The 127,525-nt window shown below is 42.5% G+C and overlaps 3 protein-coding genes and 1 pseudogene across 7 annotated transcripts; 1 reads left to right on the top strand and 3 right to left on the bottom strand.

The window, feature by feature from the left end:
* Nucleotides 1-12,844: 12,844 nt before the first annotated feature.
* Nucleotides 12,845-39,001, bottom strand: LOC135524142 (asc-type amino acid transporter 1-like). The gene is made up of 11 exons (XM_064951362.1): nt 37,383-39,001; nt 30,209-30,413; nt 29,856-30,007; nt 27,578-27,703; nt 27,118-27,271; nt 25,734-25,857; nt 25,410-25,513; nt 20,587-20,683; nt 20,197-20,346; nt 19,762-19,939; nt 12,845-19,488 (listed from the first exon to the last, which is right to left on the bottom strand). Exons 1-11 carry the CDS (start codon nt 37,552-37,554, stop codon nt 19,364-19,366), a joined length of 1,587 nt encoding a protein of 528 aa, XP_064807434.1. The 5' UTR covers nt 37,555-39,001; the 3' UTR covers nt 12,845-19,363.
* Nucleotides 39,002-39,985: 984 nt separating this feature from the next.
* Nucleotides 39,986-41,521, bottom strand: LOC135524969 (Fanconi anemia core complex-associated protein 24-like; annotated as a pseudogene).
* Nucleotides 41,522-51,968: 10,447 nt separating this feature from the next.
* On the top strand, nt 51,969-86,196 carry LOC135524141 (ankyrin repeat domain-containing protein 27-like). Of its 5 annotated transcripts, none has more exons than XM_064951358.1 (27): nt 51,969-52,107; nt 59,141-59,263; nt 66,015-66,125; nt 66,554-66,710; nt 66,857-67,011; nt 69,269-69,328; nt 70,210-70,263; nt 70,400-70,465; nt 70,565-70,641; nt 70,974-71,095; nt 73,099-73,177; nt 73,377-73,515; nt 74,353-74,445; nt 75,096-75,220; nt 76,470-76,552; nt 76,751-76,866; nt 77,067-77,159; nt 77,584-77,781; nt 79,553-79,609; nt 80,661-80,777; nt 82,086-82,250; nt 82,513-82,707; nt 82,917-83,036; nt 83,302-83,475; nt 83,736-83,895; nt 84,149-84,230; nt 84,504-86,196. In XM_064951358.1, exons 2-27 carry the CDS (start codon nt 59,162-59,164, stop codon nt 84,970-84,972), a joined length of 3,369 nt encoding a protein of 1,122 aa, XP_064807430.1. In that variant the 5' UTR covers nt 51,969-52,107; nt 59,141-59,161; the 3' UTR covers nt 84,973-86,196. The 5 variants fall into 5 exon arrangements, with proteins under 5 accessions (XP_064807430.1, XP_064807429.1, XP_064807433.1 ...); XM_064951357.1 differs by having other exon boundaries at nt 82,510-82,707; XM_064951361.1 differs by having other exon boundaries at nt 51,970-52,107; nt 83,736-83,829.
* Nucleotides 86,197-104,501: 18,305 nt separating this feature from the next.
* On the bottom strand, nt 104,502-106,938 carry LOC135525238 (Iroquois homeobox protein 5a-like). The gene is made up of 3 exons (XM_064952960.1): nt 106,568-106,938; nt 105,680-106,082; nt 104,502-105,459 (listed from the first exon to the last, which is right to left on the bottom strand). Exons 1-3 carry the CDS (start codon nt 106,805-106,807, stop codon nt 104,750-104,752), a joined length of 1,353 nt encoding a protein of 450 aa, XP_064809032.1. The 5' UTR covers nt 106,808-106,938; the 3' UTR covers nt 104,502-104,749.
* Nucleotides 106,939-127,525: the final 20,587 nt, after the last annotated feature.

Genomic DNA, 127,525 nt, shown 5'->3' with positions numbered 1-127,525 from the left:
TGGTCCGACTCTCTTTCACATGAAGAAAGCGGTTACAACTTGTGAGGCTAACGTTAGCGCAGCCCTAAATCCCTCTTCAAATTTGACACAAACCTTCAAACAGGTATGTGATGAGACATTACCTAAACTCTTTATGTTTTATTTACATTTTAAAGGTTGATTAGTTGGACAAATCGGTTGAAAAAAACTGTTTCTGGGCCTCCCGGATGGCGCAGTGGTTAAGGGCGCTGTACTGCAGTGCCAACTGTGCCACCAGAGACTCTGGGTTTGCGTCCAGACTCTGTCGTAACCGGGAGGTCCGTGGGGCGACGCACAATTGGCCTAGCGTTAGGGAGGGGTTGGCCGGTAGGGATATCCTTGTCTCATCGCGCACCAGCGACTCCTGTGGTGGGCCGGACGCAGTGCGCGCTAACCAAGGTTGCCAGGTGCACGTGTTTCCTCCGACACATTGGTGCGGCTGGCTTCCGGGTTGGATGCACGCTGTGTTAAGAAGCAGTGCGGCTTGGTTGGGTTGTGTATCGGAGGACGCATGACTTTCAACCTTCGTCTCTCCCGAGCCCGTACGGGAGTTGTAGCGATGAGACAAGATAGTAGCTACTAAACAATTGGATACCACAAAAATGGGGAGAAAACGGGGTAAAAAAATAAAAAAATAACCTGTTTCTTCACACAAGATATTTCCCTCTTTCAAGATCACTTCGTACCTTAGCTCCCCACACGAGATTTTTAAAAATGTCGGGTGGGAATTATGCAGAGATGGGCATCATGAAGGTCTCGTCATTAATTTTGTTGGAAAGGAGCATGGTATTGCTATTACAGTTGATCTGGAAGTATTACGTTTTTTGGGCGCAAAAATAAGGTAATTTGTACGGACCAAGGCGATGTACAAAAGTGAGCGAGTTTACATTACTCCGATTTCAGACCATGGGTAAGATAGTCTAGCTAGCTACATTTTCAAATATTACACATTTCTAATTTTGACAGAAAGTGGTTTCATTTCAAGTGTACTGTTCGCTAGCTAACATTAGCTGGCTGGGTCGCTAGTTAACGTTATGTGTATGATCTTATTCTTCATATCTCAGACACATTTGCTTGACTAGTTATGGCCATAGAACCTGGTTGGTTAGATACCTGCAGATTCATGTAGGGTAGTAATGTCATGTTGTGATTATGGTCCATTGTTTAGCTAGCTAGCTAGCTACATGTCTTAACAAAAGACTCCACTCTAATTTTGACAAAGCATTTTATTTTGAAGTTAGTGAACTGTTAGCTAGCTGGCTCGCTAACTAATGTTACGTCAAGCGTTGGTATTCATTGTTTATCTAGCTAGCTATCTAGCTACATTTATTAACAAAAGACTATTGTGCAGATTAATTGATTGTTGCCATCAGCACAGTTAGTCACCAATGCACTGGGTAACAAGAAAACTGCCTAACCAGCTCTGCTAGGGGGAGTAAAATGGTCAGAGTGAGGTGTTCTCACATTATGGGTCTGGAAATAAACTCAGCAAAAAAAGAAACGCCCATTTTTCAGGAACCTGCCTTTCAAAAATAATTCGTAAAAATCGGAAAAACTTCACAGATCTTCATTGTAAAGGGTTTAAACACTTTCCCATGCTTGTTCAATGAACCATAAACAATTAATGAACATGCACCTGTGGAACGGTCGTTAACAGCTTACAGATGGTAGGAAATTAACGTCACACACACTAAAGAGGCCTTTCTACTGACTCTGAAAAACACTAAAAAGAAAGGTGCCCAGGGTCCCTGCTCATCTGCGTGAACGTGCCTTAGGCATGCTGCAAGGAGTCATGAGGACTGCAGATGTGGCCAGAGCAACACATTGTAATGTCCGTACTGTGAGACGCCTAAGACAGTGCTACAAGGAAGACAGGACGGACAGCTGATTGTCCTCGCAGTGGCATACCACGTGTAACAACACCTGCACAGGATCGGTACATCCGGACATCACACCTGCGGTACAGGTACCTGATGGCAACAACAACTGTCCGAGATATGCGAGGAATGCACAATCCCTCCATCAGTGCTCAGGCTGTCCGCAATAGGCTGAGAGAAGCTGGACTGAGGGCTTGTAGGCCTGCTGTAAGGCAGGTCCTCACCAGACATCACCGGCAACAACGTTGCCTATGGGCACAAACCCACTATCTCTGGACCAAACAGGACTGGCGAATCGTGGTTTTGTCTCACATGGGGTGATGGTCGGATTCGAGTTTATCGTAGAAGGAATGAGCATTACACCGAGGCCTGTACTCTGGAGCGGGATCGATTTGGATGTGTTTGGTCCGTCATGGTCTGGGGCGGTGTGTCACAGCATCATCGGACTGAGCTTGCTGTCATTGCAGGCAATCTCAACACTGTGCGTTACAGGGAAGACATCCTGTAACATCCCTCATGTGGTACCCTTCCTGCAGGCTCATCCTGACATGACCCTCCAGCATGACAATGCCACCAGCCATACTGCTTGTTCTGTGCGTGATTTGCTGCAAGACAGGAATGTCAGTGTTCTGCCATGGCCAGCAAAGATCCCGGATCTCAGTACATAATGCAGCTGGTGGCCACACCAGATACTGACTGTTACTTTTGATTTTGACCCCCCCCCCCACCTCCCCCCTTTGTTCAGGGACACATTATTCCATTTATGTTAGTGACGTGTCTGTGGAACTTGCTCAGTTGTTGAATCTTGTTATGTTCATACAAATATCTACACATGTTAAGTTTGCTGAAAATAAACACAGTTGACAAGTAAGAGGACGTTTCTTGTTTTGCTTAGTTTAGCTAGCCAATGTTAGCCAGTTAGCTTGGGTGCTTGACTGTTGTTGTGAGGTCAGAGCTTTCTGAACAACCCTACTTATTGGCCAGAGTGCCCAGTGTGCGCTTAGAACGTGAAACGCTATGAATTTACAAACGGACACTCTGACAGCACAGTTGCAGTCACCAATGCTCTGGATAACATAACAGCCTAACCAGCTCTGCTAGGGCGAGTAATGTTCAGTGAGCTGTTCTCTGTCTCTTAGAAGTCTGGAAGTAGCTGACAGGTTAGTACAGAACACATGGATCAACCCTTAAAGAGGTGGGTGGTGCTAAGTCTTAAGAGGGTGTGAACAATGTTGAATGGGTGAGGACAAAGAAGGGCTCTCCAATAGTAGTACCAAAACACTGAATGTCAGTTCTCAAAAGAGTTTACAAGTTGATCAACTTTCAAAGCAGAATTACTTTCCCATTGTTTCCTCAAATGATATAACACTTTGTAGCTCTGAGTCTCTACTTTTATCCAATGTAAAAAAAAAACAGAAATCAAAATGTTGCTACATAAGACCGAATCCAGGTCGTGAGTCACAAATGCACAATGAACAGGTGTAATGAACTGAATGAAATGCCCATAACAAGCGTTCCAAATCACCTGTAATTGCACATTGAACAGATGTAATGAACGCGTGTAAAAATGCCCCAAACAAGTGTTCAAATCGCCTGTAAACACACACTGGACAGGTGAAAAAATCACGTGTTCAATAAATTACATTTGACACTAGAAAAAAGCAAGTGAAAAACTATCGTTGCAAGTGTAAGACGAATTAAAACTGTTGACCTTCCATAGTAGTGTAGCAGTTTGCTTGTGTTCAACTAGAGAAACGTGTAAGTCAAATCAAATCAAACATTATTTATCAGATGCGGTGTAGACCTTAAAGTTAAAAGCTTACTTACAAGCCCTTAACCAACAGTGCAGTTCAAGAAGAGTTAAGCAAATATTTACCAAAGTTAAAAATAATAATCAAAAGTAACACAATAACATATAGGGGGTATCGGTACCGAGTTAGTGTGCGTGGGTAAAGGTTAGTTGAGGTAATTTGTGCATGTAGGTCGGGGTGTAGTAACTACGATAATAAACAGCGAGTGGCATTTATTGCTCGTAAAATAATTGGAGGACACACATCTGTCACTTACGATATGAAGTTTTTAATCCACAATTAAAATAACTCACCGTCATTTACAGAAAGTACATTGCAGTGGTCTTCATTAGAAACTTTCAAAGACGCGTGTTGACTCGCTATTTCCTTGGGTCATCAAACCTAGCCGACTCAGTATCGAAATATACCGCATAGAACAGGTATACCCAATCTGAGAGCAATGTGTTCTAAATATAATAATTCCATTGAATAAGTCCCTGGTGTGTTGTGTGCAGCATACCTCACTGTATATTGTTTATAAACCAGGAGAACCTAAAAAAAAACATAAGTTATGTAAGGGATAATCAACGATGGCTATGCATTCTATGGAAAATAATTAATGACACGGAAGGTGTGTTCCAAGAACAGCTAGCGGGGATACAACTGTCCTTCCAAGGAATTATATTATTTTCCAGAGACCCCGGAGTTGATTACCCTTTTATACCATGGCTATACTTTAACACATTTGTCGCTAGAAATGTGTTAATTTGCAGCTAGAAATGCGTTTAACATCCACTGAAGTAGCTAGCAAGTTTACTAGATAGCTACAGTCGTTGCCATGGTAACCAAACCATCAGTCCTAGTTTGACATAATGAAAATCGAATTCAACAATGCCAGTACTGTTTTCAAATTGTATTTTGCTTTCAAAAGCAGCCAAAAACATAGAACATGTAAGCAGTGGCGATTTTAGCATGTAAAGCTTACTACACAACATACACTTAACGTTAGTATTACTTTCTTAGCTACAGTATATATATCTCCCTGGTATATTACATAATTTATGCAGCAGCATACAAGACATTTTTTGGACTCACCTTGTTGTGCTGTGCTCATTTGAACAAGAAGATGGCGCGGCGGTCCTTCGTGGGCAAATTTTGTCATCAAACTTTGTCGTCAGTCTGGCATTCTCTGGATTTATGGTGCTTTCATTACAACAGGGAACTCGGGGGAAAAAAACAGGGTCGAATCATGATGACGTCGGTGATCAAATAAAATTGCATTTGTCACATGCGCCGAACACAACAGGTGAAGTAGACCTTAAACGCTTACTTTACAAGCCCTTAACAAACAATGCAATTTTAAGAAAATAAAGTTAATAAAATATTTACTAAATAAACTAAAGTTTAAAAAAAGAAAAAAAAGAAAACAATAAAATAACAATAATGAGGCTATATACATGGGGTGCCGGTATCAAGTTAATGTGTGTGTGTGTAAGGGGGGGGGGTTCAGGTTAGTCGAGGTCAGGTGGGTAGGGTTAAAGTGAATTTGCATACATAATAAACATTGATCAGCAGCACTGTAAAAACAAAGTGGAGGAGAGGGGTGTCAATGTAAATAGTCCGGGTGGCCATTTGATAAATTGTTCAGAAGTCTTATGGCTTGGTGGTAGAAGCTGTTAAGGAGCCTTTTGGACCTAGACTTGATGACTTAGAGAACAGTCAACTTGGGTGACTGGACTCTTTGCCATTTTTTGGGGCCTTCCTCTGACTCTGCCTAGTGTATAGTTCATGGATGGCAGGAAGTTTGGACCCAGTGATGTACTGGTCTGTACGCACTACCGCCTGTAGCGCCTTACGGTCAGATACCAAGCAGTTACCATACCAGACACTACCGCCTGTAGCGCCTTACGGTCAGATACCAAGCAGTTACCATACCAGACGGTGATGCAACCGGTCAGGATGCTCTTGATGGTGCAGCTGTAGAACTTTTTGAGGATCTGGGTACCCATGCCAAATATTTTCTGTCTCCTGAGGAGGAATAGGTGTTGTCGTGCCCTCTTCACTACTTTCTTGGTGTGTTTGGACCATGATATTTGTTGGTGTTGTGGACACCAAGGAACTTGAATCTCTCGACCCGCTCCACTACAGCCCTGTCGATGTGAATGGGAGCGTGTTCGGCCCTCCTTTTCCTGTAGTCTACGATAATCTCTTTTGTCCTGCTCACGTTGAGGGAGAGGTTGTTGTCCTGGCACCACACTGCCAGGTCTCTGACCTCTTCCCTATTATCTTTGTCGGTGATCAGGCCTAGGGATGTGTGATCCGGTGATTGTCAAGCAAATGCCTGCCAGTTTCACAATAATTGACTGTTAATTAACAAACACATTTAGCATCTCCTGGCTTCCACACATACCTTTGGAACATCTACATTTTTTTTAAATCGATGTAATCCAGGTAATATAGCCTACACTTTCACAATAAATCCATTATTTATTTTAGACAGGTCTAAAGAAGCATGCTATGAAGAAAATGTAGTCTATTTCAAAATAAATGAATATCATACTGAGTTGTCCTTATGTTAGGTCCTGATGTGGCTATGCCAAATGGCTGTGGGCTACACTAGTTCGTTTAGAAGACCAGATTTGCTTAGAATTCCGTGGCATTATTTTATATTATTTTATAGTATGAAGAAAAGAATTGAACAAAGCTGAAAAATATATAAATGTTTTCTCCAAGCGATTTGAGGGAGTGCGCACATGCGGCTATTCTGTGTTGAGCGGTTAACAAAGAAATAGCTACTCCTATATGCTTCAATTAGAGTTATTAATGTAACTTCAGTTCTACAAACATTGGGCTATATGTTTAGATTTTTAATACATTGTAAGGCTGCATGATGTGACTAATGATGATTTGAAAAAAGTTGCTTGAAAGGCATGAGCTCTGCTTTGTTTTTTTTGAGCAGGTGGTACACACTTCATTAGTCTCTCATTCACAGTTTGACAAGCACTTGATAATTCCTCGAATTTCACGGTGGCATCCCCTTTGTGGCCGTAATGAACCCTAAAAAAATCCATGCCTTTTGCAGCCTGTGGTCGTTGTGTCTTTCTTCTCACTCTCATGGCTCTCCATCACATGATTATGCATGTAATGCTTTTATTATAAAGGTGCATTTTTATGGTTAAAAGTATCTTCCCCAAACTCAAAACTCATGCGCTGCTTATGTATGCCACGTAGACTCTAAACCCCCTGTAAAGTGGATGAATGTGCTTAATTTTAAGAAGTTATTGGACTACTTTAGTTGTGATACAAACCTTATCAAACATATAGGTCTATGGGCTAGGCTACAAGAGGTGTGCGACTAAGGTTCTAAAAGAATCGGGGGAAAAGGCAGTTTCTTATGCTGGGCATCATTCACAAGTGATAATATATAATTCACAAGTGATAGGCTAATATTGTCACCCATCAGACTATTCTTGATTTAATCTTGTCTTTACATATACTAAATAATATATGTGTGATATTTGTTTTGATTTAGAATGAACCATCATCATGGACCTGTGTTTAGTCCCAGGCTCCTTAGCTTAGTGATGAGCTTTGCGTACACTATGGTGTTGAACGCTGAGCTGTAGTCAATGGACAACATTCTCACATAGGTGTTCCTTTTGTCCAGGTGGGAAAGGGCAGTGTGGAGTGTGATTGAGATTGCGTAATCTGTGGATCTGTTGGGGCGGTATGCAAATTGGAGTGGGTCTAGGGTTTCTGGGACGATGGTGTTGATATGAGCCATGACCAGCCTTTCAAAGCACTTCATGGCTACCGATGTGAGTGCTCCGGGGTGGTAGTCATTTAGGCAGGTTACCTTTGCTTTCTTGGGCACAGGGACTATAGTGGTCTGCTTAAAACATGTTGGTATTACAGACTCGGACAGGAAGAGGTTGAAAATGTCAGTGAAGACCCTTGCCAGTTGGTCGTGTATGTCCTGGTAATCCTTCTGGCCCTGCGGCCTTGTGAATGTTGACCTGTTTAAAGGTCTTACTCACATCGGCTGAGGAGAGCGTTATCACACAGTTTCCCGGAACAGCTGGTGCTCTCATGCATGTTTTAGTGTTATTTACCTCAAAGCGAGTATAGAAGTAGTTTAGCTTATCTGGTAGGCTCGTGTCACTGGGCAGCTCTCGGCTGTACTTCCCTTTGTAGTCTGTAATAGTTTGCAAGCCCTCCCACATCCAACGAGTGTTAGAGCTGGTGTAGTACGCGTCGATCTTAGTCCTGTATTGACGCTTTGCATGTTTGATGGTTCGTCGGAGGGCATAGCAAGATTTCTTGGCTAGGGACAATACTGCCCCCTTTGGATGAATTGCGTGCCCATATTAAACTGAAACAAACATCTGTCCAAAATTGCTAATATATGCATATAATAATAATTATTGGATAGAAAACACTCTAAAGCTTCTAAAACCGTTTGAATTATGTCTGTAAGTATAGCAGAACTCACAGGGCAGCCAATCTCCCAAACTAGTTTTGGCATCCAGAAAGTTGGGCCAACTTTGACGTCATCGCCCCCACCCTTCCCAACCAGCTATGGATCTGGAAACACTTTCTATGTCTTCCACTAGATGTCCTCATTCAGTAGAGCGTTTAATTGTGCAAATCCCGCAAGCTTTGACCCTTTGGCAGGCAAATCAAATCAAATCATCAAATCAATCAAATTTTATTTGTCACATACACATGGTTAGCAGATGTTAATGCGAGTGTAGCGAAATGCTTGTGCTTCTAGTTCCGACAATGCAGTAATAACCAACAAGTAATCTAACTAACAATTCCAAAACAAATTTCTTATACACAGTGTAAGGGGATAAAGAATATGTACATAAAGATATATGAATGAGTGATGGTACAGAGCAGCATAGGCAAGATACAGTAGATGGTATCGAGTACAGTATATACATATGAGATGAGTATGTAAACAAAGTGGCATAGTTAAAGTGGCTAGTGATACATGTATTACATAAGGATGCAGTAGATGATATAGAGTACAGTATATACGTATACATATGAGATGAATAATGTAGGGTATGTAAACATTATATTAGGTAGCATTGTTTAACCTCTTACACTTATGGTGGCGCTATTTCATTTTTGGAAGAAAAACGTAAACAAGATATTTTGTCACAAAAAGATGCTCGACTATGCATATAATTGCTACTGTTCGATACACTCTGATGTCCAGAAATATATAACGTGATTCAGGCAAAACCAAGATGATTGGCATCCAGGAAATGACAAGGATTTTTGAGGCTCTGTCTTTCATGATCTCCTTATATGGCTGTGATGAGTCTGCCCTTTCTGTCGTTTCCCCAAGGTGTCTGCAGCATTGTGACGTATTTGTAGGCAGATCGTTGGAAGATTGACATAAGTACATTTACCACGTGTCCGCCCGGTGTCCTGCGCCGAAATTGGTGCGCAAAGTCACCTGCCAGTATTTTTCCATGGGGCACAGAGAGAAAGCAAGCTTCCAAGAACTGCATGTCAATGAAGAGATATGTGAAAAAACATTGATTGATTCCAAACAACGGTTTCGGATATTATGTAGTTAATCCGGAAAAAGTTTCACGTTGTAGGTGACTGCATTTTCGTTCGATGTAGAAAACGGAACGATTTCTCCTACACACAGACGCTTTCAGGAAACACTGCGCATTTGGTATGTGGCTGGGAGTCTCCTCATTGAAAACATCAGAAGCTCTTCAAAGGTAAATGATTTTATTTATTTGGTTATCTGGCTTTTGTGAAAATGTTGCGTGCTACATGCTACACAAAATGCTATGCTAGCTTTGCATACTCTTACACAAATTAGTCAATTTCTATGGTTCAAAAGCATATTTTGAAAATCTGAGATGACAGTGTTGTTAAGAAAAGGCTAAGCTTGAGAGCAAACGCATTATTTTAATTTTATTTGCGATTTTCAGAAATCGTTAACGTTGCGTTATGCTAATGAGCCTGAGGCTTAGTCACAATCCCGGATCCGGGATGGGGAGTTTCAAGAGGTTAAAGTGGCTAGTGATATATTTTACATCAGAGTGGGTGTCGCGAGAAAATACATGCGCGTTCGGGCGCGAATTGTACACAGTCATTCCTCTGTTCCAGAATGTCTGAGAAGAATTGCTTTTGTCCGGTTGAATCGCCAATTGTTTTGTACGTTTATAACATCCTAAAGCTTGATTCTGCACTTAGTTTGACCAGTTTAGTCAACATATAATATGTAATTTTGAAGTTTTGATGCGCAACTGTTCGGGACCAGAAGTCATTTTGGATGCATTTCAGCTGAAAGGGGTAGCATATGCTAATACAAAGACACACGACTTGAAACAAAACGATGTATTGGGTAAGTATGACTCCTTCCACTACATTCTGATCGAAGACCATCAAAGGTAAGGGAATACTTATGTTGTAATTTTGTATTTCTGTTGACTCCAACATAGCGGAGAAATATTGCTTACGTCTGAGCGCCGCCTCAGATTATTGAATAGTGAGCGATTTCTTTAACGTTAAAAAGAAATGTGACAAAGCGGTTGCATTAAGAAGCAGTGTATCTTTCTAACTATATGTAGAACATGTATATTTAGTCAAAGTTTATGATGTGTATTTCTGTTATCTGGCGGAGCTATCTATAATTTCTCCTGACATTTTTGAGGATTTTCTGAACATGGCGTCAATGTAAACGGTGTTTTATGGATATATATTGCATATTATTGAAAAAAACATAAATGTACTGTGTAACATGTCCTATTACTGTCATCTGATGAAGATTTTCAAAAGGTTAGTGGATTATTTTTCTTTTAATCCTGCGTTTGTGATTGCATCTTTTGTTCGACAAAATGGCTGCATATTGTCTGTGTCTTTCTGGTTGTTTGACATAAATATGTGCTATGTTTTCGCCGTAAAACATTTTAGAAATCTGACTCGCTGGGTAGATGAACAAGGTGTTTATCTTTCATTTGAGCTATTGGACTTGTTAATGTGTGGAGGTTAAATATTTCTAAGAATATTTCTGCATTCTGTGCGCCACCTTTTGAGTTGAGCGGGGGGAGGTGTGGTGCCCTTGGGGAACCTGTACCGTGAACAAGTTCTTATAAGCTTCCGGGTTAGAGTCCAGCTCCTTGAAAGCGGCAGCTCTAGCCTTTAGCTCAGTGCAGATGTTGCCTGTAATCCATGGCTTCTGGTTGGGGTACGCATGTACGGTCACTGTGTGGACGACGTCATCGATGCACTTATTGATGAAGCCAATGACTGATGTGCTGTACTCCTCAATGCCATCGGAGGAATCCCAGAACACATTCCAGTCTGTGCTAGCAAAACAGTCCTGTAGCTTAGCATCTGCTTCATATGACCACTTTTTTATTGACCGAGTCACTGGTGCTTCCTGCTTTAATTTTTGCTTGTAAGCAGGAATCAGGAGAATAGAATTATGGTCCGATTTCCCAGGGAGAGCTTTGTACGTGTCTCTGTGTGTGGAGTAAAGGTGGTCTAGAGTTTTTTTATCCTCTGGTTGCACATGTGACATGCTTGTAGAAATGAGGTAAAACGGATTTAAATTTGCCTGCATTAAAGTCCCGGCCACTAGGAGCTCCGCTTCTGGATGAGCATTTTCTTGTTTGCTTATGGCCTTATACAGCATGTTGAGTGGGGTCTTGGTTGATAGTGTTGTCTAAAAACAGCAGCCATCCCCTTCGGCGCCATTATTTGATCTCCGATACATTTTATCTATAATTTCTCTTCATTATTTCTCTTCATATGACAAGGATTGAAAAGGATTTGCCAGTAATTTGTCGACTTGATTCTTGATGATGACTGCTTGCTGGCTAAGATTTTGGAAGTATGATGTGACATGATCAGTCCAATCAAAGCTACTGTAGATATAACATGATTTGACGTAATTTTATCTGTGGCTAGTGACCTTGAGCCTTCTTGGATGGGCACTTCTAATGTAACTCTATGGCATCACCCAAGGAGCTGGAATTTTCTAGCTCAACCCTTAGATTTTGCGGTGACGTAGTGTCCCCATTAGTGACAGAACACTGAGCCAATTACAGCGCAACTAGAGAACATTACCAACCCCTATACTCCGCATTTTCCACTGCCTACCCCACCACCACAGAAAGCACTAGGCTGAAACACATGCATTTTGGAGCTGCCTTACTCAAGAAAGCAAAAAAAGAGACCATGTTGGTATGCAGCTTTTACACTGTTTGCAAACTGATATGTGACACATATTAATGCCAAAAATAACATACAAAATAAGCCCCCCAAAAAATATACAGTCCCAGTCAAAAGTTGACACACCTACTCATTCCAGGGTTTTTCTTTATCTTTACTATTTTCTACATTGTAGAATAATATAGTGAACACATCAACTTTGAAATAACACATATGGATAACACATATAATAACACATATGAAAAAAGTGTTAAACAAATCAAAACATATTTTATATTTGAGATTCTTCAAAGTAGCCACCTGTCACGCCCTGACCTTAGTTATCCTTGTTTTCTCTATTATTTGGTTAGGTCAGGGTGTGACAAGGGTGGTTTGTGTTGTTTTTGGATTGTCTAAGGTTTTTTGTATGTTTATGGGGGTTTTCTAGTCTAGGTGTTTTCTAGTCTATGGTTGCCTAGATTGGTTCTCAATCAGAGGCTGCTGTTTATCGTTGTCTCTGATTGAGGACCATATTTAGGTAGCCATTGGATAGAATAACAACCCACAAACTATGTTTAGTTGCCTGTGCTGCACTGGCTATATTGCGTCACGTTTTGTTTAGTTCTGTTCAGTGTTCTCTCTTTAATTAAAGAGTTATGTTCGCTTACCACTCTGCGCCTTGGTCTCCTCACTATGACAACCATGACACCACCCTTTGCCTTGATGACAGCATTGCACACTCTTGGCATTCATTCACGTAAGAATGAACTATAGCCATTGAATTCTAGCGTGCAAATATTCCGTGCTTTTTATGGAAATAATACACATTTAGAATGCCCTTCAAGCCAATGAGAAACATGTATTTAACAATGCGATGGTTAAAATATTTCAAAGTGATGTAAATACTTTTTTATTTTGTCTCTGGCTGGCAGTTACCAGTACATTATTGGCACATTTAAACAGTTGAATACTATATAGTGTATGGAAATGAGAATGGTAATGAGAAAAAGCATTTCCGATAGGTATTTGATTTATTGAGCGATTATTGTTATTTTCTCATTTACAAAAAGTGCACTAAAATACATTCTAGTTAACATTCCAAGTACTGAACCCATTGTTAACAGCTGATGCTTTACAAATAACTTAGTGTAAAATCTCTTCATACCAAGACTGCTCTAGAAATCTGAACTAAACTGCATATAAAGTAGTAATAAAACCTTGCATAAGCAGTGTGTTTTACCTGACTGGGGCTTAAAATGGTTATGGCAGATGTTGGAGAGAAAGAGATATATATATATACAAAAGTATGTGGACACCCCTTCAAATTAGTAGATCCGGCTACATAGGCCACACCTGTTGCTGACAGGTGTATAAAATCGAGCACACAGCCATACAATCTCCATAGACAAACACTGGCAGTAGAATGGTCTTACTGAAGAGCTCAGTGACTTTCAACATGGCACCGTCATAGGATGCCACCGTTCCAACTAGTCAGTTCATCATATGTCTGCCCTGTTAGAGCTGCCCCGGTCAACTATAAGTACTGTTATTGTGAAGTGGAAACGTCTAGGCAACCGCCAGGTGCTGTAGCGTATAGCGCATAAAAATGGTATGTTCTCGGTTGCAACACTCACTATCGAGTTCCAAACTGCCTCTGGAAGCAATGTCAGCACAAAAACTGTTTGTCAGGAGCTTCATGAAATGGGTTTCCATGGCAGAGTAGCTGCACACAATCCTAAGATCACCATGCGCAATGCCAAGCATCGGCTGGAGTGGTGGAAAGCTCACAGCCATTGGACTCTCAGTGGAAACGCGTTATCTGGAGTGATGGGTCACGCTTCACCATCCGGCAGTCCAACGAATTAATCTGGGTTTTGCGTATGCCAGGAGAACGCTACCTGACCCAATGCATAGTGCCAACTGTAATGTTTGGTGGAGGAGGAATAACTATCTGGGGCAGTTTCATGGTTCAGGTGAGTCCCCCTAAATTCCAGTGAATGCAAATCTTAATGCTACAGCATACAATGACATTCTAGACAATTCTGTCCTTACCACTTCTTGCCAACAGTTTGGGGAAGGCCCTTTCCTATTTCAGCATGACAATGCCCTGTGCACAAAGCGAGGCCCATACAGAAAGGGTTTGTTGATATCGGTGTGGAAGAAATTGACTGGCTTGCACAGAGCCCTGACCTCAAACCACATTGAACACCTTTTGGATGAATTGGAACGCCGACTGCGAGCCAGGCTTAATCGCCCAACATCAGTACCCGACTTTTACTAACGCTTTTGTGGATGAATGGAAGCAAGTCCCTGCAGCAAAGTTCCAACATCTAGTCTCAAGCCCTCCCAGAAGAGTGGAGGCTGTTGTAGTAACAAAGGGGGACCAACTCCATATTAATGCCCATGATTTTGGAATGAGATGTTCGACGAGCAGGTGTCCACATACTTTTTGTCATGTAGTGTATCTTAATTCTAAATCATTTTATCTGGTAATTGGCATAACATATTTTCCTTTAGTAATTGGTGGTATCTATCTAAAGTTGAAGTCTGAAGTTTACATACACTTAGGTTGGAGTCATTAAAACTCATTAAAAAATGTCTTGCAAGTCGGTTAGGACATCTACTTAGTGCATGACACAAGTTATGTTTCCAACAATTGTTTACAGGCCGAGTACTTCACTTATAATTCACTGTATCACAATTCCAGTGGGTCAGAAGTTAACATACACTAAGTTGACTGTGCCTTTAAACAGCTTGGAAAATTATGTCATGGCTTTAGAAGCTTCTGATAGGCTACTTAACATCATTTGAGTCAATCGTAGGTGTACCTGTGGATGTATTTCAAGGCCTACCTTCAAACTCAGTGCCTCTTTGCTTGACATCATGGGAAAATCTAAAGAAATCAGCCAAGACCTCAGAAAAAGTATTGTAGACCTCGACAAGTCTGGTTCATCCTTGGGAGCAATTTCCAAACTCCTGAAGGTGCTACGTTCATCTGTACAAACAATAGTACCTAAGTATAAACACCATGGGACCAAGCAGCCGCTCAGGAAGGAGACTCGTTCTGTCTCCTAGAGATGAACGTACTTTGGTGCGAAAAGTGCAAATCAATCCCAGAACAACAGCAAAGGACCTTGTGAAGATGCTGGAGGAAACAGGTACAAAAGTATCTATATCCACAGTAAAACGAGTCCTATATCGACATAACCTTAAAGGCCGCTCAGCAAGAAAGAAGCTCCAAAACCGTCATAAAAAAAGCCAGACTACGGTTTGCAACTGCAAATGGGACAAAGATCGTACTCTTTGGAGAAATGTCATCTGGTCTGATGAAACAAAAATAGAACTGTTTGGCCATAATGACCATCGTTCTGTTTGGAGGAAAAAGAGGGAGGCTTGAAGGCCGAAGAACACCATCCCAACCGTGAAGCATGGGAGTGGCAGCATCATGTTGTGGGGGTGCTTTGCTGCAGGGGTGACTGGTGCACTTCACAAAATAGATGGCATCATGAGGAAAGAAAATGATGTGGATATATTGAAGTAACATCACAAGACTTCAGTCAGAAAGTTAAAGCTTGGTCGCAAATGGGTCTTCCAAATGGACAATGAGCCCAAGCATACTTCCAAAGTTGTGGCAAAATGGCTTAAGGACAACAAATTTAAGGTATAGGAGTGGCCATCACAAAGCCCTGACCTCAATCCTATAGACAATTTGTGGGCAGAACTGGAAAAGCGCGTGTGAGCAAGGAGACCTACAAACCTGACTCAGTTACACCAGCTCTGTCAGGAGTAATGGGCCAAAATTCACCCAACTTATTGTGGGAAGCTTGTGGAAAGCTACCCAAACTCAAGTTAAACAATTTAAAGGCAATGCTACCACATACTAATTGAGTATGTAAACTTCTGACGCACCGGGAATGTGATGAAAGAAATAAAAGCTGAAATAAATCATTCTCTCTACTATTATTCTGACATTTTGCATTCTTAAAATAAAGTGGTGATCCTAACTGACCGAAAACAGGGAATTTTTACGATAATTAAATGTCAGGAATTGTGAAAAACTGAGTTTAAATGTATTTGGCTAAGGTGTATGTAAACTTTGGACTTCAACTGTATCTATCTATCTACAGTATATAATTATCTACAGTGGCAAGAAAAAGTATGTGAACTCTTTGGAATGACCTGGATTTCTGCATAAATTGGTCATAAAATGTGATCTGATCTTCATCTAAGTCACAACAATAGACAAACACATTGTGCTTAAACTAATAACACACCAATTATTGTATCTTTATTTTCTATATTGAATACATTATTTAAACATTCACGGTGTAAGTTGAAAAAAATATGTGAACCCCTAGGCTAATGCCTTCTCCAAAAGCTATTTGGAGTCAGGAGTCAGCTAACCTGGAGTCCAATCAATGTGACGAGATTGGAGATATTGTTTAGAGCTGCCCTGCCCTATAAAAAACACTCACAAAATTTGAGTTTGCTATTCACAAGAAGCATTGCCTGATGTGAACCATGTCTTGAACAAATGAGATCTCAGAAGACCTAAGATTATGAATTGTTGACTTACAGCTGGAAACGTTAACGCAAGTATCTCTAAAAGCCTTGATGTCCATGGTAAGACAAATTGTATATAAATGGAGAAAGTTCAGCACTGTTGCTACTCTCCCTAGGAGTGGCAGTCCTGCAAAGATGACTGCAAGAACACAGCACAGAATACTCAATGAGGTTAATAAGAATCATAGAGTGACTCTTCATCTTTGCTGACAAGTCTACGATACGTAAAACACTAAACAAGAATGGTGCTCATGGGAGGACACCACGGAAGAAACCATTGCTGTCAAAAAAGAACATTGCTGCACGTCTGAAGTTCGCAAAAGAGCACCTGGTTGTTTCACAGTGCTACTGGAAAAAATATTCTGTGGACAGATGAAACTAAAGTTGAGTTGTTTGGAAGGAACACACAACACTATGTGAGGAGAAAAATAAAGCACAGCACACCAACGTGAACCTCATCCCAGCTATAAAGTATGGTGGATGGAGCATCATGGTTTGGACAGTTTGCTATCATCGACGGAAAAATGAATTCCCAAGTTTATCAAGACATTTAGCAGGAAAATGTAAGGCTATCTGTCCGCCAATTGAAGCTCGGTGATGCAACAGGACATTCACCCAAAACACAGATGTAAATCAACAACAGAATGGCTTCAACAGAAGAAAATACGCCTTCTGGAGAGTCCTGACCTCAACCCGATTGAGATGCTGTGGCATGACCTCAAGAGTACGGTTCACACTAGACATCCCAAGAATATTGCTGAACTGAAACAGTTTTGTAAAGAGGAATGGTCCAATATTCCTCCTGACCGTTGTTCAGGTCTGATCCGCAACTACAGAAAAAGTTTGGTTGAGGTTATTACTGCCAAAGGGAGGGTCAACCAGTTATTAAATCCAAGGGTTCACAAACTTTTTCCACCCTGGACTGTGAATGTTTACACAGTGTGTTCAATTAAGACATGATATAATTGTTTGTGTTTTATAAGTTTAAGCAGACTGTGTGTGTCTATTGTTGTGACTTGGATGAAGATAAGATCAAATTTGATGACCAATTTGTGCAGAACTACAGGTAATTCCAAAGGGTTCACATACTTTTTCTTGCCACTGTACCTATCCATTTAGTACAATCAAGGTATGCCAATTCACATCTATTTATAAAGAAATACAACAAATCACAAGTTTGTTGTATTGAATGAAGAACACATAGTTGTTAAAGAACTCTGTTTGGGGCCGAGAAATTCAATGGCAGTACAGTACTCCCCATGGAAAAGCAAATGCCTTTTGTATGTTTGTCAGTTTCCCAGCACATGTAAGGATGTTTAGTTTTAAGTGTGGTAGAAATAAAACATAAAATAAGTTAAGTTGATATTACAATCTTAGTTTAGAAACAAACATTAGAATAGTGCAGCAAGCATTTTGTGAGGAGTTTTACTTCCACGTATAAACTGGAGTTTGGGTCATTTAGTCAGCTGTGAACATTACAGTTGTGTGTATTTATACTATGACATAGAATCAGTAGTGTAAAAGGCAATGGCAAGCATTATACTAAGTAAAAACACAGTGACCCTCAACTACAGCCTATCTATCATTCAGTAGTATACAATCAGAACAAATCTATCTTGTTTGCTGCTGCTGGCTAAAAATATTACTTTCCAAAGGAATCAAGTCAAAGGCTCTGAAGTCTATGTTCACAGATAGTTCTGAATATGTTCACAAATCCGAGGAACCCATTTCATGTAGCAAATTAACAACTGGCAAGAAGCAGAACATGGAAGACCAGTGATTTGTCTAATTCTCATAAGGAACACACAAAGCGTTATGCGTTCCAAAATACATTAAGAGATAATATTAATTAATAACACGGAACCCAAACCGGTTGCGCCATCGTGCATAAATTTATTTTGTCCCCCCCCACACCAAACGCGATCACGACACGCAGGTTAAAATATCAAAACAAACTCTGAACCAATTACATTAATTTGGGGACAGGTCGAAAAGCATTAAACATGTGTGGCAATTTAGCTAGTTAGCTTGCACTTGCTAGCTAACGTTAATTTGTCCTATTTAGCTAGCTTGCTGTTGCTAGCTTATTTGTCCTGGGATAAAAACATTTAGTTGTTATTTTACCTGAAATGCACAAGGACCTCTACTCCGACAATTAATCTACACATAAAATGGCCAACCGAATCGTTTCTAGTCATCTCTCCTCCTTCCAGGCTTTCTCATCTTTGAACTTATATGGTGATCGCATCGAAACTTTCATTGTATTACCACGACAACCGGCAACAAAGTTCGTCTTTCAATCACCCATGCGGGTATAACCAATGAGGAGATGTCACGTGGGTACCTGCTTCTATAAACCAATGAGGAGATGGGAGAGGCAGGACTTTCAGCGCGATCGGCGTCAGAAATAGGAATGACTTCTATTTTAGACAGCCCTTGGCAACGCAGACACTCGTTGGTGCGGCGCGAGCAGTGTGGGTGCAATAATTGAATAAAATGGATATCTAAATTAATTTTGCGACACTCGCGCACGCGACGTGTCCGTTCTGGTCAGCATGTAAGGAACACATTTCTCCCTATAAGGCACAGTGATACACAGTAAATCTCAGGTCAAAACCAAAATACTGCCAATGTTGAAAAGTTACAGAAAAGGCACAAATAGTTCCTTCGGGAATATGAAGTCCGTTTCAAAACGTGATACTGTTGGCATTAGCTTGTATGTGACTTAGTAGAAAAAGAGAAGAAAAACATTTGCAAGTGGCCCATGCATCAACACGCAGGCAATTCCACTTAGCAGTAAAGAAATGGATATGAGTCTCAGGTGACCAAAGACCAGACAAGGGGCTCCACTAAAAGGAATGGACCATGTCATCATACAGTGACAGAATATACAAAAAGAAAAATACTTCAGATGGCAAAAAGAGTTTAAGACTTCCCAGAGAGAATGTTGGAAGATTTGTCAGGCCATTCTTCGATTGGACTGATCTCGATGGGGTCAAACTGGGGGAAGACCACGAAACACAGCCTCTGTGCCACGTAGGTTGCTGACTCTGTGAGAAAACAGAGCCCACTTTTAGCATCACATCAAGGTGTCTGACCAGACAACTAAAATATGATTCCTTTTAAATGCCATATATCTGGGTCTACTGAAATAAAGAATGGTTTGATACTTGTCATATACAGTATACAGGGTTTAAGGACGTTGGATACTATTAAACACTTGGTTGAATTTTAATTCAGAAATTCAGACACTTTTGGGGAAAAGTAAGAGCCTGTGATTATTAAGACAAACATGTATTTGCAGGATTGAAGAGGACACCCACCGATGAAGTCATAGATACACTTTGGCTTGGATTTCCAGTGCACCCCCAGGAAATAGACTGGTACACCAGTGAGCATGATGACCAGCCCAACACCACACACCACTGGCTCAGAGTACAGACTGAAGCCCAGCAACATGGCCCAGAACATCAGGTAGGTGACAGGGACAAGGAGGTTTACCTGATGAGCAGGGATGAGAACAGATTCATTTTTATAATGGAGAGAGTGTCACGTGCCGCTCCACCTTTCAATGAATAAGTAGGTGAGAACAGGTTCAATGTATTGCTATAGTTTGCTCTTATTTGTCAATTACTGTATCAATCATTTATCTCTAATGCAAACTAGCACAAACTGACATCTTGCTATATAAAAACAGTTGTAAACTTTACAGAAATGTCAGAGGGGCCATGATTGAACCATGAGCGGAGTAATAATACCTTAATTGGTCTGTAAAGTTTGGGCTTCTTCCATCGGTAGTAGAGCAGGCCTGCAATGGTGACTCCATAGGAGAGGTAGTTGATGAAGGACACATAGTTGATCAGGTTGTGTGTCTCTCCTATACACAGGATTACAATGGTGGCAGTACACTGCAAGACAAACAGAGAGAGAAAGGGAGTGAGAGAGATAAATAGACAAGAGACAGACAGGGGGAAGGAGGAGAGGGAAGAGGTGAGGACAACTGATAAATACCTGAGTGAGTTATGGAATACAGAGGAAGCCTACCGTAGACAGTGGTTAAGGGCTGTAACAGCGGCATTGAGTTGGCCACTGAGTGTGCACTAGAAATAGTAGATTAGGATAGTAGAAATTAAGTATTTGTTTCTTACACAGCAGAGGAGAGCTGGGATGGGGGTGCAGTTCTTAAAGTGGATCATGGCCAGCAAGCTGGGTAGATGTCCCTCTCTGGCCCCAGAGAAACACAATCTAGAAAGACCCATAAAAATATAGAGGACGTAAAGACCCATGTACAATCATTTAACAAACTTTAAAAACATGCATGCACCTCCGTTTCCAGGACGTATCTCAATCCAAAGGCAGCATCCTTGTGGATTGTGACACAGCCTAGAGGACATTCCCAGGGTTGAGCTCCTCAACTCTATTCCACATCAGGTAACACATCAGGTATCCAAGATGGCGTAGCAGTCAGACGTCTTTGTCTTGTCTCGTCCCATGTGCATATATATTTTTCTTCGCATTCTTTTTAATATTTTTCCTAAACCTCAACTTCAAAATACTCTCTTGCAACCCGCCTCACCCAATGTGGTGTGGATCTGTTTTTGTTTTTTCCTAAAGTATTTCTATTTACCTCTGAACTAGAATACCTCAACTGAAGCTAGCTAGCTAACTAGCTACCAGCTATCAGTCAGCTAACCACTGCTAGCGGTCATCAGCTAACCTTTAGCTCGGAAAGCTCTCGCCAGTTCGTACAACGCGTTTCAAACCAGAGCATACCGGACCTATTTTTCTCTCCATACCTCTGATTTCCTTCCACAAACTCTGAACCTTTTCATCTGGATCATCACAGCTAGCTAACCGCAACCCGGGTTGACTACTCCTGGCTAAGGTTTTTGTCCCGGAGCTAGCACCAACTAGCCTGGGGCTAGCCCATGCTAGACCCATCTCTGGGCTCACTCCTGGGCTACAATATCCGGACCCCTTCTACTGCCGGTACGGGGCACGGAACCCCACCGTTCCTCTACGACTGGAATACCGACATAATCTGCCCGAGGATTCCAACAGGCCCCTCAGGCGCAAAGTCCGCTGAAGGCCCATTCTGCTAATCTGCTAGGCCTGCTAGCTACCTAGAGCTACTTGGAACCCTACTAACTCCACGACTGGTCTATCGACGTCACTGCACGAAGAGGCAAAAACAAACTTACCCCCATCGCGACGTCCCCCAAAGGCTAACTTCCTAGCCCTGGTCAACTAACTGCTAGCTTGCCTTCCCCGGTCTGTTAACTGCTAGCCCCTGCTAACTGTTTGCTTGCTAAACCGGTCTGCAAACTGCTAGCTTTCCAGACCCAGTCTGCTAACTGCTAGCTTGTTTAGCCCCGGCCTACTAACTGTTAGCGTGTTAGCATCGGCCTGCTAACTGTCTGAATCGCCGTGTCCCCAGTCAGCCCAACCACTCACTGGACCCATATGTTCACTTGGCTACGCATGCCTCTCTCTAATATCAATATGCCTCGTCCATTACTGTCCTGGTTAGTGATTACTGTCTTATTTCACTATAGAGACTCTAGCCCTGCTCAATATGCCTTAACCAACCATGTTGTCCCATCTCCTACATATGCAATGGCATCACCTGGTTTAAACGTCTCTAGAGACTATATCTCTCTCTCATCATTACTCAATGCCTAGGTTTACCTCCAATGTACCCACATCCTACCATACCTTTGTCTGTACACTATGCCTTGAATCTATGCTATCGTTCCCAGAAACCTGCTCCTTTCACTCTCTGTTCCGAACGTGCTAGACGGCCGTACCCTTATACTACTTCTCCTCTGTTCCTCTGGTGATGTAGAGGTTAATCCAGGTCCTGCAGTGCCTAGCTCCACTCCCACTCCCCAGGTGCTCTCATTTGTTGACTTCTGTAACCGTGAAAGCCTTGGTTCCATGCATGTTAACATTAGAAGCCTACTCCCTAAGTTTATTTTACTCACTGCTTTAGCACACTCTGCTAAACCTTCTGCTAAGTCTTAGCCGTGTCTGAATCCTGGCTTAGGAAAACCACCAAAAAATCTCCATCGCTAACTAACATTTTCCGCCAAGATAGAACTGCCAAAGGGGACGGTGTCGCAATCTACTGCAAAGATAGCCTTCAGAGTTCTGTATTACTATCCAAGTCTGTACCCAAACAATTCGAGCTTCTACTTCTAAAAATGCACCTTTCCAGAAACAAGTCTCTCACTGTTGCCGCTTGCTATAGACCTCCCTCTGCCCCCAGCTGTGCCCTCGATAACATATGTGAATTGATTGCCCCCCATCTATCTTCTGAGCTCGTGCTATTAGGTGACCTAAACATGCTTAACACCCCGGCCATCCGGGGTGTTAATCCAAGCTTGATGCCCTCAATCTCACACAAATTATCAATGAACCTACCAAGTACAACTCCAAATCCGTAAACACGGGCACCCCCATAGATGTCATCCTAACTATCTTGCCCTCCAAATACATCTCTGCTGTTTTCAAACAAAATCTCAGCGATCACTGCCTCACTGCCTGCATCCGTAATGGGTCTGCGACCAAACGACCACCCATCATCACTGTCAAACGCTCCCTAAAACACTTCTGCGAGCAGGCTTTTCTAATCGACCTGGCTGGGGTATCCTGGAATGACATTGACCTCATCCCATCAGTAGATGATGCCTGGCTATTCTTTAAAAGTGCCTTCCTCACCATCTTAAATAAGCATGCCCCATTCATGCCCCATGCCCCAAAAACATACTGGGGCATTCTGCATTAGCATCGAACAGCCCCCGTGATATGCAACTTTTCAGGGAAGTTAGGAACAAATATACACCGGCAGTTAGGAAAGCTAAGGCTTTTTCAAACAGAAATTTGCATCCTGTAGTACTAACTCAAAGTTTTGGGACACTGTAAAGTCCATGGAGAATAAGAGCACCTCCTCCCAGCTGCCCACTGCTCTGAGGCTAGGAAACACTGTCACCACTGATAAATCCACTATAATTGATCATTTCAATAAGCATTTCTCTACAGCTGGCCATGCTTTCCACCTGGCTACCCCGGTCAACTGCCCGGCACCCTCCACAGCAACCCGCCAAAGCCCCCACCAGTTATCCTTTACCCAAATCCAGATAGCTGATGTTCTCAAATAGCTGCAAAATCTGGACCCCTACAAATCAGCTGGGCTAGACAATCTGGACCCTCTCTTTCTAAAATTACCTGCCAAATTGTTGCAACCTCTATTACTGGCCTGTTCAACCTCTTTCGTATTGTCTGAGATTCCCCAAAGATTGGAAAGCTGCCGCGGTCATCCCCCTCTTCAAAGAGGGAGACACTAGACTCAAACAGACCTATATATATCCTATCCTGTCTTTCTAAGTTCTTCGAAAGCCAAGTTAACAAACAGATTACCGACCATTTCGAATCCCACCGTACCTTCTCCGCTATGCAATCTCGTTTCAGAGCTGGTCATGGGTGCACCTCAGCCCCACTCAAGGTCCTAAATGACATCATAACCGCCATCGATAAGAGACATTACTGTGCAGCCATATTCATCGACCTGGCCACATCACAATCACCACATTCTTATTGACAGACTCGACAGCCTTGGTTTCTCAAATGATTGCCTCGCCTGGTTTACCAACTACTTCTCTGATAGAGTTCAGTGTGTCAAATCGGAGGGCCTGTTGTCCAGACCTCTGGCAGTCTCTATGGGGTTGCCACAGGGTTCAGTCCTCGGGCCGACTCTCTTCTCTGTATACATCAATGTTCTCATTCCAGACTCACATTCAGCATCTCCAATCCAAAATTAAATCTAGAATTGGCTTCCTATATCGCAACAAAGCATCCTTCACTCATGCCTCCAAACATACCCTTGTAAAACTGACCATCCTACCGATCCTCGACTTCGGTGATGTCATCTATAAAATAGCCTCCAACACTCTACTCAACAAACTGGATGCAGTCTATCACAGTGCCACCCGTTTTGTCACCAAAGCCCCACACACTACCCACCATTGCGACCTCTACGCTCTCGTTGGTTGGCCCTCGCTTCATACTCGTCGCCAAACCCACTGGCTACAGGTTATCTACAAGTCTCTGCTTGGTAAAGCATCGCCTTATCTCAGCTCACTAGTCACCATAGCAGCACCCACTCGTAGCACGCATCTCACTGTTCACCCCCAAAGATAATTCCTCCTTTGGTCGTCTTTCCTTCCAGTTCTCTGCTGCCAATGACTGGAACGAACTGCGAAAATCTCTGAAGCTGGAAACTCATATCTCTCTCACTAGCTTTATGCACCAGCTGTCGGAGCAGCTCACAGATCACTGCACCTGTACATAGCCCATCTATCTACCTACCTCATCCCCACACTGTATTTATTTATCTTGCTCCTTTGCACCCCAGTATCTCTACCTGCACATTCATCTTCTGCACATCTACCATTCCAGTGTTTTAATTGCTATATTGTAATTACTTCGCCACCATGGCCTATTTATTGCCTTAACTCCCTTATCTTACCTCATTTACACTCACTGTATATAGACTTTTTTGTTTTCATTTGTTCTACTGTATTATTGACTGTTTTGTTTATCCCATGTGTAACTCTGTGTTGTTGTATGTGTCAAAATGCTATGCTTTATCTTGGCTAGGTCGCAGTTGCAAATGAGAACTTGTTCTCAACTAGCCTACCTGGTTAAATAAAGGTGGAACATTTAAAAAAAAAATGCAAGCAGTAGAATCAGATATTTTTTTTTAAGATAAAAATACACCTTATTGAACAGCAGGGACTGTGAAGCAACACAAACATAGACACAGACACATGCATACACACACATGGATTTTGTGTTGTGGTAGTGGAGTAGGAGCCTGAGGACACACAGTGTGTTGTGAAATCTGTTATAAATGTATTGTAATTAGCTGCCTTGGCAGCAGCTAATGGGGATCCAAAATAAATACAAATACCTTGAGGAGGTGAAGAGGTAGCCGTTGATGCCTCCGAACGTGGACAAGGCTACCGAGATGGGCATAATGACAGAGAACATCCCTAGGAGCTTCTCTCCAAACGTCTGCAGCAGCAGAAGGTTTATACATTTAGGACAAAAAACAAGCCTTGGATAGCTCTATGCAGAGAAAGTATTTTTAATAAATTAATTGCATCTGTATGTGAACATGCATTGTGTTGAACATTCATTAAAAGGTCAATAAATCAAATAATGACACCATTAAAGTACAGTACTCCAGACAATATTTGTCGTGTTGCAAAGCAAAGCGAACAGCGTTACTCACGACGGCCACAGCGTTGGATGAGAGCAGCTCCTCAGGTGACATGGCGGAGAAGTAGGCGATGTTGGTGAGCGTGTACACAAAGGTCACCAATGGGATTGAGATGTAAATGGCACGAGGTAGGTTCCTGATGAGGTAATCCACATGGTACAAAGCCTACTGATGAGTTCATCCACAAACAACTGATGAGGTCATCCACAAGGTACACAAACTACTGATGAGTTCATCCACAAGGTACAAAAACTACTGATAGACATCCACAAGGTACACAAACTACTGATGAGGTCATCCACAAGGTACACAGAGTACTGATGAGGTAATCCACATAGAATACAAACCATGCAATCAACACAGTCTCATAAATCATGCATTGTTGGGGAAGTAAGAAGGCAGCTGACATGCAATATACATTATATATACATAAAAGTATGTGGACAACCCTAAAAATTATTGGATTTGGCTATTTTAGCCACACCCGTTTCTGCCCTGCCCTAGCTTCATGAAATGGGTTTCCATGGCCGAGCAGCCTAAGATCACCATGCGCAATGCCAAGCGTCGGCTGGAGAGGTGTAAAGCTCGCTGCCATTGGACTCTGGAGCAGTGGGAACACGTTTTCTGGAGAGATGAATCACGCTCCACCATCTGGCAGTCCGACGGCTGAATCTGTGTTTGACGGATGCCAGGAGAACGCTACCTACCCTGAAGCATGACAACTGTAAAGTTTGGTGGAGGAGGAATAATGGTCTGGGGCTGTTTTTCATTGTTTGATTAGGCCCCTTTCATTGAAGGAAAATCTAAACACTACAGCATACAATAACATTCTAGATGATTCTGTGCTTTCAAGTTTGTGACAACAGTTTGGGGAAGGCCCTTTTCTGTTTCAGCATAAAAATTCCCCTGTGCACAAAGCGAGGTTCACACAGAAATGGTTTGATCGGTGTGGAAGAACCTGAATGGTCTGCAATTGACTGGGCTGAATGGAAGCAAGTCCCCACAACAATGTTCCAACATCTAGTGGAAAGCCTTCCCAGAAGAGTGGAGGATGTTATAGCAGCAAAGAGGGTACCAACTCCATAATAATGGCCATGATTTTGTAATGAGTGGTTTGACGAGCAGGTGCCCACATACTTTTGGTAATGTAGTGTACTTTATCTTGTGTATATAAAAAAATAACTCTTTATATATATTTATTTTGCATTATATCACTTACATTTCTTATCAATATTTTAATTGATATACCACCGCAAGATCACAACATACAACTGTGCATCGCCCCACAATGCTTGCTTTCATGCCGGACTGATTATACAGTACACAGCATTGGATAGATAATTGCGAATAGAATAGAATGCAAAGTAAAATAATGTTTGGTGAACCAGAAGCTCACCGTCGCGGTTCAACCACTTCCTCTGTGACATAGTTTAGGAAGTTCCATCCACTGAAGGCGAAAGAGGCCTGGAGGAAAGCCAGAGCGACCTGCCCAACTGAGGGAGTCCTGCTGAACTCAAAAGCCACATGAGGCGTCAGTCCCTCGTAGTTGCCTGAAGGGATACAAATTCACCATCGATGTCGAGGTGATGTTTTAGGGAAATAGCATGATAGTCTCTTTGATCAATAAAAACTGGTAAATATTACAGATGTGCAAGTTCCTATTGGTTTGTTGAAGGTGCTATTAACCTTCGGCACCTGGATCATGTTCAGTAGGCATATAATGGAAGAAAGCAGTCCGAAACTGGGAGATATTATCTGAACTTGCTAAATAAGAAACCCTCATTTTCGCTTTCAGTCGCAAAATGTCTTGCTACAGTGTGCACTAATGAAAATCATTCTGTGAGTGTGTGTCTCACCTTTGCAGATCTGCATCAGGCCGACCACTATGATGAGGCCCAGGGCCGCCAGCTTCCCCACCGTGAACACATCCTGGATCCTGGTGGCCAGACGCACACTAGAGCAGTTCACCCAGGTCAGGAGCACTGCAAACACACATGCACACACAATACTTTTAAGCGTTTCATTGAGAAAACAAAAATAATATTTAAACCCTAAACCCAAGTTATGTACAATCCTAGGGGTTGGCACATTGTTTCACCTCATCCATCACTGTCATTGGCTCGCCTCTCTCTCTCATGGTGGCCTGGCTCTCCCAGACAAAGGGAAGCTGTCAAGGCCACCAAAACAAACCGCTTCCAATGCAACAGAACAAAACCCAGAAAGGAAAGGTGGGCAGGTCCCTGAAGGGGTGGGCAGAAAGCTCACATTTTCTCCAGGTCATTGGCATCCAGTTCCCCAAAAACAAGTGTGAATAATGTCCTCTAAAAGCAGGGATTACGCGCAAAAAAAAACCTGTTGTTTCACCTCATGGGTCATAACGCTGTTGGCTTGTTGGCTTTTCTGTGGCTTACTCATAGTACATTTTGCTCACTCATGGTACAATGGGGTTTTTGTGTGTTTTTTTTCTTTACTTAAGAGGGTTCATTGGAGGTACGGTGCAGGTACTCTTGGCCTTGGTTCCAAGTAATTAGTAATAGTAGCATGACCACATGGTCAATAGAGTGAGGGATGCAACCCAGTGAAAAGCAACACACAAATCACAGGCGACAAAATTGGCTCTAACTTCAACAAATGGGACAGACACTGTACTTGACATTGAAACTGAGGCCTAGGTTCAATCAGATCAAGTGCTACCCAGCAAAAGCAGACACCTGCTCGCTTTAGAAGTTCAGAACGAGAAAGTGTAGGCTATATAGAAATAATTATTGAACTAAATAATGAAGGTTTCTATCGTCTTAATGAAGGTGTAGATTTCATCTCACATTCCAGTGTTCCAGCTTGTACACATGGCTGCATGGGATTTCTGTTAACGCGACTCCATTTTTGGTATAATGCTAGGAGCCGCTTGTGGATTTGACAGCTCTAACGCAGCTCCACCTAATAACCAACGTTTCGACAGACAAACTGTCTTCATCAGGGTATATTAACAAACACTGCGCGTCACTAGTTTATATAGTGTCAAAGGACACACAGAGGTGTCTGTAATCATGGCCGGGTGTGGCTTGATATCATTGGTTAATTTACAGATAGAACATATAAAAAACCGAAATGGATAGCATACGATCATAGATACAATTTGGCTACATAAACCTGCAAACATTTACAATGAATTAGTAAAATCACATGAATAGCTTCAGATCAAAGTCTAGCTTGAGACCGAAGGGAGCAAGGGTCTTTAAATTAAAGATCCAGTCAGCTTCTCGTTTTCACAATGAATTGTCGAGGTCACCCCCTCTCCTAGGGAGGGTAACATGTTCGAAGCCGATATAACATAGGGACGAAATCGAGTGGTTCCCTTCCAAAAAGTGGGCTGCAACTGGGTACATCAAGTTTCTAGATTCGTAGTTTTAATTTGTGCTTAATTTTACCCACATAATATTTACCAGAAGGACAAGTTAAAAGACAAATAACTGCTTTAGTAGAGCATGTGATAAGGATTTCAATTTGTAAGTGCCATTGCATTGAGCACAGCCATTACACTTGTAATTTCCATCTAGTAGAGGCGCAAATAGACGTTGTGCAGGGGTATTTTGGGGTGGTAAATCAGAGTTTACCAATTGATCTGAGGTTTCTGCCCTGCGAGAATACGAACAAAGAATGGTTCGAAAACACATGACTGACACTGTCATCGGATCTTAGAATGTGCCAATGTTTGTCAACGATTCCCTTAATGAATTTCTTCCGAGCACACTGAATAGCGGGTTGTAAAAACGCAAGAGTGCTTATTTTTGCGAGATCCCAATCAAAGGAAAAATAATGTATTCCATTGAGCTTATTTCAGCCATTACCAGGGTGTGTTTGACAGATCATTTGACAGGTCGTAACTTTAACGGGAAAAAATTACAGGTACAAGAAAGACTATGATCCAGTCGCAGGACTAAAATGAAAGCAATCAATCCAGCGAGATTAATGTGACAAGTGGATTTTGGAACCCCTCATACACCGGAAATATATGTCTGAAAAAGACAAATTCTCAGGTGGGGTGCACAGTATATCTTTTTGGGGTTACCTTAATGTTAATTTAACACATTTCCTTTACATAAGTGAGTTCAGGCACAGGAACATGGTACTAACAGAGACAGACTGTTGACAGCAGGCGTGTGGCCATGTAGGGAGGGACACAGTCGGGGAATACAGGCTGAAGGACATAGTTAGAGAAGGTGAGGGCGATGACAGCCAGGGTTGTGGGGTACATGATGAGCACCGCACTCCATAGGAGGAGAAACCTGGGAAGGGAGAGAAACAGTCATATGTCACTGCTTTGGTCCAACTTTGTGTTTTTTAATCAACAATTTGTGTATCGCATAAACTGAACAGTCAATTGAACATTCAACCAACTCTTCTGACCCCCAATACCAAGCAAATCCAACCTCGTGCTGTTTCTTAATAAGCTTACAAACTATTCACATTGGATGAGAGGTACCTACCCAACAAGGCCTCCGAAAATTTCTGTGACGTAGGAGTAGTCCCCCCCTGACTTGGGGATGGTGACCCCCAGCTCAGCATAGCAGAGGGAACCCAGGGCAGCTATGCAGCCCCCTAGTACCCACACAATCAATGCTAGACCCACTGAACCCGAGTGCTCTAGAACCCCCTTAGGAGAGATGAAGATTCCAGAACCAATTATGTTCCCTGTGGAGAGGGAGAAGGTATTACTAGAATATACACACACACACACACACACACACACAAAACAAGCAAAATGGAAATATTGCTAAAAACAATATGACTATTATAAAATTACATTTACATTTACATTTAAGTCATTTAGCAGACGCTCTTATCCAGAGCGACTTACAAATTGGTGAATTCACCTTCTGACATCCAGTGGAACAGCCACTTTACAATAGTGCATCTACTTATCCTATCCTAGGTATTCCTTGAAGAGGTGGGGTTTCAGGTGTCTCCGGAAGGTGGTGATTGACTCCGCTGTCCTGGCGTCGTGAGGGAGTTTGTTCCACCATTGGGGGGCCAGAGCAGCGAACAGTTTTGACTGGGCTGAGCGGGAACTGTACTTCCTCAATGGTAGGGAGGCGAGCAGGCCAAAATCTTCCTATTTGCAGGTAAATATTTCCAGAAACTGTATCATGTGTTAATCAGTTATGTTGAAAAGGTTTGGGAAACAATAAAGCAGAAGAACTTTAGCTGGACTGTTTAGATATATTGGTGTGTGGAAAGGGAGGGATGTGATATCATCTGCTCTGTACACTTCCCACTGAGCGAGCTGGGGGTTGCTCGCCACAGCCCGTTTTGAGCTAAAAAAAAAAACTGAAACGACATAGCTTTCTCTCTTCAAATATACGTGACAAAAATATACCTTCTCTGATGATCATCGCAAGTTAACAAATCGTCCTTAGAGGACTTCAGAAATGGAACAATCATACTGTTGATGTGAGGGAACAGATCAAGCAGTCACACGGTAGGAAGTGATACCATCAAACCCAAGAGGCTTCAACATCAACCACATGCATTGTTGAAGTTATACAATGATCTGGGTTCCAATATGGCTGTACCATGTCCAAGGGTGTATCAGAAATGGCACCCTGTTGAAAAGTAGTGGCATTATGGAATAGGGTGCAATTTCAGATGCAGATCAAGAGTATCCCAACCAACACATTCAGGGTAGTAGCACAGCAGAAGGCAGCCAAGTAGCACAGACCTTAATTACATAACTGGACATACGTAAATTGTTTACTTATAACTGTCGAGCTCAGTCAAGTCGCCCTCGGGAATTCAATTCAACTCATCTATTACATTATTTCTAGACTCTACCGGCTTTCCCTTTGGTTTGTGACCCTGTCAGAAATGCTGAGACTGGGAGTAAAGCCTGGTCTCATAGAATATACGTAACATAGTGAAAGTAAATATGTTTGGTGTGGTTACATAACACAGAAGGCTACTTAAGGGAAAAACTAAAGTAGGGTGGTTGGCTGGGTGTTAATGCGAGCATCTAGAAACCCAAAGGTTGCATGTTTGAATCTCATCATGGACAACTTTAGTATTTTAGCTAATTAACAAATTTGCAACTGCTTACTACTCTTAGCTACTATGAAACTATTTAGCATGTTAGCTAACCCTTCCCCTAACCTTAAGCCTAACCTTAACCACTAGCTTAGGTAACACTAATCACCTAGCTAACGTTAGCATTATCCACCCACCTAAATCAGAGACTGTTCCTCTATGCTACCGCACGGTAAGTGATACCGGAGCGCCAAGTCTAGGTCCAAAAAGCACCTGAACAGCTTCTACCCCAAATCCATTAGACTGCTAAACAGTTATGGCTAACCAGACTGTTTGCATTGACCCCCTTTTTCATGCCTCTACTACTAGCTAATTATTATCTATAAATAGTGAGTTTACCTCTACCTACATGTACATATTACCTCAATTACCTCGACTAACCTGTACACTCGCACATTGACTTGGTACCGTTACCCCCTGTATATAGCCTTACTATTGTTATTTTATTGTGTTACTTGTTTAGTATTTCTTATTTTTGTATTTTTTTTACTATAGTTTATTATAAAAACATTTTTTTTAGCAAATATCTTCGTACTTAAAAAAAATTCTGCATTTTGGTTAAGTACTTGTAAGTAAGCATTTTACGGTAAGGTACACCTGCTGTATTCTTCACATGTGACAAATAAGATTTGATTTGATATTGACCTCACAATAAGTCAGATTCAAGTAACTTACATTGTGGTGCTGAAACTTGAAGCAGCGGCCGCAGCACAATCAGTTGGAAATGGACAGCTCATGGTGCTGAAAGTAGGCAAATTCGAGTAGGCATAATTCATTTAAACCATCTTCATTTTAATTAGACTTTACTAACAACAAGAGGGCTTTGTGTTGGAGCCTATTACTTCCTATTGAAGAAATAAGAGGTAGGCCTACCTGTTTGACAGACAAAATTAGGCTATAGGCTGCTATATCCATAGATTTGTCGGTCAATTCCTCCACCCACCATGCACTATTTAAATAGCCTACTTCTATGTCAGTGAAGGGCTGCTAGGATAAAACCAAGGCTGCATTTCAAACTCATAAAAGACACACCCTCGTCCACTTACCCTTGCCTTATGACCTTGTGGGAATGCCCGCGGCCATATTTGTCGTCGGTCCAAGTGATTAGCCAAGCAAGGGAAGTTTGCAAGGTAAGCCCCTCATCCCTCGTTTTTCATGGAGTTTGCGAGTGTACAATTATGTTCACTTCGGGGCCTGAAACGCCCCATAATTCAATCCGCGACAATTGCAACTCCGCTAAGAAGCATCCGCCAACACTTAAAACCTCAACGTCAATATGGAGTAAACATATAAGTAAAAACAAATGTAAATAAGTTAGAAATTGTGCTACTAATGCACAAACACCTCTCGTAAAAGTAATGATGTTTTTGTTTGGTTAGCTTTTGGAAAAGGTAGAAATAAAACATTTTCCTTCTTCAGAAGTTCCAGCTAGACAGGCTAACTTTAGCCAGCTAATTCATTTGCTAGCTATCACAGAGTAGGCATATATTAATAAATATATAGTTAATATAAGTAGACATGCAATCATAATTGACTATAGCGCATATAAAGCACGCACAAGCTACCAGTGGCTGAAAACACGAATTTCCCTGCAAGTGTAAACTCGTCAGACGTCATGATATGTCATCAGAAGAATCCATCTAATTTGAGGGCTGAGGGGAGAGGGTGTGTCAGTTAAGTGTTCGGAATGCAGCCCAAGACTCAAATTAAGGGTGTATTAAGGGTATGCCATACGCTGCATTTAGACGAGGGATGCAAAAAACGTCATACCAGTCGGCATAGCCGGACAAGAAAGCAAGAAAGATGTTTAATGCAAAAGAAAGCCAGCACGACGGTATGCTTTACCATTGGGATTTCAGTAAACAAATATTGCAAATTAACATCTGGCAGGAAAACAACGCTACGGAAGACGGCAAAGGTTGAAATATTTGGACTCTGGCGGCAAGTCCTATGTACCGTGGCAGCTGAAAGCATTCACGGCCAGCCTCAACGCATTTACTATCGTTCCCTGATCAAAAACAATGATATGCGGTTTGCCGTCAACTGCCTACCTCGTGCCATCTAAACGCAGCAATAAGGTTACATTTTATTAAAGACGATTTTGAAGAAAATAAAACAGATCCGATTATATAAAGTGATCTACAGTATAACAGTACTTTGGTCCATGATGCTTTATGCTGGATACAAGCTGTAAAATACCCGGGAAAGACGTGACTTGGATGCATATGGGGATATCATTGTTTAGTTTGTTTGACATTCAGAGGCTGAGCTACAACCTATAGCAAGGAGACAAAAACTTGACTTCACTTGGGATTTAAACTTTTTTTTGACCTTTTATTTAACTAGGCAAGTCAGTTAAGAACAAATTCTTATTTTCAATGACGCCTAGGAACAGTGGGTTACCTGCCTTGTTCAGGGGCAGCACGACAGATTTTTACCTTGTCAGCTCGGGGATTCGATCTTGTAATCTTCCGGTTACTAGTCAGACCCATTGAGTTTTTTACACATTTTGTTTTTACGTTACAGCCTTTTTCTAAAATGGTAAAAACTGGTTTTGAGGATTTTTTTCAACTGGATTAAAAATAAATACAGAAATACCTTATAAGTATTCAGACCCTTGAGATGTTTCTACAACTAGATTGGAGTCCATCTGGGGTAAATTCAATTGATTGGACATGATTTGGAAAGGTACACACTTGTCAACATAAGGTCCCACAGTTGACAGTGCATGTCAGAGCAAAAACTAAGCCATGAGGTTGAAGGAATTGTCCGTAGAGCTCCGAGACAGGATTGTGTCGAGGCGCAGATCTGGGGAAGGGTACCAAAGAACACAGTGTCGTCCACCATTCTTCAATGGAAGAAGTTTGGAACCACCAAGACCTCACATCTTCCTAGAGCTTGCTGCCCGGCCAAACTGAGCAATCGGGGGAGAAGGGAGGTGACTAAGGCCCGCTTGGAGTTTGTCAAAAGGCACATAAAGGTCTCAGACCATGAGAAACAAGATTCTCTGGTCTGATGAAACCAAGATTGAACTCTTTGGCCTGAATGCCAAGTGTCACGTCTGGAAGAAACCAGGCACCATCCCTACGGTGAAGCATGGTGGTGGCAGTATCATGCTGTGGGGATGTTTTTCAGCAGCAGGGACTGGGAGATTATTCAGAATCTAGGGAAAGATGAAAAGAGCAAAGTACAAAGAGATCCTTGATGAAAACCTGCCTCAGAACACTCAGGACCTCAGACTGGGGTAAAGGTTCACCTTCCAACAGGACAATGACCCTAAGCACACAGCCAAGACCATGCAGGATTGGCTCAGCAGCCAGAGCCCGGACTTGAACCCAATCTAACATCTCTGGAGATACCTGAAAATAGCTGTGCAGCAATGCTTCCCATCCAACCTGACAGAGCTTGAGAGGATCTGCAGAGAAGAATGGGAGAAACTCCCCAAATCAGGTGTTCCAAGCTTGTAGCGTCATAGCCAAGACTTGAGGCTGTAATCGCTGCCAAAGGTGCTTCCACAAAGTACTGAGTAAAGGGTCTAAATACTTATGTGATATATCCGTTAAAAAAAAAAATATTTGCAAAAGAATTTTAAAAATAAAAGGTTTTGGCTTTGTCATTATGGGGTATTGTGTGTAGATTGATTAAGGGAGGGAAACTATTTAATCAATTTTAGAATTAGGCTGTAACGTAACAAAATGTGTAAAAAGTCAAGGGGTCTGAATAGTTTCAGAATCCACTGTAATCTAATTATGTCAATATCACTTGCTTAAGCTAGTCACTTTCTGTGCAATAGAAAATGTTTAAACCCAGACAGCTTTTAGGGAAATACTTGTGACATTCTCTCGTTGGGTTAAGCCACGGAAGAAGAGTAGCCAGCAGTTAAAACTGACATTTTTCTGCATTGGTAGGGCTACTGTCTGGGGTGGAAAGGTCGGCCCAACTTTTGAAAGTACCATGCTCAGATTCCAAATTATGTCTCAGATGTAATTATTTGCAAACAGGGACAGTTTAGTTGCAAACAAGACACACTGATTTGGCATTGGAGAAATATGATAAGATGAACAAATATCTCTCTGTCAATGTTTTGCCTGTAATTTCAGTCATTTGTGTGGTATTAAAAAATATTGTGCTAATATGTCAACTTACTTAGAATTGCATGTCATTTTTAAAAATGGCAATGTTTTTTCTGATCTGCAAATACGATGATAGATTCATGCAATGATTTTACTATAAAGGAGATCTCTACCCCTAATCTTGTCCACGATGGTCTGTGAATCAAAACTCTTGCGTTGCCATGTAATGCTTACAGGACAAAGAACCGTTTCTGTCCAAGAAGGTACGGTAAACTGTAAACATGTTCTCTGCTGTCACCTTTTGTTTTAATTATTATTTTTGGTATGGGGAGGGTCACTTGTTTTTTTCCCAAAGGTTCAGGATTTAAGTAAAATATACTTGTTAAAGGGAGGGCAATCCATTTTCATTTCAGAGAGGTCCGATTTTCTCCATGTAACACTTATTATAAATAATGTTCACTCCCTAATGGACATCCACAAATTAATACATACGAAACTTAACATATGATACTAACTGAAGTGGGTCGGTTTTACATTTACTATGTTACGTCTACCCCTGAGTCCAGGTTGGGGAGTAAGATGTATAACTTTGAAACAACAGGGTGGATGCTAGCATGGGCTTCCTGGTCTGGATTGCTCAACAGTTGGCAGTCTGTACTTGGTCTCTCTTCCACACACACAAGGAGGCAGGAGCCTGATTCAAAGGGATTTCTGACTCTTTGCTCGTGTTTGAGGTCTTAATTCAGGACTGATCTTGATCAAAAACTGCACTAGTGTAACTAACTAAAAGCCACAAGAGTAGGTTGGGGAGTAAATGTAAATTAAAAGTATCACTGTCTGTATAAATTACATAAAGAGCATAGGCCTATTCTTATACAACTTTTAGTTTAATAATCATTTTACAGTAACCCTGAAACTAAAGTCAGAACATACGTAATCAACAGCCCAGGACTTTCATCAGCAGTCTGGGCGCCCTGAATATCAAAACCAACTAAAGTTACATTTATCAGTCATGATAAATATGCCTCTTCCAAACTGTATAGTGGCATTTACCCTACTGTAGGTGTAACTTGGGCCTATATCTTCATTTGCACCCTTCAGCAAGTGGATTAGATTTATTATAGCAGCCCCTGCCATTTCCTCTGCTTCAGCAGACAATTTCCTTCTGCTTGACAACCAATGTGCTACTAATTAATATATTTTGGCCACGTAAGCATTGAGGTAGACATTTAATGCACATCGATTTCTCATGTAGTCGCACTCGCATGGCATCTGAAATAGGACCATCATCTTATCATGACAGGTGAGAAGATGGGCCTATTTCTAACCACTACAAATATAGGATACTGACTTTAATGACACATAATCCATCAATGGAAAACGCATGTTTTCAGCAAATTGGCTGTAAATGGCAAACTTACATCAAAGTTATTTTATCAAATAAAGCCATGACCAAACACCCCCAAGTAATAGATTCTAAAATGCAATACACTTTTACCAACCTTACCTATGATTATTGTACAGGCGCTTAAAAGTCCTATTTCTTTTTTCAGAGTCACTCTATCAGGGATTTCGTCACGCTTGTTGTTCCCATCTTTCAAGATCTTCAGTGCAGCTGCTGGCTCTTGCCGTGAGCAGATACTTCTTTTCCGCTTTTCTCCATCCATGTCTGCGACCATATCAAAGGCTTTCTCGAATTCCTCTCTTGAACTCACACATGGTATTGATGCACGCTCAATAGGGTGCGCATGCGCAACAATCTGTCGCTGTCCAGGGTAGAATGCTAACTACCCTACTCTCGTGCCATCAACTACTTGAGCGTCGCTGGACGTTTTCCACTAAGTCTCACGCGGAGATCCTTTCGAACTGTTTCAATACCGACGATAATAGCTGAGGCTTGCGTGCATCAGAGTTTGGGGCACTTTCCTAGTTGAGTAAGCCCCCCATCTTGAACACAACTGTGTCTGCATATTCTCGATTGCTCAGTGTTCAGGCCCCCATTTCAGAGTACACAAATTCACTTAATCTTCTCAAATATTATTGATAGGGAATTTGAAGGTATTTAATCTTGTGAATTGCAACCAGACCGTCCAATAAAAATAAATACATGTTAAAGAAAATGATTCAACAGTGACCACAGTAAACACAAGTGCACGCCATTATGGAATATACTAAATGATTGACCAGCTAATCAATATTTCAAAGAGAGTGAAAGAGCAAATGCAAGGTTTGATTGAACTATCTTCAGTCCATCAAAGCAAAATTTAACGAGCATGCACACCGTGCATTGCAGGCCTATATCTACTACAGTATAGGAGAAAATTGATCTCAAACTGACTCCAAAGAAAAGTAGCTTAATCAATTTCAACAAAATTGCTATTTTGAATTGTGGGAAAAGAGAATGTGTAAATAGATGACAATACATGTGGATGACAGGGATTTCCCCAAAACAAAACAAAAATGAATCATGTACCTGCTTTTAAATAATTTACTTGTGAACATAACATATTTTGGCAAATACGTTTCATGTCGGATACACTCACATTCACACAACTCCGCCCCTATGTTTCCTTTTGTATCTAAAATTAGGCCCAGTCATGTTATTGATGCAACTCTGAACAGCCTCCTGATGAACTGTTCGGAAGAAGAAACTCAAAGAGAGGCAGACTTGCTCCTCTGCCCCACCAGCACATGCTTCCCAAAGAGGGTCTTCTTCATGTTTCCCTTCGTCTCTGAAAGGACCCTGGTGGAATTCAGGAAGTCAAATTGAGCGCTCGTACCAGGCCTTTTCTCTGCCTCTCACGCTAACACCACAGACTGCCCAATAAAGGGCCTGGATTCAGCTGATCCTGCTCGAAGGCCAATAAAACGGCCAGCTGCTTTGTGTGCAGGGAGTGAGGAAGGACGAACACTGCCAACAGTGTGCTGCGACGCTTAAAGGAGGAGGCCGAGCAGAAAACCAATACGTCACAGGAGCCACTCTGGGTAACTGAGGAAATGTGGACAGAGGGAAGGAGTGTTTAACTGCCAGCAGGGTGTTATTTCATTGTGAAGTGCAAAGGTTCACAGCATTACACTGTGTCAAAAGTTTAGATGACGCTCTGAAATGAAATAATAAATAAACAAATAAAGCAAACAAAGACTGTCCAGACCAAATGTAATAACATTAATAAAATCCCCAAATTAGTAAAGTTACATTTTTTATAGGTCCAGTATATAAAAAAACTGTAAGTTCCAGTTTTTAAGAATGGATATGAGCTGAGGTAGCAGTTAATTAATTCAGTCAATTCATGCTTTGGCCAGCATGCCAATGTTACTTCTTGTTGGATTGGGATGGAATGGAGTGTCACAGGGGGAAGTCACTGGCCAGGGAAAGCTCCATGAAGCCAGCCCAGGTCACATGGTCAGACTGGAATAAAAGGCAGTCCTGACTGTGGATTTGGAAAGAAGGCCTTCCACAGCCTTGCCAAGAAAGTACTCCTCCATTGAGACAAAATGCTTCAGTGCAAATGGATTGGATTGAACTAAGCCAGGGGATCTGTGGTTTCTGTTTGAGCTCCAAGGAAGCCCTGACACGGGTTGGAAAAAGGTTGTCATATAGTATTTCCGTTGGCACCTGCTATCAGTTCAAGTAAAACAGGCCTTGATTAAGGTTGTATTGTTCCAATGGAAGTTTATGAATTGTTCTGGATAAGGAAAAGGCATCTTACTCCATCTAGTGGTCAGTCAGACACACACACACACACACACACACACACACACACACACACACACACACACACACACACACACACACACACACACACACACACACACACACACACACACACACACACACACACACACACACACACACACACACTTCCAGTGTAGCGCACCAATGTCATGGCCCCTTGGGGCCCAAGAACTGCAACACATTTTGCATACACCGAGAAACACTAAAACATTTTGTTTGTATAAACAAAGGCATGTTACATTCCATCGAGATGTGAAAAAAAGCTACATTCCAAACTAGGGAGTCTTTAGCTTTACAACATTGTGTCAGGTTCACGTGTGCCCCCTCCTTACACACTTGAACATAAACAAGTAATGATTTGTCAATGAGCTGTGCCGTGCTGTCAGAGTCAGACTAATGGGTTGTGGAAGAAGTTGCGTATGTGCTGAGCCATGGCTTGGCCCACGATGGGCTCCAGTTCATGGGTCCCTGCGTTGTACAGCTGGTGGATACTGGAGTAGTGCTGGAGCAGGGCCATTGCTTTGAACATCCCTACTCCAGGGATCTGCTGAACCAGGGACATGACCAGGGGGTCCAGCAGCCGAGACACACTCCTCCCGAGGAACGGGTTGTCTTTACTCTCTCCGTGTACCTGCAGAGGAGAGGACACAATTCATCAGTCAATTGTCACGCACAGTTAGACTATGGTCGATCTGACTGTATGTTAGTTCGAGTTTAACACATATTTGTGGAATCAGGATCATCTTTGCAAAGTGACAATGCTAGACCAAACTCTTCGCTAGTTTTCTCGCATGTGTAAAAGTTTGACTTACTATCTGTATGAGAAGCTGGGAGGCTTCCAGCTGGCTGGCAACAGGTAGCAGTTTGAGACCGAGCTCATACACCACAAACTACTGCATGACAGGAAAGTACTGTTCACTGAGCCGGGTCTTCTCCACCACCACGATGCCCTGAAGGCGGCTGTTGGCCTTGCACAGAGAGGGAGACAAGATTGGAACATCACCATGGAAAAACAGATGTCGTATAGAGATACATTACAATATTATATATCAGTAGTTCAGCCATATACAACACTGGCGATCTGAACTAGATTATGCTGTAGGATGTGAAGGAAAGTGCAAAAATAAAGAAACACCAACATAAAGTCGTGGCAAAAAGTTTTTAGAATGTCACAAATATAAATTTCCACAAAGTTTGCTGCTTCAGTGTCTTTAGATATTTTTGTCAGATGCTACTATGGAATACTGAAGTATAATTACAAGCATTTCATAAGTGTCAAAGGCTTTTATTGACAATTACATGCAGTTGATGCAAAGAGTCAATATTTGTAGTGTTGACCCTTCTTTTTCAAGACCTCTGCAATCCGCCCTGGCTTGCTGTCAATTAACTTCTGGGCCACTACTGGGCCACATCCTGACTGATGGCCATCCACCTCTTGAGGATTGACCACAAGTTCTCAATGGATTACGGTCTGTGTCACGCCCTGACCATAGAGATCCTTTTTATTCTCTATTTTGGTTAGGTCAAGGTATGACTAGAGTGGGTACTCTAGTTTTTGCATTTCTATGTTGGCCTGGTATGGTTCCCAATCAGAGGCAGCTGTCTATCGTTGTCTCTGATTGGGGATCATATTTAGGCAGCCTTTTTCCACCTGTTTTGTGTGTGATCTTGTTTTTGGTTAGCTGCCTGTGAGCAGCCCAGAACGTCACGTTTCGTTTTCTTCTGTATTGTTTTTGGTGAGTTTCATATTTATTAAACAAGTACGCTGCGCCTTGGTCCACTCATACCAACGAACGTGACAGAAGATCCCACCACCCACGGACCAAGCAGCGTGCCCAGGAGGAGCAGGGATCCTGGGCCTGGGAGGAAAGCCAGGAGTGGAGTACATCCTGGAGGTGGGACAAAATCATTGCAGGAGACAGAAGCCTGCAATGGAAGCAGGCGGCGGCAGCGAAGGAGCAACAACGACGACACCGGGGTTCGCGGCCACGACAGCCCGGTATGTCCTGTGTCAGCTCCACGCACCAGACCTCCTGTGCACCTCCACAGCCCAGTATGTCCTGTGCCGGCTCCACGCTCCAGGCCTCCTGTGCGTCTCCACAGCCCGGTACTTCCTGTGCCTGCTCCACGCACCAGGTCTCCTGCACCGGTCGGCAGTCCAAAGCCTCCTGCGACGGTCGGCAGTCCAGAGCCTCCAGCGACGGTCGGCAGTCCAGAGCCTCTAGCGACGGTCTGCAGTCCGGTACCTCCTGCAACGGTTCCCAGTCGGGAGCCTCCAGCGACGGTTCCCAGTCCGGAGCCTCCAGCGAGGGTTCCCAGGCCGGAGCCTCCAGCGAGGGTTCCCAGGCCGGAGCCTCCTGCGAGGGTTCCCAGTTGGCGACGATCCACGGTCCGGTTCCTCCGGCGATGATCCACGGTCCGGAGCCTCCGGCGACTATCCACAGTCTGGTTCCATGGAGGCGGAGGGATCCGCGAGAGGAGCGGGGTCTACGTCCCGAAGCAGAGCCGCCACCGAGGCTAGATGTCCACCCGGACCCTCCCCCATAGAGTCAGGTTTTGCGTCCGGAGTCCGCACATTTGGGGGGGGGGGGTACTGTCACGTCCTGACCTTAGAGATCCTTTTTATTCTCTATTTTGGTTAGGTCAGAGTGTGACTTCCGATGCCGACAGAGATGGCCGCCTCGCTTGGCATTCCTAGGAAACTATGCAGTATTTTGTTTTTTTTTATGTGTTATTTCTTACATTGGTACCCCAGGTAATCTTAGGTTTCATTAAATACAGTCGGGAAGAACTATGGAATATAAGAGCAACGTCAACTCACCATCAGTACGACCAGGAATATGACTTTCCCGAAGCAGAGCCTGTGTTCTGCCTTCCACCCAGGACAACAGAATGGATCCCAGCCTGCGACCCAACACAACGATGTCGTAAAAGAGGGAAACGAAGCGGTCTTCTGGTCAGGCTCCGGAGACGGGAACATCGCTCAGCGTCAGTATAGAGACAAAGTAGAGTCACATTTCAACGGTTCAGACACAAGAGGTATGTGGCAGGGTCTACAGTCAATCACGGATTACAAAAAGAAAACCAGCCCTGTCTCGGACCAGGATGTCTTGATCCCAGACAGACTAACCTTTTTGCCCGCTTTGAGGACAATACAGTGCCACTGACACGGCCCGCAACCAAAACCTGCGGACTCTCCTTCACTGCAGCCGACGTGAGTAAAACATTTAAACGTGTTAACACTCGCAAGGCTGCAGGCCCAGAAGGCATCCCCAGCCGCGCCCTCAGAGCATGCGCAGACCAGCTGGCTGGTGTGTTTACGGACATATTCAATCAATCCTTATCCCAGTCTGCTGTTCCCACATGATTCAAGAGGGCCACCATTGTCCCTGTTCCCAAGAAAACTAAGGTAACTGAGTTAAACGACTACCGCCCTGTAGCACTCACTTCAGTCATCATGAAGTGCTTTGAGAGACTAGACAAGGACCATATCACCTCCACCCTACCTGACACCCTAGACCCACTCCGATTTGCTTACCGTCCAAATAGGTCCACAGACGATGCAATCTCAACCACACTGCACATTGCCCTAACCCATCTGGACAAGAGGAATACCTATGTGAGAATGCTGTTCATCGACTACAGCTCAGCATTTAACACCATAGTTCCCTCCAAACTCGTCATCAAGCTCGAGACCCTGGGTCTCGACCCCGGCCTGTGCAACTGGGTACTGGACTTCCTGATGTGCCACCCCCAGGTGGTGAGGGTAGGTAACAACATCTCCACCCCGCTGATACTCAACACTGGGGACCCCACAAGGGTGCGTTCTGAGCCCTCTCCTGTACTCCCTGTTCACCCACGACTGCGTGGCCATGCACGCCTCCAACTCAATCATCAAGTTTGCAGACGACGCTACAGTGGTAGGCTTGATTACCAACAACGACGAGACGGCCTACAGGGAGGAGGTGAGGGCCCTCGGAGTGTGGTGTCAGGAAAATAACCTCACACTCAATGTCAAGAAAACAAAGGAGATGATCGTGGACTTCAGGAAACAGCAGAGGGAGCAGCCCCCTATCCACATCGATGGGACAGTAGTGGAGAGGGTAGTAAGTTTTAAGTTCTTCGGCGTACACATCACGGACAAACTGAATTGGTCCACCCACACAGACAGCGTGGTGAAGAAGGCGCAGCAACTTGTCACCAAAAGCACTCACAAACTTCTACAGATACACAATCGAGAGCATCCTGTCGGGCTGTATCACCGCCTGGTACGGCAACTGCTCCGCCCACAACCGTAAGGCTCTCCAGAGGGTAGTGAGGTCTGCACAACGCATCACCGGGGGCAAACTACCTGCCCTCCAGGACACCAACACCAATGTCACAGGAAGGCCATAAAGATCATTAAAGACAACAACCACCCGAGCCACTGCCTGTTCACCCAGGCTATCATCCAGAAAGCGAGGTCAGTACAGGTGCATTAAAGCAAGGACCGAGAAACTGAAAAACAGCTTCTATCTCAAGGCCATCAGACTGTTAAACAGCCATTGAGTGGCTGCTGCCAACACACTGACTCAACTCCAGCCACTTTAATAATAATGGTAATTGATGGAAATTGATGTAAAATATATCACTAGCCACTTTAAACAATGCTACTTAATATAATGTTACCCTACATACCCTACATTACTCATCTCATATGTATATACTGTACTCAATACTATCTACTGCATCTTGCCTATGCCGTTCTGTACCATCACTCATTCATATATCTTTATGTACATATTCTTTATCCCTTTACACTTGTGTGTATACGGTAGTAGTTTTGGAATTGTTAGGTTAGATTACTCGTTGGTTATTACTGCATTGTCGGAACTAGAAGCACAAGCATTTCGCTACAATTGCATTAACATCTGCTAACCATGTGTATGTGACAAATACATTTGATTTGATTTGACTGGGGTGGGTACCCTAGTTTTTGCATTTCTTTGTTGGCCTGGTATGATTCCCAATCAGAGGCAGATGTCCATCGTTGTCTCTGATTGGGGATCATATTTAGGCAGCCTTTTTCCACCTGTTTTGTGTGGCATCTTACAGGACTGATGGTAGCGCTCACCCTGTCTTCTCCTTGACAAGCTTTTTTTCCGGATGCCCCAAACAATCGGAAAGGGGACTCATCAGAGAAAAGGACTTTACCCCAGCCCTCAGCAGTCCAATCCCTGTACCTTTTGTAGAATATCAGTCTGTCTCTGATGTTTTTTCTGGAGAGAAGTGGCTTCTTTGCTGCCATTCTTGGCACCAGGCCATCCTCCAAAAGTCTTTGCCTCACTGTGCGTGCAGATGCACTCACACCTGCCTGCTGCCATTCCTGAGCAAGCTCTGTACTGGTGGTGCCCCGATCCCGCAGCTGAATCAACTTTAGGAGATGGTCCTGGTGCTTGCTGGACTTTCTTGGGTGCCCTGAAGCCTTCTTCACAACAATTGAACCGCTCTCCTTGAAGTTCTTGATGATTCGATAAATGGATGATTTGGGTGCAATCTTACTGGCAGCAATATCCTTGCCTGTGAAGCCCTTTTTGTGCAAAGCAATGATGACGGCACTTGTTTCCTTGCAGGTAACCATGTTTGACAGAGGCAGAACAATGATTCCAAGCATCACCCTCCTTTTTGAAGCTTCCAGTCGGATATATTCAAACTCAATCAGCACGACAGAGTGATCACCAGCCTTGTCCTCATCAACACTCACACCTGTGTTAACGAGGGAATCACTGACATGATGTCAGCTGGTCCTTTTGTGGCAGGGCTGAAATGCAGTGGAAATGTTATTTGGGGATTCAGTTCATTTGCATGGCAAAGAGGGACAGAGATAATACAGTAGACGGCACGTATCAAACATTTGACTTATGACCCTATGTCCGGGTGATGTGTGCATGCCTATCCTGTCAGGACATCCTGGAAGTTATCACGTGGTTATGCCCATATAAGGGCATCTTGCCAGGACATCCTGTTCCTGTTCTCACGCCTTAAGAGTGAGTGTTAATTTATGCATATAGTGCATTTATTCCTTTGAAGCTGTCACTCTTTAGTTTGTGTTTATTTAACAAGATAGTGCATCTGCATATGTCAAAGAATGTGTCAGAAGGTGAATTCACCAATTTGTAAGTCGCTCTGGATAAGAGCGTCTGCTAAATGCTAAATGACTTAAAATGACATGTGTGTGCAGTTGATCTATCCTAGGGTGTGCGTGTGTGTGTGTGTGTGTGTGTGTGTGTGTGTGTGTAATATATATATATGTGTATATATATATGTGTATATATATATGTGTATATATATATATGTGTATATATATATATGTGTATATATATATGTGTATATGTGTATATATATATGTGTATATGTGTATATATATATGTGTATATGTGTATATATGTGTATATATGTGTATATATGTGTATATATGTGTATATATGTGTGTATATGTGTATATGTGTATATATGTGTATATATGTGTATGTATATATATATATATATATGTGTATATATATATGTGTATGTATATATGTATATATATATATATGTCTCTGCAGGGGTGTTTGAAACAATGTTTTTTATCTAAACAATTAAACAACAGGGGGCATATATACATAAAGATACCCAAACAACAGGTGATTTTTCCTATGTTGGGGATCAAAGGAGAGCTGCTCTCCAGGGGGTGGCGGTCACAGTCAATCATGCCAGCCTCTTTTTGAAAGGGTAATTGTACTCTTTAAGTTGGGCCCTTTACTTATAACTTAAACATATTCATTTTGTACCCCACTTACTAATTAATGCAGTGGGATAAATCAGGTGTTTTTTGGTGGTCTTAAACAAATCTATTTTGAAACAAAAGTCTACACTTTACACACATGTTTATTGACTTAAAAAAATGACCACAGTAACATGTCAGATATAGTAGAAATGCTACAAAATCTACTAGTTCGTATGTATTTTCCAAAGCCTGTCTGGATGTGAACTACTTACGGAGCGGGGCTTGTGTGGGATATCCTGCGAGCAAGAGAGCCTGTGTTGACGGCGGTGAATTGGAAACGGCAGGATGTCAGGGGTAAACCTATAACCGGGCCCTTTATCTGTAAGAAAGGAATAGTAAAATTGTTTAATTAATCATAACATGTTTTAAAAGGTCTGTACTAAAGATTTAGAATTAAATAAAGGGTATTAAAGCTGTATCTCAGCCTTTAACGAACGGGAATCTGTCATTTTCTCTCTCGCCCCGGTCTGTCGCGGAGAAAGGCTTTTCTGGGAAAATGGGTATGTGCGTTTCAAAACAATGTCTTATTTTATACGAATACAGTCTTTCCTACAACAGACAGTTATAAACATAAACATATACATTACATCAGCAGATGTCACAAAGTGCTTATACAGAAACCCAGCCTAAAATCCCAAACAGCAAGCAATGCAGATGTAGAAGCACAGTGGCTAGGAAAAACTCCAAAGAAAGGCAGGAACCTAGGAAGAAACCTAGAGAGGAACCAGGCTCTGAGGGGTGGCCAGTCCTCTTCTGGCTGTGCCAGGTGGAGATTATAAGAGTACATGGCCATTAAGGCCAGATTGTTCTTCAAGATTTTCAAACGTTTAAAGATAACCAGCAGGGTCAAATAATAATCACAGTGGTTGTAGAGGGTGCAACAGGTCAGCACTTCAGGTGTAAATGTCAGTTGGATTTTCATAGCTGAGCATTCAGAGGTCAAGACAGCAGGTGCTGTAGACAGAGAGAGAGGGAGGGAGTGAGAGAGAGTTGGAAACAGCAGGTCCAGGACAAGGTAGCATGAAACTGGAGCTTTGCACGACCAGGTGGACTGGAGACAGCCAGGAGTCATCAGGCCAGGTAATCCTGAGGGTCCATGGTCCTCCTGGAGAGAGGGAGTGAGAATTAGAGGGAGCATACTTAAGTTCACACAGGACACCAGATAAGACAGGAGAATTACACCAGACAGGACAGACTGACCCTAGCCCCGCAGCACATAGACTATTGCAGCATAGATAATGTAGGCTGAGACAGGGGGGGGGGGGGTTGGGGGACACTGGCCTCATCCGACAATACCCCCGGACAGGGCCAACCAGGCCAGGCAGAATATAACTCTGCACACTGTCAAAGCACAGCCCCTCCACTACTAGAGGGATATTAATAGACCACCAACATACTAACCTGTGACAAGGCTGAGTTTAGCCCACAACTATCTACTTCACCGCATAAGCACAAGGGGACGCAAGACTGTACAGGAAGATCACGTCAGTGACACAACCCACTCAAGTCGAGTATAGCTCAAAAAAGCCTGGCACGACGTGATTCACCCCTCCTAGGGACTACACGGAGGAGCACTAGTAAGACAGTGACTCATCCCCCATAATAGGGTCAAGCAAAGAATCCCAGTGGGGAGCCGGCCAGGCAGAGACACAAGGGCGGTTCGTCATTCCAGTGCTTTGCCATTCACCTTCGCACCCCTGGGCCAGACTACACTCAATCATAGGACCTACTGAAGAGATGAGTCTTCAGTAAAAACGTAAAGGTTGAGACAGAGTCTGCGTCTCTCACATGGATAAAAATGTAGCTCTATAGGAGAAAGCCCTGCCTCCAGCTGTTTGCTATGAAATTCTAGGGACAATAATGAGGCCTGCGTCTTGTGACTGTAGCGTATGAGTAGGTTTTGTACGGTAGGAACAAATCAGGGAGAGAGGTAGGAGCAAGGCCATGTAATGCTTAGTTGGTTAGCAGTAAAACCTTGAAATCAGTCCTAGCCTTAACAGGAAGCCAGTGAAGAGAGGCTAGCACTGGAGTAATATGATCACATTTTTGGGTTCTGGTCAACATTTTTGCAGCCGTATTTAGCACTAACTGAAGTTTATTTAGGCTATCAGGATAGCCAGAAAATAGAGTATTGCAGTAGTCTAATCTAGTAGTTACAAATGCATGGATTAGCTTTTCTGCATAATTCTTTGCTAAAACGTTTCCGATTGCCTCCTGAGTGGCACAGTGGTCTAAGGCACTGCATCGCAGTGCTTGAGGCATCACTACAGACCTGGGTTTGATCCCAGGCTATGTCACATCTGGTCGTGACTGGGAGTCCCATAGGGCAGCACGCAGCGTCGTCCGAGTTAGGGGAGAGTTTGGCCGGGGGGTGCTTTACTTGGCTCATTGTGCTCTAGTGACTCCTTGTGGTGGGCGGAGGCGCCTGCAGGCTGACTTCGGTCATCAGTTGATCGGTTTTTCCTCCGACACATTGGTGCTGCTGGCTTCCGGGTCATCGGGCGGGTGTTAAGAAGCACGGTTTGGTGGGTCAAGTGTTGGAGGATGCATAACTCGACCTTCGCCTCTCCCAAGCCCGTTGGGGAGTTGCCGCGATGAGACAAGATCGTAATTGGATCGCAATTGGATATCACGAAATTGGGGAGAAAAATAAAATAAACACAATTTTTTTTCAGATTTTTGCAATGTTACGAAGATGTAAAAAAGAAGCCCTTAAAATATTCTTGATATGTTTGTTGGTTATGGTTAAATAAAAAATCCATGTTCTAGCATTGTGCCACAATGATGAGTATCCTTGTTTTAGATGTGAAATTCCACATATCTTGTGGAAAAATTACTTGTGTCATGCACAAAGTTGATGTCCTAACCGACTTGCCAAAACTATAGTTTGTTAACAAGAAATTTCTGGAATGGTTGAAAAACAAGTTTTAATGACTCCAACCTAAGTGTATGTAAACTTCCGACTTCAACTGTACATGAGAATGCTGTTTGTTGACTACAGCTCCGTGTTCAACACCATAGTGGCCTCAAAGCTCATCACTAAACTATGGGCCCTGGGAATAAACGCCTCCCCTGGATTTCCTGACGGGCTGCCCCCAAGTGGTAAGGGTAAGCAACAACTCATCTGCCACGCTAATCCTCAACACGGGGGCCCCTCAGGGGGTGTGTGCTTGGTGTGCTTAGTCCCCTCCTGTACTCCCTGTCCACCCACGACTGCATGGCCACGCACAACTCCAACACCATCCTTAAGTTTGCCAATGACACAACGGTGGTAGGCCTGATCACCGACAACAATGAAACAGCCTATAGGGAAGAGGTCTGAGACCTGGCAGTGTGGTGCAAGGAAGACAACCTCTCCCTCAACGTGGGCCAGAGAAAGGATCTAATTGTGGACTACAGGAAAAAGAGGGCCGAGCACACCCCCATTCACATCGACAAGACTGTAGTGGAGGGGGTCGAGAGCTTCAAGTTCCTTGGTGCACACATCACTAACAAATAATCATGGTCCAAACACACCAAGACAGTCATGAAGAGGGTACAACAACGCCTATTCCCTCTCAAGAGACTGAAAAGATTTGACATGGGTCCTCAGATCCTCAAAAGGTTTTACAGCTGCACCATCGAGAGCATCCTGACTGGTTGCATCACCACTTGGTATGGGAACTACTCGGCATCTGACTGCAAAGTGCTACAGAGGGTGGTGCATATGGCCCAGTACATCACTGGGGCCAAGCTTCGTGCCATCTAGGACCTCTATACCAGGCGATGTCAATAACACTGCTAAACAGTCAAATGGCTACCCTTACTATTTTAATTGAGCCCCTTTTCTACTCACTGTTTATTGTCGATGCATAGTCACTTTACCCCTACCTACATGTACATATTACCTCAATTACCTCAACTAACATTTAATAAAGATTTGAAAGAATTTGAAGTTGGGATAGCCTGAATGTTTTAAAGTATGTCTTGTAGCTTAATTGGCCAAAGAACAGATCCATTTTGAAAAGCTATATCTGTATTCCTATGGTTCTCATTTAAACCCATGTTAAGTTTTGCAAATTTAAAACAGTTATAGTTCATAAAGTACACATAGTATCAAAAATCGAGTCTGGACATTAGGCAGTTTGTTTCTTGTTAATAGCTTAAAACGCTTAAGCTCTCGAGTGGGCGAATAAATTATATATAGATATATAAAAAATGTATTTCACCTTTATTTAACCAGGTAGGCCAGTTGAGAACAAGTTCTCATTTACAACTGCGACCTGGCCAAGATAAAGCAAAGCAGTGCGACAAAAACAACAACACAGAGTTAAACACAAACAAACGTACAGTCAATAACACAGAATAATAATAATAGGACTATGTAAGAAATTTAGAGTTATATTTTGCTTTCCAAGCACACCTAATAATTTTTTTACGACCAGGAAGAATCCACTTGAACACCCCGCCAACTTCCTCCACATGCTGGCCTCTGACGTCACCTACTATGGAAATTACATTGATAACAGCATTGTCAGCAGTTAAATGCAATAAGAAAAAGAAAGGAGGCTGCTAAAGGGGAGAACAGCTCATAACAATGGCCAGAGCAGAGCAAATGGAATGGCATCAAACACCTGGAAACCATGTGTTTGATGTATTTGAATCCATTCCACCTAATCCGCTAATCATTACCATGAGCCCGTCCTCCCCAATTAAGGTGCCACCAACCTCCTGTGAATGTATTAATATAGTTTTTGAACACTATAATTTGTTGCCAAACACGATTGCTGTACTTTTAGTTTATGGTTGATACAGCTTGTTGGCCATTAGCCAATCTGTGTTTCACAATGAGATCAAGTGCCCCCAAAAACAGTTTTTTTAACCATCAATGAGGTTGCTGCACCTTCCACTATTCAGCTGCAAACTGCTCTAATTTGTTGGTAAAGATATGAAGACCCCACTACTGAGGAGACACGAAATTCCCCCATTGAACTTTGCCACACCCCACCTAAACAAAATGGGGAAATGTTATGTGGACCAGTTAATTAAGCAAAATCAGAGCTATTTTTGCAATACAGATCAGCGCTATGTTTACTGATGACCAAATTAAGCATTATCCCTTTAAAGGAGATGGTAGGAAAAAACATTTTGGAATGATGAAGTTCTGAGGAGAACTAGACAGTGCATTTTTTTTGTGGCCTACATGTTTGTTGTGGTATCACACTTAAATATAGATCACGTTCTGTAACAATAACTTCTGTATCTACCAAACAAATGCAACATTTCAAGCCATTACAATAGTCAGTGGTAGGGTGGGGGGGACAAACCACCTTGGACAATCTTATTCAATCAATTTATGGTGATCCAAATAGATTTCTCAGGGCAGTCATATATTATTTTAGGACCACATGTTGACTTGCCAAATACTGTAATTTGATTTCATACACTGCACGGTGGTGTCATCCTTTCCTTTGACGTTTTCACGAACCCTCAACACCAACCGACATGTTAGGACCTGAGGGATTGGTTTGCTGCGCCTGATTGGTTGACTAAACCAAATTAGCGATGTTTTCATCGTCATCAAGTTAGAGAGACCGGTAGTGCTGACAGCCAGGCAGGCATCAAATGGTAGACTTTCTTCTGTTTACACGGTCAGGCTTTTGAAGAAGTGCAATTTGCAATGCGATTCCGGAGCGTTTAGCAAATAAAGAGGTACGTTATGGACATAGCTATATTGTGTTTGTATGAATGTCCATCCAAGCCGACGTTGCTGTTGTTGTGATAGAAAACGTTAGCTAGCTAAAAGATGATCAGCTAATATAACGTTAGCTAGCTAAAGGCTATCCAATGTAAGAACACAAATATTTGGCATTGAAACCTCGACCCATGTAGATGCTGCAATCCATTTGCTATATATTGCTACGACTTTGAGTCGATCCGGGCAGCTGTTATGAATTTAAATTCTGTTTTGCTTGATTCCACTTTCAAAACAAGCATATGTTTGACATTGGTTGTCACTTACAGCTTATCACAGGAAATTGCTACCACGTTTCACAATTTTCGGGCAACCTTGTTTAGCCATTACCTGGAAGACCTCAACATGTGGCACTGTAGTATCCCTGGGGCACCTGGCCTATCCGTTGAGACTAGATGGAATACAGCTTTTGTCATTTTGGACTTTTTGTTGCAGGTTAGAATTTAACATAGCAGGTTATGAGAATTCGGCTATGGTTAGCTAAAAACAAACGACTTTTTACGTCAATTTAACAAAAGTTGTATTCTTTCTAGCCATGTCCAGTCTATCCACAGTGAGGTCTTGGGAAGACTAATAAGAACATAGGCCGAATGATCAATTGCACATGAGTGGGTGCAGAGCAACATGTGATTTGGGCTACTTACTTGTACATCCCAAAATGGTTGAGACCGACATGGAAGTTCGCCCAAGAATGCAGAAAAAAATTATATGTAGGGCCTGTCATGCTCTGTAGAATTAACTTGGCAATGGAAACTGACATACCGTTTACTCTATACTTGAATATCAAACCAAAGAATAGTAAAATAATACAGAGCTTGCAGATACAATTCAAACAGTGACCTTAATAAACCGTGAGAGTCTGATACTATTGGGAAGTTGTGGACAATTGTGTTAAAGATGTATACCTCCATATACTACAGTGCCTATATAATAGACCCGTTTTTAATTTAGTAGTATTGGCCAAGGAGTCTGTAGCCTATGTGTCAAAGGTCACCAGTCTGTCTTGAGAATTCCTAGACCATGAGGTCAGTAGTGTAACCTCTGTTACCCAGAAGTAAAATTCTCTTCTCTCATAAAAGTTTGTCACTTCCTGTTTTATTGCTGGGCGGAATGCAGTAGAGCTCGTCAGCTTGTAGTCCTAATAACCAGAAATGAGTTACCTCTGGTTCGTTCAGCCATTTCTATGGGGAAAGCAAGGCAGTTAACCCTCAATAACAACTGGCACAGATGGCGTCAATTTAAAGCAGCCCCCTGCACCTCTCTGATTCAGAGGGGTTAGGTTAAATGCGGAAGACACATTTAGGTTTAATGCATTGTTGTGCAACTGACTAGGTATCTCCCTTTCCCCCCCCAAAAAAACATATATATTTTTCTTTTAATTAATTTTTACAATACAGACAATTTTGACTTTGTGGCTGTGGAAACCAATTTCCACTAGATTATCATCTCCACCCAGGCTTGAAAATCACCAGTTCAACCACTGCCTTCGTCCAATCTTGATTTGTCCAAAAATCTGGAAATGTTGAATTGTAGTGTCCAATGGAAATGCGAGAGCGCATGGTGAGTGGATGTGTTGTTGTGAAAACGGCCTGGTTCAACTTCACTAAATTGTGTACGGTAAGTGTATCTTTTGTATTTGGAAGATTCTTTCTCACTTACGTGATAGGGTTTCCAAAACTGTATCGCTAGCGAGGATTAACCCCATCAGTCCCAGCAAAAATGGGCTCTTCATTTATCTGACTTTAATTTATCTACATGACCAGCCCATATATTTTGCCTCACAATTAAGTGTTTTGCCATTTTCTTTTCAGAGCAACCAGGGATACAAGTAGAACACAAAACAGTGTTATTTAAAAGCCTTTGATGAGCACAATTTAAGATGGTCATCCACAAAATTTGATTTGTGGGCACATAAAACGATATCCAGTTTTGGAATGTTATCCGTGGGATACCGAGCTAGTGATCAAAACTCTAAATTACATTATATCAATTGCAGTTATTTTATTATTCTGTTGGACAAGCACATGACATAGCCCTACTCTGCAATGTTGTTGGGAAAATGACTTTCCATGGAAACAACAGGATGGATGTTTTAGATGGTGATATTGGCTGTATTGAGGAATCAAAACGAGAGTCTGACTCTGTAAACATTGCCATGGCTTTGGCAGAGGAAATTCTGTTTTCTCCTATTTGTTTAAAGTGCAATTGAATTGGTAAGTTTGAAACCTTGTGTTTGAATTACAATGATTGTTTCTGCTCGTCCTGGAGTCTATCAGTATGTTCAGAGAGGAAGTGAGAGGCACAACTCGCCGATAATATATATTTTTTTTTTTTCATTGTTTCGCCCACCAAGCAAGGAGTTTTTGTCTGGAGGTCAATGTGTCGAATTTGTTCAACCAAAAAATGAATGGCTTATTTGCTAGTTAAGATTTATTTGATCTAATAGAAGTTTCATAATGTTTAAGTTGTTACGAGTGTACAGATATAAGTAGAACACTTGACAGTCTCAAGATAACCTTTGGTCATCAATATCAGATTGATGTACAGCTGGGGTGTCAAACTCATTCCATGGAGGGCTGACTGTATGCTGGTTTTTGTTATTTCCTATCGATGTGTGTCCAATTTAAAACCTAGACAACCAAGTAAGGGGAGTTCCTAACTAATTGTTGACCTTAATTGATCAATCAAGTACACGAGAGGAGCGAAAACCTGCAGACACTCATCCCACCGTGGATTCAGTTTGACCAAACAGGATGAAAGGCCCATTATCTTGAAGAGAACGGACATTTCTATTTATGCTCACAAAGGCCAGATCCCATCAGCAACCCACCCATTGTGAAATGCCTGCCTTGGCTTTCTTGAAGTGGAAAGTGTGCTGTAAGCTGTGGCGTTCACTCGTCACACGTGTGACGGAAGGTTACCCCCAAACAGGGCTGTTCAGACCCAGCTGACCGGTAACATGGTTAGATGGCACATTCTTCAGAGGTTCAGGCCAGCAGGCAGCATCCATCTGATACCAAGGAGGCAGCAGCACTGTGAGATGAGGGTGGAGGTGGAGCTGCTGCCTTCACGCTAAGACAGTTACTGCTTCACTATGAAGCCCAGTCATGAAGCCCATGGCATTATCATTCCTAGGATTTGTAAAGATGATGTTGATCTCAGTGTTTCAAGGCCTGTTTACGAGGCGCAATCACGTGAGTAGCCTGATGAACTGATCTTAGATGAGACTTAAATGGATTTCATACTCTTTTGTTCCCCATTTTGGGGATGATGCTCACATGTTTTTATGGTGTTTTCAATGGATTGATTGGAATCTTACATCAGTAGAACATGTAACGACACAGTGCCTCCCATATGACCTGGCTAAATCTCATATTTATAGGCATTGCGCTACACCTGCAAAAACATCTGCTAAATATGTGTATGTGACCAATAATATTTTATGAGATTATATTTTTGATTCAAAAGGAGATGAGGCTAACATCGGGACATTTATAACGTGACTCAACAAGCAGAGATGTAGAGCCCCCAAACTGGCAGAACGGGCTCAATACAGGCTGTAGGTCCTGAATTTTGTAATTTTATTTTTCTAATTTACTCGGTCGGGCTTCGACCCCTGGTATCATATAAACACACATACGCCATGGAAGAATGTATAAAATTACAGGTATTTAAACAGCTAAAAAGAATCTCTGCCTCATGAAAAAAATTTAAAATTGGCGGAAATGGTCTTTAAAACTGCAACATTTTCTCTCCGCCAACAAGATGGTTGTGAAGTGGGGATTTGTTACTACGCTGATAAATTACATTATCCATCCGGGACTTTTGTCACCTAGGACATCTGTGTGACCAGACCGTCTCAAATAATACTTGAGTACCCCTGATGCAGACAAGACAGTGCACACAAAATAGACCTAGCTTATTATATACAATTTGTTGTTTATGCACAACCATGTCGTCTACAAAGCTACCATCTGCACTAATAGCTGGGACAAAGCAGAGACCAACCAGACAAGACAATCTCCTCTCTCCTATTAGGCCGATTCAACCAGTAATGAGACTGACCTCGAAAGAAAAGTCATACCTCACTGTTATTTTTAAACATTTCATTTAACCAGGCAAGTCGGTTTAGAACAAATTATTTATGTTGACGGCCTACCGGGCAGAACAACCAATTTTTTTTTTTACCTTGTCAGTTTGGGGATTCGATCCAGCAACCTTTCTGTTACTGGCCCAACGCTCTAACCACTAGGCTACCTGCTGCTTTGTGGGTGACTGACTGCTTCATTGAAATTTGATGTCTGTTGCAAGGTCTCCCAGGCATGTCATACAGAGACAAAATCTAACGCCCCACGTTGGGGGATCATGCAATTATGTGGTGAACCAACTTTAAGTAATTTAATTTCCCGAAAACATTAACAAGCTCAGCTGAGAGGCAGCTGGCTGGTGAGGGAGGTGAAAAGTGACCCTGGAGAGAGAGAGAGACAATCTTCCTGTTGTTTCTGCTGTGGTTTAAGATGCCTCAGGAAAGAGGAGCGCGAGCTTCTGGACCTAGCTGCTCCCGTCTTTGCTTCTTTTGTCCTCTTCAAGTAGAGTAGGCCTAAGCCTTTGACCAAGCCAGAGCAGCCCATAGGGCAGGAGCAGGATCTCCTGTTTCTGTAGCTTGAGGAAGCTTGATGGACACCCACCACATTTTAATTGTTGCTAGGGTGCCAGTGAAAATGTTTGCTGGTCAGATTAGTTTCTGGTTCACAATGATTTCTTTTTTCAAACAGCAATGGGTATGCAAACCAGGTTTTCAAAAGGTTTGACGTCTTGGTTGAATCTTCGGGTTGTGCAGTTCAGTCATCGTGCGCTGTTTGAATCAACATTTCTAAAGGCTTTCCCAAAATACCTTCCCAATTAACTGTTGACTGCAAAGTAGGTCTACCTGGCAGAATGAAATCATGATTTGTATCAATCGCGGGGCATTTGTTTAGCAAACTATGCCATCACATGTAGCCTACACTGTACATTGTGCAGTACAAACAACAGTCTCTTGCTATAGGTGCGTAATTGAATTAAAGGTCAACTAAAGACCTCAAAAGTGGTCTCCTGATGTGGTTTAAGAATTGTTGTGGACTGAGAGCAACAAGTGAACTCGGAAATCTGGAAAAACAAAACACGGGCCTTACTGTGCTACTGACTGTTCAAAATCGCTAAATATTGTGCAAAAGTTGTATTTTTTTTGTTCTCCAAATAATCACTTTAAATATCATTTTTGTCAAGTTAAAATGTAATTTGTTTGTGCATGGAGGGAAGATCATTCTAGGAAAATGTAAAGGTAACATCCGCTTTCCCTGGCCTTTATTCTTTTGCCAGTAGCTTTCAGTTGGCACTGGACCGGTGTGCCACTTGCAAATTTACCTGGAATGTCAAGCCTTGCAGGGGCATGCTAATTTAAAAGTTGGCTAGTCATTATTAGTCTGGTTCTGTATGGATTGCAGGTACATTGTGGGGGACAAGTCAGGTCACTAAACATTTGTGCAACCAAATCACATGCCGGTGCCATCAACACAAGTCTGTCCTCTTGGCAGACACTATTGATATTGAAACCCCTCTTAGCCAACCAGCAGTTTAGTCCTAACCTACTTCATGTCAACAACTCTAATATGTGACCGACCGGCCTGGTTCAGTCTTATGTTGCGAAATGGTTTTTTACATTGGATGAAAGTAGAGACTCAGAGCTAGAAAATGGTATATCATACACTACAGTTGAGGAACAATGGGAAAGTAATTCTGCTTTGAAAGTTTTTGAGAAAATGTTTTTGAGAAAATGGCCATTGAATGTTTTGGTAAACCAACTGGAGAGCTCTTCTTTGTCTACACCCATTCAGCATAGTTCACGCCAAGTTAATGGCCATTAATTACAGACAATAGCTTACAATTGTGAGTGTGACGAAATAAAAGCAGGGCGTTCTACCTGAGGATTTTAGTACTTGGACACTCTCTCGTTGGCCTAACGTGATATCCTAATTTGACTTTGGTCCAGGCCATGTTCATCACATTACCGTCTGTGGTAGATTTTATTTGATGTAGTTTGTGTCTAAGTTTATTTGTCACATGCACATAATAAAGAAGATGTAGTGAACATGTTTTCATTAGGCTATAACTAGCAATGTAAATGGCTCTGAGATTCGAATAATATTACTACACAGCCAACGAACGTTAGCTAGCACATCTTGAAATGAAAACTACTTTTTGACAATTAGAAACCTATTATATCTGAAAGTGTAGCACGCTAGACTATCTTACCTGTATACATGGATGGATGCTTCTGTCACGGTTGCCATGGTTTTCCTTTCCCTTAGTTTGAAGATGTAATCCGGAGACAGGTGTTTTCTACAACAGCCTATGTGTTCTCTTTTCGACAATTTGCAATCAAACGGCAGAATTTTCTCCATCTCCTCAGCTATCATAATTTAATTCCACCGATTTTCAAAAGTTGGTCCTCCAGAAAGTGGAGAGCAACACTCAGCCAGTTCTACTACGTGATATTTTTCAAAAAAGCTGTGTTAGAAAGGATTACCTACACATACTGACCAGCTCACGTTACAGACAAAAGCTCGCTACTTGGCAGACCAATCATCTCTCGGCATATCTCAGCCAATCATGGCATGGCTAGCGGGAAGGTTCCAGTCTTTTTCCGGGGCTAAACCAACTAGGCTTGTATTTTAACAATTGTATTTACAGATGACATGTTTGTTATTAAGGCGCATGAAAGTTCACATGTTCCAGAAGACTTTTCTGACGAAAAAATCATTTTGATAAAAAATAAAAACGTTTACGTTCAAATGGCTCTCCTGTGAAGTAGTGACACGTGACATACGCCTAGTTTCCTGAAACGAGTCCCTTTTGGAGCAACATGAATGCATGTTTTGTCAGCTGAATTTCCTTGTATGGAACCCTTCCCTCCCACTACATATTTACTCTCTCCTCTCTTCCTCCCAGGAGCCAGAGATCCAGTTCCTTATGGCTCTGTATGATGAGAACCTCCAGAACAACCCTTTTTATCTGGCGCTGGAGAAGCAGCGTCCCGACCTGTGCAGCAGAGTGGCAGAGCTCCATGGCATCGTGAGTGACTGACAGCTATGGCTGTGGGGCCATATAGTGCTCAGCTCAGCCTTTTACATTATGTAGAGTGGGCTCCAAAATTACTGGCATCCCTGACTGGCAAAGCACAAACAATACTTAGAAAAAATATAAACAATATAATTGTGAGAAATACTGTACTTTATTAATGTTTCAATGGAACCCACCAAAATCATAAAATTATTTAATACAAAATCAATTGAACCAAAATCAAGGTTTCATAATTATTGGCACTCCTCATTTAGTACTTAGTGCAATCACCTGTGCAAGGATAACAGCATGGTCTTTTCCTGTAATGTTTGACAAGGTTAAGGAACACATTTGGAGGGATTTTGGACCATTCCTCTATGCAGATCCTTTCAAGAGCCTTCACATTCTTGGGTTTGTGCTTATCAACTGCCCTCTTCAACTCGATAGGATTGAGGTCCGGCGACTGAGATGGCCATGGCAGAACATTGATGTTGTTGTCACAGAACCATTTCTGTGTGGATCTTGAGGTATGTTTCGGGTCATTGTCTTGTTGGAAAGTCCACCTACGGCCAAGTTCCAGCCTTCTGCCAGAGGCAACCAGATTTTCAGCCAAAATTGCCTGATACTTGGTAGAGTTCATTATGCCATCAATCTTAACTAGTGCCCCTGGACCTCTTGAATTAAAACAGCCCCAAAACATCCCTGACCCCCCCTCCATATTTCACCATGAGTATGAGGTGCCTCTCCTTGTATGCATCTCTGTTGCGACGCCAAACATGCCGACGCTGTATCTGACCAAAATGTTCAATTTTGGTCTCATCTGACCAGAGCACCTTCTTCCAGTCATAATTTAAATGACGTTTGGCAAACTCCAAGCTCTTGTGTCTGTGTCGTGGGGTCATTCAGTGCTTTCTTCTGGCAACCCTTCCAAAGAGCCTGTGCTTTTTCAAACCTGGTGACCCCAAGACGCCACCAAGGCCTGCAATTCTTTCAGTGATTCTTCGTTATTTTGTTGCTTCTCTCACCATCCTCCTCCCTATCCTGGGGGGCAAAATGGATTTGCCCGTGAGGTTTTCAACTGTTCCATATCTTTAGATTTTTTTAAATAATTGCCCTGATAGTGCTCAGTGGTATATTCAATCGTTTGTGGATCTTGTAGCCATTTCCAGATTTATGAAGGTCTGTGACCCTCTGTCTCTTTTTAACTGCTCGTTCTTTTGTTTTCTTCGTGGTGTTGGATGACAGAGGGATATTGCATGTGTGTTACCTCATTTTTATACCCTAGTGAAACAGGAATTGATGTAATGGCTCAATATAGTTCCTTAAGTCTTAGATGAACTTAAATAAGTGGAATTTAATTTGGTTTAATTTTGCTAGATGTTATTTACAATCATCTTTAAGAGTGCCATTAATTGTGAAACCTTGATTTGGAGGACATAGATTTTTAATATAATCAATAAATTATTTTGGTTGGTTCCAATGAAACATTAATAAAGTACAGTATTTCTCACATGTTGCTATTGAGTTTATCTCCATAATTAGATTGTTTATATTTTTTAAGTATTGTTTGTGCATTGCCAGTCAGGGGTGCCAGTAATTTTGGAGCCTACTTTATGTATTAGAGACTAGGCTCAGTAGAATAGTAGCTTGTTCAGGCAAGCAGTGGTGTTGTGGCAGGTGGAGTGGAGCCCCACCAGTATCTAGGAAATGTGCATGCAATTCTGTTATTTCACGTCACAACAATATATCATATCAGTAAATAAATTTATTCATGCCCTCAGTGACATGAATAAACATGAACCCAACATCATGCACTGTTAGCACATCTTCAAGCTAGGTAGCTTAGCTCGCTGAAACATGTCGACTAGCTTAGCTATCTCCTAGCAAATAATTGTCAAACTTAGCGTTATGAAGGAAATGTAGAGAAACTCTTGGTTGGGCGGTATACTGTATTTCAAAATATCATCAGTATGAGTTTCCAATGCAATTTTAGTGTTGGTTATAAATTTTAATATTAGTACTTAGAAATACAACAACAAAAAACTTTTATAGATACCTGCAGTCAACTTGTGCACTAGGTAATAGATAAAGCAGTTTATGTTCATAATTTTGCCTGTTAATAAGAAATAATCTACGCTTACTAGTTTCCCAAAACAGCTGTTTGAGCCAGTTACGTGTGTTTGTTTACAAAGAGCAACTTAAGTGAGGTGATCAAGTTACAGTTGTATGAAATTCACTACTAATGTTTGCCAGCTATACAGCACCAGTCAACAGTTTGGATATGCCTACTCATTCTGGTGTGTTCTTTATTTTTCACTATTTTCTACATTGTAGAATAATAGTGAAGACATCAAAACTATGAAATACCACACATGGAATCATGTCTTAAACAAATCAAAATATTTTATTTGCGATTCTTCAAAGTAGCTACCCTTTGCCTTGATGACAGCTATGCACACTCTTGGCATTCTCTCAACCAGTTTCATGAGGAATGCTTTTCCAACAGTCTTGAAGAAGTTCCCACATATACTGAGCACTTGTTGGCTGCTTTTCCTTCACTCTGCTATCCAACTCATCCCAAACTATCTCAATTGGGTTGAGGATGGGTAATTGTGGAGGCCAGGTCATCTGATGAAGCACTCAAATAACCCTTACACAGCCTGGAGGAGTGTTGGGTCGTTGTCCTGTAGAAAAACAAACGATAGTCCCACTAAGCGCAAACCAGATGAGATGGTATATCGCTGTGGTAGCCATGCTGGTTAAGTGTTGTGGTTTTAGACGTGTTTTAATATGTTTTATGTACACACTTTATTTGAATATTTATGAAATGCATATTGTTATATTTGGTAGCACTTATTTGTTTTCCCTCGACTCCAACCCCATTCCATGCGTTGGAACGGATATGGGTATGGCTAGGTTTACATAAGGGTGCAATTGATTTATTTTTACTCACAAAAGCTCTGACGAAGGCTGTGAGGCTGATACGTAAAGCTTGTTAAAGGGCAGTGATACTATCGAGCAGTGTGTGGGGTTTATTTTTTTCCCTCTTTTTTTTCATACTATAAAATAATGCCACAAACATTTTTAAATGTAGATGTTCCAAAGGTCAGTGGGTGCCGTAGAAGCCAGGAGATGATAAATGTGTTTTGTTAACTGCCGGTCTCACGGTAATTGACCGTTAATTATTTTCTTGACAATCTCCGGCTGACAATGTTGTGATCGCCACAGCCCTATCTACTGCTCAGATTCTTTTAAATCATGACTTAAAAAACATAATCCTTTGCAACATTAACCTGTTAAAAACAGTTATTTCGCAAGGAGGGTTGTAAAGTAGGCTAATATGCCCAATACATTATCACTGCAGATTGGCAGGGCAATTCAAGCACAGCCAATGTTTTTTTCAGACCATTTTGAAATGTTAGGAATATGATCACACGTATAACAGATCATTTGTTGTATTACTTTTGAGGCACAGCTGAGTGAGCATAATAATTAGCTTTTTATTTTACTGGACCGATGGACTGCATCTGATGTTAAGTTTGTACTTAGCAGCCCTTAGCTGTGGTATATTGGCCATGTACAACACCCTCTCTGGCCTTATTGCTTATTGCTGTGTCTGGAAAATGTATATAGTATTGACGTGACTTTAATTAATGTGATGACTGTTATTTAACATATCAACTATGTTTAATTGTTACCGGATTGAATTAATCATATAACCATTAACTCATTAGGAATTTGGGGCACAACGTAAGAAGTTGTTTAGTGTTACCAACGCCCAAGTTCAACTCTAAAAGATATCTAAACTCAGCAAAAAAAAGAAACGTCTTCTCACTGTCAACTGCGTTTATTTTCAGCAAACTGAACGTGTGTAAATACTTGTATGAACATAAGGGCTGTCCATTTTTAAAATAACATCAAATTGATCAAAAATAGTGTTCATTTTGTAAATGACTATTCTAGCTAGAAATTGCTGATTTTTTTGTTTTTATGGATGTCTACATAGGTGTACAGAGGCCCATTATCAGCAACCATCACTCCTGTGTTCCAATGGCACATTGTGTTAGCTAATCCATGTTTATCATTTTAAAAGGCTAATTGACCATTAAAAAAACCTTTTGCAAATATGTTAGCACAGCTAAGAACTACTGTTCTGATTTTTAAAGAAGAAATAAAACTGGCTTTTTAGACTAGGTTGAGTATCTAGAGCATCAGCATTTGTGGATTTGATTACAGGCTCAAAATGGCCAGAAACAAATAACTTTCTTCTGAAACTCGTCAGTCTATTCTTGTTCTAAGAAATGAAGGCTATTCCATGCGAGAAATTTCCAAGAAACTGAAGATCTTGTACAACGCAGTGTACTACTCCCTTCACAGAACAGCGCAAACTGTCTCTAACCAGAATAGAATCAAATCAAATGTAAGAAGGGCTATATAAATACATCAGCTGATATCTCAAAGTGCTGTACAGAAACCCAGCCTAAAACCCCAAACAGCAAGCAATGCAGGTGTAGAAGCATGGTGGCTAGGAAAAACTCCCTAGAAAGGACAACCTAGGAAGAAACCTAAAGAGAAACCAGGCTATGAGGGGTGGCCAGTCCTCTTCTGGCTGTGCTGGGTGGAGATTATAACAGAATATTAAATAGTACCCGCAAAACACCCGTCTCAACAGTGAAGAGGCAACTCCGGGATGCTGGCCTTCTAGGCAGATTTCCCTTGTCCAGTGTCTGTGTTTTGACCATCTTAATCTTCTTTTAATTGGCCATTCTGAGATGAGGCTTTTTCTTTGCAACTCTGTCTAGATGGCCAGTATCCCGGAGTCGCCTCTTCACTGTTGATGTTGAGACTGGTGTTTTGCAGGTACTATTTAATGAAGCTGCCAGTTGAGGACTTATGAGGTGTCTGTTTGTCAAACTAGACACTCTAATGTACTTGTCCTCTCTAGTGGACTGACAAGATATGATGGCTTGTTGCACATATGGAAAAGGAGGTGTGGAAAATGGAGAGAGGGGGAAAAGGGACATTTATCGTACATTTGGAAACAACGCTCACATATACCTTACACACAAGTTGCCACCCTTTTGGGTAAGTAATGCAATGTATTTATGTGTAGGTGGCTTTGTTCGTCATCTCTGTTGAAACCAATCAATCTTTGTATGGGGAATGGCTCGATTAGTGGACAACCAGAGCCTTACACCCGAGATCACAAGGTCCTTCTTCATAGTTCATAGTCTTGGTCTTGTGTTCAAATAGAACAGATCTTCAGATGCACCAATGGTTGTCTGAGATGGGATTTTTTTTCCCTTCCCACCTTGTCTTTAGTCAAAGTTCTAGGACCACTTTTACATGCCCAGCTGCAGACTGGCAATGCTAAGGTCTAGTCTTTATCTTCACCTTGTGTGGAGTTTCCAGTTTCTAACCATTTCAACGTGTGGACCACGCTCTCACATCTTTTAGTGCACTCTTCACGTTTGCTGGTCTGCATGTTAATTCTTAGCGAGTCCTTTTAAGCACTCTTGCCGAAAAGTGCGGTTCCATCACACTGACAGGCTCTTCTGACCTCATTCAGTGTGTGGTTTAGTTTTCATGTCCTTTGCACATGAACTATGTTCTCGTTAGAAAACTGAAATCACATTCCTATCTTAACAAAAAAATTGAATTGTTCTTCATATTTCCTACACAATGTAAAGGATGTAAATTTGAAGAGCTTTCACACTGTGTATGTCAAGTTACAGTATTTGTGTTATACTGTTTTTAATGACATCACAAAATGAAAAACAATTTGACATGATTATTCTTTAGATCCCCACTGACCATTCCTATCTTTAGAAATATTGTTCCAATATTCACTTTTTGACATTTAGGGGTTTTGGGTTCTCAGCTGCATAAGATTTACGTGGGAGAGCGGGGGGTCGGGCTATTTGCCAAGCTGATTGGAGGCCTTGGAGTCATGACAGTATGGAAGCTGAAGCCTAACTGTTGTTGTTGATTAGTTTACTCCAATTATGGGAGGGGTGGTAGGGTTAGGGGAAAATAATAAAGGAAAATATTTTTGGTGAAAAAATAAGTGCCTTCCTGGCACTATGGCTGCTGAATTAAGTGCATCTACCTCCAATAGAACAAAACTAATAAAATATAATTGGAGTGCAAGGCTTTATAATTGTTCTTTTTACAGAGATGTTTGGTGATCGACTAAGAAAGCCTTGGAAATCAACCAATTGATCGCAATCGACGGGTTGGTGACCACTGGCCTAGGCCTATACGTTCTTTCCCAGACTCATGAATAGAACGTTTTGAGCGTAGCATAAGGTAACCAGTCCATCCAGTATGCATAATAAGATGGTACACACTCAATGGTGATTACTATAATTAATTTAATTTGGGAGTATAGGCCAGACTAATTATGTACCAAAGACGGTGTTAGATGAATGTGTATATTTCTCCATTTACAGTGTTTCGAATCATGTCAGATTTTTTTCCCTCTGGTATTAAATGCTTTAAAAGAGAAGCAAAGAGTTTGTGTTGACACTACGGTCATGGGTATTGGATTGCAATGTGGGCACTGGGCAGTAGGCCATATCATAAAGAAATCAAGGCTACTTCCTGGGGCGAAGTAGCAATGTCACAGTAAGATCAGATGCTTTTTATTGGAGAAACTTTACCAATGAAACCATTGATAAATCCATTCTTAGAGTCACGAGAAACATGTTTTTTTTTTTTTTAATTTAAAACCTTGATGATGGTCATATTACTGTGCCCCCAGGTTTTGGTGCCGTGCCGTGGAAGTCTAACCCTTGGGGCGTACACAGCAGCCCAGTTTGAAACCTACGTTTTACAGCCCTCTGGAGAGGGATATCAGACTGTAGATGGGAAGGTAAGTTCCATGAGACCAGTACCACGGCATATGGAAACGCCAGTCTCGATCCAGGCTGTATCACACCCGGCCGTGATTGGGAGTACCATAGGGCGGCACACAATTGGCCCAGTGTCGGCCGGGGTAGGCCGTCATTGTAAATAAGAATTTGTTCTTAACTGACTTGCCTAGTTAAATAAAGGTCAAATTGAAAAAAGTATTAGCCATCTCTTGATTCTACAGTTGTTACACTGAGAAATTGTATGCTAGTGTACTAATGTCCTCTTCCTCTATTTAAACATGGTAAAATATGTGTTGAATCATTGGTTTTCTACACCAAAACATCAGACTATTTCATATTCTCTGGCCTAACTGTATCTCTTTGGTTGATTCTACTCTGCTATAACGGAGGATATTGGGGGTCTGCTCCTCCTCTTCCTCTCTGATAGGAACTGACCATCCAGGACAGCCAGGTCAGACTGGGCGCAGGGTTCCAGGCCCCAGCCAACGTGCCCATCCTGTTTGAGGAGACTTTTTACAATGAGAAGGAGCAGAGCTACAGCATCCTCTGTATCGCCAGGCCCATCGACACAGACCAAAGCCCAGGTACTGCTCTCCTCCAGAAGCCGTGAAAGTCTATTTAAGTGGGTGTGCGATTTTAGTTGATGTTGAACCAGATACAAACAGCCTACAGCCACCATCTCACTCTCACCTTCTCTCTCACTCTCACCTTTCTTGTCTCCCTCTCTCAGTGGAGGTGACCCCCAGCCCAGGACTGTACTGTCTGAAGAATGTGGAGGATGTCCGGGAGTTTCTGGGCCGCCATGCGGAGAAACTGGACAAGTTCATAAGCAGCTTCTGCCATTCCTTTAAAGAGCAGGAAAGGAAGGGACTGCGACACCACATTGTAAGCACCGTGCCTAATCCTGATGGACAGTACTAGCTAGCTAGCAATTTCACAAGGGTCGGGTAAAACCATTTCCATGCATGATAACCTACACTGAGTGTACAAAACATAAGGAACGCCTGCTTTTTCCATGACGTAGACTGACCAGGTGATATCTCTTGCTGATGTGACCTGTTAAATCCACTCCAATCAGTTTATATGAAGGGGAGGAGAATGATTCTAGAAGGATTTTTAAGCCTTGAGACATGGATTGTGGATGTGTGCCATTCAGAGGGGGAATGGGTGAGACAAAATATTTAAGTGCCTTTGAATGGGCTATTGTAGTAGGTGTCAGGCGCGCCCGTTTGTCAAGAACTGCAAAGAGGCTAAAATTTGGCCGCAAGTAGAACTTTTAGCAAGACAATAACCGCAAGCACAAATCAAAATCCACAAATAAATGGTTTGACCACAAAATCAACATTTTGCAACACATAGCACAGTCTCAGGACTTGAACCCCATTGAAAATCTGTAGTTTGAATTGAAGAAGGCAGTCCATAAGTGCAGATGAAGGATATCAACAATCTGGAACAATTCTGTTTAAAGGACTAAGATCACTCCCAATGTGTTCTCAAATTATATTAGTCACATGCACTGAGTACAACCGGTGTAGACCTTACAGTGAAATGCTTACTTACGAGCCCCTAAACAACGTGCAGTTAAAAAAAATATGAATAAGAGAGAAGTAACAAGTAATTAAAGAGCAGCAGTAAAAAATAAAGACTATATGTACAGCATCAATGTGCGGGGGCACCGGTTAGTTGAGGTTGTATGTACATGTAGGTAGAGTTAATTAAAGTGACTGCATAGATGACAACCGAGAGTGGCAGTGGTGTGGAGGGGCAATGTGAATAGTCTGGGTTGCCATTTGACTAGATGTTCAGGAGTCGTATGGCTTTGGGGTAGAAGCTGTTTAGAAGCCTCTTGGACCTAGACTTGGCGCTCTGGTTCCCGCTTGCCGTATGGTAGCAGAGAGAACAGTCTATGACTAGGGTGACTAGGGTGCAGTCTTTGACAATTCTTAGGGAATAGGTTTTGTCGTGCCCAATTCACAACTGTCATGGTGTGCTTGGACCATGTTAGTTTGATGTGGACACCAAGGAACTTGAAGCTTTCAACCTGCTCCACTGCAGCCCCGTCGATGAGAATGGGGGTGTGTTCAGGCCTCTGTCCCCTAGTCCACAATCACCCTCTTTGTCTTGATCACGTTGAGGGAGAGGTTGTTGTCCTGGCACCATGCAGCCAGGTCTCTGAGCTCCTCCCTATAGCCTGTCTCGTTGTTGTCTGTGATCAGGCATACCGCTGTTGTGTCATCGGCAAATTTAATGATGGTGTTAGAGTTGTGCCTGGCCGTGCAGTCATGAGTGAACAGGGAGTACAGGAGGGGGCTGAGCACTCACCCCTGAGGGGCCCCTGTGTTGAGGATCAGCATGGCGGGTGAGTTGGTTCCTACCCTTACCACCTGGGGGCGGCCCGTCAGGAAGTCCAGGATCCAGTTGCAGAGGGAGGTATATTGTCCCAGGGTCCTTAGCTTATTGATGAGCTTTGAGGGTACTATGGTGTTGAACGCTGAGCTGTAGTCAATGAATAGCATTCTCACATAGGTGTTCCTTTTGTCCAGGTGGGAAAGGACAGTGTGTAATGCAATAGAGACTGCATTTTGTGGATCTGTTGGGGCAACATACAAATTGGAGTGGGCCAAGGGTTTCTGGGATGATGGTGTTGATGTGAGCCATGACCAGCCTTTCAAAGCACATTATGGCTATAGACGTGAGTGCTACGGATCGGTAGTCATTTAGGCAGGTTACCTTAGTGTTCTTGGGCACAGGCACTATGGTGGTCTGCTTAAAGCATGTTGGTATTACAAACTCGCACAGGGAGAGGTTGCAAATGTCAGTGAAGACATGAAACAGTTTAGATAAAGGCTCAGTGGAGTTATCCTTGCAAGGTAAAATATTGAAAACAAGGGTGCCAATAATTTAGACCCCTATTTTTATTACTTCTTAAACAAAAATGTTTTCTCTGACCAATTGTGAATAATTACATGTAAAAAAAAAAAAATGGGAGCATACAATATAGCTCAGTATTTGTAAATTACATTTTTTCTGTTTGCTCAGCTTTATCAATGGTGCCAATAATTTTGGACCGGACTCTATGCGAAATATAATATTTATTCTGCTGTGACCACTGCTCTAACCTGTGACTGTCCTTTCCCCTCAGGACTCAGTGAATGCCCTTTATACTAAATGTCTTCAGTGCCTGTTGAGAGACTCAAGCCTGGTAAGTACTGTAGGAACATGACTGTTAGATTGTCGGGTTGCCAACTATTTTTCAAACAAGGTAGCTGTTGGTTGCTCCATTTGTCGCTAAAAGTCATTAGATGAGGTTATGAAGTAATAGCGATGTCATAATGTTATTTTGCGCATAAAAAATAACATACTTATGCTGTCCCTCAGTCTCTCATGCAATGCAAAATTCTCCAAAGCAAAAATTAATAGAATGTTTGAAGGAGAACAAAAAGGAATAAATTAATTTGTTTTTAAAAAAATAAAATGTTTTGTTTAAATGTATGATAGCTAACTTATTTAGAATGCTTATTTTTTTTGCATTAAAAAAATATTATTTATGCTGGAGAGCTCTATCATTTAACAATAAGGAACAATTTAATAAATTAATTTCTCTCGCTGCAGCAGCAGAGAGGGAGTCGAGAGGCTAGAGTGGAGAGAGACGCGAGAGATTTGGCGGAAGGTGCACACGTGCAGCAGCAGTTGGTAGAGAGGTAGCAGTGCTCAGAGCAGCACAGCTAGGCTCAGCCAAGTGGGCACACACTCACACAAATAGGGAAGTCACTAAATCAACCAAAAGTTGCTGGGGTAGCCTTGAATAGTAGCTAAACGTGTTGCTATACTCTTTAACCAATAAAAGTTGCTGGAGGGGTCTGAAAACTCGCTAAATCTAGTGACAAAGTTGCTAAGTTGGCAACACTGCCTGATTATCTACATATCTCGAGTCATGTTCAGTAGGTCACACTGTAGCAATGTTTTTTTAAATGTTTCTTATTGGACAAGTTCAGGTTTTCCATTTCTACGTGCCTACTGGACCACGACCCAGTTGTCTTTCCTGAGATATGAATCGGATTGGTTATACCTCCTGTTTTTCAGAAAGTGCTGGCCAAACAGGAGCTCCAGATGACTCTCCTTAAACAAGCGGTGGAAGTAAGAGAGATTTCCGTCTATTGTGTTGTATTGAACATTTGAAAACTGCCCCACGGAGTAGTTGTGTGACGCTATAATGCTTCATGTGTTTTTATGAGATGTTGTCAGTATACATATTTTCTGTTTTATCTTTCAGATGTATATACATCATGGTATCCATGATTTAATATTTAACTTTGTGGGAACTCTTGAAGCCAGCCAGGTCTGTACAGTATTTGATATTACTGTCAGTCTTTTTATAGCCTCAGAATCACCATGCGGTAAAGGTTAATGTCCATGTTAACTATCACTGTTTCAACAGGATTCTGCCTTCAACAAAACCACCAGAGGTCTGCAGGACCTGCAGCAGAAAGACTTGGGGTTCAAATCTGAATTTAGGTTGGTCGCCTTTATGCTGACAGTCCAAAGTAACCATGTGCAGACATCGCATTATACATGCTGGACGAGAAACTTTGCAAGTCTGCATACAACACAAACAAGGGGCCACACCACCATATCGCTCATATACCACTTCTAATACAAACTGATCATCATATTGAATAGGTCTGATATGAGACCCTGTTCCGTTGTGTCTATAGACTATAGGAGTATGTTTGCCTGTCTCATCAGTATCAATATCACCTAGCCATTCACTACTATAACCTGTAGTGTGTTCCTGAATCCTACTATAGTATCAATACCCAGTTGTATTTCCCTATTACCAAATACAGTATAAATATACCCCGGGCCAAGAGAGAGCTGAGCCAGTTGAACCACTGCACCTCTCCTCTACACAAGCTGCTCTGCCTCAGAAAGGTGGGACTCGCCATCATGCAGTCCCCCAGCAGCTCAGGTATACCATCTGTCTGTCTCTTGTCTCGTCTGCATTTCATGTCACATCGGCAGAAGTTTACACAGTGTTGTTGTGTCACAAAACAGCACCGTTGACACTGGAACGTAAATGTGCCTTAAAATGGATTCTGGACTGTTTGTTATGGTACTATAGATGCAGTAAAGAGATCAAAGAAACTCAACCATGGGGCGGCAGGTAGCCTAGTGGTTAGGGCGTTGGCCCAGTCACGTTCCCCGGTGGGCCGTCATTGTAAATAAGAATTTGTTCTTAACTGACTTGCCTAGTTACATTTTTTAAATTTATTTCACCTTTTATTTAACCAGGTAGGCAAGTTGAGAATAAGTTCTCATTTACAATTAAGATCTGGCCAGGATAAAGCAAAGCAGTTCGACACATACAACGACAGTTACACATGGAGTAAAACAAACATACAGTCAATAATACAGTATAAACAAGTCTATATACGATGTGAGCAAATGAGGTGAGATAAGGGAGGTAAAGGCAAAAAAGGCCATGGTGGCAAAGTAAATACAATATAGCAAGTAAAACACTGGAATGGTAGATTTGCAGTGGAAGAATGTGCAAAGTAGAAATAAAAATAATGGGGTGCAAAGGAGCAAAATAAATAAATAAATTAAATACAGTAGGGAAATGGGTAGTTGTTTGGGCTGAAATATAGGTGGGCTATGTACAGGTGCAGTAATCTGTGAGCTGCTCTGACAGTTGGCGCTTAAAGCTAGTGAGGGAGATAAGTGTTTCCAGTTTCAAATAAAGGTTTAAAAAACCAAAACAGTGGAAATGCCATGGAAACGTGTGGGGGAAAGATCCCGAATCTCCTCATTGCCCCTCAGCAAAATTAGCCTACATTTAGGCTATTGTTTATATGTATATTTCACACTGTGTTGAGGTAAAACTCTGAGTAATGCTCGTATGGATGTCAACCCCAATACAATTTCATGTTATTGTCACCAATCAACTTCAATCCAGTTAAAAACGACTGTCTACCACTGCCCATTTCTCCACGCTAGCTATGCAACCAGCTTATAAGAACGTGAGTTAGCATTTAGGAGTCACTTTTTCGAAGCCTGAAAAGCGGCTACTTCTAAATGTTATGCATCGAAGCAGCCAATTATATTTTAATCAGACTGTAGTAACCGCATTGTGGGCCTGTTACAATACATAAATCATTACGGATTGCCACTTTTGTTAGATCAGATTTGTTGGTTGTGTGCCAATCCGCCGTCCCTTTTCTCCCCCCCCCCCCAATGGTCTGTGTTCCACTGACTTCTTTACCACATCTCTGCAGATCTGGAAGGTCATGCTTCGGCCTCTGGAGTCAAATATAATTTTAGCTTTCATCCAGAAAGTTACAGGTAGAAATGTTACATGTGCACAATGGCTGATTTACCAATGTTTTATGATGACATTAAGTTACTATAAGTAGCTTACAAGGCTGGTCACTGTAACCGCCCAAGTCAGGGTGTGTAGGAAAGTTGACTGAATTCTGCACAGTCCCACCTAATGTCCTCCATTCCTCAATTTCTGTTCACTCCCTGCCTGGTAATATAATTAACTCTGTACTTACGCATAACAATGTCCTGACTCTTAGGGCCTAATGTGTTTGTCCAGTTTGTTTTGGAAATAAAACCTTGTTGGCCACATGACAACCCTTACCCTGTCTCTGTGGCGTGGTGTGATCCACTCGTAATTTCTGTTGGCCAAACAGCCAATTTACCAATTTAAATCCTAAACGACAAGGAAAGAGGCAGATTGTCTGTCTCACAGAGGTTAGACAGACTGTGTGGGCATTTCACAGGTAAAGCAACGCTCATGTGTTTGTAGGATGAAGCGGTTTTGATGTATTCGTTTTAAAGAGCCTTATCTCTCTAGTCTACTGTGTGCCCCCGGCCATAAACCTCAGTCACATTGACAGGTTACAGTTACCGAAGGAACCACCGTAATTGAATTCTTCCTTTCATTTCCCTTTTTTCCTTCACATGCAGTGAGCATTGAGGCCGTATGTGCAGATGATCTTCTCTCTGTCATTCTGTACTTACTTGTGAAGACTGAGATCCCCAATTGGTGAGGAAGATGTTCAGCCGAAAACCTTCAACCTACTAATACCACTGACCATGGAATGACTTGATTTACTTCAAGTAAACTAGTTGAATGAATGAATTACTAAAGTGACCTAGTAATTAAACCGAGCCATTGATTGATTCATTAACTAGTAAATCATGTATTAAAAGCCAGTGTTGTGTTTTAACTAATACTCTTCCAGGATGGCCAACCTGAGCTACATCAAGAACTTCCATTTCTGTAGCTCCACCAAGGACGAGCTGAGCTACTGGCTGACGTCGTTTGAGGCCGCCGTCGAGTTCATCAGCCAGGGCAACCTCAACCTGAGCCAGGAACGAAAGGTGACAGTGCATTACAGTACAGTATAGTCGTACTCGCGCAGTAAGAGCTCACACAGTCATCAGCTAGGTCAACTTCCTGAGCCAGAGACAAATGGTGAGCACAACAAAGTACAGTAGCACTCACACAGGGTGGCTCCTTCCTTACGTTACACTACACTGAGTGTACAAAACTTTTAATATTGATTTGCACCCTCCTTTTTTGTCCTCAGAACAGCCTCAATTGGTTGTGGCATAGACTCTTCCCACAGTTGTGTCAAGTTGGCTGGATGTCATTTGAGTGATGAACCGTTCTTGATACACACAGGAAACTGTTGAGTGTGAAAAACCCAGCAGCGTTGCAGTTCTTGACGCAAACTGGTGCGCCTATTCAAAGGCACTTAAATCTTTTGTCTTGCCAATCCACCCTTTGAATGGCACACATACACAATCCATGTCTCAATTGTCTGAAGGCTTAAAAATCCTTCTTTAACCTGTCTGCTCCCCTTCATATACACTGATTTTAACAAGTGACATCAATAAGGGATCATAGCTTTCACCTGGATTCACCTGGTCGGTCTGTCATGGAAAGAGCAGGTGTTCTTAATGTTTTTGTTCACTCGGTGTACCTGGGCCCTGGCTAGCTTGACTTGGCTCAGTGTTGTGAAAATGGCTTTATACACCACCAGCACATACGACATTGTTGTAGCTGATATCCTATACAAGCGCTGTTGACTTAGATACACCACTTTATCACTGCTATACCTGTCATAACAGGCCACAGTAGTGAGCGAACTTGACCGAAATGAGTGAGGGGAAAAAGTCCTGTGTGCAGAGTAAGTGACTGTCTGTTGTTTGCAGGGCTCAGGGGAACTGAACGACAAGGTGCGTTTCACACAGAAAATAAACCTGCTCTGTCAGAACGATGCTACCCCCATCAACTGTCTGTTTGAGGTGAGAACATGACCAAGTTTTAGGGGGGAGGAAAGCTTTACTCTGTGTTGGGGAGTAGTGAACTACATGTTGTAAATGAGTAATTTATCTACATTTTGCAGTAGTTTGTTGGTAGTTGAACTCAATTCTAATCTTGGTAGTGGTTTCTGTCGTTAATAGCTACATCACTACATGGCAAAAAAGTTAACTACACACGGCTTTTTTTGCAAAAATATAAGAAAATATGAGGGCATCAGACCTGCCTAATTGTCACTTGAAACAGTTTTTGTGTTTAGTAGGCTAAATTACAGTCTGTTAACACCTGACCCCAGAGTGACCTGTTCTTGCAATTTGTAGTCTGTGACATTTTTCAAAGTGGCTTTCGTTCCTTAGGGGTAGCTTTAGTGTAGCGTTAACTTCTAGTGTGAAGTTATTGGTAGCTTGGTAAACTATGATTTCAGAGTAGCTTCCCCAGCACTGACTGGGCATCATGGTCTATTGGCTAGATGGATACCTTACTTCATTAAACATTTTAATTTGTTCACATGAAAACATTGTTTAACCAACTTTCTTTGGGTTTAAAAGAATCAATTATCCGTATGATTTTTTCCCCCTCTTTTTTTTAACTGATTGTGTGTGTCTGTGTGTGTGTCTGTGTGTGTGTCCTGTAGCACATAGCCAACGGTAACGAAGCGGAGGTCAAGCGTGTGTTGAGTGAAAACGAAAGCGATGAGGACGGGGTGAAGATGTGTCACCCCCTTTGCTCCTGTGATCACTGTGAGCTCCGGGTCTCTGGGTGAGCACACACGCACGCTATACCACACACAGGTTTGTTATGACGGGGCGGCAGGTAGCCTAGCAATTAGAGCGTTGGGACAGTAACTGAAAGGTTGCTTGTTCGAATACCCGAGCCGGCAAGTTGGGAAAATCTGCCGTTCTGCCTTGTTGACATCATGAACGCCTCCTCCCCCCGTTCAGCTGGAACGTGGCGCATGGATTGCAAAAATATTCTTAGAAATATTTAACCTCCACACATTAACAAGTCCAATAGCTCAAATGAAAGATAAACACCTTGTTCATCTACCCAGCAAGTCAGATTTCTAAAATGTTTTACGGCGAAAACATAGCACATATGTATGTCAAACCACCACAAAGACACAGACGATATGTAGCCATTTTGTCAAACAAAAGATGCAATCACAAACGCAGGATTAAAAGAAAAATAATTCACTAACCTTTTGAAAATCTTCATCAGATGACAGTAATAGGACATGTTACACAGTACATTTGTTTTTTTCAATAATATGCCATTTATATCCATAAATCTCCGTTTACTTGCCAAAGGGTCAAAGCTCGCGGGATTTGCACAATTAAACGCTCTATTGATAGAGGACATCTCGCGGAAGACATAGAAACTGTTCCCAGATCCATAGCTGGTTGGGAAGGGTGGGGGCGATGACGTCAAAGTTGCCCCAACTTTCTGGATGCCAAAACAAGTTTGGGAGATTGGCTGCCCTGTGAGTTCTGCTATACTTACAGACATAAAACGGTTTTAGAAGCTTTAGAGTGTTTTCTATTCAATAATTATTATTATATGCATATATTAGCAATTTTGGACAGAATTTATTTTCAGTTTACTATGGGCACGCAATTCATCCAAAGGGGGCAGTATTGTCCCGAGCCCTGAACAGGTTTTAACCCCCCCACAACAACTACTCCCCGGGCGCCAATAACGTGGACTTCGATTAAGGCAGCCCCCCCGCACCTCTGATTCAGAGGAATGCGGAAGACATTTTTCAATTGAATGCATTCAGCTGTGCAACTGACTAGATATCCCCTTTCCCCCACCTATCAGGTAAGTCTCAGACACTTCTAGTGTCTGTGTTTCTGCCTCTCTCACTCCTAGTGGAATCATATTCTCTTTCTGTGTTGTTGTCATTAAATGCAGTGGATAGAAACCGAACACATGATTTATTCTCCTACTTTTGTAATTCCCCTTGAAGTTTCATTTCCCTTTTCTCTATTACTGTGTCTGCTTCGCGCAGAAGACTGAATGACCCGTCCATTGTAACACCCTTCTCTCGAGACGATAGAGGATATACGCCACTTCATGTCGCTGCTATCTATGGTAGGTGATGCTAATAAGTGCCTGAGGGTGGCCTAATGAGCCACAAATCTTCCTTGGGACTACACATAGACCCTAAAGGCAGGGGGAATCGAAGTCCCCCATCCTCCACTTTCTGTACTTTTCATCCCCTTCCATCTGTCTCCCGTTCTCATTCCCCACTGTCTAAATGAAGTAAAAAGCCTGTCTTTGCCATGGCAGGTCAGTCCCTGTTGATCGACCTGCTGGTGTCTAAGGGCGCTCTGGTGAACGCCACAGACTACCACGCCCTCTCACCCCTGCACCTCTCCTGTCAGAAGGGCTACCAGGGAGTCACGGTGAGACGGGATGCTAGCAGGACAGTTATAGCCTGGTTCCAGATCTTTTTGTGCTGCCTTACCTACTCCTAAACAGATCTGGAACCAGGCTAGGATGAGCTACACTATATCACAGAAACTGTATGCAAAAAGGATACTTCTGTTACACAAACTGTTCAATCTCTCTGACATATTTTTCTCTCACTCTCTCTCCCACCCAGCTGCTGCTCTTGCACTATAAGGCGAACACGGATGCCCAGGACAACAATGGAAACACTCCTCTGCACCTGGCCTGTATGTATGGACATGAAGATGTAAGTCAGTCTGGGGAGCCACTCCAGTGTAAATCTGTCTTTTTAAAGTCACAATCTGTCATTTCAACAGCTTTTGACTGTGCCAATTTGGTCATCTGAGGGATAGAGCTGAGGAAGTGCAACCAGTCTCAGTACATGGGATAGAAATGAAAGTATCTGTATCACACGAGGGTGCTGAGGGGTGGATGGCTCATAATAATGGCTTGGATGGAGTGAATAGAGATAGCTTCAATGCGTTTGATACCAGTGTTTGCGTTCAATGCCATTCCATTCCAGCCAATACTATGAGCCCATCCTTTCTGCTGTAAATGAGTACAGGTATATGGAGGATGATGACGATAGCCTCTACTCACAGTGTCACGCTCTATGGTAGTTCAGAGAAGATTGCTTTTAGTCTGACGGTGTTATCCCATCCGTGTCCCAGTGTGTTAAGGCTCTGGTGTACTACGACCTGCCCACGTGCCGTCTGAACATCCAGAACGACAAGGGGGACACCCCCCTGCACATCGCGGCCCGCTGGGGCTACGAGGGCATCATCGAGGTTCTGCTGGAGAACGGAGCCAGCACCACCATCTACAACAAGGCCAAGGACTCTCCACTACAGTGTGCTTTGAATTCTAAGGTGAGGAGTGAGACCCCCTGATCTGCTAAAACCACCTAATATATGCTATTTGGCACACACTTTTATCCAAAGCGACTTAGTCAGTCACATGCAAACATTTTACCACCTACCCAGATGGGCCCTTTATTTATTTTTTTAAATGATGTGTTTCGGTAAGTTGAAAGCTGAATAGTCGGGGGAGAAGGGCCTTGGTCAGGGAGGTGACCAAGAACTCGATGGTCACTCTGACAGAGCTCCAGAGTTCCTCTGTGGAGATGGGATAAATTTACAGAAGGAAAACCATCTCTGCAGCACTCCACAGTGGCCAGACGGAAGCAAATGACAGCCCACTTGGAGTTTGCCAAAAGGCACCTAAAGGACTCTGACCCTGAGAAACAAGATATAACTCGTTGGTCTGAATGCCAAGTGTCACATCTAGAGGAAACCTGGCACCATCCCTACGGTGAAGCATGTTTTTCAGCGGCAGGGACTGGGAGACTAGTCAGGATCGAGGGAAAGCTGAACGGTGCAAAGTATAGAGATCCTTGATGAACCTGCTCAAGTCCTCCGACTGGGGCGATGTTTCACCTTCCAACAGGACAATGACCCTAAGCACACAGTCAAGACAACGCAGGAGTGGCTTCGGGACAAGTCTCTGAATGTCCAGCCAGAGCCAGGACTTCGACACGATCTAACATCTCAATAGCTGTGCAGCGACGCTCCCAATCCAACCTGACCGAGCTTGAGAGGATCTGCAGAGAAGAATGGGAGAAACTTCCCAAATACAGGTGTGCCAAGCTTGTAGCGTCATACCCAAGAGGCTGTAATCGCTGCCAAATGTGCTTCAACAAAGTACTGAGTAAAGGGTGTCGTGGTCATTTCCTGTATTACTAAATGAGGAGGGCTTACAAACCACACACAAGTCAGAGTTATATTTTAAACGTAATCCTTAATTATATGAACTTCACCATAGCCCTTTGACTCTCAGATCAATTCAGTGTCTATAAATGAATTATGAAAGTGCTTACAAAATAATTCTAGTATCTTTTATAGCCATGATACACCCCTCAACTCACATGACGAACCACAGATCTCAGAAACATCACAAAGGGCCTTTTACTTGAGAGAGCAGTATCCCATAGCCAGATAGCATTAGCTATAAATTATTGTTCAGTTTGTTCTCAATATCAATTGTCAACTTTAGATACTCCCATCTCAAATACAACCCACCCCTGGACAAGCTCACTGAGGGGAGTGACTTGTGCACAGACATTGTGAAGCCAAGAGATAATTGGTTCCCCCTTAATCATCCCTTCACATGGTTTAACAGATACATTCACATATGAAGACAAGCCTGACCTCTCCCCTCTCTGGGCCCAAGTGAATTTTCCCAAGAGAAGAGAGAAAAATGCAACTGCTGACAGTATAGTCCAAAAAGAGACATTCTAATGACAAGGATCTCACATAAGCATATTATGAAAGTAAATAAAACATCTGTTACCTAACTAATTCTGATTCAGCAAGGGTCTGACTACTTATGTAAATGTTTCCGTTTTATTTTTAATTTTTAACTAAGTGCTTTGTCATTATGGGGTATTGTGTGTAGATTGATGGGGAGGAAAAACAATTGAATCAATTTTAGAATAAGGCTGTAATGTAACAAAATGTGTAAAAAGTCAAGGGGTCTGAATACTTTCCCAATGCACTGTATGTGCTCATATGTAAGTAAGTGTGTGTGTGTGTGTGTGTGTGTGTGTGTGTGTGTGTGTTTGTACCAATGTCTGTCTTGCAGATTTTGATGCTGCTGGAGTTGACACACAACAGTTCTCACAGAAGAGATGGCAAGGATGTAAGTCAAATGTCATCACATAGGAGAAGAGTTGACTCAGAATAGTGGAACTACAGCATTTCATTTGATAAACAAATGGCTCTGACCAGCCAAGCTGTTAAAATACCATTAACCAGAATCCTGTAGGTGTATTGTCCTATATATTCCAAAGAAATCTCTTTACTTGCTCTGCTCGAAGCAGCCTGGGCCCAGTTTCCCAAAAGCATCTCAAGGCTAAGTTCATTGTTAAAACCTTCGTAGGAGCATCGTTAAATCCCCGAGCTGTTACCCAAAACCGTCGTTGGTGGAGTTTCACTTGAAAACGCTAGATGTTTACTCACTACCTCAGACCACTCGAAGAACAAGCTAAGTGGGTCGTTAGAAAATCTCTGCTAAACTTAGAATCAAGATGTTTCTGTCTCTCTGTAACCGCAGATAACTTGAGAACGAACTTAAAAGTGGCCAATGTCTTTGCAATTGCCACAAACAAGCGAATGATACAAAGATGCTTCAAATACAAACCGAGATCACTGCATTAAAATAATATAGTATATGCTACATAGGCCTATGTATTTGAATGATATTGAACTCAATTTCATGTTCAATCAATTACGTCTTATTTTTCTTATTTTAGGCTACTGTCTTAAATTGCCTCAATATATTTAATGTTGTGAAACAACGAGCGCAATGATGTGCCAAATCTGTGATTTAGTGCATTATTATGGGGTAAGCATTAGAATAAGCCGCCTCAACATTTGCAGCCATGTAATATCTATTTAGGAGCTGATCCGTCGTCAGAATTGCAGAATCATTTGAATGAGATTGAATGGAGAAAGCTGATCTGAGAGCGGCGCTATCAGTATCGACACATGCGCCATCTAAGCACTTAGCTAACATGGTCTACGTGGTGTTTTGGGAAAAGCATGTGACATCTTCGGACGTTATAGTAACGATGCATCGTTAAAACACTGGTAAGTTTTTAAGTTCTAATCGGGAAACCGGATCATGATCTGGGTGTGGTATGGCCAGCTGATTGACGGGGCTCTCTCTCTCCCCCTGCTGTCCCTGCCAGTCCCCTAACCGCTCTCCCGAGGCCTCTGTCTGCAGCAGCCGCCGTTCCTCTGTCTCCAGCACCACCTCCCAGAGCTCTGAGGCCAGGCCCGACTGCGACAGGGTCCTCCACAAAGAGGTGAGCAGAGCACTCAGGACCCCTGTTTTAGGCAGAGTTGACCCTGAAAATGTCTGAGGAGTACCATCCTCTTAATTCAATTATTGAGCGCGAGGGCAAAATGTAGATTTCTGCCAAAAAAGACATATCCAAAAGTAATTATTTTCATGAGATGGCCATAAACAATAACTGGTAATGCTGCATAGTTTTAGAAAGGTCTGGGACTCACCCTTCTGGTAAGTGGTTATAAATTGCTGAAGTGTACTCACTTTTGATGACACAAGCTGAAGAACATAGTACAAATATGAGAAATCATACGATTTTTTTTTTCTTCCCCCTATTCAACAAAAGTAGGGCAATGGGCTTAAAATGACTGAAGTGCTTTCTAAATATAGTAACAATCAAATTCTAAACGTCTTACTATAAGATTTCAGCTTTATAACTGTAAAATAAGTATGACCATACTTAGTGACAGTACAATATTGGCACCATTTTTCATAGAACCGACAACTTTTTCCGCCAAACGTCCTCTGAGCGACTCAGACACCATTCAAATGTGTGCAGACTTGTTACAACTTCTGCTTTAAGCACGGAGATTTTGTGCATCTGTGACCTAGAGGAAGTGATCTTGTTTAATTTCTGCAAAATTCATTTCTGTTTTTTTCCATCTGTTACATCTGCTAGACTCTCCCGTTTTCATATGCGCTATTCCATGTGCATCTACAAAATCAAATCAAATTTTATTTGTCACATACACATGGTTAGCAGATGTTAATGCGAGTGTAGCGAAATGCTTGTGCTTCTAGTTCCGACAATGCAGTAATAACCAACAAGTAATCTAACTAACAATTCCTAAACTACTGTCTTACTGAGGGTCACAGGAACTGGAAATCGTTCCTTTGTCTGGATAGGCCAGAAAATGTCATGTCGCTTCCTATGCAAATGTCTGTGAACCTCACAGCTGCGCTTGCAAATAGTGCATTTGAATCAAGACAACCAGAACTTTTAGGGAATGTAAAGCAATTGATGTTGCGTCTTTCACAGAGCACACTGTGCACATAAATATCAGTCAGAACTAGTCCAGAACCGCTCAAAGTCCCCTAAATAGCGGACTTAATATTTTAAGGAACAGAAATGGGGAGGGAATGTAGGTGAAATTAGCTGCAGTATTTTTCTATTTATTGAGGGATGCTAATATTTAGAGCTTTCACACAAGGTTTTGGAGAACTGACTATATCTGTAGTTTGTAATCCATGTTGGCAGTTTCTAAAGGCCCTGCATTTACTGTCTGGTGTTCTAATAGGCTGCGCCTCTCTGTTTGACTGACAGGTGGAGAAGTTGCTGCGTGCGGCCGCCGATGGAGACATAGAGATGGTGCGGTACCTGTTGGAGTGGTTGGACGAGGAGCCAGAGGAGGAGGAAGCAGGGCTGCCCTCCTGGACTAAGTTGTGCCACCCACTGTGCCAGTGTCCACACTGTGGGCCGTCACAGAAGGTCAGACAACAACCCTCATGTGTCCTCACTACTGCAGGCTCCATACCCTGACAAACACACTTACCAAACCTCTTTCTGATGTACAATGAGCAAACAAACAGCAGTCTTCACACAGGGCCTTACTGGTAGTAATAAAGCTATGGTGAATGGAGATTTTGTTGAGTTTTTTTGTAATGTTCCTGCAGAGCTGTCCAGTTAACTTAATGTCTGTGCCTTTGTCTGTTTTATTGTGTGCATGTGCGCGTGTGTTTGCCTCCAGAAGTTTGTGTGCCTGCAGGCCAGTGGTCTGGGTGTGAACAGCAGTAGTGTGGATGGCTTCACTCCCCTACACGTGGCGGCGCTCCATGGTCACACGGCGCTGGTGTCCCTGCTCAGCCGCAACGGGGCCAACGTCAACGCACGCAACAGCCAGAGTGCCACGCCACTGCACCTGGCCAGCCAGAACAGCCACATACAGGTGGGCACACAGTACTATAATTTAGCTGCGTTTGATTGAGCTTCCCTGGCTCATCAGAAACTGCGGAATAGTCCCAGCACCCTTCCATCTCGGACTCCAGGCAGACTCGCCCAGAAGTTTGAAGTGTTTGAAAGAACACGCAGGTCTGCTGCAGATTGTCTGGGGCGAAGATGGGAAAAGATTCAATCTCTCATTGGTTTTATGTTCAGGTAGTGACATCACTGCTGGAGTGCAACGCCAAGCTGAATAAGAAGGATCGCTATGGCAACACCCCTCTGATTCACACCTGCCTCAGAGGTCACCTGGACACGGCAACCATCCTGCTGCAGGTGAACAGAACACTGATACTGCTGCCCCCTAGTGGGTCAAACAGGCCAACACCATCACACTGGAGAAATAAACAGCTAAGTGGGGTCTTTATAGCTAGCTGCTAGGGACCAAAAAGTAGAAAAATGATAGCAGTGCAATCACCTGACAAAGACCATGTTGGTCCAAACCTTGTAAACCATACCACCTAAGCTTCATTAAAAAGGCCGCCTATTGTGAGCAGCAAAACGGTGTGCGATCAGACGTTTCTATATTGTCTTCCTCCAGAGCAACGCCTCAGTGAACCTGTCCAACATCCAGGGCAACACGGCCCTGCACGAGGCTGTGAAAGGGGGCCACCTGGCCCTGGTGGAGCTGTTACTGCAGGCTGGAGCCTTGGTCCACATGAGGAACAAGAGACAAAGGACAGCACTGGACTGTGCCGTGGAGACCAGGGGAAAAGTGAGAATCTAACAGCCACTGAAGGGTTAGATCAGGGTCAAGGTGACCACTTGTTAAACAGAGTTGCACAAAGATGTACAGTATGTGCAACTTTATTTTTCTTAGATTTGCTAACTCTCTGTTCATCAGCACCTCACCAACTGTTTTGTGTATGGGTCTACATGTCATTATTTTCAGTAGCAGATCTGAACCAACAACCATAGAGCTGGGGGAAGTAATGAGTTCTTTATGAAATGGGCTTTTTGTTTTTCCACTTTCAGAACACTGAAATCCTGAGGACTCTTCAGAAGGCATCTGGACTCTCCCACAATGCTGAACCAATCAAACGGCTCTCTGTGCCCAAGGGGGCTCTGGGTAAGAGAGTCGGTATAGACACCAGCCACTGTTTTTCCTTGACCACCTTCCTGCTAGAGCATGAAGGTACAGCGATATGTTGCAAATAACACACAATGAAATGTCTTCTCACCAACTTTGTCACCTAGTAATTCTCTTGGTCTTTTTGGGGACCAATCTACTACTGCCATATTTTGGATTATTGGGGTTTGTTTTCCAACACCCAATTAATTTAAACTATGTTCCACTGTCCATACCATCATACCACTTAGAATGCATGCCCATGGTATCCTGCTGTGGATATGGAACAGTCTTTCTTACTTCTTTCTCCCAATCCCAGCACACACATTTGTCCAGCGGCTCAAGCATCAGCAGGTTAATGTCAGTGGGAGACGTCAGAAGCTGGCCCAGTCAATAAACCGGTCAGTACCATGGAAAATATTGTGTGCCACTTTGTGGAAAATGTATGCTGTCCTTCATAGTGAAGTTAATCTCAATTTGACTACAGTTTGCAAAAAGATCAGTTGAGACCATGTGCGGTTTGTTTGTTTAGTTAGATGTTAAACGTTTCCTAGATGGAAAATGTGTTCCGACGTACACAAAGCCGTTTCGATAAACGTACATTTTAAGGAACTGCTATGCTTCGGTGCAATTCCTCTGAGCTTGTGAATGTTGTTTGATGTTTTTTTTTTCAGTGTTCAGCAAATGAAGAAAGGTCTTCCCAGGGACACCAGTGTGCCTTCCATCAAGTCCCCCACTCCTGAGAGGTGTAAACTGAGGCGGGGGGAGACCCTGGAGAGCAGTGGGCCATTCAGCATCTACTCTAGCCCAGAGGGAAGCCCCAAGCCTGGTGACCAAAGGGACAGAGAGAGGGCCCTGAGCCGCAGTCACACCGTGGACACAGTGCACCCCCAGTCTCCTCAGTGGGGCCGGGACCGGAGACACACAGGAGAGGCCGAGGCAAATGAGGACACTCGCGAGGTTCCGTCACACTCACCTAGCCAAGTCAATGCAGACGAAGACCGAAACGGAGAGGAAAAGAATGTCCACACCTCACCAGACACCGAAGTAGCGTCTAAGAGGAACTGTCCTGAGACTGAGGGCCCACCCAAAGACATGGAGGACCTGGTAGAAGAATTGGTGGTAGAAATAGAGGTACTCTGAGGCGCAGAGGCCAAGGCAGACCCCAGTCAAGGGAGAACTTGCACAGTGTGGGTTAACCAGAGAAGAGTGTGGGGCCTACTTTTAGTTAGTTGACCTGACTGTTATTTTAAGCACTTTTTCTCCTTGCCTTCACGAAAAAGGGATGCAAAACATGTTGATTCAACTTCATGCGAATGTAATTCTGTTTTAGCTTATTTTAGTTTTGTTGCTCACCCTTATAAAAGAGACGGTCGATAGAACATTCTGACAGTGGATAGTGACATTGCATATCAGTATGTTTTATTGTTTTGTCTACTTGACAAAAATGCTAATCTGAATATCTATGATTATGTTACATCTGGACGTTTTTTTTATTTGAACATATAAAATCAGGGCTCTATTTTTTAAAATGTAGTTTAATTTGATTACAGTCCTGCGGTTTGGATTTTATTCCCTTTAGAAAACCAGAAATTGACATAGGTTAGAAATGTCCATTTATAGTTTTCTATCTATAACACAATGGTGTGTGGCATTTGAATGACTATGCATAGTGAGGCCACACTTGTATCCCAGTGAATGTCGAAACACTTAGAATAGTTATCTTGGTTGCTTTGTAGGTAGAGAGAGAACCATAAGTGTATACGCACAAATCTATATACGGTAGCTCAATCCACTGACTCCACAAATGGATAGTACTGTTGCTAAATACTGCTTTGAGAATATAATAACACAATTGCCATATTTAATTTGTTTATCCATCACCTTTATTCTGATATTTATCCTGTAGAAAATAATAGAATGCAAAAACAAAAGGGTTTAATTTAGCATTCAACTGATAATTCAATTTCACCTCTATGGCAGTTGATCCTAATCCTGCTAAGCGAGGCCACATAGGACCCAACCAATTCTATGGGGAGTTTGCACTTTACCAAGTACCATTTTGTTTGGGGGGGGTTTATTAGCAACACTCTGAAATCTCAGTAGTTTTGAACTGACATTTATTGAACTCATCATTATCCAGCACATACAGTACATTGAACACAGATGACTAGCATCAGCGTACAGATGTATTTTTTTATTTCAAAGTTACTGTTTTGGTTTATACAGTAGCAGTTGTTTACTCCAATCTCAATGTTATTTTCATACTAAAGTATTTTATTACATTTTTAAAAATGTTAGATGCAGTGAACGTGCCTTATTTAATTTGTCAAAATAACCTGTAATAAATTCATGATCAAGAGGTCATTTGTTTTGACTATTGTGTTCTTTGCAAGAGTTGGCTTATTGTTGGTAATTGTTCAAATATTGTGCTTTATGATAGACTAGGTAAGTTGGTTAATGTTGTGATTTTTCTACTGTTAAAATATTGTTTTAAAGACACACTCCAGCTATTTCTGAGCTTTTCTAGTTGAAAACAATATTCCATGCATAAATACAGTGTAGGAACATACAATAATGGAGGCCATTCATGGAGTTGGTCTGATGGTGCCCTCTGTCATTGGCCTCCCCCTTGCTTGAGGAGCAATACAGAACAAAAGAGGAAAGCGAAAACTCAGTCCTACTCATTACTCCAAATACTTAATTACGGCACTTTTGTTTTGAGCCGGCTTTGAACGTGGCACCGTGAGGCAGCCCGGTTCTACTGTTCTAGAGCGGAAATGCTCTTTTAGGTTCTACCTCGGGAAGAATGACACAGGCTACATATTCACGAATTGGAGGTGGGAATGAACGTCGGTCATTTTCACGTTGAGTGGAGAAACCTCAAATGGGGCACTGGCAACTGTTAACGTTAGCAAGACAGATAGTGTAGCTAGCTTGAGGTTTTGATTTTTTTGTGCGGGCGCCCAGTGCCGCCCCCAAATCCACCACTGGTCTGCGAGCAGGAGTTGACAGAGAGAGCTTTCAATTTTGTGCAGATATGGGATATACATTTGAAAATAAATTATAAATGTAGTTTATTTATTTGTTATCCAATCATGATGGAACGTCCCAAATCCTATACCCTAGACACCCACCTGAGCGACCCATACACTGAGTAGTCTTTATCTGTTTTATAGGCCTACTGCAATTAGCCTTTACCCAGCCAAGACAGAAGGATACATGCAGTCAGAGACCCACTAAAGCAGCATTGCCCCCTCAAGATTCTGAGCCTGCCTGGCAGAGTTGGTCTTACAAGGCCAAAGCCCCTGGATGAGTGAGCATAATATACAAGGAATTTCTCAGAGCTGCTAATGAGAACCTTGATGACCTTGTACCTAGCCGGTGGGAATTCCGGTGGGGTGCCCCCACCCAGGTAGTGGCAATGCTGGCAACACGAGCTGCACTAACACATGGGGAGGGGTTCAGACTTTGACATTCAGAGAGGGGTAAAATGATTGTGCCCCTGGTGGCACAAAATAAACAAAGGTCTGACTGCACAGAGATGCTTGGGGAAATGATCACAAAGGGGGACCAGTGTGTGTGTGTGTTTCAGGGGAAGGGAGTGTATCGGAGCTCCATCAGCTAGGACTTGACATTGGTTAATGAAATCTCCCCATTCTTGCTCAATTTTGCATGCCTCTCAAACAGCTACAACTGTAGACGCATTTGCACATCAAGTCCTTTGAGTTGGGCTCAGGGATGGAACAACCTTTGAATATCTCCGCTTGTGGTTGTTTTTGGGGGAAAGGTGGGGAGTGTGTGTGTGTACAGTTGAAGTCGGAAGTTTGCATACACCTTAGCCAAATACATTTCAACTCAGTTTTTCACAATTCCTGACATTTAATCCTAGTAAAGATTCCCTGTTTAAGGTCAGTTAGGATCAACACTTTATTTTAAGAATGTGAAATGCCATAATAGTAGAGAATAATTTATTTTAGCTTTCATTTCTTACATACATTCCCAGTGGGTCAGAAGTTTACATACACTCAATTAGTATTTGGTAGCATTGCCTTGAAATTGTTTAACTTGGATCAGATGTTTTGAGTTGCCTTCCACAAGCTTCCCACAATAAGTTGGGTGAATTTTGGCCCATTCCTCCTGACAGAGCTGGTGTAACTGAGTCAGGTTTGTAGGCCTTGCTTGCACACGCTTTTTCAGTTCTGCTCACAAATTTTCTATAGGATTGAGGTCAGGGCTTTGTGATGGCCACTCCAAGACCTACCTCATAATGCCATCTATTTTTTGAAGTGCACCAGTCCTTCCTGCAGCAAAGAACCCCACAACATGATGCTGCCAGAGGACATTTCTCCAAAAAGTAAGATCTTTCTCCCCATGTGCAGTTGCAAACTGTAGTCTGGCTTTTTTATGGCGGTTTTGGAGCAGAGGCTTCTTCCTTGCTGATCAGCCTTTCAGGTCGATATAGGACTTGTTTTACTGTGGATGTAGATACTTTTGTGCCTGTTTCCTCCATCCTCCATAATGACAAAGATATTTAGAAATGTTTGCACATTTAATAAAAAAACATACCTTATTTACAGAAGTATTCAGACCATTTGCTATGAGACTCAAAATTGAGCTCAGGTGCATCCTGTGTCCATTGATCATCCTTGATGTTTCTACAACTTGATTGTTTACCTGTGGTAAACACAATTTAATGGACATGATTTGGAAAGGCACACACCTGCCTATATAAGGTCCCACAGCTGACATTGCATGTCAGAGCAAAAACCAAGCTATGAGGTCGAAGGAATTGTCCGTAGAGCTCAGAGACAGGATTGTGTCGAGGCACAGATCTGGGGAAGGTTACCAAAACATTTGTGCATCATTGAAGGTCCCCGAGAACACAGTGGCCTCCATCATTCTTAAATGGAAGAAGTTTGGAACCACCAAGACTTCCAAGAGCTGGTCGCCGGGCCAAATTGAGCAATCAGGGGACAAGGGAGGTAGACCAAGAACCCAATGGTCACTCTGACACAGCTCCAGAGTTCCTCTGTGGAAATGGGAGAAGCTTCCAGAAGGACAACCATCTCTGCAGCCCTCCACCAATCAGGCCTTTATGGTAGAGTGGCCAGATGGAAGCCACTCCTTAGTAAAAGGCACATGACAGCCCACTTGGAGTCTGCCAAAAGGTACCTAAAGGACTCTGACCATGAGTAACAAGATTCTCTGGTCTGATGAAACCAAGATTGAACTCTTTGGCCTGAATGCCAAGCGTCACGTCTGGAGGAAATCTGGCACCATATATATGGTGAAGCATGGTGGTGGCAGCACCATGCTGTGGGGATCATTTTCAGTGGTAGGGACAAGGAGACTAGTCAGGATCGAGGGAAAGATTAACGGAGCAAAGTACAGAGAGGTCCTTGATGAAAACCTGCTCCAGAGTGCTCAAGACTTCAGACTGGGGTGAAGGTTCACCTTCCAACAGGACTCTAAGCACACAGCCAAGACAACTCAGGAGTGGCTTTGGGACGCACTGCATTATTTCTGCCTCATGCACCAATTCATATTGTTACTCCTATGACCAGAGAAAGTGAAATATTTCTCAGTATTAAAAAAGACTAGTCACTAATAATAACAACGCATGGGGGATTGGAAATGATGCAGACAATTTCATTGATGGAAGCTACAATCGATCTACAGTATTAAAGCTGATCTACCCCCAAATATAATATTTACAAAATAATCAAATACAGTGCCTTGCGAAAGTATTCGGCCCCCTTGAACTTTGCGACCTTTTGCCACATTTCAGGCTTCAAACATAAAGATATAAAACTGTATTTTTTTGTGAAGAATCAACAAGTGGGACACAATCATGAAGTGGAACGACATTTATTGGATATTTCAAACTTTTTTAACAAATCAAAAACTGAAAAATTGGGTGTGCAAAATTATTCAGCCCCTTTACTTTCAGTGCAGCAAACTCTCTCCAGAAGTTCAGTGAGGATCTCTGAATGATCCAATGTTGACCTAAATGACTAATGATGATAAATACAATCCACCTGTGTGTAATCTAGTCCCCGTATAAATGCACCTGCACTATGATAGTCTCAGAGGTCCATTAAAAGCGCAGAGAGCATCATGAAAAACAAGGAACACACCAGGCAGGTCCGAGATACTGTTGTGAAGAAGTTTAAACCCGGATTTGGATACAAAAATATTTCCCAAGCTTTAAACATCCCAAGGAGCACTGTGCAAGCGATAATATTGAAATGGAAGGAGTATCAGACCACTGCAAATCTACCAAGACCTGGCTGTCCCTCTAAACTTTCAGCTCATACAAGGAGAAGACTGATCAGAGATGCAGCCAAGAGGCCCATGATCACTCTGGATGAACTGCAGAGATCTACAGCTGAGGTGGGAGATTCTGTCCATAGGACAACAATCAGTCGTATATTGCACAAATCTGGCCTTTATGGAAGAGTGGCAAGAAGAAAGACATTTCTTAAAGATATCCATAAAAAGTCTAATTTAAAGTTTGCCACAAGCCACCTGGGAGACACACCAAACATGTGGAAGAAGGTGCTCTGGTCAGATGAAACCAAAATTGAACTTTTTGGCAACAATGCAAAACGTTATGTTTGGCGTAAAAGCAACACAGTTCATCACCCTGAACACACCATCCCCACTGTCAAACATGGTGGTGGCAGCATCATGGTTTGGGCCTGCTTTTCTTCAGCAGGGACAGGGAAGATGGTTAAAATTGATGGGAAGATGGATGGAGCCAAATACAGGACCATTCTGGAAGAAAACCTGATGGAGTCTGCAAAAGACCTGAGACTGGGACGGAGATTTGTCTTCCAACAAGACAATGATCCAAAACATAAAGCAAAATCTACAATGGAATGGTTCAAAAATAAACATATCCAGGTGTTAGAATGGCCAAGTCAAAGTCCAGACCTGAATCCAATCGAGAATCTGTGGAAAGAACTGAAAACTGCTGTTCACAAATGCTCTCCATCCAACCTCACTGAGCTTGAGCTGTTTTGCAAGGAGGAATGGGAAAAATTTCAGTCTCTCGATGTGCAAAACTGATAGAGACATACCCCAAGCGACTTACAGCTGTAATCGCAGCAAAAGGTGGCGCTACAAAGTATTAACTTAAGGGGGCTGAATAATTTTGCACGCCCAATTTTTCAGTTTTTGATTTGTTAAAAAAGTTTGAAATATCCAATAAATGTCGTTCCACTTCATGATTGTGTCCCACTTGTTGTTGATTCTTCACAAAAAAATACAGTTTTATATCTTTATGTTTGAAGCCTGAAATGTGGCAAAAGGTCGCAAAGTTCAAGGGGGACGAATACTTTCGCAAGGCACTGTATATACAGTCAAAAGTCAAAAGTTTGGACACCTATTCATTCCAAGTTTTTAAAATTTATTTGTTACTATTTTCTACATTCTAGAATAATAGTGAAGACATCAAAACTATGAAATAACACACATGGATTTGAGATGATTCAAAGTAGCCTCCCTTTGCCTTGATGACAGCTTTGCACACTCTTGGCATTCTCTCAACCAGCTTCATGAGGTAGTCACCTGGAATGCATTTCAATTAACAGGTGTGCCTTGTTAAAAGTGTAATTTGCGGAATTTCTTTCCTTCTTAATGCGTTTGAGCCAAACAGTTGTGTTGTGACAAGGTGTGGGTGGTATACAGAAGATAGCCCTATTTGGTAAAAGACCAAGTCCATATTATGGCAAGAACAGCTCAAATAAGCAAAGAGAAATGACAGTCTATCATTACTTTAATACAAATCCAAACCTGGCCAAAAGAGCACTCTTCCTTGGCTAAATGGAGAAATCTGGAAATTGATGAAAGAACGAGATTATGCTCTAAAAATAGCCCTAAAATCTAAATTAGAGCATGACAGACGTAGGTTTACCATGTTGAGAAATAAGGTGATGACAGAAATCAGACAGGCCAAGGCAAACTTTTTTATTAACATAATTGGTGAAGCAAAGGGAAATTCTAAATTGATATGGGAGAATCTAAAAAAGTTAACAGGGAAAGACCATAGTAACACTGCAAAAAGACTAGAAATCATGGTGAATAACAATCTAACACAGGATGCAGTCGAAATAGCAATAGCCTTCAATTCCTACTTTATTGACTCTGTCAGGGCACTGACACAGAACCCCTCCACTGGTTTCTTGGGCTCAGTGCTAGTGAATGACACTCAACCTGTCTTCATCATAAGGGAGGTTTCTGAGTCAAAGGTGAACAAGGTGATTAGCTCACTAAAGAACTCTAAAGCCAAAGATGTGTTTGGGATGGACTCTACCTTTCTTAAAAACTACAAAGAGTCACTCATTGGCCCCATTACTAAGGTCACCAACACATCTATTGGTCTCGGTGTGTTTCCAAGGGTATGGAAGTCGGCCATAATAACAGGCATCTTTAAATCAGGCGACCCTGCTGACGTGAGTAACTACAGGCCCATTAGTATACTACCTGTGGTGTCAAAGGTTGTTGAAAAGTGTGTAGCAGAACAACTGATTGCCCACCTCAACAACAGCCCCTTCACATTACACTCCATGCAGTTTGGCTTCAGAGCGAAACACTCCACAGAAACGGCCAACTGCTTTCTTCTGGAAAATGTGAAGTCCAAGATGGACAAAGGGGGTGCTGTTGGGGCTGTGTTTCTGGACCTAAGGAAGGCTTTTGATACTGTTAACCATGAGATTCTCATCACAAAATTGTCAAAATTGTCAAAGTTCAACTTTTCCCCTGATGCCTTGAGATGGATGAAATCATACCTTGAAGAACTCAGTGTGTCAGAGTGAGCAATGAGCTGTCGCCCTATCGTAGCTATGATGTGGGCGTGCCCCAAGGGTCAATACTGGGGCCCCTCCTGTTCAGCCTGTACATTAATGATCTGCCTTCTGTCTGTACTGGGTCTGAAGTGCAAATGTATGCAGATGATACAGTGATATATGTGCATGCAAAGAGCAAACAACAAGCTGCACAAGAACTCACTACTGTAATGGTCCAGGTTACAAAGTGGCTCAGTGACTCGTGTTTGCATCTCAATGTGAAAAAAACTGTTTGTCACATCCTTAGAAAGCATGAGCTCTTGAGTTGGGAAAATCTTGTGCAATACACCGACGCATGTCTTGTATTCAAGATCCTTAATGGCCTGGCTCCCCCTCCACTCAATATTTTTGTTAAACAGAAAACCCAGACATATGGCAGCAGATCCACAAGGTCTGCCATGAGAGGTGACTGTATAGTTCCCCTAAGGAAAAGCACCTTTAGTAAATCTGCATTCTCTGTGAGAGCTTCCCATGTCTGGAATACACTGCCATCAGACACACATAACTGCACCACATATCACACTTTCACAAAATGCTTGAAGACATGGCTAAAGGTCAATCAGATTTGTGAACATGGTCCCTAGCTGTGTGTTGCCACTTTCCATGTTGTCTGTTGTCTGTAGCTTGTCAGGTGTGGAAACACTTTGTTGCTTTTATGAATTTTGTCTTGCTGCTTTTTGCTCTATGTTGCTCTGTCTGTATGCTATGTCTTGCTTGTCCTATGTTGCTATGTCTTGCTTGTTCTATGTTGCTATTGTCTATATTGTAATTGTTTTTAATAACCTGCCCAGGGACTGCGGTTGAAAATTAGCCGGCTGGCTAAAACCAGCACTTTTACTGAAACATTGATTAATGTGCACTGTCCCTGTAAAAATAAAAATAAACTCAAATAAACTCAACATGAAGGTCAGTCAATTCAGAAAATTTAAAGAACAAAGTTTTCAAGTGCAGTCGCAAAAACTATCAATCGCATGAACTGGTTCTCATGAGGACCGCAACAGCAAAGGAAGACCCAAAGTTACCTCTGCTGCAGAAGATAAGAGTTCAAGTAACAGACACATCTCAACATCAACTGTTCAGAGGAGACTGCGTGAATCAGGCCTTCATGGTCGAATTCCTGCAAAGGGCCAAGAAACATAAGCAATGGACATTAGACCTGTGGACATATGTCCTTTGGTCTGATGAGTCCAAATTGGAGATTTTTGGTTCCAACTGCTGGGTCTTTGTGAGACGCTGAGTAGGTGAACGGATGATCTCTGCATGTGTGTTTCCCACCGTGAAGCATGGAGGAGGAGGTGTGATGGTGCTTTGCTGGTGACACTGTCTGTGATTTATTTAGAATTCAAGGCACACTGAACCAGCATGGCAACCCCAGCTTTCTGCAGCAATACACCATGCCAACTGGTTTGCTCTTAGAGGGACTATCATTTGTTTTTCAACAGGACAATGACCCAACACACCTCCAGGTTGTGTAAGGTCTATTTGACCAAGAAGGAGAGTGCTGGAGGGATTCATCAGATGATTTGGCCTTCTCCCAACCTCAACCCAATTAAGGGTTTGGAATGAGTTGGACAGCAGAGTGAAAAGCAGCCAACAAGTGCTCAGCATATGTGGTAACTCCTTCAAGACTGTTGGAAAAGCATTCCAGATGAACTTGGTTGAGAGAATGCAGAGAGTGTACAAAGCTGTCATCAAGGCAAAGGGTGGCTACTTTGAAGAATCTCAAATATAAAATATATTTTGATTTGTTTAACACTTTTTTGGTTACTACATGATTCCATATGTGTTGTTTCATAATTTGTTTGTCTTCACTATTATTTTACAATGTAAAAATAAAGAAAACCCCTTGAATGAGTAGGTGTGTCCAAGCTTTTGACCGGTACTATATATGTCTGTCACATTTAGGTATCTAGCTATAAGTTAACCCGGATCACTCAAATGGATATTTGTAAGCAATTATGGTAAATCCAACTGCCCTTAACTAGGTGTCTTCACTAGACAGAGAGAGACCCATACAGATAGAGAGAGAGGAAGAAAGTGAGAAAGAAAGTGACAGAGGGAGAGAGGTGGGAAGAGGGTGAAAGTCAGAGAGAGATGGAGAGCGAGAGAAACCGAAAGAGAGACCCCAGTGCAAATTTACTTAGACTTTAGTATTTTAACAACTCTTGTCTTCCAACTTGTTAGGCAATCACATTAACCTATGGGGGAAGGATGGCCATCTACGCAGGAGGGTGATTTTCACTAAGTAAGGGGAAGAAGGAGGCTGTACTAACAGAGACGCATGCTGGACATTTCGGAGTGAAGCTCATGATTGCCAAAATCAACCTACGCTTCTTCTGGTATGGGATTGTCAAGGATGTGGACAGCTGGGCAAGTGAAATAACCTATTGTATATCAATCACATGCTATTAAAGCTGAAATGATTATGATTTCGATGAATGTCATATCAGAGCACACACAGTTTCTCAATTTGTCACTTTGTTCTTATAGGTCAGTACCTGTCTCGCCTGCCAGAAGTTTGAGAGGGTGAAGACTGTAGTGCCTGAGTTGAAGCCCATTAAAGTTGTTTCATCATGGCACTTGACCGGTAAGTGTGTGTCAATTAAAATTTGGAAAAGTTAAGTTGTTTTTTTAACGGTTGCTTTATTTTTGAACACAGCAGAGTTCAATATTATCAACTGTTTGTGTCAGTTTCCTTACAAATATGAAGACTGCATACTGAATGACACAGAAACAGGTAAGAATAAAGTAATCTTCTCGCTAACACTTTAAATGTTAGGGGTGGACCACATCGGACCTTTCACGAAATCCAGGAATGGCAACAGCTGGTGTCTGACGGCAACCGATTACTTCACCAAGTGGGCGGAGGCAATACACATTAAGGTCAGTGAAGGAAGAGAATGTGCTTAACTCTAAATTATCTTCTGTAACCCATTAAAAAAGGGTGCTTGGAACCTAAAAAAGCGGTTTTCATGTTGCATGATACCCATCAAGGACAAGAATGGTGAGGCCACCTCCAAGGCGATGACGGACATCTTCAACTCCCACAGTGCTCCTGAGGTCATCTTGAGTGACCGAGGTCGTGAACTCTGGAACGAGGTAATACTATTATAGGCTGTATTATGTCACCAACTATATAAATAGCGAAGTTTATTTACTGATGTACGATTTTCCTTAGAACAACAAAGCCTTGTTCGAGGACTGGGGGGTGAAGCATCGGGTCTCCGATGCAGATCATCCACAGACAGACCAACGGTTTGTTTTAGTTTTTTTTACAATTAGTTTTTAGTGTTTTTCCATGGTACATAATCAGACTGATCTTACATTGTCTATAGATATCCCTTTCCTATCCCCTCCTCCAGGTTTGGATGAACGGACCAACCGGACCCTCAGGACTGCCATGGGCAAGTCCCTTGACGGTTACCAGGAATGGTGGTGGTAATTCCTTGCACACAACAGCAGTGTCCAGGCCTCCACCAAGTACTCACCCTATCGCCTGTTGTACGGACGGGAGCTGCAGCTGTTGACTGTGGTAAACAATGCAATTGTATATACAATTTTATAAAATTATGGCATATTCTGCAATCATTCAGATTTGTGATTGACTTAATGTGTTATTGTTTGTCTATTGCTATTTTTGAATAACATACTTTCAGATCACAGAAACTCCACCTGATGTGGTGGAAGTTGTGAAACCAGATCAGAATGCCTTCGAGGACCACATTCAGGCACGGGCTGAGAAGGTTTTTGACTAGGTACATTTTTTTTGTCTGCTGTTAATTTATTTTCTGGCCCTCCAAGAGATATGTAAGATATGTATTTGTAATAATATGAAATACATTTGCATTTATTTCTGTTATCATTCAAGGTGAGACTTGGGAAACCTCGTTGCTCTTTCGCTCCTAGCTGGAGTCATCATCCGTTAAGGTGAATAGAAAAAATCTCAGATAATAATAATGAATTTGCACCCAAAATAACCCGAAGCTAGTCTAGTTTTCCTAACACTGACATTTCTCTTTATGTCTTCATAAGGGTTACCTCGGTGGAAGCCAACAATCTTCTCCAGTCGGAAGGTCGACAACTGAAAGCCCTGACGCCCTACACTTCGGTGAAGCCCGTGAGACAAAGTATGTTAAGCGTTGGTTGACATTTGAGAAAGCAAGACATTTTTAGCTGAGCTCATAAAAATGTACCTCTTCAATTTACCTCCTCAAATGACTTTAGGACCATCAACTATCCGAACCACCCAGGAGGTATCCCATCCACCAGAGCCAGTGAGTTCGGCTCAGTCTGATTCTCTGTGCCCTGAGTCAGAAGGGGACCAGCTTGAGGTCGGCTATACTTTCAAAATCTGTTAAAAACCACATATCACTCCTTCATAACATTGCACTAACCTGTCAAATGTTCTCACAAGAGGCTTGTGTCCGACTGGAGGAACAGGGACAGGTAGGTTCAGTCACTGGACTAGAAGACACTAGTGAGGTTCTCATCACTAGTGTCCAACAGGGGCAGGTAAGGCCAACTGCTCTCTCAGGCCGGATGGAGGACCTCCGGGGGGGGGGGTCATTCTTCCGTCACTCTCCTGGTTAGACAATTTTACAATCATGATCATGCTCAAGCTCTTTTGCGGTGGTCATGACACCACCCCAGAGTTTCTCTCACAACTCACCTCTTATCTTTTGCAGGGACCTCTGTGACTGTGGAGTGGCCCGGCAGTCCAGCAAGCAGAAAGGGGGCACAGATTGTTTGCTATTGCAAACAGTCTTACTCTCTGCAGAGATGAGGAACTCTCCATGGCACGATACCATCATAAATCCATGAGTAAACACATGTTCTCATGTTTTCAGGCTGAACGCCTGGCACCATTTCCCAGTCCCGATTCCAGTCCCCGGTGCTTCTGTCAGAAATACGTGAGAGAAGGTAAGGAGGCGGCCCGGTGCAGGAGATGCTGCAAGCATTTTCACGTGTCTTGTTTGTCTCATGTCGTCAATGTGCGTGAATTTGTCTGTCCATCTTCTGTCATCTGTTTTTTCTGATGTTTTCACTGCTTGGCCGGCTCCCCGACTCAAGACGGTAGGTATTTTACTACATTGCATGTTGTTGTAAATAACCTTAATAACCTGTTGTAATATTGTAATTAATTTGTATAAAGATGTGTTTTCTTGCAGACATTGGCTGTGAAGTTGGTTGGTAAGTATACAGCACATGTATCTGTCTTGTATTGCAAGTAACGTTTACAAGCATGTAAATATTTGTATATTTTTCCATTTGTTTGCTGGTAATTATTTGAAACTGGACTCTCAGGACTGCCATGGGCAAGTCCCCAGTCGGACACAACAGCAGTGTCCAGGCCTCCACCAAGTAACTCACCCTATCGCCTGTTGTACGGACAAATGTATACATTTGCATTCTAAATGTATTCATTGCAAGTAAAATTTTAATATTGACTGTTCAGTTGCCCAGTTCCTTACTGGTCCTTAAATTTGAGGTTCTCCAAAGTAGCCACCTTTTACCTTGATGACAGCTTTGAACACTCTTGGCACTAGCAAATAATGACAACATGACAATAACAGTAGCTTTAAATTATATAATGAGATGGAGGAGGGGATGGGGATGAGTGGACAGATTGTCGGGAAATCAGATGTCACTAGATGCAGAATTTAATCTGGAGGGAGAGAAAGAGAAAGGACGAGGAGAGCGGAAAGAGGCTGAATCAAGAGACAGGTGCTGCGACTAGTTATTCTTGTCACTTGTCCTCGACAGGCAGCCAGTCACAGTTTAATTAAGGCCTTAACCCCCTACTCTATCTTTTTAGTGTTTGACCTGATGGGGCTTGGATAGGTATAGCAATATGGTGATGACTCAACCCTGCTGTGTAATGGACTACAGGACACTTCTGCCATATTACGTACACAAATCTAGAACCCCCAGATATGCAAAACACCACCTAGAAACCAATGTCCAATTCCATACCAACCCTGAACAAAAAATGTTATTTGGAATTGGGCACAAAATATGAATGGCTAGAGAGAAGGGGTTAACTTCTTCAGGATCGGTGGGTTGAGCTAACGTAGTCTAATGCGATTAGCATGAGGTTGTAAGTAACATGAATATTTCCCAGGACATAGACATATCTGATATTGGTAGAATCTGCGTGCTTAGGGCCGTTGTCCTGTTGGAAGGTGAACCTTCACCCTAGTCTGAGGTCCTGAGAGCTCTGGAGCAGGTTTTCATCAATAATCTTTCTGTACTTTGCTCCGTTAATCTTTCCCTCAATCATGACTAGTCTACCAGTCCCTGCCGCTGAAAAACATCCCAACAAAATAATGCTGCCACCAATATGCTTCACCGTAGGGATGGTGCCAGGTTTCCTCCAGACATGAAGCTTGGCATTCAGGCCAAAGAGTAAAATATTGGTTTCGTCAGACCAGAGAATCTGGTTTCTCATGGTCTGAAAGTCCTTTAGGTGCCTTTTGGAAACCTCCAAGTAGGCTGTCATGTGCCTTTTACTGAGGAATGGCTTCCATCAAGCATCTCTACCATATAGTCCTAATTTGTGGAGTGCTGCAGAGTTGGTTGTCCTGCTGGAAGGTTCTCCCATCTCCACAGAGGAACTCTGGAGCTGTGTCAGAGTGACCATCAGGTTATTGGTCATCTCACTGACCAAGGACCTTCTCCACCAAATGCTCAGTTTGGCCAGGTCGGCCAGCTCTAGGAAGAGTCTTGGTGGTTCCAAACTTCTTCCATTTAAGAATGATGGAGGCAGCCGTGTTCTTGGGGACCTTCAATGCTGCAGAAATGTTTGTACCCTTCCCCAGATCTGTGCCTCGACACAATCCTGTCTTGGAGCTCTACAGACAATTCCTTTGACCTCATGGCTTGGTTTTTATTCTGACATGCACTGTCAGCTGTGGGACCTTATATATACAGTTGTGTTCCTTTCCAAATCGTGTCCAATCAATTGAATTTACCACAGGTGGACTCCAATCAAGTCGTAGATTAAAGATGATCATTGGAAAAAGGATGCATCTGAGCTCAATTTCAAGTTTCATAGCAAAGGGTATGAATGCTCATGTAAGGTATTTCAGTTTCTAAAAACCTGCTTTTGCTTTGTCATTATGGCGTATTGTGTGTAGATTGAGGAAAATGTTTAATTTAATCAATCTTAGAATAAGGCTGCAACGTAACAAAATGTGGAAAAAGTCTAGGGGCCTGAATACTTTCTGATGGAACCGTAGGTATATTATGATGAGATGGTCATGTTCAATGATATATACTCTAGAATACTTTTTTTCGGGGGGGGGGGGCTATGGAAATGCAGTTATTAATGTATACATACGTTTTTGCCATGTATTCTATTTCAGACACCTTAATGCATACTTTTTCATTGTATTGTGTGAGCTAAACATACAAATAAAAAAGTATATACATTTTTTGATTACTAATGCTACTATCCCCGCTACAACAACAACAAAAACTTGAATACATGTAATGTTGTCCTTGAAATGCTGTAGAATTCCGTTCATTCCTGTGGAGGACTGCTCCTGGGAAGTGCCAATATGGCAGATAGGAGGATTCAATGGCCAGTACAAAGCATCAGCAAATCATTGGTCATATTTCATGTCGAACAATGGGATTCGCTGTCCTCAGAGATGAAGAGGCAGGAGGGATGAAGCAAGATCACGTGGGACCATTCTAGCCAATGAGAAGGCAGATATCCTGTGCACAAAATGCACAACTCGTATATAAAATAATTTTCCTCAAAGTTGTCGGTATGCCTCGTGTGCACTTATGTTGGTACTTTTGTCACAACCGAAACATCACAAAACTTATATTCGATCATATAATAAATAAGCCATTCAATTGTTTGTTGACCAAATTCGACACTCTCATTGACCTCCATACAAACATTCCTCACTTGGTGGGTGAACATGTTTTAGGCCGAGTTACCCGTCTTGTTTCGCCTTCTACTCTCTTGCTCAGCTCAGTCACGAAGAGGAAGAACTTTGCAGCAGGTGGGTGGTAAACATTCAAATAAGACCCAGCCCTGAAATGAAACGTAGTCTGAAAAGTATTTGCATGTCATTTATACAAGGGAAACAGCATTGACACAGATTTCCATGAATGTCCCACTTCGGATTTCCCATTTATAGCCCAAATAGATCATACTTTGACTAAAACTATGACTTTGACTTAAATCAATTTCCAACATAATGGATAAGCTCAGGTCATCGTCTTTCAGTTGAACAAAAGTGAATTTCCGCTGTTGTGGTACTTTTAAGTACGCTCGTCCTACTCATTTTAATTGAATGGTATCCACCACTAGATGGCGGTGTTTACCCTACAATTCGTGTTGCCTTCCGCCACAGGCGATCCAATAGCGGGGCCCTAGGTGCTACCAGAAGAGTTAGTAGCAAGCAGAGACAACAGCTGAGCCTCAGTCTAAGAATGTTGCTTTCTGCTATGACACCATGGAGTCCATATTGTTCATGGATGACACTGTCAACTTGGCCTTGAGTGTGAAGTGCCAATGTGTTCAAGGCATCCTAGGCACACCCTGGGCATTCTCTTTGCATGGTCCTGACTGAAACAGGTGAAGCGTACTCCATGGCCGTCTGCTTAGGGGGATGTAGGGGAGGCAGGAGGTTCAGTACTTCAGGACAGGTGTCATTACGAGCTTCAGCCTCCCTGCTCGCAGCAGGAGACAGTTATGAGTGCAAAGGTGTCTTCCACAGACTCATGGCCAGTCCTTGTATTCTCTGTCTATGAGTGTGGTTTAAGTGTGGTTACAATTTACCAGACCCATCTTTTAGCTTTATACCAAACCGAGTGACAGGAAGGGCTTGATCAACACACACTCAGGGCTGTGGCAAAGATATTATCGTTTGACTAGTTTATTGCTTTGCCTTTTCGCCTCTGCTTTCAGGTAATTCCCAAACAAGGGATGGTGGAAAAACAGAGTTACAGTGAAAACGGATGAACCTGACAGAATGCCACCAGCCAAACCCACGGAAGGCATGTCCTGCGGTGTGATATTCAACAGTGAGGGTCACTGGAGGTATGACTCTAAGCAAACAGCACCACCTGGACACGACACACACTATCACAGGCTCAGTATGGCAACACTAGAGGAAAGTCTATATAATATTGTGAAAGCTTATCTAGGATGTTCTACCTGGTCTCATGCTACATCAGGCAAACCTTTTGATGAAAAACGTCAAGCGTTGACGTTTGTTTGACTTTTTTTTTTCCGGAGAACATAAACAAATTAAAAACATTTTGGGGCAGCGAAATTGCATGCTACAGAATGCTTCTCGTCTGCAGTTACTTCGCCTAGCCCACATTCAGTAGGGAATGTAGGCAGTGGTTTCTGATTGGGTGTCTCTCTGGCTGCTGTGTAGTATTACTCACACAAGAGGGCACTCCAGGCAAAGTTATGGTTACATGAATCTATTCTACACGTCTGCCTCAGTCTGTTGTGTCTACCCTCCTAGAAAGCAAGTGGGCTTGCAGGCTTTTGTTCCAACCTTACTCTTAACACACCTGATTCAGCTAATCGAGGTCCTGAGGTAAAAGGGATGGAGTTTTGTTTTGCAGGAGGGTAGCCCCCTGCTCTGAACACCACATGAAGCTATATGTTAAATGAGGATGACACATGAGGTCATTATATGTAAAGCACTTGAAAACTTTGGGAGAAGTGCTATTGAAATGCAAGACTTACAAATGGCTTGTTCATATTATTTTCATATGAAAAGTACTGCATGTGATGTGGGGGGAGTGAGCTTGTTTTGAGGCAGAACATTACCTCAGAGACCAGAGACTGGGCCGTTCACCCTGGTGTTCTACCTCTGAAAGATCAACACTGAGAACAGATGTTTCTATAGAGGTCCTGGAGAGAAGTGGAGAGGGAGAGGAGCGGGAGAAGGTGAGGAGATGGAGAGAAGAGGGAGAGGGAGAGAAGAGGAAGCATAAGGGAGAGAAGATGGTGAAGGTGTACTGCATGGCAGGGGGCTAGGTGATATTGGATCCTAACATCTGTCAGTCTTAGGGGTTATCCCATGCAGAGTGGACCTCACACTGGTTGAGAGACATGTCCCAACGGTGTCGGATGTCGGGTGGTGTTGAGCTTCGATGCACAACACAGTTGGGAAAGAGAGACATATGGGCCCTAAAGTCAATCAAACAATTGCTTAACTGCAAATGTTAACGTTTTATTGAATGCAACCTTGGCCAATTTATACAGAGGACCGCTCTTAAATCAATTCTGAGGGTATATCTTTGGTATGATCGAGTTACTACATAGATAGACTCTTTAGATTTTATGGAACAGATCATTTTCTTTTAGGAAGTGGTCATGGGCCAATCATTTGAATGCGTTATATGGACCAATTTAGCAATATTAACATATCGTAGCCACTAGCCAGGCATAATAATAATCATCCATCAATTATGGCTTGATTATCTGAGGATTTATAAGCCTTTGTTTTGCTGTTACTTATCATATCTGAACTCCTTTTTTAGACATTGTGGTAGACTGGACTTGGCCCATGGGCTGCCATTTGAGTATATGCCACTTAGAAGTAATTCTATAAAACTAAATGGGTATATATTCTGCACTATTCAAAAACGAAATTGTCATATTTTGCCATTGTGATAAAATGATCCATATACTATCAATTTGAGTTTAAAGTTTAAAAGGATACCATGTATTCTTCTTATGGCCTTTGAGTAGCCTGAGTTTTTTTTTTACTGAAACCTAGACCAGAGATTTGTATACAAATACAAAAATTAAGTAGCTTACTGAAAATGTAAATTGTCCATTTAAAAAAAAAACATCTATTAAAGGTTTGCATAAGATCACGGTGCGTCTTTGAGTTGACTGTAGGCCTAGAACATCTCGATAAATCTTTAAACATCCATAGGCAAACGTGTTTGTATTTATTCACACTTTCTCTGTTAGTTATCAGCTTCAAAAAATACTTGTTTGTCCAAGTGGCTTTTGAGCAAAATATAGCCTATGCAGAAAGCAACGAAAAATCACTAACATAGAAAACATACTTTAGAGATTACATAGCCCTTTAAGTCATTGTGAATTTAGTAGGCCTACACAGAGTTTAGTACACAGTGGCGCGTTTTTCCTCACCTTTCTCTGCATGTTTTGTTACTGTTTGGCTCTTGCAATTCCATGATTAAGAGAAATCCCCTCCTTCAGGAGAACATAAATTCGAATTTACACACTTAATTCCTCGAAGATGGCCTCGGAAAATGTAAGCTTCTTAAGTGTTGATATTTTAAAAACCCAGATATATGCCTGGTTACCGTGGAATATTTTGTGGTTTGATCAAATGTAATTTCCTCTCTGCTCAAGTTAAAAAATAAATTAAAAAACAGACTACAGCATTTCTGATATAAGGATTACATTTTCCACAGTTGCTTCAAGTAATGGCTACTAAAATCTAGACTACATGCAGAGGGAATTTCGAGAGTAATGTATATGGCTTAATGCAATACAGGACATATTGCGTATTGGAATGGTGCTTCGATAATGCAGTCAATGCAATGATGAATAGTTTTTATCCAATAATCCAACAACTTTCTGTGTGGAGTTGTGTGCTTCACATGGCTGTGATTATTTGGCAAAGCACACATGTCAACTATTGCAGCCATGCACACGAAATTAACCTGGTAAAAATAGGTCATTTTTTTGCGTAATGAATGACCAAAGTCAATAGAAATGACAAAGTAACACACTTTTCTTCTAAAAAAGACTACAATAAAATTAGTCTTCTTTAATTAATAATTATTCACCACGTGGTTTGACAAAGGAATCCACTTTTTTCCCTCCACATTATCCTTTAAACCATTCTAAATGTAATAATTGAATGTTCACATTCCTAAATAATTGTTTGTTGCCTTTTTAGGGACTCTCAGGAATAGTCATTGTCATTGTACCATTTGCATCTCAATATGTTTTTTTTCCCCACTTAAAATATAGTTTATTTTCCCAGTTGGACAATAAATAAAATGTCTATATGGAGCCTATAGCTTACCAAATGTCACACAGGCTACTAGACATGTGTCATACCTTTCTTAATTTCATATCTCAAGTCTTTACAAATATCTATCTGTGTTTGGCTCCTGGCTTGGCTGTCTCTTGCCAGAGCCTCGGCTCTGTGTAACATAGTTTGATGTAATCCATTTAAATGCGTCGCTGAGCCCATGTTGGATCCGGGGCTCTGCAGGTGTCCAAAAGTGCCATGATAGTTCGAGTAACCCTGGAAAAAGGGAGACGTATAATATACATGTCTGGATAGGGCTGCACTGTGAGGGAAAAGATTCTGAGAAGCGTCTCGTAATGGAGATGACATAGGCCTACCGCCCGGAATCTCTGTACGTAATTGTCTGGGCACGGTCTGAGCGGCATCACTACATCCTTTACATTTATCCGAAGAAGTTGCAATCTCCGCGAGCGACCACAGTTTTGGTTTCGGGGCCGGAAGGGCCGAGTGAATCACTGATGTAGCGTTGCTGGAGTTGCCTGAGTCATTACGCCTCAGTGGAGGTGGACTTTCCGAGGCTGCGGAGTCTGAATCCCTTTCCACTCCAACTTCCGCGTTTTGGGGAGATGCTGCGGTGGTGGGCCGTGGCATCTCGGGCACTCTCCTGTCCCCGTGGTCCTTTACATTCGGATCAATTAAGACAGGTTCCATGTCATTGCCGCTATTGTCTTCTTTGTATTTCTCACAGGGGATTCCCACTGGATTAAGATGCTGCCCAACTGCAAGATATAATAAATTAGACCAAAGTGTTCCAAGGATTAGGCCTAATCACCCTGTCAAGGTCTAACGAAAGCAACAACATTTTTAAGTCTATGCAGTGAATTACATAAAAAAAATTGGCCAATACTTTTGAAACTAATGAAACTCATGGGAAAAAAGTATTTATAGACATACTGTAGCATAGAAACCTATATTTGTTAAAAAGTGACTTAAACTTACCTGCTTCATTTTTCGACCCAATTTCTGCCGTGGGCAGAAGTGGCTCTTCTTCGTCGTCATTCTTCTCCAGGTCAATGTTGTCATCTTCTTCCTCATCCTCACTTCTATTCCTCGGGATCCACGTCATTTTATTCTCTTTCTTCAACCGCCGTCTGGCGTTGGCGAACCAGGTGGACACTTGGGTAAGGGTCATCTTAGTAATGATGGCCAGCATGATCTTCTCACCCTTGGTTGGGTAGGGGTTTTTACGGTGTTCATTGAGCCACGCTTTGAGAGTGGCAGTCGCATCTCTTGTAGCATTTTTCCTGTATGCAGGGTCTCCATATGGATAGCCCAATGCTACACCGAACGGGTGATACTCTAAAGAGCCAGCGATACCCGCTGAGGGATCGTACGCGGAGCCCTAGAAAGTCAATAGAAAGTCAATAGATACGAATTTCTCTCAACAGTTTGACCTCACGAGACTGGACAGCTTAAAAGGTAGACATTGATCATTTCTAGACCTTCAATTTCCAATTGTATTGATCATATTTAGAGTTCAAAATGTATTTATATTATAGGCCTATACGTAAGCTATACAAAGTATGACAGATACAATATTGGACACAATTTGAACAACACAAAAAAGTTTTTATTTTTCAAAGTTGAAAAAATAATTGACTAATCATTGCATAAACTCTTATTATAAATAACTTAACTTTTATACATGTTTTATTTAACCTCTATTGATTGTGCACTAATTGTATCAGAAAGCTATACTTCAGCTTACTCGTTACAAAATCTGGATACAAATAGGCCTTTTCAAAGAAACGAAAGGCATTTTTTCCCGAAATTATTATTCCGAAATCGAACAATGCATAATTGTTCAACTGTACAGTATTCACTTACCACAAATGAGTTCAGTGCCGCCGTCTGCTCTCCGCTATACTGGAGGTGAGAATTGAAGCCGGGGGATGAACCATTGAACGCCGGTGATCCCGCGTAAGGGGCGAAGGCTGAGCCTGAAGACGACCGGCCCAGTTCCTCTGTCCTTGGTCCTCCTAAAATCACACTGGAACTGAACGGGGGACAGGAATGGAGAGCTAGAGACACCGACGGTTGGAAGAGAAAGCCTTGAGGATAGGCCATGGTGAGTGACTTCCTAAAGTCAGTCACTTATGTCCACTTGTGCACTTTCGACCTTAGATGCACACACAAGAAAAGCGCTTGAAAACTCACATCTGAAAACAGTTCCCTTCCCTCAATGTTCGCATTTGAAACACAACTAATCCATTCAATAACATTGCGAACTGTTGCGTTGGTTGGTTTGTTGTTGTTTGCTGCAGCAATTTGTCTGGGAAAGTTGTCTGCATGTAGCCTTCCAACGGAACGCTGTGTCGATGCTCAACCTGCCAGGCTCTGGATATGGGAGAGTCAGCGGAGGAAAAGGCAACCTCATTCTATGATTGTCAGCTCCACCCCCGTGTGCGCGCGCGCACACACACACACACACACACACACACACACACACACACACACACACACACACACACACACACACACACACACACACACACACACACACACACACGTTATGCTATAATTTAGATCGAATTAGACTATTATCAAATCATTAAGCTAGTATTGTGAAGGCTCTCTGTACCCCAACACACACAATGATATCAATCTATATAATTTAGACCCAATTATAGATTATTTTATTATCAACTGCACTCCTCGTTAACCAGAGCGGGATCGCTGTATGCAATGCTAACAGGATCCCTAACCTGATCTTCAGTTGTAACAATTGCAGGTATATAGGCTATATCACAATGACATATATCTAAATATGTTATTTACCAGAGAAATACATTTAAAAACACTCAAGTAAAAGCAGATAGCCTAATAAAAACAAAGGAATAATTGTACAGTCTTACCATTTGGTTTAATTTAATTGGCTGTTGTGGTTTCAAATAATTAGTTATTTGCATTGTCAGTAGATGTTTGTGAATAATACTTCTTGCCCCTGAATACAGTTGCCAACAATATAGCCAATCAGGCACAGAAGAAATAGTCGAATGGACAGACGGATAACTTGTGGGGAACTGTCCAAGTGCTGAATGTTGGCACTGTAGGTAGTGACGTCACATTTTCAAGCTCAGGAACGTCTCAGTGGACGATTAGGCCAATCTACGATCTGTGAGTTGCGTGACGTGCTGAAAGCTGGCTAGAAAACAGACATTAGATCATCCTCATACTCTACAGATCGTTTCTGCTATCAGTTGAACATGCATGCTTCTCGCTATCGCCAATAGGGCAATGAATAGGCTACACATCGACATCAATGGATGCCTGATAAATAGTTTGACCACCCTTTATCAGCAGAAAAAGAAAGGGACAGTATTTCTCTGGACCATATAGCCTACACCTGGCTTTTTCTTCTTCTCAAACAAGAGCAGATACAGTAGGTGAGTAGCCTAGTCCTATCCTAATTCACGTTTTGGCTATTGAGTTCTGAGGAAAGGTTTACCAATGGGGGGGGGGGGGGTACGTTTTACACCTGAGGTAGCCATACAAGTAACATGCAATTTAATATTTGTTTACATTATATTTGCCTAAAAGCATAGCCTAAACACATTTTGATTGATATGGCCCGTGCTTACTGTAAGCTTCTATTGTAAACACAACCCTGAACAGCTCTGCTTAGTCTGGCCTTAGACCTATGTGCATGGACAGAGTTAATCTTATTTGTTGTTACTATAATTAGAGTGGGTAGCTTAAGACTTCACTTTCGCACTGGCCCATGGTGCGTGGTTAGTCTCTGTCATTGTCTTATGAGAGAAAAAGCAACAACAGTGCATCTTGATATGCTCAGTGTTTCTGATTTTCTTTAGATGACAGCCACACCAACCCACCAGGTTTGGATGTCCCTTTCTTATTGGTCTAACTCATTTACAGCCTGGTGAAAAGTCCATCCCACCAAATTTCAGGCGGCCGTTTCAGTCAGCTCGTACAGCATTAGAATCACGTTTCTGACAACACTGGGCCTTTAAGATGCGAATGCTGTGTTGATATTCGGAAATGAATCTGTTCTCCCATCCATTTATCTGTGACAGATAGCAGTAATAAGTTGACTTTACAGCATTTCATAAACAGTATTTAAAAGGCAACAGCAACATGATTAACAGTAGACTTTTAATACACCTGGGAAAGAGATTGGGATAATATTCCCTTTTCAATTACACAAAAAATTACCAGAGCGAGCCTGAAGAAAGAGTACCTTTTATATGAAAATAAGTCAATAACCTGAAACGCTAAAAAATATTGATTGAGCATAATGAAGCCTGAGCAATGTGAAAACACTTCTCCTTAAGGAGTCTCTCATCACATCATAAGCATGACCGCACTCCTTATTGGTGCAATTTATGGTCTTTGTGTGTGTGTGTGTGTGTGTGTGTGTGTGCTTATGTGCAGCGGGAAATGGTGCAGTTGTTGGGCATGATCATTTGTGGATCATATGCAGGTTCTCAGTTTATAGACTACAGATAGGTTGGGTAGATTAGAGATGGCATTTTGATGCCTTTAAGCATCCCTCACTAATGCACTGTACTGATTACAGTTGGGGAGGTGCAGCATAACGTAGGCTTACATCTTATAACCACTGTTGGTAGGTGTGGAGTGCATGAGAATCATATTAGAGGCCATGAATGCATGTGGTATGCTGGTGATCTATTTCTAATCAGCAGCTCTATGATATGACAAGACATCTACACCAGGCGGTGCTTAAGTAATGCCCGGAAGGTCGTCAAGGACTCCAGTCTCCCGAGCCGCGGACTGTTCACTCTTTTCCATCTGGCAAGCGGTATCGGAGCATCAGGTCCCGTACCAACAGACTCCGAGATAACTTCTACCACCAGGCCATCAGACTGCTGAGCAACTAACCCTGCAGTATCTGTCTCCCAGCACAGACCTGCACCTTAGTGACTATTTGCACCCTAGAGACTTTCTGCACTTTAGACTATTTGCACTTACTCTCCACTCATCCAACCCTTACACAAAAGTACACACACACGCACGCACACACACACGCGCACGCGCACACACACGCACACACACAAGCACACACACATTCAATACTGCTGCTCTAGTATATACTATTTATTGTACTGCACGACCAAGACACAATTCACTTTATATTTGTAAATACAGTCATGCTTAACATTGCACCTTCGTTAATATTGAGGGTTAGAATGTGTTCAGAGCTGGCAGACAGGGTAGTGGTGTTGAAGTGGCCAGTCTAATTAAACATCATTTCTCTGTCTCTTTACAGAAATCCATTTCCCTTGTCCCAAAATTGTAGCTACTATCTTTAAGGCTTTGTCTGGGAAGATGTATCCATAACTGTTATAGGGGTCTTTACCGTCCTCCCTCGGCTAACATTTGTGCACTCAAGAAATTAACTAGTTTGTCTTCTTTTATTCAATCAGAAGTTATTATCTTGGGTGACCTAAATTATGATTGGGAAACGCAGGCTTCAGAAAATCTGAAAGACGTATAAAGATCTAAAACTAACCCGTCTGTTGACTAAGACCACACATCCCAACCCTTAAGATCCTTCAAAGTCAACTCTTATTGATATTATTTTAACAAATACACCAGAGAAATATGTTTCTACTGGTGTCTTTGCCCAAGACATTAGTGACCATTGCCCAGTTGTTTGTGTTAGAGATGTGAGAATACAAAAATCTAAGGCTCATGTCATCACAAAGAGGAACTTTGAAAATGTCAGTGAAGAGACTTTTTTACAAGATCTTTATTTTAGTGTCCGTGATTGTATTTAAGATATCCCTGAACCTGATTTAGCGTTGAGCATTTTTGCAGATGTCTTCAATACTATTGTGGATAATCATGCTCCCTTCAAAAAAATGAAGGGTTGAAGGTAGATCGAATGCCTGGTACACTTCGGAATCATCAGAAATCATTCATAAAATAGATAGATGCTTGAGTCAAGGCCAGGAACACAGGCTTACGCACGAACTGGCAAGCTTTTTAAGCCACTGAGGAATCATTGTGTAAGACAAATAAGAAAGGCTAAATCTGATTATTATGTAACCACTCTTTCCGATTGTAACCCGGCGAAATTCTGGAAAACTGTCAAGTCCCTGAAGAGTTCTACTTCCTCCTCTCTGCCACAACAAATTAATTCAGACACTCATTATGGGAAGAAAATGCCTTCATTGATGCATTTAATCACCATTTTTATTTCAGCGGGCTATTTCTGAAAAAACTTCTAAGCCTCTACACAATGATGTTGGGCTGGATGCTGATAGGGGAACCTTGCTGAATGAGCAGAGAAATGTCATTCAAAGCTTTTGTTTTAGGCTATTTGCAGAAAAATAAGTCCTGGATGCTTTGCTAACAATAGACAATAAGAAATCCACATGGGGCTGACCAATTGTATCCCAGTCTGCTGAAGTGTGCAGCGCCCATCATTGTTGGTTGAAGGAATTTTCTATAGAGCTCTGAGACAGGATTGTGTTGAGGCACAGATCTGGGGAAGGGCACCTAAACATGTGTGCAGCATTGAAGGTCCCCAAGAACACAGTGGCCTCCATCATTCTTAAATGGAAGAAGTTTGGAACCAACAAGACTCTTCCTAGAGATGACCGCCCGGCCAAACTGAGCAATCGCGGGACAACACAATGATGGTCATTCTGTGGAGATGGGAGAACCTTCCAGAAGATCATGGTCCTGTGTGGCTCAGTCGGTCATGGCGCTGGAACGCCATGTGGAGCTGGGACCACCCATATGTAAAAGTAGTGGCCCCAGCCGACTTGTAAGTCGCTTTGGACAAAAGCGTCTGCTAAATGGGATATATTATTATTATATATCATCCATCTCTGCAGCACACCACCAATCAGGCCTTTATGATAGTGTGGCCAGACAGAAGCCATGATTTTTAGACCATGAGAAACAAGATTCTCTGGTCTGATGAAACCAAAATTAAAGTCTTTGGCCTGAATGCAAAATGTCACATCTGGAGGAAACTTGGCACCATCCCTATGGCGAAACATGGTGGTGGCAGCATCATGCTGTTGGGATGTTTTTCAGTGGCAGGGACTGGGAGACTAGTCAGGATTGAGGGAAAGATGAACAGAGCAAAGTACAGAGAGATCATTGATGAAAACCTGCTCCAGAGCGCTCAGGACCTCAGACTGGGGGTGAAAGTTCACCTTCCAACAGGACAACGACCCTAAGCACATGGCCAAGACAGCGCAGGAGTGGTTTCGGGACAAGTGTCTGAATGTCCTTGAGTGGTCCAGCCAGAGCCTGGACTTGAACTCGATCAAACATCTCTGGAGAGACCTGAAAACAGCTTTGCAGAGACGCTACCCATCCAACCTGACAGAGCTTGAGAGGATCTGCAGAGTAGAATGAGAGATACTCCCCAAATACAGGTGTGCCAAGCTTGTAGTGTCATACCCAAGAAGAGACTAAAGGCTGTAAGTGCTGCCAAAGGTGCTTCAAGGCTCTGAATACTTATGGAAATGTAATATTTCAGTTTTAGACTTTTTTTAAATACAATTTTAATAAAAATAATAATTCTAAAAACCTGTTTTTGTTTTGTCATTATGGGGTCTTGTATGTAGATTGATGAGGGATTTTCTTTTGTTTAATCCATTTTAGAATGAGTCTGTAATACAACACAATGTAAAAAAGTCAAGGGGTCTGAATATTTTCCTGAATGTACTGTATATACACTACCAGGTCAAACGTTTTAGATCACCTACTCATTCAAGGGTTTTTCATTTTTTTTAAAACAACTATTTTCTACATTGTAGAATAATAGTGAAGACATCAAAACTATGAAGTAACACATGGAATCATGTAATTAGTAACAAAAAACATTGTTAAACAAATCTAAATATATGTTTTTGCTTTGATGTTGTTTTGATGACAGCTTTGCACACTCTTGGCATTCTCTCAACCAGCTTCATGATGTAGTCACCTGGAATACATTTCAGTTAACAGGTGTGCCTGTTAACTGTTAAGGGCATAGCAGGATTTCTTATAAGCTTCTGGGTTAGAGTCCCGCTCCTTGAAAGCGGAAGCTCTAGCTTTTAGCTCAGTGCAGATGTTGCCTGTAATAAATGGCTTCTGGTTGGCGTATGTACGTACGGTCACTGTGGGGACGACGTCATCGATGCACATACTGTATTGATGTGATGTACTCCTCAATGCCATCTGAGGAATCCTGGAACATATTCCAGTCTGTGCTAGCAAAACAGTCCTGTAGCTTAGCATCTGCTTCATCTGACCATTTTTTTATTGATCTTGTCACTTGTGCTTCCTGTTAAATCTTTTGCTTGTAAACAGGAATCAGGAGGATAGAATTATGGTCAGATTTGCCAAATGGAGTGCGAAGGAGAGCTTTGTATGCATTTCTGTGTGTGGAGTAAAGGTCGTCCTTTCTTTTCCTCTGGTTGCACATTTAACATGCTGAAAGAAATTTGGTAAAATGGATTTAAGTTTGCCTGTGTTAAAGTCCTGGCTACCAGGAGCACCACCACTGGGTGAGCGCTTTCTTGTTTGCTTATGGCGGAATACAGCTCATTCAATGCTGTCTTAGTGACAGCCTCTGACTGTGGTGGTATGTAAACAGCTATGAAAAATACAGATGAAACATCTCTAGGTAGATAGTGTGGTCTACAGCTTGAGCATGAGATACTCTACCTCAGGTGAGCAATAGCTTGAGACTTCCTTAGATATCATGCACCAGCTGTTATTTACAAAAATACATAGTCCGCCGCCCCTTGTCTTACCAGACGCCGCTGTTCTATCCTGCCGGTACAGCGTATAACCAGCCAGCTGTATGTTGATAGTGTCATCGTTCAGCCATGACTCCGTAAAGCATAAGATATTACAGTTTTGAATATCCCGTTGGTAGTTTAATCTTGCCAGTAAGTCATGGATTTTATTCTCCAAAGATTGCACGTTTGCTAGCAGAATGGAAGGAAGTGGGGGTTTATTCGATCGCCTCGGAATTCTCAGAAGGCAGCCTGCCCTCTTCTGGCCCCTTTTTCTCCGCCTCTTCATGCAAATCACGGGGATCTGGGCCTGTTCCCAAGAAAGCGGTATATCGTTTGCGTCGGACTCATCAGACTCTTTAAAGAAAAAAAAGGATTCTGCCAGGCTCTAACCACCAGGCTACCTGCCGCCCCAGGTGTAGGTAGCACTAGGTAGCCTAGTCAGGAGGATACATCTCTGTAAGTCCTCGTGACTGGTGGTTATATTTTTTAAGAAACTAAATATGCTTATATGCAAATATGCTCTGCTAAAATCTGGGTAAAGGATTGAAAGTAATTTGAGACTTATTCAGTAAATGTAGTAATTGTTTGCTTTTCTAAAGTCTACCAATCTTGTCAGCAGGCATGCCAGCTAAGATAGTTAGACCATCTAGATACTCTAACTTGATTTAAAGCCTGAAATTGCTTCTTGGTAGGCAGCTATGTGGTTGGGAGATAGGTTCCCAATCTGGTCTAGCTAAAGCCAATTTCATAAAATTACCAGGTGGCTAGTAATATCACAGAGAAACCACAACAAATTTGTAACCACAATGTTGCTATTATTATTGTTTATTATTAATATTGTATTTTTTTTAACGGGACACATCTGAAGGGACATATGCCCCCTATGTGCACCTCTGTTGGTATAGACTAGATATCCCACTAACCACAGTATTTAAGAACAAGGCTTTTAGTCTAGAATTCAAATGTGTGTATGTCTGTGCTTGCGTGTTTGTGTCAAGTGGCCCAGCTGCACACATTTGTATACTTGTATGTTTTAACTATTGCCTCATGTTGTTCTCCACTGGCAGGTGACTCTGTGCCCTATGACAGAGTGTTCTTCAGTGTTACCTCAGTTCCAGGAGTCCCAGCAGGACATGGACGGGGAGTCAAGGCGTTCAGAACATCACCAACAGCCCATGACACCGAGACAGTTTCAGGACTGGCGGAATAGTCTAGGCAAGCGTTCAGCACCAGACCAGGATAGACTGAACCTGCAAGGTCTTGACCAGGGTCCAGCAAAAGACAAGGAAACACTGCCAGGTCTTGACCAGGGTCCAGCGCAAAATAAGGAAACACTGCCAGGTCATGACCAGGGTCCAGCACAAGACAAGGAAACACTGCCAGGTCTTGACCAGGGTCCAGCACAAGACGAGGAAACACTGTCAGGTCATGACCAGGGTCCAGCACAAAATGAGGAAACACTGCCAGGTCTTGACCAGGGTCCAGCACAAAATGAGGAAACACTGCCAGGTCTTGACCAGGGTCCAGCACAAGGCAAGGAAACACTGCCTGGTCTAGAACAGGGTCTATCACAAGACAAGGAGAGACCACAAGGTCTAGACCAGGGTTTAGTGCAAGATGAGGAAACACTGCATGGTTTTAAACAGGGACCAGCACAAGACCAGGCGAGTCGGAATTACTTCCATCAAGTCCAGGATCAGGATCGTTCACTAGGCTCCAATAAATGCACAACAGAAGAACAGGATCCTTCCATAAAGGTCTCAGTCCAGGATGAGGATCCACCAGGGAACCAGGACTATCAATGTAATTTAGACCTGGAGCAATGCACAGCTCATAGCGCAGACCAGGGTGAAAACAGGCTGAGTGGTGTGAACCAGGATCCAGTATATTTTGGTCCCGCACAAGACCACAGCAGCCCTCATGACATCCCCATTCTGGTATCAACTGGGAACCAGAACCAAACACAGGACTCAATTTATGATCTAGCTGGTGGAATGGATCTACCACACTGCCCAGATCCAACCCCAAAACAGGACCAAGAGAAACTGCTTGGGACAGACCAGGAGCAGGCCCTAGTCGACCCAGATAGACGACTTAACCCAAACCAGGACCACACCACAGATGTGGCTTGTGGGGAAGATGCGGCAGGGGAACAAGGCGCCTGTATCCCAGCGGTGGTGATCACTCAGACAGAAGGGGTGAGTAAAGATACAATACCCGATGGAAAATAATAATATGCACTCATTGATATTCATGGGTTTCAACTGTACTGTTCCACACCACTCTAGACTAGAGCTCTGCCACACGGCTCACACTGCCAAATGTCTTCTCTTCCTCAACCCCTTTGTTTTCCCAACTCGCAGGTAGGCCTTTCTTCTCCGTATTTGTTCTTTGTTCTTTGTTTAAACGATGTCTCTGATCATGTTCAAAGCCCATCTTTTCTGACAGCTTTTTCCTCTCTCACCCCCTCCTCTCTTTATCCTGTTTCATCGAACCATTTTTATTTCTTCCACTGAAATCTGTTTCTCTATGTTCACATTGTACATGTTTTTATAGGTTTAGGGTGGTAAAATAAGGCGTTCTTGTCCTGGTTCCACACATCACAATGTTGATTAGAGATGATCTGAACTTCCTTCATAATATAGATGATTTTCCTACTGCAGCGGATTTTCTTATTCAAGCAAATGCTTTCACAAAGCCCTCCTTAGTGAATAGGTTGTGTGTGTTTAGGTAAGGACATCTCTCTGTCGTCCATTTCCTATCCGACCCTGCGTTTTCCATCTTGATTTAGTTTGCACTATTGTCTTTATACTACCTTCTCCTGCCCTTCTGGCAATAACTCCACTTTCAAAAATAAAACAATATTAAAGTAGGCCTACAAATGAGTCCAGGTCCGTTTCTTAAGTAGCTGTTCAGCACAGTGGAACAGAATGTTTAAACCAAGCCACACATACTGTAGTTATAGACTGTAAGATGCTATAATCAGAGGCGGGAGGATTCCGAGGGGGTAAACATGTGAGAATTGAACTCTCTTACAGCCAGCGCTCCTATGACAGAATCCATTTCCTGCTCTCATGTCCAGTGATCCAAACCGCCTCCGAATAAGTTCCCCTCACAGCCTCTCCCTCACACACGGCAGGCGGAGCCGAGGAGCACTTAAACCAAATTGACTATACCGATCTGAATTATGAAGATACCGATATCATGCATAAAGTTATTTACTCCTCTGAAGAATTGGAATAAGTAATTCCCTCAGATGGCGGTACGGGGGAACTAATATGAATGCAAATAGGGTTAGCCTCCTGCATTAGTGTCTGATAAACAATTTACAGGCCTCAGTGTTCACTGGGGAATACACACTCTCCTGGCCACACACACACACACACTCCCCCGTGCACAGGAGGAGATGGGGAGGATGCCGATCTGGAGAGAGAGGGTCTGTTCCAGCATCCCCTTTCTTTAGACGTCCTTATCTCTATTAACCCCTTGAGCTTCTGGAATCATTACAACTAGATCAGACCACCCTGTTACATTTTAGCACGATGAACTATATAGCATGAAATATAATTTAAGCATGAAATACACTAGCTATACAAAAGTATGTGGACACCGCTTCGTATTAGTGGATTCGGCTATTTCAGCCACACCCGTTGCTGACAGGTCTATAAAATCAAGCACACAGCCATGCATTCTCCATAGACAATCTCCATTAGTTCTAGTGAAGGGAAATCTTAACGCTACAACATACAATTCCATTCTAGACGATTCTGTGCTTCCAACTTTGTAGTAACTGTTTTGGGGAAGGCCCTTTCCTGTTTCAGCATGACAATGCCCCTTGCACAAAGCGAGGTCCATACAGAAATGGTTTGTCGAGATCAGTGTGGAAGAACTTGACTGGCCTTCCCAGAGCCCTGACCTCAACTCCATCGAATCCTTTGGGATGAAATGGAATGCCGACTGTGAGCCAGGCCTAATCGCCCAACATCAGTGCCCGACCTCTCTAATGCTCTGATTGCTGAATGGAAGTAAGTCCCCACAGCAATGTTCCAACATCTAATGGAAAGCCTTCCCAGAAGAGTGGAGGCTGTTATAGCAGCAAATGAGGGACCAACTCCATATTAATGCCCTTGATTTTGGAATTAGCTGTTCAACGAGCCGGTGTCCACATACTTTTGGTCATGTAGTGTATCTACAGTTGTCATTTCTTTTGGATGTCCTTTTTACCGTCGTTATTCCTCCCATTTCCATGGTATTTGGCCATTTTGTCTTTAGTGATTTTTGTTGTTGTTGTCCGAATTAAGTCTTTTTTGTCTTACAGCTACCTCCTCCTGCTTTCAATGTTAAAGAGTGGCTTCCTTTAAAAAGAAACAAAAACGAATCCCTTTGAAAATGGCCTCTGTGGCAGTATCAACATTTAGTGTAAATAGGATCATTTTGGTCATGAAGTCAGTTTTGTCTAAAATAGAGTTTGGAACATCCGTGAATCACAGTGGGTAAATTAAGGTTGGGTTTGGATTTGATGTTGTCCATTTGCCCACTAGCATGCAATAGCATGGACAGTGAGACAGACCTGCCCAGCAGCTCCGACAACACGTCACACATTTTTTTTTTACTTCAGAAATACTGCACCAAACACCATTAGTTAGATGTAAAATTGGGCAACTAAAACATCCTCAGCAAAAACATCAAAATGAACAAAGTTATCTTAGACTCCTTCTGGGGATTTTGAGGAGGTGAAATCGGTTTCCACATCTACAGTGTCTCATTGGGGACAAACATCATTAACCAAACGCAGAATCGGTCAGGAAACACACCTCCAAGACGAATTGAATTCTCGTATTAAAAACATACTTGCCCCTCGGCGTATTCGGTGGCTCTTTAAAAAGAATCATCCACATTTTCAGCTCATCGACTTCCTTAAGGTTTGGTTAAAGTAAAAAATAGTGTTTGGAATGCCATAACGTTAGACATATGATTGGTGAAGTGTGTGATTTGTTTTTACGGCAACCATTGAAAAAAGTCTCCATTTTGAACTTGTTAAGACTCATGAAGGAGATTAACAGAGCAACCACATTTTGAGCAAATAAATAGTGTAAGCCGGGGTAAAGAATGATTTTCCATGGACACTGTGACTTCAGATATGACTCAACGTTTAATTACTCAACTTCTGGGGACAAATCAAATATAAGGAGAAATCATATGAGCAGATAGCTAGCAACTGCTATGGCACCAAACCCTAATCTGAAGAGATCTCCCAGTACCCCTGATCTTTATACCCAGAGCAATAGCATCTGATATCACAATAAATGTAATTCAATTATGGTCCCACAATAGTACTAAAAGTGGGAGCCATACAAAACAGTGTCAACATACATTTCGACAACAGAGGGGATTAGCAATAGCCCTGCAATTGACATTTAGTTGTCAGAGTTCTCTTCCCTTTTTGTGCTGCTGGCTGTCAAGGCACCGCAAATCACTGCTCTCCTTCTATTGCCTTTGATTGGGCGACATCGTGTACGTCATCACCTTCCCCTCCTTTTGCCTCTTCATCTCCATACTGCCCTTCACATCTATGGTTTCTTACTGCCTTCACACTTCATTTGCGTGTCCTTGTTAATGGTCTATGTGGTGCTATTTGTGTAATAGAGAAACATTGATGTGTATTGTTTGTCAGTCACTGTACCAATTAGAGTCCCCCCCCCGGCATATATGTAGAAATGTCTCCCATCTTGCTTTCTGTTGGCGTTTGTCTTCCCAGTTCAAACCCACTTGATCATTTACATGCTCTCAGTTGTGAATTAAAAATAATTGTTGTACATGACGACAACTCGTATCTTCACCACAGATTTCCACAGAAAAGTTCACCAGCGTTACTCTTTAACAGTAGGAGGATAACATTGTGTTTGTGTGCCTGGTCATTACCTGCCATGAAAACTAAATGAGCAAATGGTGAGTACTATAACTCTCTAGCTCTTTCACCAAATGTGGATTTTTTTATCACTGTATTGTACTAGCTACATACAGTATATCCCTATATATCCCTAGTTGAAACTCAGAAAGGCCAAGCTTTTAAACCCAGCTTTGTTGTATGCTCCCTACCAGCAGCCTGGCAAATACTTGTTTTTCCTGAATTTTAATCTGACTATTAGATCTGAATTACAATGCAGACAGCCGCCAGTCTATTACATGGTGTCTCTTTTCAAATGGTGTCATAGCTATGGAACGCAGTAACACTCGAGCACTTAGACATCCTGTAATTAACTGAAATCAAACTGATTGGTGCAGTATCCTCTATAATGCCAATTTTAGTGCATTTTACGCCGTGATTGAAAAAGGAATCTGTGTAAAGTGTCAATGTGTGTGTGTATGCTACAGACTCGTCTGGATAATTAGCTCTCGAGGGATGACAGTCGGAACAGTTAAAGGACAATCATAGCACTATGGGATGTTAAACTGCTGCCTGCTGCCTTTGTCTTTTACTGCGACCTAATTGTTTTCTACAGGCCAGGCAGGTGCTTCACTTTGTACCTTCACAGGAATGAGAGACTTTCACACAAGCAGACGGACTGATATTTTGTGGAGTTGTAAACACTCTCTCATATGATAATTCAGTGGCACACGAAAGCACATTTGAAAGACAGGTCTCTTATTGGAATTGATGGGGGTAGATCGTATCGTGCTGAGTGCCGACAGTGGGTTTCTCTCTCTGCATTGTTTGTTTTTGGTAAATTAGTTTAGCATTCATTCAGGACAAACACAATTGTGTGGAGCAAGAGATGATTAATTCAGATTTGCATAGCCTAGCATCTGGAATTTAAGTTAATATTACAATGACTTCAAGATATCTGAGCAGGATTAGAATAGAAGATATTGGCCTACATATTATGTCTGCAAAACAGCCCTTGAAGTTCACAAAATAACCATAGCTCTCCACAGCAGTGGAGGCTCTTCATAGGAGGAAGGGAAGGACCATCCTCCTCCGTGAATTGAATGAAAATAAGAAGAGTGAAACATTAAAGAAGTTATCCTTTTAGGGGAAAACTATACTAAATGTATTCATGTCACAATGGAGGTCTACAGTAGCCTCAGTAGCCTCACTCTGTAGGGTAGCACCATGGTGTAGCTGGAGGACAGATAGCTTCTGTCCTCCTGGGTACATTGACAATAAAAACCCCAGAAGGCTCATGGTTCTCACCCCCTTCCATAGACTTACACAGTAATTATTACAACTTCTAGAGGACGTCCTCCAGCCTATCAGAGCTCTTGCTGCATGAACTGTGACTTGTTGTCCACCCAATCAAAGGATCGGAGAATTAATCTAGTACTGAAAGCATAAGCTACAGCTAGCTAGGACTGCTGTGCATAAAATGTGGTGAGTAGTTGACTCAAAGACAGAGAAAGACATTAGTTTAACAGTTTTGAACAAATTAATTTCCTCCAAAATTAAGAAGCAAGAGTGAGAGAGAGATTTTGTTATATTTTTTTTAAACTTTCACATTCACTTACTTAGCTTACAAATGCAGCTTGCTGGTTTAGCCTACTCAAACACCTGGCTCAAACAGAGAGGGATGCTATTTTAGCTAGCTGGCTATGGCTATCCAACACTGGAACTCTTCCAAGTCAAGGTACGTTTTTGGATTGATTCATTTATTGCCACCGGGCCCGCCGGTGAAACTGCTAAACTGCTTTCTGACTGTAAAATGTACTGCATGATTGTAGCGGGTTTACTAACATGTTAGTTCTAGTACCTATGTTGACTATGACATGACAACGATGTAGGCTGTGTGTAGCGGTTAGCAGTCATGATATGAAGGTTTGGCTTGGAAAGTTTTTTTCGCCTGGTCACAGACAGCTGATGTGTTGTGCACTGAAGTCCAAAAGTGAAGGAAAAATGTGAGAGGAGGAGAGCGTGTCGATAGTTGCAAGAAGAAATCATACACTGCATTCGGAAAGTATTCTGTACCCCTTGACTTTATCCACATTTTGTTACGTTACAGCCTTATTCTAAAATGGAATAAATTGTTTTTTTCCCCTCATCAATTTACACACAATACCGCATAATGACAGCAAAACAGGTTTAGACTTTTTTGCTATTTTATCAAAAAGAAAAATGGAAATATCATATTTTCATAAGTATTCAGACCTTTTACTCAGTACTTTGTTGAAGCACCTTTGGCAGCGATTACAGCCTCAAGTCTTCTTGGGTAAGACACTACAAGCTTGGCACACCTGTATTTGGGGAGTTTCTCCCATTCTTCTCTGCAGAACCGCTCAAGCTCTATCAGGTTGGATGGGGAGCGTCGCTGCACAGCTATTTTCAGGTCTCTCCGGAGATGTTCGATCGGGTTCAAGACCGGGCTCTGGCTGGGCCACTCAAGGACATTCAGAGACTTGTTCCGAAGCCACTCCTGCATTGTCTTGGCTGTGTGCTTGGGGTCATTGTCCTGTTGGAAGGTGAACCTTCGCCCCAGTCTGAGGTCCTGAGCGCACTGGAGCAGGTTTTCATCAAGGATCTCTCTGTACTTGGCTCCGTTCATCTTTCCCTCAATCCTGACTAGTCTCCCTGTTCCTGCCACTGTAAACATCCCCACAGCATGATGCTGCCACCACCGTGCTTCACCATAGGGATGGTGCCAGGTTTCCTCCAGGCTTGACACTTGGCATTCAGGCCAAAGAGTTGGAGTCTTGAAGTCCAATCTTGGCGTCCTTTAGGTGCCTTTTGGCAAACTACAAGTGGGCTGTCATGTGCCATTTACTGAGGAGTGGCTTCCGATGGCCACTCTACCATAAAGGCCTGCTTGGTAGAGTGCTGCAGAGATGGTTGTCCTTCTGGAAGGTTCCCCCATCTCCACAGAGGCTCTGGAGCTGTGTCAGAGTGACCATCGGGTTCTTGGTCACCTCCCTGACCAAGACCCTTCTCCCCCGATTGTTCAGGTTAGCCTGGGCAGTCAGCTTTAGGAAGAGTCCAAACTTCTTCCATTTAAGAATGATGGAGGCCACTATGTTCTTGGGGACCTTCAATGCTGCAGAAATGTTTTTATACCCTTCCCCAGATCTGTGCCTCGACACAATCCTGTCTCAGAGCTCTACGGAAAATTCCTTCAACCTCATGGCTTGGTTTTTGCTCTGACATGTATTGTCAACTGTAGGACCTTATATAGACAGGTGTGTGCCTTCCAAATCATGTCCAATCAATTGAATTTACCACAGGTGTACTCCAATCAAGTTGATCAATGGAAACAGGATGCACCAGAGCTCAATTTCGAGTCTCAATTTCAGGTCTGAATACTTAAATGAATAAGGTAATTCTGTTTTTGATTTTTAATACATTTGCAGAAATGTCTAAAAACCTGTTTTCACTTTGTCGTTATGGGGTGTTGTGTGTAGATTTGATGAGGAAAACAATTAATTTAATACATTTTAGAATAAGGCTGTAACGTAACAAAATGTGGGAAAAGTCAAGGGGTTTGAAAACGTTCTGAATGCACTGTATATACAACGAGCAAAGTGATCATGCTGTTTTTATGTGGCTGCTATGAAAGTGAACTGTGTTTGCGTATGATCGGGGTGTATTCATTCCACCGATTGTAATGAAAAACATTTCTTAAACGGAAGCAAACAGAACGAAGCAGGGGTAAACATAACTGAACTTGTACAATAGAAACTCAAATTTGCAACTGTTGGACTAATGATTACACCCTAGATCAGCTAGATGCAGGGAAGAGTGTGCAAGGCGGTCTTGAATGTGTCACTGTCTGTCACCTTGATTACTCAAAATACTCTCTACATTTTTTTTTTTACCTTTATTTTACTAGGCAAGTCAGTTAAGAACAAATTCTTATTTTCAATGACGGCCTAGGAACAGTGGGTTAACTGCCTGTTCAGGGGCTGAACGACAGATTTGTACCTTGTCAGCTCAGAGATTCGAACTTGCAACCTTTCGGTTACTAGTCCAACGCTCTAACCACTAGGCTACATGTGCCCGTACGTTATAAACTTTCGTTATAAACTTTCATTCTAGGTTGTAGTAACCTCATCATGGGTATATGGAAAATGTTAGTATCATGTAGTAGTCTAAACCTATCGATGTTACATTGAGCTGGGTGAATGGAATATGACTGACTGTCATGCAATAAGCTGTAATAGAAAAACATAGAATCACACTTGGATGCAATATCCTAAACGTGTTGTTTCTAAGTACTGTCCCATCTTTGGAGCAGTGTTTGTCAGTGCTGTTTAAGATGAGATGACAGAGGATGATTCTTTGCATTTATTTTTTTGAGCATGGCCTTTATTTGTCACATGCACCAAATACAACAGGTATTTACTGTGAAGTAAGTGTTTCACTGTAAGGTCGACACCAGTTGTATTCGTCACAGTCTATGCTCATACATATTTTATTTTTTATCATCCTCCGTCATCTTAAATGGCACTGACTGCCACTACTCCATAGATAGGGCGGTTCTTAAAAACAAAACGTTTGGAATATTGCATCCAAGTGTGCGTGTGTGTTTCCCCATTGACTAATGTATTTTCTCCTCTGTGTTATCAGAGCCGGGGGCCAGTGGTGAATCAAGGTGGAGAGACAGTGCCAGAGGTAACGGAGAGAGTGGAGGCTGGACCACTGTGGCCACAGACACCAGCAGAGAGCCCAGAGATACCAACAGGACCAGAGAGACCACAAGAACTAGCAATCGCAGCCATGATTCCAGTGACCACTTTAGACCTCAGCCCCAGCCCTCTCAGTGCAGACCTCAGTCCCAGCCTCATTGAAGGGGGGGACCTACTGGCCTGCTGTGATCTGCTGTCCCTGAAGAGTGACACTGTGTCCCTGGCCAGGGTAAGTGATTTCTCCCATACACACACATTACAGGGAGGGTAAGTGATTTCTCCCATAGACACACATTACAGGGAGGGTGAGTGTCTTCTCCTGAACACACACATTACAGTGAGGGTGAGTGACTTCTCCCAAACACACACATTACAGGGAGGGTGAGTGACTTCTCCCGAACACACACATTACAGGGAAGGTGAGTAGCTTCTCCCGAACACACACATTACTGGGAGGGTGAGTGACTTCTCCCAAACACACACATTACAGGGAGGGTGAGTGACTTCTCCCAATCACACACATTACAGGGAGGGTGAGTAGCTTCTCCCCCGAACACACACATTACAGGGAGGGTGAGTAGCTTCTCCCAAACACACACATTACAGGGAGGTTGAGTAGCTTCTCCCTAACACACACATTACAGGGAGGGTGAGTAGCTTCTCCCGAGCACACACATTACAGGGAGGGTGAGTAGCTTCTCCCAAACACACACATTACAGGGAGGGTGAGTAGCTTCTCCCAAACACACACATTACAGGGAGGGTGAGTGATTTCTCCCAATCACACACATTACAGGGAGGGTGAGTGACTTCTCCCGAACACACATATTACAGGGTATTACAGGGAGGGTGAGTGACTTCTCCCAAACACACACATTACAGGGAGGGTGAGTGACTTCTCCCATACACACACATTACAGGGAGGGTGAGTAGCTTCTCCCAATCACACACATTACAGGGAGGGTGAGTGATTTCTCCCATACACACACATTACAGGGAGGGTGAGTAGCTTCTCCCAATCACACACATTACAGGGAGGGTGAGTGTCTTCTCCCAATCACACACATTACAGGGAGGGTGAGTGACTTCTCCCAAACACACACATTACAGGGAGGGTGAGTGACTTCTCCCAAACACACACATTACAGGGAGGGTGAGTAGCTTCTCCCAAACACACACATTACAGGGAGGGTGAGTGACTTCTTCCAAACACACACATTACAGGGAGGGTGAGTGACTTCTCCCGAACACACACATTACAGAGAGGGTGAGTGACTTCTCCCAAACACACACATTACAGGGAGGGTGAGTGACTTCTCCCAAACACACACATTACAGGGAGGGTGAGTAGCTTCTCCCGAACACACACATTACAGGGAGGGTGCATGACTTCTCCCATACACACACATTACAGGGAGGGTGAGTGACTTCTCCCAAACATACACATTACAGGGAGGGTGAGTGACTTCTCCCATACACACACATTACAGGGAGTGTGAGTGACTTCTCCCAAACACACACATTACAGGGAGGGTGAGTGACTTCTCCCAAACACACACATTACAGGGAGGGTGAGTGACTTCTCCCAAACACACACATTACAGGGAGGGTGAGTGACTTCTCCCAAACACACACATTACAGGGAGGGTGAGTGACTTCTCCCATACATGTATACACATTACAGGGAGGGTGAGTGACTTCTCCCAAACACACACATTACAGGGAGGGTGAGTGACTTCTCCCAAACACACACATTACAGGGAGGGTGAGTGACTTCTCCCATACATGTATACACATTACAGGGAGGGTGAGTGACTTCTCCCAAACACACACATTACAGGGAGGGTGAGTGACTTCTCCCATACATGTATACACATTACAGGGCTGTCACCCGATCAGTGCTCATCTATTGCCTGGGAAGACACCTCATCTCTGCAAGAGTAGCCAAAGTTGATTTTTGTCTTTCAATAAGTGTTGTTGTTGATATAGTCTGGCTAAGACCTTTCTAGTTAAATGCTGCCTCTTTCTAGCTAGCAGCCTCATCATTGCTTTTTGAGCTGCTGAATGCTCAGTACTTGTGACTTTGAAGTGTTGGACCATTGACTTCAACTGGTTTCAAGGGAATTTGTGAGAGCTTTCTGATAATTGGTGGGTATGTCTGTTGGAGGGGGTATTTTTCTTCACCTCTGCTAGGCATTCAGCAATTAGTGTAAGTACTTCAATCTCCCCTAGTTTTTCACCGCGTTGTTGCCCAAAATGAAGACTGTCGCCGAAACAAGATATTTCAGATTATCAGATTTTGCTATTGTGTAGTTTTGTCAAGAATGTGTGATTTCCTGTTCACTCTTCTACCTGTAGGTTTTACAGAAACTCCCCACTCCATGGCTGCAACCCTTTTAATCTAGAGTACCCTTCCCGCACAACCCATGTGCAATTCCTGGTCTCCGGCAGTGTTTGGAACTGCCAATCGGTGGTCAACAAGGCTGAGACACAGATTACCCATGAGAACACTGCTACTACTCATTTCTCCTAAACTGAGATTTTCAATATTCCCCCTCTCTCACCTGCCCATCTCCTCATTTGAATTCCATGCTGTCACTGTCACACTGTCACTGCCACTCAAGCTTAACATTGTTGTCATCTATCGTCCACCAAGTGCCCTTGGAGGGTTCCTCAATGAGCTTGACACCTTGATAAGCTCATTTCCCGATGATGGTTCACCGCTCATCATACCGGGCGACTTCAACGTCCCGAAGCCTGACTTCAATTCATTTCTTTCAAACTATTTCTTTCCTCTCCTTGCCTCTTTTGACCTCACCCTTTCCCAGTCCCCTCCCACTCACAAGGCAGGCAGTAAGCTTGACCTCATCTTTACTAGAGGCTGTTAGCCTACCAATCTCACTCCAATCCCCACCAGGTCTCTAATTACTATTTTGTTAATTTTTTCTCCTTCCCACTCTCGTCCAACCCTACCCACTCAGCCCCTACCCAGATGGTCATGCACCGTCACAATCTTCACTGTCTTTTTCCCACTACTCTCTCCTCTTTCATTCTAGCATCTCTCCCTTCTGCTAAATCCTTCTCCCTCCTGTCTCCTGACTGCCTCTTCGAACCTACTTTCCTTTCCACCTCATTTAACTCCCACTCTCCCCTTTCCTCCCCGCTGGCTCGACCCTTCCTCCTGCTCACAGAACAGGGATGTGGGCAGCTGAGTGGAAATGGAGGAAAAACTAAACTTCCAGAGGACCTATCACCCTTCCACTCCCTCCTCACGACATGCTCTTCTTCTCCAACCCTGGGAAACTATTTTCCACCTTATCCTCCCTCCTTAATCCTCCACCTTTTCCCCATCCCTCTTCCCTCTCTGTGAACGACTGTGTCAACCACTTTGGAAAAAAGGTTGACAACATCCGCTCCTCATTCACTCAGCTTACGGAGTCCATTG

This window comes from Oncorhynchus masou, chromosome 31 (genome assembly GCF_036934945.1).
Source record: "Oncorhynchus masou masou isolate Uvic2021 chromosome 31, UVic_Omas_1.1, whole genome shotgun sequence".
NCBI lineage: Eukaryota > Metazoa > Chordata > Actinopteri > Salmoniformes > Salmonidae > Oncorhynchus > Oncorhynchus masou.
The sequence above is the reverse complement of the archived record's forward strand: the minus strand, read 5'-3'. Positions and strand labels throughout refer to the sequence as shown.

Bases quoted from the DNA above. Each gene is read 5' to 3' on its own strand.
- LOC135524142 (XM_064951362.1), bottom strand. From the start codon at position 37,554: ATGGTCGCAGACATGGATGGAGAAAAGCGGAAAAGAAGTATCTGCTCA. The intron at 27,704-29,855 runs GTTAGTACCATG...GTGTGTTTGCAG, and splicing joins GCTGTCAACAGTCTGTCTCT to TGCTCCTGACCTGGGTGAAC. The intron at 20,684-25,409 runs GTATTTGTATTT...GGGTCTTTCTAG, and splicing joins TACCTCTTCACCTCCTCAAG to ATTGTGTTTCTCTGGGGCCA.
- LOC135524141 (XM_064951357.1), top strand. From the start codon at position 59,162: ATGGCTCTGTATGATGAGAACCTCCAGAACAACCCTTTTTATCTGGCG. The intron at 66,711-66,856 runs GTACTGCTCTCC...TCCCTCTCTCAG, and splicing joins CGACACAGACCAAAGCCCAG to TGGAGGTGACCCCCAGCCCA. The intron at 70,264-70,399 runs GTAAGAGAGATT...TTTATCTTTCAG, and splicing joins TCCTTAAACAAGCGGTGGAA to ATGTATATACATCATGGTAT.
- LOC135525238 (XM_064952960.1), bottom strand. From the start codon at position 106,807: ATGGCCTATCCTCAAGGCTTTCTCTTCCAACCGTCGGTGTCTCTAGCT. The intron at 106,083-106,567 runs GTAAGTGAATAC...TTGACTTTCTAG, and splicing joins CGGCACTGAACTCATTTGTG to GGCTCCGCGTACGATCCCTC. The intron at 105,460-105,679 runs GTAAGTTTAAGT...TATATCTTGCAG, and splicing joins TGGGTCGAAAAATGAAGCAG to TTGGGCAGCATCTTAATCCA.